This window comes from Leopardus geoffroyi, chromosome C2 (genome assembly GCF_018350155.1).
Source record: "Leopardus geoffroyi isolate Oge1 chromosome C2, O.geoffroyi_Oge1_pat1.0, whole genome shotgun sequence".
Classification (NCBI taxonomy): domain Eukaryota; kingdom Metazoa; phylum Chordata; class Mammalia; order Carnivora; family Felidae; genus Leopardus; species Leopardus geoffroyi.
The window spans coordinates 86522919-86667097 of NC_059333.1; the positions used below are offsets into that span (position 1 = coordinate 86522919).

Genomic DNA, 144179 nt, shown 5'->3' on the forward strand with positions numbered 1-144179 from the left:
CACCTGAGAAACACAATGACATATTTCCACACTCTGAAATTTTAGATTTGCTAGCCGAGACCAGTAAGTCATGAGAGACACTAGCATGGTGATTTAGGGGAGAGGGAATAGAAAAAAAGCATGGGACGTGGGATCTCGCCTGAGAGGGCAGATCCAAGTGAAGAGCTCCCAGCAGCCAAGGACATCATGGGGATTCCAGGGGTCCTGGAGGCCCTAAGTAAGAAGGATTCAAAGTTAAAATACCTTAGTCACAGTTTAATACTGCTTGGCTGGGGGAACAAGTTCCCCACTTGCTTTCTCCGTTCTAATTTTTACTTTTATGGTTTCTGATCTGCCTAATTGAGGTCACCCAGGTACTCACAATGAAAGTTCATTCCTCTTCTCTTCCACCAAAAAAAGCAAAACTCTTATTGGATATTTAACATATGTCAGACATTGGACTTGGAACTAAGATTCAAAAGATGAACAAGTTATTTATGTTCTTTAAATTTTTTTTTTTAAAAATGTTTTACTTATATTTGAAGGAGAGAGAGAGAGAGAGAGAGAGAGAGAGAATATGAATGAATGGGGGAGGGGCAGAGAGAGAGGGAGACACAGAATCTGAAGCAGGCTTCAGTTTCTGAGCTGTCAGCACAGAGCTGGACTCAGGGCTCAAACTCACAAGCCGCGAGTTCATGGCCTGAGCCGAAGTTGGATGCTTAACCAACTGAGCCACCCAGATGCCCCTATTATTTATGTTCTTGAACACCATCTAGTAAGAAAGAAGTATAGGTAAATAGATGATTAAGATTGTGTGGTAATGTCAATTAAGTTACATATACCACTTACAGTGAATGAGGGACAGTGTTTCAGGAATTGGGGGTATCAGGAATATTCAGGTATAAAGTTATGGTTTAGCTATTCAGCTATATATTCAGGTATAAAGTTATGGTTTAGCTATTTCTTGAGGGAATTAAGGGTTGCCTGAAATGCAAAGGCTTAGAAAAACTAAGGATAATAAATTTCTAGAGGACAGATTTTTATCTGGAAGCAAGGGAGCTCTCATATTTAAAAGGAGCACATAGCCCTTTTATGTCATAAAGGATTGGAGGTAAATTCTTAAAACAATGATGCTAAATCCACCCTATAATTAAGAGCTATTTTTCATTCATGACACAGTGATATTTATGAAAAAAAGTCAGCACTTAATAGGCTACAGATAGAGGAACCTAATGGACTGGGTGGTCATCCTGATGGATTTTCCTCTCAGATGGGCTTTCTTGGAAACCCGCATGGTCACTGCTGAGTCTTGTTTTTATCATCTGTGCTCTTTGCTTAGACCAGTTCTTGGATCAGATTACCGATCTATTTTCATCTGAAATTAACTTGTGCTCCAAGGGGGAAATTCAAGCCTCAAACATAACCAGTGTGAAACTATCCCTGACTATTGGTGACTGATCCATAGTACCATCTTTTTCTGAATTTATGGTCTAAAAAGAACATTAGACACACAACTCATTTGCTAGAGTTACCTCTTACATGGGATGATTCCTGAAAATTTCTTAAATTGCCATTTAAATTGATAGGGTCTGAGCACTCTGAAGTTAAAAAAACAAGAATTGACCAATTTTGTTTTTCTCCTCTCTTCCTTGAAGCAGTGGTATTCAAGGTTTCAATTTAACTATAGAATGACAAACAGAGAAAATAGGAATTTCTCCCTAAGCAGGAACACTATATGAAATGTGAGGTTTAGGGGCATGTCTAATATATCTTTTTATTTTTCCTGGTTTCTTGTATGGTTCCTTGTTGGTTTGTTGGTTAGTTTGGGGAGAGAAGTACTATAGGCTCTTAGAATTAGAACCATGAAGCTACTTTCCTGAACAAAAATGGCTTACTGTGAAGGTAGCCAGAGAAGCCATCTCTCTGCCTCAAAGTAAGTATCTCTGATAAACACCTACCTTTTTTTGCAACACTCTATGTATTTAAATATTTTTTAAAAACCTGGAATTTTATGAAATAAAGCTGTTTTCTCTTAATTTTCAGGGAACAGGAGTTTTAAAATATGCATAGGCAAAGCAGAGATAAATGTCCATAGACCTATTAATTATTTAAGTTCTGATAGGGGAACAAAACTGTGTGATTAAAGAAATAAGAATGTTACAAGCCACTAATGTATATGCCTCCAGTACTTTTCAACAAAATGTAAAAGAGAAAAATAGAACACTCTCTCCTTCATAACTGCTTTTGCTTTAGGCAAAACTTTGGCCATGAGGTCTGCTGCCTTGCGTCCGTGATTTTCTTATTTCAACAATTGCACTAAATTCTGGGTAAATTAATTTTCCCTCAAAGTGAAAGGCTCTTTTAATAATTCCTTGAATGTTCACATCATTGTCATTAATGGGCTTTGTTCTGTTCGCTGTAGGATAACTTCTTTATATACTTGTCTTTTCAAATGCTTGCTTCCCATGAATAGACATCATAGTCACTTGAAAAATCTCCTGTAAATATGAATTTTTTTCAATATTATCAACCATTGTCTCATAATTTTCTTTTATAACTCTGACTTGGAATTACAGAAACCCTGGTCATGAATACCAGGTCAAATGCTATACTTGTAGCTTGAAAAAAGCAGTTTGATAATAAATACAAAGCTTATTATAGTTAAAAAAAACCAATAGTAAAGCATCAATGTGGGTTAGGATTCTGAAGAATTTATATTTTAAGTATCTTTTTGTTCTCATTCTATACTTTGAGGTTTAAACTGAGAATTCAAGATATAAAAATATGAAGAGTTAAGAGTTCAAGGAAATGTCATTTTTGGAGACCATATTCTTGAGGTTTTAGTTGTTGTTTTTTTGTTTTTAATTGCCAAGAGATGTATTCAGAGTAGAATAGTGTCAGACCTGTAGGCTCCATTGAGTGACACACCTGACTGAGTTCATCCATTGACTCCTCCACCCATTAGCTGTGCAACTTTGGTACATTCGTCTATAAGTTGGGGATAATAGCAGCTATTTCAAAGGGATTTTTATGGAAATTAAATGAAGTAACCCATATAAAGGGCTTGGCAGTGTCTTAGAGGTAGCTATTATTTTTATCATCAAGAAGGCTATTGTTGTTATTGTCTGTATCTATTATTTTGGCATTGTATGATATTTGCAGCAAGGAAACCAAATAATTCCAGGAATGAGAATTTAGAAACTTTCTTTTTTGTAGAGCCCCAAAGAACCATATGCAGGGGTTATAGTACTTTCATTTGAGGGGCTCCAGTAAAAATACAACTTTCCAGGAGAGCTATGTGATTAAATTTTATTTTTGTGTCCTCCAAGTGACTGGCTAGCCATGTAGAGCAGGTGAAACCCACACTCTTAGTTCTCAACATAGAACAACACATCATCAGGGGAACTGAGAGTAAACTTACACACCACATACTCAGTTGTGTCAAGAAGCACTTTATTTTTCTACAGGTAAAATTAATGTCTGACTCTAGCTCTCATTCCACTGAGAGACAGGAATTCAGTTTCTATCTAATTCAAGTTTGCATCTAATCCTGCAGGGTTTACATGGAGCACATTCAGTAAGGGTTTGGGAAGCTTGGCTCAAAGAGCTGGGTGCAGGATTCATTTTCCAATTCATTTTATTTTTCTTATTAAAAATATTTTTAACATTTATTTTTGAGAGAGAGAGAGAGACAGAGTGCAAGCAGATAGCAAACAGAGGTTGTCTAGACAAGGGGAAGTTAAAGGACAGAGGAGGATACAAAAGAAAATAGTGTTAGAAGGTTAAAATGGATTGGAGAGGCACCTGGGTGACTCAGTTGGTTAAGTGTCCGACTCTTGGTTTGGGCTCAGGTCATGATCTTGCGGGTTCATGAGAGAACCTGGCTATTACTGCAGAGCCTGCTTCAGATTCTGTGTCTCCCTCTCTCTTTGCCCCTCCCCCGCTCATTCTCTCTCTCTCTCTCTCTCTCTCTCTCTCTCTCTCTCTCTGTCTGTCAAAAATAAACATTAAAAAAAATTTAAAAAGCCTGTGAATTCTCTGTGTCTCTGTGTGAATATGGACAGTTAGCATTTACCAACATGCATTGGTCTACTTTCTCTTGTTTAAAAAAAAGAAAAAAAACTTTAAAACTGGGGTTATAGAAGGTCAGCAAAGGGTGGGTTTGAGATGTTTGGGTGGGGTAAGGGGCATTTTGACAACATGGCTTCTCCTTTGGCATGTTTAATTGTGATGTTTAACAGACATCCTTGCAGTTGAAGATGGCACTTTTAAAATGAAATTCTCTCTTAATGATGACTTGAGACCTGTCACTCAGTGAGAGAACCAGCAGAACCCGTAGGATCTTATTTGGAATTGACATTCTCTATTGTAATTTTGTTCCTATTTATTTTTAAATTTTCTTTTTGTTTCACTGGAAAGGAAGGATGATGCTCAGTTTTAAATGTTAAAAGTGTATGAGTTGCATTGTTACAATAAAACTAAAGGAGTACAGGGGGGCCTGGGTGGCCCAGTCGGTTGTGTCTGACTTGATTTCCGCTTAGGTCATGATCTCATGTTTTCCTGAGTTGGAGGCCCACATTGGGCTCTGTGCTGATAGTGCAGAGTCTGCTTGGTTGGGTTTCTCTGTCTCCCTCTCTATCTGACACTCCCCTGCTCATGCTGTCTCTCAAAAATAAATAAATAAACGTAAAAAAAAAAACCCACCTAAGTGTGTACACAAACACACACACACACAGCCGTGAATTCTAAAGAGCCTGTAACAGTAATCAGAAAATAAGAACTGAGGGGCGCCTGGGTGGCTCAGTCGGTTGAGCATCCGACTTCCGCTGAGGTCATGATCTCACAGTTTGTGGGTTCGAGCCCCACATCAGGCTCTGTGCTGACAGCTCAGAGCCTGGAGCCTGCTTCCGATTCTGTGTCTCCCTCTCTCTCTGCTCCACCCCCACTCGCGCTCTGTCTCTCTCTCCTTCAAAAATAAATAAAAACATTAAAAGAAAATTAAAAAAAAAAAGAATTGAATGCATCTGTACTCTGCATTCTTTTTTAAAAACTTTATTTATTTTGGGAGAGTGGGGGGAGGGGCAGAAAGAGGAGAGAGAGAATCTTAAGCAGAGCCATATGTGGGGCTTGATCCCATAAACTGTGAGGTCATGACTTGAGCCAAAATCAAGAGTTAAGACACTCAACTGCCTGAGCTACCCAGGCACCCTAAGTACTCTGCCTTCTTGTAGGTCATCCCTCCTTCTCTGAATAATGAATAGTTCTGGCCAAGTGAAAAAAAGTCACAAAGTAATATAATATTCTTAGAAGGGAGACATCTTGTTAATATACCCAAGTTTCATCCTGTTACACCAACCAATCAGTCAATTCAGACTGTGGATGTGGATATTTGTAATGATTAAAAATATGAATCAGTGATACTTCCCTAATATCCTTTGGTTATTTATTCACCATGTAAGATGTGCAAAGAGATGGAGAAAGTGTTTTTTAATCAACCAGTTAGCAAGCAGGTTTGGGGGTAGGAGTGGGATAGGGATTGCACCATATGAGTTATTCTGCACAGTTTAGCTAATGGGAATCATTCTCCATGGCTAAGAGTTTGTGTGCATTGCTATAACCACACTCTTGAAAATGTAACAAGCTCCTATAAGAGAAAGAAGTTGGTAAGTGTAAAACCTGGTATTAAAGTGGTGGTAATGTTCATGCCAATATAAAACAATCGCAAAGGAGCTACCATGCAGGATGTAGGATATCTAGTGATATAGTGGCTAATTTCATCCCTGATTTGTTCCCTTATGGCAGAGAACGTATTCATAAAACATTTGTTGAGCACAGAGCACTGGACATGAAAAAACAGTAATATACAGACCCCAGTGTGGAACTCATGGTATGGTGCAGGTGGACCACTCCTGATTACCCTCTCACGCTCCGACTCTCCCAGTTTATATGGATTGTGATCAGGGTTAAGACAGTCCTCCCAAACTTTATTTCTAATTAGTTTGAGCTGTTTTGTAACACATAGATTTATTCTCCTTAATGGCAAAGAGTGGTGAAGGTGAGCAACTATTGGATATTATAATTGAGTGCATTACTTTTCTTTGATAGCTTTGAAATTCAGAGCCAGGCGTAGGAGAAATGGTGTTTTTCTTCTCAACTCATTTATTCTCTTACCCATTTCTTCTTTTCTTCACTCCCTATCTACCTGCTAGAGCCACAGTGAGAATTATTTTAATTTCTAAAAGGCACTTCTGTGAGGGAGAGAGAGAAAAAAATGTTACAGTGGAAATAAACGTTGGAACAGGCAGAGTGCCCTCTATGAAGGACACTGAAGTAGCTAATAGTTCCCCTAAGATATTACCAGTGAAGTGTTCCTATGTGAAAGAAAGGTGGCATGAAAGATCATTGCTTCAGTTATTTTTAATGGATTGCTATTCCCACAAAGATCATGTGGGGAATGGTTCTGATTGGTTGACTGGTGCCATCAGAGGTAGTTTGTTTAGCTGTGTGACTAATGCCACTGTTTTCAAGGTCTGCTCATGGTGCTTCAATTAGATGGAGGCTGTGGCAGTTAGAGAAGCTTTCTTGAACTCTTCCCTGAGTTTCAGGAAAGGAAAACTTTTCCATTAACTGTGAAGTTTAGAAAAAAAATCCTATAATGTATTTCTTAACCAGATTAGAAACCAGAACCCTGGTAGGCTTTTGTTTAGCTATTTTGCTGAGGGTGTTCTGCTGAGGCCATGCAAAGAATGAATAATTCACATTGAAAACCTTAGCATTTTACTTAAAAGCCTTATTTTCATTTTTGGAAAATGTGACAGTAAGAATTAGTACTGGCACTTCTGTTTCAATAATGGTGGTGATGTTTAAATGACAACAAACACATAATTGGACTTACATGCACATTTATGGACACAAAAATGTCATTACCTATTTTGGTGGAACATTTTACACTTACTCTATAAAAAACAAAAATCAGCTTAAGTTGTTTTCATCTATAAGCAATGAATCAATGTGAGAAACCCTTGTGGCATTCACACTTTGAGAAAAATATTCTTTTTCTAATTCCCTGATCTTGAAAGGATGAAATTGTTTGTTTTAAATAAGATCTTGATGAGTCCTCCTAAAATAAATGTTAACCCATTTTCATAACATTCCTAAAGTTCCTTTGAATATCAATAATTAGACTCCTCCTCAGATTAGAGATAAACTGTAGCAGAATGATTTTTATGCTTCCCTCAGTTTGATTGAGCTGAAATTGTCTGAATAATACAGGGTATGAGATTGAGCATTTTATGGTGAGAACAGAGGAAAGAGATTAGGAAATCGAATGTTGTGGGAAGAATGGGGGAACTCATTAATACTACCGTGGGTACCAATCATTTCACCCACGGAAAACACAAGATAAATAAGTATGCAGTGCAACAAAGTAAAACAACTCTTCTCTCAAGATTACTTAAATACATAAATAACTTAAAAAAGTAAAAATACATTGCCTTAGTAGAGTGTTTTCCTGGATGTTGCTAACCTTAAACATTACAACATGCATTCGATTTGAGTGGCCATGAAACATTGATAGGTTTCTTCTAGAGACCCTTTTAGTCCACCTATTAGTTGGGACATATGGGTAAATTCTGAGAATTAAATACATAAAACAACTAGCTGTAGATATGTTAAGATCGACTGTTCCGTCCTTAACAACTTTAGAGGATGAATCTGTGTTTTCTGTCTTCCAGTGGCTCAATAAGAATGTAGCTGCTGCTGTGTGTTTTATGTGCTTCCTGTTCCTTTCTCAGGTCCAAGTGATGCTCTGTTCTTGCTGTTTGACCAGGTTGCTCCATAACTCAGGAGCCCTCAGTGGTTTTTGTGTCAAATACAACTCACTTCTCTAGCAGATGGTTCAGTACAATTTGTGTTTATCTTGGGTTCTGCCCAAGAATGCAAGCTGTCTCAAATGCAGTCCACAGTGGACCCCTTGCACCTTTGATCCCTGACATCTGGCTTACTGCTCCCTGCTTGGTCACTGAGTGCCTTCATGTTCTTTGTCCTATCAAATCTAACCCCAAGAAAGATTTTAAACTCACAATATGGTTGAAATCAATTATATTGTTTGAAGTGTTATGTCTCTTTGGCATATCTACATTTACTAGCCAACGCAAGTTTTAGATAATAAAATTATTCTTTATTGGTAGAATTTTAAGTCTCAAAAGACCTAGGAAAATTTTTTGGAGGAGGGTGGGGGTGCAGGTGAGTCAAGGGGTCTTGTCCAGAACCTTGGAAAATATTCCCAGTCTCTTACTCTGCTTACTTATAAGATTAGTTCTGGTGAGGCATAACTCTCCTTCTCCCAAACCATCTCTCTCTCCCACCTTTATACTGAAGATCAGGGAAACCTCCACTAAGAAGCTTTTCTTGATTAGTTTCACCGTGCCTCAGCCAGCCTGTTTAAATTCTGGCCTCCTCTTCCACTGTTATCAGGCTGTTAAAGACCTCCCACTTTTATAGGCCCTACCCTACATCATATCACTTCAAAATGCACAGACATCCCACATTAACTATATTTATTTTTTCTATACAAACAATTTAAAAGGATCATAATACTTTTACATCTAGAATTTTTTAGCTATGTATAACTTGTTTAAGATTGACTGTAATATCTTGGCAATAATTGTATATTTTCAAAAATCTTTGTGATGAGAATATATACCTTTGTTTAAAATGGTTTTTTTTTTTAATTTATTTTTAAGAAAGAGAGTGCGAATGGGGTGGGACAGAGGGGGGTGGACAGAGGATCTGAGGAGGGCTCTGCACTGAGAGCAGCAAGCCTGATGTGAGTCTCTGGCTCATGAACCACGACATCATGAGCTGTGCCAAAGTCAGACGCTCAACCGATTAAGCCACCCAGGTGCCCGGAAAATATACCTTTTTTAATGTAATGAAGTTTTATGAATATTAAATTTCATAGACAATTAAGAATGCATTAGGGTGACAGTTTGTGGAAATATAATTAGCACTTGTTAATTTACTTTAAACGTTTTTTGGGGGTACCTGGGTGGCTTAGTCGGTTAAGCATCTGACTCTTGATTTCGATTCAGGTCATGATCTCACAGTCAAATTCCTACTTGGGATTCTCTCTCTCCTTCTCTCTGCCCCTCTCCCACTCAAATAAAAAAAACATTAAAAAAATCTTTAAAGTTTTTTGTATCTTGAACTAAATTTTCTTTTCAGGTTTCAAATATTTTTACAAGTTCACAGAATGCTCATAGGCACTCATTTTACTGATTTCTATGTATCAGGCAGTGTACTGGCAGCTGGAATTAAAAAGCTGAAAAGACAAAGTCCCTGCCCTCAAAGAGTTCAAGGTGTGACAAAGATATTTAAGTAAATAATACCCACACAGTGTGGTAAATGTGCTAATAAAAATAGCATTAAGCGCACAGATGACTCTGAATAACTCTGCCCAGCCCAGCTCCCAGGGCTTTGAGCATAGCATTGACTGACTTCCTAGATTGAAGAGTCCCTGGATCTAGGTACTTCATAGAGGATTGTCTCATTGATTATTTTCACATTCTACTTAATAGCTAATACATTCTTGAGTTCTTGTAGAAATCTGGAACATCTACCAGAATTGGTCTGACAATTTTCAACCCATCAGGCCACACTTTGTTTCCAGCTGCCTCCCCTTCTGCTGTAGAGATAGAATATGAACCACAGGGTGATCCGTTTGCATGTGATCTTCTTCACAGAGAACCTTTGAAGTCAATGCTAGCATGATTCCATTGAATAGGTGAGAAAATAAAACCTCAGAGGAGATTCATTTGCCTAAAATCAGGTGGCTAGTAAAATGGCAGAGCTGAGATTCAATCTCCTGTGTGTGGGACTCCAAAAACCTTACCCTCACCACTCTGTAGATTAGGACACTGAATAGCTCATCCTCAAACGCATTTGTGTGGCTGCTGTTCTCTAGGTAACTTTGTATATACGTTTTCTCATTAATTTCCTTCTCTGTCCGATGAAGTGTAAAGGGACTTTGAAAAAGGAAAAAAAAAAAAAAAAAAAAAAAAAAAGAAAGAGAAACTCTGTCTCAAAAAAGAGGTAGAAAACTTTTATTGGGAAAAGATAACTCAGAACGGAAAAAATACTGAGTATAAAATCATTCCCTCAAAACCCTTAGCTTTTCCCATAGGTTCTTTTATGAAGTGACAAGCATTTCCATCTTCACCCTACATTTTTTTGCCTACCTTAGCAAGAAATATTTTGCTTGATACATAATTTTTGATAAGGGAAGATTCATCAGAATAAAAAAAATCTATAATATTTCATATACTTGAATGAATTTTAGGATGGAAGTTAAACAGAACAATAGGAGTATTCATATTATAATAACCATTTTTAATGATCTAATTTTCAGATTTTGTTAGAAGCTGAGAGTAGAACCCACACAAACATTGAGTTAGTGAAAGGTACTAATAGCAAAAATTCCTCGGAGTCATGAAGATTAGTCTTTGCTGTAAGTTAGGATAATATTCTGTTAGAAGAGTTCTGATTTTAGTATTGTGTAAGCTGTTTTCTTAATACGTATCTACCCTCTGCCTAGGTGATATTCATGAAATAAGGCATAGATAATGCATTTAGTAACACTGAGCTGAATCATACAAAACATAATTTGTGTGCAATTTTGGGGAATGTAAAATAAAAGTTGTTTTAAGTGTTAGAAAAAGAATCCATAAAAATAAAGCATTTTAATCAGAGAAAAAATTCAAAAGCTTGTGTCATAAAGGAAAACAATTTACTTGTGCTGGTACCCTTAATAAGTGCCCCAAAGCGTTCCAGTGCTGTTACATTCTCTAATGATATTACAGTATGTGGCACATCTCATCTAATCTGTTAGTAAAATCCTAAAGTCACTTATGTCAGTCTCTAATGCAAGCCAAATGAGTCTTTCCAGTAATAAGAAGCTTCGCAGAATTAGTTTTCGTTTTGCAGAAAATTGCCATTGGGGCTGGCACTTTTATCTAAAAATTTCACTCGTGCATAAGCAAAAAACTCATATATTATTTGGTTACATTCCATCAGTATGAGAAATAACATTGTGAGAATTCTATGCATGCTAATGATATATAGAAATCCACCTGCTTTCAGATAAAATGAGTTTAATTTTCTGTTGCCCACTGCCTGGTTGGCCTTTCATAAATTACTTATGCACAGCTATTATTAAAATAGAAGGAAAGCAAATTAGAAAGTCCTCCTATCTCTCTACTGGATTTAGCCAAGGCAGGGCTGTGACAGCTAGAGTCAGCGTTTTTGAAAAAATTCTGCTCTCTTGAAAAATTTTGCATCTCTATACAATTCTATACCACTGTTGTAAACGTTCTGACCTGCCTTCTTACCAAATTAACCTAAATCCTTTCTATTTTTCAACATTAATGGAATCCTCTAGAGTCCTGCTGATATATATTAAAATATATTTATTGGTTAATTTGAATTCCAGCATTTTGTACCTCATTTCCAGTGCTCCTGTTATATCTGAACAGCTTTGAGCTTTAGCATTAAAAACTTACAAATTAAGATACATACAGTACATCTTACAATTATCAGATCAAAACAACTTAACTTTTATTGGAGTATAGAATGGCAAATTTAACTTTCTGATAAAAACAGAAAATGAAGAGTGTGAAAGAGTTAATTGGATTTCAAAGGGTGTTTTTTAGATGGTGGGGGAGGGGTCTTTATTGGTCAATGAATACTTGACCTTTTGGTTTTAAGGACAAGTGAAAAGTTTTTATTTCTAGAGGATTTTGAAGCCCAAAGTTCCCAATCATTTAAGACTAATTTCTATTAATTATTTTGCTCTGGTCAATTATGATCACAGGCTTCTTAGAATGTATCAGGTGACCATGTCTTTGAAGGCTGAGTAAGCATCCATGAGGCTCTACCCTTGCCATGCTGGGGTGTTAAAAGAGCTATCAAAGTACTGCTTGCAAAGTGACTTCAACTGCAGTTCATATTGAAAAAGATAAAATAAAGACCACTTTCAAGCCATTTCATAAAATCTCAATATAAAGAGATCAGTTTTTAAGACAATTGCACCCTATGCCAGGAAGGATGGTTATATTACTCAAGTAGCAGTTTAACCTAATATTGGAAAATAAAATATGCTCATCAGTTTCTCTTGTTAAGATCTTTTTTATAGTGTTTTGATACAAGCTTTGTGTATAACTCAGTGGAGTTTTTAAGAATGTCATGATAGTATAAGTTTTTTTTTTTTAATTTTTTAATAAGTTTTTAATACATATAAAATTGAAAATATGTATTTGTGGTGTACGTGCGAGGTAAGCGTGGAACAGTTTTAGGAAACTATGGTGGAATAGGGAGGGAGACACATACCTCTTTTTTTCCTCATCTGTGCCCTGAATTCTAACTAGCCATTTTGTTTTCCTCTTTGGGAGGAATCTTTCAAAGGTAACCAACGAACTTACATTGATGTTCAAAATAGATGTTCAAAAAGAATGCCAGGAAAACAAACCTAGCAACACAACTAGAAGACTTACAAATGACTTTGAAATTCTGCTGTTGTAAGATATCAGAGGAAAATTTTATTTTCAGGTCTGTCTACAGTAGTGTTCACATAGAGTCATCTTCCTCCTAATAAAGTTTAACGATAAAATGTTCCTTCAGAGAACCAGATGAAAAATACTATTTATATATCCAGCATCATTAATTCTAAAAATTCAGCATGTAATTACATGGTCTTATGATGCCTTTAAAATAAAACTATTCTGAAATTTGCAAAGTGAATTATCTCAGAAAGATAGAATACAGAATTTAAGATCAGTCAACCATGATATGTTAATCATCTGTTTATAAAATACTTAACTAGCTGAAGCTTCTTAGTTGTCATGTTTTTACCTTGGCAGTGGTGGTTTGAGCCAAGAAATCCCACTGAAGACAATCAGAGTGTCATTACTCCCCAGGCGTCTGCATAAAGTCTAGCACCTGCATGAAAAGAGAAACATCTATTCCTTTAGATACTTTAAATTGTCAGCATGGTTGGCATTGTGTAAACACAGCTTCCTATCAGTTCTAATGGTTACTAGGAGGAAACATAAATCTAAATTGAGAATAGAAAATGAATTAAATTATCAGGATAATTCAGACAAAAAGCCAAAATAAAGTTTAACAAATAAGCCAATCACATGCTATTCCTCAAAAACTGTAACTTTTCCTTTCAGACCGGTTGCTTTGAATTAATTCATCATTTAATTTATTGGTTGTTTCTCTGTAACTTGCTTGAAAGACAGCATGAATGGGGTTGTACATGAATGGGGTTGCAGCATGAATGGGATTCAAAAGCTAGGAACTTTTGAATTTGACAGAGCTAGATTTGAGACTTCGTTACGGCATTACCTGGTGATGTTATTCTTGCTAGGTATATAACCTAGCTTAACCTCGTTTAAGCCTCAGTTTCTTCATTTATAAAAATGGGATAATACCTTACTCATAGTTTGTTGGAAGGATTGAATAAGATCATGTATAAAAATTATTTACTTTTGAGTTTGTAGGTGCTCGATAAACATTAACCTTACTTTCGTGCATTTAATCAGCTGTAGGTATGTACTTAAGTTTTTTATTTTTATTTTAGAGAGAGGGCATGAACAGTGGAGAGGGGCAGAGGGGGAGACAGAGAGAGAGAGAGAGAGAGAGAATCTTAAGTAGGCTCTATGCTCAGTGTGGAGCCCGACTTGAGGCTTGATCCCACGACCCTGGGATCATGACCTGAGCTGAAAGCAATAGACAGTTGCTCAACCGACTGAGCCACCCAGGTGTTCCTGTAAGCCTTTTTATTTTTATGTATTTATTTTTTAAAAACATTTTAATTTTTTTTAAATTTATTTATTTATTTAAAGAAAGAGAGAGAGGGAGAGGGAGAGAGGGAGGAAGTGCAAGCGAGGGAGGGGCAGAGAGAAACAGAGAGAATCTCAAGCAGGCCCCACACTGTCAGCACAGAGCCCACCATGGGGCCTGAACCCATGAACCATGAATTCATGACTTAATGTGAAATCAAGTCACCAACTCAACTGACTGAGCCACCCAAGTGTCCCCACCCACCCAAGGCTTTTTAAAATGTGCTTCGGATCTTATACATTTTTTGGTAGTATTATAGGTATGATTTCCATATATAACTTCCCTTTAGTCATCTGTAGGTATATAAAAATATTTTTGTTGTTGTTGTTCTTTTAGATCTTATATATGGTTTTATAGTGTATTGGTATGATCTCCATATATAACTCCTCAGTGTGTACATCCCTGAATATAAAATTTTGTACATTTTGGAGATTTTGAAAATATGAAGGATATCAGTATATTCTTGAATATGAAAATACTTAAGATGCTCCTTATAGAATATGTATTTGGGAATTATAGAACACTAAGTTAAAAAATGAAAATCTTTCCATATTCCAAAGATTTTTCAGTTGTCTTTTCAGCTAATTTCTATACATTTATCTATATATTTAATTGAGATCATATTGTATTTGCTAAGATTTGGTACACATTTAATTTACTAACATATTAATCGTTCCTGATGACCTAAATATTTTTATAAGCACAATTTTTAATGACTGCAAAATATTCAGTTGGGTGACCTTACAGTAGTTTATCAAACCATTTGCTATTTTTGAATGCTTAGATTATTTCTAATTTAGGTCTATTGTATAAATTTATTTAGCAAACATTTTTTTGTTGCTAGTGGGTTTGAACTGTTTAAACGTGTATTTGAATTGTCTTTGGAGAATCATCTTTTCTTATCCTTTTATCATTTTTCTGTTGGTGTATTTATCTTTTTCTTATTGACTTATAAGACCTATGTATATATTAAAATATAAATCCTTAATCATTTTGCATTTTTTTTGCCTTTTAATATTATGATGTTTTAAAATATATATAGTTTTACACTTTTATAGTGAAAAGGAAATCCTTCCTTTTATTTGTAATAGTATAAAATTTAATACTTTTATAAATATTACTTCCAAATATTTTACTTTTGGAAAGTAGAAAAATTATTGCTTAAAATTAATTCTTTTTATAGTTTTATTTATTAAAAAAATTTTTTTAATGTTTATTTTTGAGACAGAGAGAGAGATAGAGACAGAGCATGACTGGGGCAGGGGCAGAGAGAGAAGGAAACACAGAATCCAAAGCAGGCTCCAGGCTCTGAGCTGTCAGCACAGACCCTGATTCAGGGCTCGAACCTGTGAACTACAAGATCATGACCTGAGCTGAAGTCAGATGCTTAACTGACTGAGCCACCCAGGTACCTCTAGTTTTATTTTTTACATTTTATACAATTCACCTGAAAGTAATTTTTGTATTTATGAAGAAGTAGGGTATTAGTTTTATTTTTTTCATAGAGTAGGCCACTTTTTCCTATTTCTTATATTGAACAAGTCTCATGGATTTATGATACTTTCTGACTTCTCAGTTATCTATTAGATCTGTTAACATCTGTTTATCTGCAGATATCATTTCTCCCCTAATATTGTGTTCTTTTGTGCAATACAAACCTTGGTTATTTTTATCACTATTTTGGCCGTAATAAAATAATTACAATTACAATAAATGATAATTATGAAGAGGACAAGAATTATCAGTTCAGTCAAGTCAATGACCTATTTGCTAGATAACCGTGGTTAAACTATTTACCCCACTTGGGGTAAGTGAAGTGGGAAGGATCTGTAAAATGGGGACAATAGTATCCGGTGAACATTGTGGTTGACTCCTCACTAGGCATTTTACTCTAACTCTTTACTCCAACAGTTATGATGGTCTCATCATGGTTAACAGAAATTGGTTTAGATAGAGTCCTGTCTAAGCCAATTTGGGCCAATAACACTTGAGAAAAGTCTTGCTTAGGGCTTCTGGAAGGAGTAACAGATGGGCAGGATAGTTCTGGCCTGTCTCTGACACACACATACATTCCTCTTGAACATGAACAAGGAATTCCATTTTTTCTGTCTACTAGTGGCAGTCATCTTGAGATTGTGAGGCAAGTCAGTCTGAGGACTAAAGCTGACTCAAAGAGAAAGAAAAAGCTGAGGAAATAATGTGAAGTAGATCCTGAAGCCCTTATATCCCTTTGTCTGAAGCCCACACTACTTCTGGAAGGTCACTGTTAGTTGAAGTTGGAAGCATCCTGATTGATATATATTCCCTCTTCCAAGTTTAGTGTGACAAGCAAATAAAAGCATGATTCCTTAGTGCTTTAGACTATTGCCAGCAATAATATGTGGTTGTCATCATCAAGATGTCATTAAATATGAAAATGTTGCTGTCATTATGCATGGGTTAGTCGATCACTCATCTATACCCGCAAAAAATGTTTGAGCATGTAGCTTCAATCTGTTTATTTATTAGATACATTACTGTGCATGTATACATGATAGAGTGTATATTAGATATATATAACATTGCATATTATTGTATACATTATAAAAATTCACTGGGGCGCCTGGGTGGCGCAGTCGGTTAAGCGTCCGACTTCAGCCAGGTCACGATCTCGCGGTCCGTGAGTTCGAGCCCCGCGTCAGGCTCTGGGCTGATGGCTCAGAGCCTAGAGCCTGTTTCCGATTCTGTGTCTCCCTCTCTCTCTGCCCCTCCCCCGTTCATGCTCTGTCTCTCTCTGTCCCAAAAATAAATAAATGTTGAAAAAAAAAATTTAAAAAATTCACAGAAAAGGAAGGAACTAGGAAGAGAAATGAGAAATAACTAATTTAAAATCATTTTTTTTGTTCACTGATGTTACAAAAAACTTTTTCCTAACAGCATCATTATTATTAATTTTTTGTAAAGTATCTGCCGATAACACCCCATTGCCAAATACCATCATAGAAAAGGTCAACAAATCGTGAGCAGTTATCTTTAAAAAAGTGGCACAACTCTCCTCATTAACTTCAACAATCTTTTAAAGGGCTTTTTAAAGAAACTACCAGCAAATACCTATAACATACCAGGCTTTTCATGGTCACTCCCAACCTATTTCAGATATTGTAAAGATTCTATTCTTTTTTTTAAATTAATTAATTAATTTATTTTGAGAGGGAGAGAGTGAGAAAGAAAGAGAGCATATGTGTAAGTGGGGGAGGGGCAGAGAGAGCGGGAGAGAATCCCAAGCAGGCTCTGTGCTGTCAGTTTAGAGCCCCACACAGGGCGCAATCTCATGAACCATGAGATCATGACCTGGGCCCAAATCAAGAGTCAGACACTTAACTGACTGAGCCACTCAAACGCCCTCAAGATTATATTCTTTAAAGTAATATCTGTGTGTATACTTAGCCTCACACATAAGCTGCAATAGGCTATAATATGCTGAAAGTTTATAGACTTTCAAGTAGGACTTTCCTGTTGACCCTCTGCATTGCTAAAATCACTTATTTCCCTTCACCATACTGACAAACCCTTCCTGTTAAGTTGACCAATTTAGGGTGTCAATGTTGACTATAGTTAGGTTGACCAATTTAGGGTGTCCATGTCAACTATATAATACTTCTAGTGTTTATTTTATTCCTTTTTAAGAAAAATATAAATATAAGCTCATTATTTCTTTCCATAGATCAATGGATTATCTTATGTCCTATTGGTCTATGAGCATCCTGCACTGGGATCCATTAGTTACATATCAATTGTGAGCTGTTATTAAAGAAAAACTAACAAAGCCTTTATACAAATCTGTTTTTTTTTTTTTCAAAAGCAGCAGTCATGAGATAACATGTCAAAACAGTTGAAAAACAGATCCTGTGAGAAGACTACTCTAGTTGACACACTGTTATAAATGCAATGGCTCTATGCCATACATAGATCTCATACAATGGCAAAGGTTTGTTATGGTATGAATTATAAAGCTTGTAATCACACTCACAAATACAAAATAAGACTAGTTGTTGCTAACAGGGAAATAGAGGAAAAACAATACTAAATCAATGAGATTTGTTCTACTGGGTAAGGGACAGAACTAGGAATTTATCATGGTGTAACCAAACCACATGAAGTATTATCTTAAACACTTTCCACAGCAATAGAGAGCCAATAACATTTTCATTTATTTGTGGTAAAATTTAGCTGGATTGAAAATAAGGTAGAAATAGTTACATCGGGTACTCTGAGCTCTTGGCAAGTGAGTTACACTATATAGCCAAAGTGTATTGCTTCCTAAGGACTAAACACTCAATAATCAACCTTTTTATTATATTTTAATTTTCCTGGTATGAGTTTCAATCATTTATGAACTAAGCAAAAATTTCCAAGACTCTTCTGTAGATTGTTATAGAGGGCTCATCTGAAGTGTGTAAGACCATTTGTTACATCATTAAGTAACTCTCTACACAGCCACTCTTTTTGAATTCTTGCTTTGCTTTTTACGGTGTCTCTCCTCGTTTCTTTTCCTTATATATAGTCATTTCTTGTTAATAAATTAAAGTCTGCCTCTCCAGCCCTTCTCTCCCTTCCTAATTTGATTCTTTAAATCACTTTTGGCCTTGAAAGAAGTTAGAAATGTTCATTAAAGACTAAACTGGTTTTGATTACTGGCATAAGTTCTCTCCTACGAGCAGACTATAAATTTTACTGCCTGAGTATTATAACATACATTTTGGTTACTTAATATTATTTTTTTTGGTTTTGGGATTGGTGAGGAGGCTACAGACCCATGGTTCAGAGTGGGTTAGCTGTTACTTAAGCACACAGTATTTTCTGCTTTTGACTTCGTGGTAGTGGATTCCTTCAAATATGATACATCTGTTGATTGCTAAGCCTTTAATACACAAAAGATAATTATGACTCATTTCCTGTTATCCAACTTCCTGAAAATTTTTTCTCTCAGAACAGGGAATTTGGAAAAACATATAAACATCCTAAGAAATGCCAAGAAGGAATTCTGCACTGAACATTAGTGACACCCTATTTAATTTTTGTTATTGCCTTAATCTAAGACCAAATTACAAAGTATTAATTGACCATGAATTGTTTCTTATTGACTTAGGAAAATTCAGAGTCATTGCCGCAATTTTTGGCTGAAATAAAGAAGTAAATTGAAATAGTAACTAAACTAAACTAAAATAAAATAAAATAAACTGTATTATTTGCCCTTCAATAACTTTCAAATTATTTGACTACTTACCAAACTACCTAGGGTTGACAGCATTCACTTGATATTTGCGGTGCATTTCATAATATTTTTTTTTGCAATTTTGTAATTATTTAAGACCTATTCCTTGAGAAGTTACAGAAATTTAGTAATCAGAATAAAGTCCAATACTACTGCTACTTTCTATCTGCTTTGTATTTACAATCTTCAAAGCATTCTGTCTATAACTTACTTTTTTTAGTTTTTGGAGCAGTGCCAAGAGGCAAATGGGGCAGGTATTAGAACTATTTTACAGATGAGAGACTGAGTCACTTTAAAATTGCAGCTAAGGGACTGACCAAGGTCACAGAGCTGGCTTGTAATTGGTAGGACTGGGATGTCAATGCTGAGTCAATGCCTTTTGCCCTTTAGCATGCTGCCAGAGGGGGCAGTTCATAGAACTGTTACGAAGGTGAATGCTTGATAAAGACCTACTGATTAGGGGCACCTGGCTGGCTTTGTCAGTAGAATGTGTGACTCTTGATCTCAGGGTTGTGGTTTCAAGCCCCAGGTTGGATGCACACATTACTTAAACATAAAATCCTAAAAAACAAAACAAAACAAAAACAAAACCCCACCAAGAACCTACAGATTAATTGATTGGTAAAGAAGCAAGTCCTCTCTAACTGAAGTGACAAGAAGCTGGCAAGATCTCAGGACAGACCTGGAGAGGACCTAGCATGTGCCTGTGCATTTTCATTCTCAGTCACTGCTAGACCCTGTTCGACTGTGGATGAAATGGCCCAGGAGTCCTTCTTCCCTGACAGTGGCTGTTATATGGAAGCAACTCTCCATTTAACTAGGATTAAGGAGGGACCATAGAAGAGTGACAAAGGGAGTCATCTCCTTACTAAAGAGGCTGAAAAAATGTTCAGATTCACAGTTGTTAGAAACAGCAGATCTTTGACACCATACCCATGTGGAAAAAGACAACTGGTGGAAATTCCAGTCCTTCAAAGTTCAAAGTTCCAGGACTTCAGAGTTCTGTTGTTTCTTTGAATCTTCGAAAAGGACTTTAGGATGATGTACCACATATCAATACATATAATATTTTACAATAATCAGTCCTTTGTCCTCAGAAGTTAATTTTCTTTTTTATTTAGCATAGGACATATCCTAGGAACTTACTAAAGGGCATGCTACAATATTAAGAATTCTATAATTAATGTTGGCCAGGATTTGAATTTAAATCCGTTACTTTTCAGGGTCTAATTAAACTGAGACATTATTGTGAGTAGAATGAGACATTTTCATGACCAACCATATATTAATGGTTTAACGTGTAAGGATTTTATGTTAAAAGTTTAAAACATATTTGGAATAATGCGTTTTCCTTTGAAGTTGAGTAAAGTGAAAAGTTATCTTGCCTTAACATAAAAGGAAATCACCTTTGATATAAGAGGCCTTAGTAGGGCAAATATTATTTTATTTCTTTACAATACTCAGTAGCTCTAAAATACACCATAAGATTGTAAATGTAATTATAGACACAACAGGAAGATAACCGCTATAGTTTAGTAGGTTTTGGTTCTAAATTACTAATTCATCTTAGATCACATTTTTAGCTGTTCAGTTGAACTCTTTGGGGAATGTTAATATTTGCAGGTAGCTTAACTGCAAAACTGTTGATATTATACAATTGTGCATTCAAGTGCTTAATTTCAGGTTATACTTGGGCTATAAAATGTAGTTTAATATATGTTCTAGAAAGTAAGCAATTAGAAAATAATCATCTGTTGATGTTTATTGTGTACTCTACAAAAGAAATAGTGTTCATTTTCTGGCAATTATTTTTCCCCCCAGAACTATAAATTGTATGCATTAACAGCATTAACATCTTAGATGTCTACAGCAATTTTTTCTCAAATAATTCCAGTGCCTTTTACATCTGTTATTTCATTGAATCTTAACATCACTGTGTTTCATTACATTTCAAACTTACTAATCAATGTTAATTGAAAATAGTATTATAAAACTTAAACCTGAAAGAGAAATGCATAATCTGAAGTTTATAAACTATAAATATTACAAAAAGAACAAACCTCCAAAAATGCTCTGTTCCATAAAAGAATATTCTTCAGATTTCTCAAAGACCAACATATTAGTTAGGTTATTTAAAACTCAACTAATATTGAATAAAATCACCAGATATAAATAAAACAGCCAAAGATGCTACAAAATAAGCCTTCAATTTTTGTGTAAAATAAAAGTGTGTTTTCATGCTCATACAAGCTTATAATCTTCTTCTGCCCTACTTCTCTGATCTTAGGAAGAAAGGATAAAGTTCTTTTGGTTTTTTTCAGTTTTGTCAAAATAGAAATCATAGATCTTAGGAGAAGGGGACAGGGAAGCGCAAAAAAGGTCAAAGCTGAGGGCCCAGGGGACTGAAAAGAAAGCTGAATACATTTTCCCCGAATCCGACTGCTTTCTGGAGTTGGTTTATCAAAGTCTCGTGTTGTAGTAGTAGTATAACTGTCATTCAGATCTATATTCTTCCTGCAAATAGAAAAGTAGCCTATTAATTTTAGAAAGACTGTAATTTTCACAAAGCCCTTAGATTAAGGCCCAGCTCACTGAAAGGAATGGATGAACACTGAGAGATGTTTAATTTAAGATTGAACTTAGACGATTTACCTTTGTCACCACCAGCAAATCCCAAAGTTGGATCTCTTGAAATTTACTATGTTTGGTTTCAGTAGCACAGGGGTTAAGTTTTCTTCCAACTTGCCCTAGGCTCTTCTTAGGAGCTGGGAAAGCAGTTCTCCCAATTCCCAAGTAAGTTTATTCAAGACAGCATAAGGCAGAGCTCAAATTCTTCTGTTGAGAACTTATCACTACTCAAACCATAAGGAAATCTAAAGAAGGCTGCCAAAATGCTTCTCTGCTCCCTTCCCGCACCAAGAAAGAGATAAAAATGGAAGATTTATAGAGCAAACTACAATGTGTGGAACACACACACACACACACACACACACACAAATTTTTAAAAACCCTACCACTTTGTCTTATTTGCATGAGCACAAATCGCTTTCAACTTAATGCCAGAGAAAAAGGCAACATTCCCTGTGATGACTTACTGAAAAGCTCACTGTATTTGTTTGATAATGGATTTTAGTTCATTGTCATGTACTTCACTCTTCATCAGCAGGAGCACTTCAGGGTAAAGAAACAGGCTTTTACCACACTGGAACAAAAGCTATATAAGAAAAAAAAAATCCTGAGCAGATGGAATATTATTTGCATTTGCACAAATAGTGCTTTTTAGCACAATTCATATTTCTCCATTGTGAGCTAAAGTAAGCCAGATGTGTCTACAGCATGCTGCAGGCGCAGAATCGGCTTTTTGTTTGTCAGACTCAGAGGTCTCAACCTTATGATATCTTTGTACTTGTATATCCATTAGTTTTATTTCATTTACTTATCAGGAGGGAAAAGAAGAAAGTGGCACTATGTATCTAAGACCATTGCAGAGATGGCCAAATTAACTATTTTTTTATTTTCATGAATGAGGATCAAATAGGTTTTAGTTATCTGAATGTCCATCTAAAGGTCTAGATGATGATGTGAAATTAAAAAGCAGAATATAAGTGCAATAAAATTCAGTTCTCTATGATTGCATTAAATAATCTTTGACATATTTTTTGTTAAGTATCTCTCATGAAAAGTAGATCAACAAATTATTTGACATGATAGAATTAAAATAGAATTTTAGGTCTGAAAGGGATCTTTGACACTATCTTGTCCAACTTCCTCGTTTTATAAGTCAGGAAACTGAGGCTCTGGAACTGAAGTGACTTATATGGAGTGGTACAAACAGGATTGGAGCCTGGGCTCCTGACCTTGAATCCAGTCATCTGTCTCTATATCAGCATTTAATAAAAGATTTTACTTGGGCGCCAAGCTCAAAGAGGTTTGATATTTAGGCTTCGGAAAAGTTAAACTAACAAATTTTTCTCAGCTGTTAGTGTGTGCCGTCTGTGTTGGACCTTTCTAAGAGCAGGAAATATCAAAAGCAGCCTTTCCCAAAATTATTTGGGACCTCCTTTTTCCATAGTACACACTAAAGGTCACTTGTGTAGAATGTCCTTTTGGGGATTGCAGCAGCGGAGCACTACATCTCCTCTATGGTGAAAAGACAATGAACCAGTTGAAAGAAATCACAGGAAAAAAAATGGATGACTTCAAGTTCTGGGAAAGATAAAATGAAGATATTCAGTTTAAGTAAAAACAATGAGTGATACATATATATGTTTTTAAATAGACTTATGTCCAATGTGGGGCTTGAACTTATAAGATCAAGAGTTGCATGCTGTACTGACTGAGCCATCCAGGTACCCCCAAAACAATGAGTGACATTTTTAAAGATACTAGACACTGTTTTTTTTTTTTTATCAGTTAACATTCATTTATTTCATTTCTTAAACCTCTGCTTTCCACGTTTTCACTGTGCCTTATATATAATAGTATGCTCATTCATCCATGCTGATAGAATAGTGGCTGCTGTCCACCTGTGCTAACTCAGGGTCTAGGGGGTAACCTGAGAGACATTTTGAAAATATTATTTTTTATTAGAGAGAGAGTGTGTGAGGGGCAGAGGGAGAGAGACAGAGAATCTTAAGCAGGCTTCATGCCCAGCATGGAGCGTGATGTAGGGCTCCATCTCATGACCCTGAGATCATGACCTGAGCTGAAATCAACAGTTGGACGCTCAACTGACTGAGCCACTCAGGCACCCCAAGAGAGCCATTTTTATTTGGCTTTGAGATGCTTTCATTCATTTGACCATTTACTCATTCATGTTATGATGGAGCTCCTGCTATGTATCAGGCACCGTGCTAGACATTGAGACAATAGAAGTCAATAAGATAGAGCAGTTCTCCTCAAGGAGCTTATGGTCAGTTTAGTTAGGGAGAACAAAAAAAAGAAAAACAAGCAAACAAAATCCAAACAAGTAAACAAATATATCAAGAAAAAAATCAGTAGTTATGATAAAATACATTATACTATAATCTATGTCAAATCTTCTAGCATACTCTCTGATATCATCATGTACAATAAGTGCATGTAATAGGATGCCATGGAAGCATATTAAATAGCATATTATACAGACCAAGAGGTTGAGGAAAGCCTTTTTCAGAAAGGCTATCTCAGCTGAGACTTGGAGAAAAACCAGATGTCAGCTATTGTTAGGCATGATGGGAAAGGGAGAAAGAAAAGGCATTCTGGGCCATTCTACAGACTAGAATGTGCAAAGACTAAGAGGTGAGTGAGAACTTGGTATGTTCTATGGGTTCTGGTGCTAGTGTTTCCATATGCTGGGGCAGAGATTATGACAAAAAGGTTAGAAGATATAAGGCTGGAGAAGTGAGTAGACACCAAAAGATGAAGCTCTCAGGAACTGTGTTAAGGAGTTGAGAATTTATCCACTGAACAGTGAGTATCAGAGGCCTCTGAGGGATTTTACCTGGTCAGATCTGCACTTCAGGATGATCACTCAGCTTGCTGTGTGAACTGAAGGGGAGGTGGCAAGGCTGAAAGTACACAGACAAGTTAAAGCTGTGAAATCATTCCTGAGGAAGATGCTGGTGAACTGAACATAGTGGTGGTGATGGTAATAAGTGGACAGTGTGAAAAACATCAAGGAGGCAACATATGTGGTTCTTAGTGATGAATGACTAGTGTGGACTGAGAAGGGAGAAGACTCCAGATGACTCACAGATTTGGAGCATTTGTAGGTTGCTTTACTTAGTCATATCTGGTTTAGGTTTTTTCTCTATAACCATCTGACGGCAAAGGAGAAAAAGTGCCTTTACTGAGATTTGAAATGATATAGAGTCATAGAGACGCAGATAAATATTTAAATTGTTTTCCCTAAAAGCTGAAGTTAAAGGAAAAAATTTTAATCTGTTGTAAAAATATAAACATTTGTATCTTACTAACTTTTTAACTATAAAGGAAGCACTTTAATTTAGGAAATGTGCATGATCTATATGAGTAGAAGAAGATAATGTGTCATTTCTCACTCAGAAATATTTACTATTTTAACATACAGATATTTCTTACTGTCTGGATGCTTATTATCTGAATTCAGGAACTGAATTTTGATAGCATGGAATATCTGTATTTCTTTCTAATCTTTTTATGTATACATTTTACAAAATTGACTTCATATTGTATGTGTAATTGTGTCCTGATTTTTTTTTTGTTTAACATTACATTGCATACACTTGCCCTATGCTATCATATAATCTTGAAAAATGGGATTATACTGATGATACAATAATCCACTGCACTGTAATTTATAGAATCATTTCTCTATTGAAGAACATTAAGGCTATTTTTTTTTACCATAAGATTATGGCAATGGACATTTTAAAATACAATATTAGCTTTTGATTGTTTCCTTTACGGTAAATTTCCAGAGGTGGAATTACTAAATCAGAAGTTATTCACATCTTGAAATGTCTTTAATAGATAATGCCAAATTGACCTTATACTTTATATCAATATTTTGAGTGTTCCCTGTGTTCCTGGAAGACTATTTGAATATTTCCAGAAAGCCAAAGTATTTTTAAATCAGGAATACATAACAGATATTTGAATTAAAGGAAAATGTGACCATTTGCTTTGTTATTCATTTGAGAAGGGAAAGTAGATATACCTTCCATAATAACAAGTGCACAGTGCCTCTCACACCAAGTGAACACACAGCATTTATCATGGCCCACAAAGGTGGGGATGGGGAAAAGAGATCTGATCTGATATGAAATGAACTTATTTAGTTATATAGTCAGTGGAGAATAAATTGGGCAATGCATGATCAAACGTTGGACTTACATACTTTCATCAAGAAAAAAAGAAAGTTCTTTGTCTTCCTTTCCACTTCCCAAGATATTTCATTCAGACCCACTTCTTAACTGAATTCCTTTTCCAAAATGTTGTATAGACATTTATCTCTTCTCTGCTCTTTCTTCAATAGCACTCTTCCAGTGCTAAATTATAACTTTCAGAGTGTTTGAAAATTCAATGAGCACTACAAGTACCGGCATGTCATGTTACCCAGAGAACTTTCCGGACAAGTACCATCTGATGTCTGGAGAGGAGTGGAGACTTGGTGTCCAATGGAGTCTATGCTGGGTTCATTACAGGACTCGTGAGCCAGAACCACATAGTCTTCTCTTTAGACAACCTCTTCCAAAACAGCAACAAAAATGAAGTATATCTGGGTATCTTTTTCAAATTTAATGTATGTGTGTTTATAAGACAGTATTCAGTGAATACTTGAAAAATGTATATATCATTCATTAATACCTGTGCATGAGCAATATTCTTCATAGCCAACAGAGCTCAGTTCAGTGCAACTGCAAGTAGGTTACTGTAAGGTGTTTAAAATAAAATTTCTTCTAGTCAGTTATTCTTTTAATATAAGTGCCTATTTAAATGTGCCTGTTAACTTTTGTTGAATAGAATTCGTTTGTCGCGTTAAAAAAAAATACAAGTCTCATACAAATGACTATCATACAAATGTAAACACATGGCAAAAAGTTTTTAAATGTTTATTTATTTTAGAGAAAGAAACAGAGCATGAGTGGTGGAGAGGCAGAGAGAGAGGGAGAGAGAGAGAGAGAGAGAGAGAGAGAGAGAGAGAGAATGAATCCAAAGCAGATTCCAGGCTCTGAGCTGTCAGCACAGAGCCTGATGCTGGGCTTGAACTCACGAACTGTGAAATCATGACCTTAGCCAAAGTTGGATGCTTAACCAACTGAACCACCCAGGTGCCCTGGCAAAAATTTTTCGACTTATTAGTCATTGAAGGACTGTCATTGAAACAATTATGAACATATTGAAGGAGACTTTGAAAAGCAGAGATATGTGCAAGTAGTTAGGAATGTGGAAATGAACATACTAGTAGATGGAAAACTGGTTAATATTCTTTAGGGCAATAAAATGGTATGTTTGAGGTTATCTTTTCTATAGGGCAAAAGTCAATTATACCTCTACTGGACAAAATTTATTTGTATTGCCATTACCAAGAATAATTGCATTACTATTTAGGTTTGTTTGTTTGTTTGTTTGTTTTACAAGTAAACTTCCACCTCTACAGAGTTGTAAAATAGTTCATAGAAAGTTAATTGGAGGTACTATACATTGCTACAAAAGCAGATAAATCCTGGAAGGTCCTCGGAGGACATTTAATAATTGTTTATGCCCATTTCCAAGTTTTGGATATTTTTCCTGACACAATCATGTCCTCCCTTTTGGTTATATATATTTGAAATTTTTTCCTATTGTTAAAAAACTGTCCTATTTGTCTCACTTTCAAGTTACCTCCATGTTTCTTTATTTCCCTTTATCAATCAACTTCTTGCAAAGTTGTCTAGACTTTCTGCCTTTATGACCCCCCATCTCATTTACACAACAATCACTATAATCTCCTTTGAAACTCAACCTTTCACTAGAATTGGAATTACAATGATCATCCAAGTCTTATCTGCCCAATCTCATGCCATAGTTGCAGACCTTGTTCTGCTGGATCTTTCTAGAGCATTTGGCACTGTTTAGCACTCCATATTTTCTGAAATGCTCTTCTCCCTCCGTTCCATGTCCCTGTTTTCTCCTGATTACCCTCTTACTTCTTGACTTCTTATCTACTCATGCATGAATTCGGCACACATTTCCTGAGAGGCTGGCTGGTGCCAGTTACTTTGTCAGAAAACAGAGACACAAAGATGAGTAAGACACAGAAGTATGGTAAGTAGAAATAAATTTATAAACATATAATATCTACTGTTAGTCTAGTGTATTCTGTATGCTAGTCACTGTACCAAAAGCTTTGTACATATCCTTTTTCCTCAAAATAACCTAGCTAGGGAAGTATTTTCGTCCCCGCCCCCATTTTTTTTGTTTTACATAGGAGAAACTCATGATTCAAAAGAGGTTAGATAATTTGCCAAAGGCCACACAACTAGTGGATCACAGAGTGGAAATTCAACCCAGGTCTTTCTAAATCTGTAGTCTGTGTTCTTGTCCTCAGTGCTACAGAATAAAAGTATTATAAGAATTACAATAAGAATATTATTGTGCAGAGTCCCAGGGGCTTGGCACAAAGGTTGAACCATTCAGTTCTATTAGAGGATGAAGAATGAAAGATCCAACAAAACCTTGAAGTAATGTTATGATTGTGTCATGTCATTACAGATGAATATACATTCATGAGGTAGACAAAGGGAAAAGAGCACTCTAGAGGGAGGGAGCATGAATAAAGACCTACTCTTTAAATGCTGATGTTTTCACATCTAGTGGGTTCACCTTTTGCTATCTTTTATTTCTCACTTTATGGGCCATCTGTGAACAATCTCATCCACTCCAGAGGCTATAAACACTGGAATAGATATATTAGTCTGAAGCCTATATATCTAATGTGATCTTCTTAAGGATCACCAGAACTATATTGGTAACTCACTGGATGGCTCTATTTGCATATTTAACAAGCACTTTATTTTTTTATTTTTTTTATTTTTTTAATTTTTTTTTTCAACGTTTTATTTATTTTTGGGACAGAGAGAGACAGAGCATGCACGGGGGAGGGGCAGAGAGAGAGGGAGACACAGAATCGGAAACAGGCTCCAGGCTCTGAGCCATCAGCCCAGAGCACGACTCGGGGCTCGAACTCACGGACCGCGAGATCGTGACCTGGCTGAAGTCGGACGCTTAACCGACTGCGCCACCCAGGCGCCCCTTAACAAGCACTTTAAATGGAACATGATTTTTTCCTTTCCAGCCAGGGTTTCCTCCTATATATACTTAGATTAACCTGATTTCATAATCTTCTAAGATTTCTTATGTTTCCTCAATATTTAAGACTCTTTGAAAACAAGATCACTGAGAACCATTATTTCCCTCTCTTTTTTTGTTTTATTTTTTTAAATGTTCATCTATTTTTGAGAGAGAGAGAGAGAGAGAGACCAAGTGCAAGTGGGGGAGGGGCAGAGAGAGAGGGAGACACAGAATCTGAAGTAAGCTACCCCCCTCCGATGCGGGGCTCAAACTCATGAACTGTGAGATCATGACTGGAGCTGAAGTTGGACACTTAACCAACTGAGCCACCCAGGTGCCCCTATTTCCCTTTCTTAAATATCTCTTGATTCTGTTTTATCCTCCTATTCTAGCTGCTGTAGTCTTAGTTCAGGCATTTATTATTTCATTGAGTATATGGCTTTCTAATGGAAAAGAAGCAATGTGGCATAGATATAGTAAAGTGGAAAGAAGATAGGCTTTGGAGTTGAACAAGTCTTTAGAATATAATCTTCAACTCTTGATAATTAAATAAAGTTTTGGAACTTACTTAACTTACTTGAGTCATGATTTTTCCCTCTATAAAATGAGGAATCATAATGTCTACTTTTCAGATTTATTGTAAACATTTAATATGATGTGCATAAAGTACCCAGCACCATGCCTAGAATGTAATAGGTATTCAGTAAATGGCAGGTATTTTTTATACTTGGTTGTTGAGTGAAACAAATGCAGTTAAAAGACAAACAAAAGAAGAGTAATATTGACACATGCAGCTGAGAATTTTAAGACATTATCAATCCAGGACTGACACAACATCCTTAGAGCTCTCTTTTTCCTTTTACCTATATTTTTCTAATATATTGGCATGTGTTTTACACAGACTCAATGTAATGGCCAGATGGTTGCTGGGAACTCTCAGCTTATATCCTTAGACTATGTTAACTGAAAGGATTCATGGGTTAAACCTCAGGAAAGAACCCAGATTCTCCATGTGACCTGAGTCACATGCTTACCCATGAACCAATCATGTGACCCAGGAAATGTAGCATTAGCCCTGACCCAACCTTATGGCTCTGTGGGACATTGTGATTGACAGTCCCACAAAGACTCTACGAGTGGAGAGGAAGTTCTCATGAGGGAATGAATGTTTTCAGACAAAAACATGCCCACCATACCTTTCCTACCCAATCTCCTTGTCTCCAACATTTCTATCCACTGTATCTTCCATGATATAAGTGAATTATTTTTTCTAAAATGTAGAGTGTATTATGTGAGTCTCGGAACCTTAAGAACTTGTACCTTTTTTAGAGAACATAGAGCCATCTTCTTTAGAGGGCTTCAAATTGCACACTATCTGACTCCAACCATTCTTCCATTTTTTCCCCACTGTGTACCAACAATACCATCCATTTCCTCAACATACACTGAATCTTCCCTCTCTCTTCCTCTTTCCCTCTTGAGCCTTTGCTCAAACTGTTCTTCTTAGAATGACCCTTTTCTCCATGTTGGCCTGGATGTGGCCAATCTGTCTTAATAGACTACAATGGAATTCATTCTTTTGGTTTACCCAGAACTCCTGTTTCTAAAAGAATCCTCTTCTCTCCCATTACAATTATGTGTTTCTGAAAGCCTTACCAAACACAGTAGTGCCCCAGTTTGGGCTACATGACCTAGGCCAAACATATCATGCTTATGGCCACAATGATTGATCCAAGAATGAACAAGTAACCCAAGCTGGGCCAATTAGAGTCCTTTTGAAAAATTTTAAATTTATTTTTATTTTTTTAATTTTTAGAGAGTGAGAGAGCAAGCAGGGGAGAGGGGCAGAGGGAGAGAAGAAGAGAATCTCAAGCAGGCTATATGTTCAGTGTGGAGCCCAATGCAAGGCTCCACCCATGACCCTGGGATCATGACCTGAGATGAAATCAAGAGTCGGATGCTCAACTAACTGAGCCATCCAGGTACCCCTAAAGTGAAGTCCTTCTTAGAACGAAGGTAGGCAAGATAGATTATTTCTTTCTGAGTCATTAGTTTGGAATGATGTGTAGCCCAGAGCTACCAGTGACTGTATCCCCTAAACAAAAAGAAAGCATACATGCAGAAGGCAATGAGGCCAACATGTAAAGAGAATCAGATAAGAGAGGTGGAGAGACTAAAAGTTCCTGTGTTCCAGTCCTTATTTTAATAATGCCAACCCATAATCAATCTCTCTCTCTCTGTGTCTCTCTCTGTCTCTCTCTCTCTCTCTCTCTCCCCCTCTCCCCCCTCCCCCTCCCCCCTCCCCCTCCCCCCTCCCCCTCTCTCCTCAACTGTTTGAGTTGAGGCTCTATTACTTGAAAGAAATAGTCTTTCAGGTTCAGCTTGAAAATTTCTGCCTCTGGGCAGTCTAGACCAAACCATTATAGACCTGTTTTATTATACAATTACGGTCTGCTTTTTAGAAGGTATAATTAGGTATTTACCTATTCCACTATGATCATTCATTCAGTAACATTGGCCCAAGTGCTACCATGTTTCTGGCTGTGCTAGACTGAGAGCTTAACTCCTACCCCACTCAGCACAGGGCCTTGTACACAGCAGAGTTAAAACATGGTTATTAAATTGAATTGCCAAAGGTCATTGAAAGAACGTTTTCTTCCCATTGTGCTTGATAACATGTATTTCTCTTTCCATTCCAAGCTCTGCATTGGTAATAGAATCACAAATAATCTGAAATATTTCACTAAAAATGTAATTTTTGAAAAAATATGTGAACAACTGGAGAACATGAGCTACATTAGAAGCAGAAAAAGGTTAAGTTTTCAAATAATGAACTCAAGCCATTTCTATGTCTCACCTCTAAATAGCAGGTACAAACTGGTTTATTTGCATTTTCTTGGTTAATTACACATTTTGGAACAATCTTTCCATGTGGAAGTCATTGATAACAGGATCTAATTCCAGAGACCAAAGTGCCATTAGTTTCTTTGAATTGAAGCATTTTCAGAGGTTGGAGTCAAAGCCTGGGAATTAGAAATCGTGGGTTTTAATTACATCTTGGTCACAGATTGGTTGTTTTCTTGGAAGCACATAACCTCCAAGAATTCAAGTGCGTGTAAAATGAAGATGAGAATCTTTGCCTCCTTCAACATCAGACTTTTATGTAGTTTAATGAAATGTTACCTAAAAACACCTTTGAATTCCTAGGATGGTATGTATTACTTGAACAGAGTGACTATTTAGCTTCATGAAAAAATAGGTAAATTAAGGTCACTGGTCCAGTGGAGAGCAAAATCTAGTTGTTTGCAAAGGATGTCACAGAAATAGAGAAGGGAAAAAAGTTGGTCTGGATTGAGTGCCTACTATACACCAACTGGGTATTGGGCAAGGCTCTTTATTTATCTTTAATCCTTAGAAAATTTTTGTGAGCTAAGCAGAGAATACATTTTACCCGTAATGAATCTGAACCTCAGATACCTTAAGTAAGTAATTTTCTTTACAGTTACACCAACAACAGCTAGATGATGGTCTGTGTGCTGGTTTTTGTAGAATTAATTGTGATGTAAAAAGGCTGTGCTACTGGTCTGGCAAAGTGAGACATTTACTTATAACATTTAATAAAAGCTAGGTACCCATTTTGGGTGTCTTTTCAAAAGTTTTATATATTTTATTCCAATTATTGTCAGCAATAAGGGGAACTTTGTTTTTGCTCTATCAGAGTGACTCATAAATTTAAAAAGCTTACCCTTGAGTTTGTCTCTAGATGGAACTATAGGAATGCTATGGGCAACTATTCTCAAACTCTAGATTAGGCATTAGGTTCACTTGTGGAGCATGCTGGAAGCAGACTCTGAAACGTGTGTGTGTGTGTGTGTGTGCGCCTGTGTGTCTACACTCTCCTCTCTGAAATAGGAAGATAGTGATCCCAGAATGACAAGTTTCCTGTGAGAAGACTAAAGCCAGTCCTGTGGAGATAGATGGGAGTGAGAAAAACTATGAAATCTAGGTTCTCTTTAGGGTAACCTAGAGTCCCTAAACTCACTCTATAGTTGCAGGCATTTCTAACTTGGGTTCAGAATTGGCCTGCTCTTCATATGACCCACTTGGCAGAGACAATACCTGGTCCTGAAAGGTTCTCTTCTCTCATCTTGGAGCACGTTTGAGTCAAAACAGCTAACAGAGGTGAAGAGACAGCATTCTGGGTGAATATGCGAAGCAGCTAAAGTGAGAATCCTTTGGCAACAAGCCGAAAACCATGCCATTAGGGAGGCTGCACCCCTTTCAACCACCAGATAAGACAGGATAATACCTTCATGTTTCACATGGCCAATTCATAATGTGGCACTCGAAGAGAATCAAGTCTGTCAAGCTTGTGTCTATATTATCTGATTTTCCTCACACTTCCCCTGCCATCCCCCATTGTGTCAGAAGTGCATTACTTGTTGGAGCAGTGAGGCTCAACCAACATGGAGAGTGGGGCTGGGAGGATTATGGTGAAGAGCAGTGAGGCTCATCTAATGTGGGGAGTGGGGAGAGCAGGGAGACATACGACAACACAAGCTCTGCTTTGACTCATGTGACCAAATCCAGTTGAAAAGCCAGTTCAGATTTTGGTGTAACAACTCTATTGGCAAAAGACAGCAAGAATTTTCCCAAAGCTGTTTCTTTTGAATTCAGATAAAATAGTGTTAGAAGGATGGAAATGCCACTCCCTTAATTTATTTTATTAAAAAGAGGTTTTGTGTGTGTGTGTGTGTGTGTGTGCGCGCGCGCGCGTGCGCGCGCATTCATTACTCCCTACATGGAAACACGGAAGGAGTCTCTCTTGAAAATGGCCCTAGTGTGCTAAAGGATAAAGCTATTTCACTGATCTTTTTCTTCTCCATAAGACACAGGAAATTTAACCTGATATTTTTTCCCCATGGAAACTGGCAGTAGTTAAACAATACAGCATGGGTGTCAGATAAGGATTAGGGTGTATGAAGGTCCACATTTTGATTCAAGACTGTATCCATATGCAAAAGCAAACAGTCTGTGGCATAGTCAAAACAATCAGTGTAGGCTGACTATGGATTCTGAATAGTTCATGAAAATGGTCCATTATTAACCAATACGGGAATAGTAATCACATTGGTTATTAAAACTGGCTTTAGAAAACATGAAGGTCATTTAAAATGTTGACAGTTTGATAAGTTTAAATATTTCTGATTACACATGATGCCTTGCTTTTTTAAATCTACGTACTAAAGAAAAATTTAAATTCTTCAGGTGGGAATACCACTTAGAAAGTTCATGGTGGGGCACCTGGGTGGCTCAGTCAGTGTCTAACTTTGGCTCAGGACATGATCTTGCAGTTTGTGAGTTTGAACCCCACATTGGGCTTGGTGCTGTCAGTGCAGATCCCACTTTGGATTCTTTATCCCCTTCTCTCTGACCCTGCCCTGCTTGTGAGCTCTCTCTCTCTCTCAAAAATAAATAAACATTAAAGAAAAAAATGCTTGGTAACTTTTACTAGAGAACTTCAAATGTACCTTTTTTTCAAATTAAAGGTTTTTTTTTTTTATTTTAGAGAGTACAGGTGGGGGATAGGGACAGAGGAATAGAGGGGGGGGCAGAGAATCTTAAGCAGGCTCCACGCTCAGTGCAGAGCCTCAGGGGGGCCTCCATTCCATGCCCCTGGGATCGTGACGTGAACTGAAATCAAGACTCGGATGCTCAAATGACTGAGCCACCCAGGGGCCTCTCAAATGTACTTAAAAAAATTAAAAAAAATTTTTTTTAATGTTTATTTATTTTGAGAGAGAGAGAGAGAAGGAACAAGCAGAGGAGGGGCAGAGAGAGAGAGAGTGAGAGAGAGAGAGAATCCCAAGCAGGCTCCACACTGCCAGTGCAGAGCCCGATGCAGGACTCGAACTCATGAACTATTAGATCATGACCTGAGCCAAACTCAAGAGTTGGACACTTAACTGACTGAGCCACCAGGCATCAGATGTACTTTTTAAATGAACATTAAAAAAATAATAAGTGATAATAAAAACAGCTTCCATTTACTGTGTAGCAACTATATAGATGATACAGTGGTGTTTAACACATATTATCTCAATAAAATCAAAAGCCCTATATTCTTAGTGCTGTGGTATCCCCATTTTACTGATGAGGAAAATAAAGCCTGGAGAGTTCAAGGTCACACAGCTAAAAAAAAAGGGGTGGATGTAGGGATGGAACCTATAGAAGCCTGATCCCTGGAACCTGGCTCTTAACGATTACTGTATCCTAGAATCATAACCCCCTTCAGCATAGCCCAGGGATGTAACAAGAGGAATTAAATGGCTTGTCATGTTAAGTGGGCTTTCCCAAATAAATGAGAAGTTGTTACTAAATCACATAAAATCTTCATTAAAGTAAATCAAGTAATCTTCCTTGCTTGCTAGCTTGATATCAATAAAGGATGTGGCAATCCCTATCAAAATAACATTGCATTCTTCACAGAGCTAGAACAAACAATCCTCAAATTTGTATGGAACCAGAAAAGACCCTGAATAGCCAAAGCAATCCTGAAAAAGAAAACCAAAGCTGGAGGCATCACATCCTGGACTTCAAGCTGTAATACAAGTTGTTATCATCAAGACAGTATGGTACTGGCACAAAAACAGACGCTCAGATCAATGCAACAGAATAGAGAACCCAGAAATGGACCCACAAACATATGGCCAACTAATCTTTGACAAAGCAGGAAAGACTATCCAATGGAAAAAAGACAGTCTTTTCAGCAGATGCTGTTGGGAAAACTGGATAGCATTGTGCAGAAGAATGAACCTGGACTACTTTCTTACATCATACACAAAAATAAACTCAAAATGGATGAAAGACCTAAGTGTAAGATAGGAAGTCATCAAAATCCTAGAGGAGAAAACAGGTGAAACCTCTTTGACCTCGGCTGCAGCAGCTTCTTACTTGACATGTCTCCAGAGGCAAGGGAAAAAAAAGCAGAAGTGAACTATTGGGACCTCATTAAGATAAAAAGCTTCTGCACAGTGAAGGAAACAATCAGCAAAACTAAAAGGTACCCAATGGAATGGGAGAAGATATTTTCAAATGACATAGCAGATAAAGGGTTAGTATCCAAAATCTATAGAGAACTTCTCAAACTCAACACCCAAAGAACAAATAATCCAGTGAAGAAATGGGCAAAAGACATGAATAGACACTTTTCCAAAGAAGACATCCAGATAGCTAACAGACACATGAGAAGATGCTCAACATCACTCATCATCAGGGAAATACAAATCAAAACCACAATGAGATACCACCTTACCCCTGTCAGAATGGCTAAAATTAACATCTCAGACAACAACAGATGTTGGCAAGGATGCGGAAAAAGAGGAACCCTTTTGCACTGCTGGTGGGAATCCAAACTGGTATAGTCACTCTGGAAAACAGGATGGAGTTTCCTCAAAAAACTAAAAATAGAACTACCCTATGACGCAGCAATTGCACTAGTAGGTATTTATCCAAAGGATACAAAAATGCTGATTCAAAGGGACATATGCACCCCAATGTTTATAGCAGTTGTATCAACAGTAGCCAAAGTATGGAAAGAGCCCAAATGTCCATTGACTGATGAATGGATAAAGAAGATGCAGTGTATATATATAATGGAATATTATTCAGCAATCAAAAAGAATGAAATCTTGCCATTTGCAACAACATGGATGGAACTAGAGTGTATTAAGCTAAGCGAAATCAGAGAAAGACAGATATATGATTTCACTCATGTGGGATTTGAGATACAAAATAGATGAACATTAAGGAAGGGAAGCAAAAATAAAAACAGGGAGGCAAACCATAAGAGACTTTTAAATACAAAGAACAAACAGGGTTGCTGGTGGGGTGTTGGGTGGGGGGAAGGACTAAAGGGGTGAGGGGCATTAAGGAGGGCACTTGTTGGGATGAGCACTGGGTGTTAGATGTAAGTGATGAATTACTCAATTCTGTTCCTAAAATTATTACACTATATGTTAACTAACTTGGATTTACATTTTAAATGAAAAAAAAAAAAAAGAAAAAAAAAGGGTGGACTAGGGAGACTAGATTTCCAGTTAAAATTAAAAAGTTTACATGAACAGCCAAGCCTGGTTGTTCATGTAAACTTAAATAATGTAAGCTCCATCCTGCTGTCAAAAAGACTCCAGAGATATTCTATTAGATTTTCTTTAGGTTGCTTTTAAATTAAGAATTGCTATTTAGAAAAGAAACATATTTTCATTGTAAAAATAAGAAAGAAAAATACAAGTATATTTAAGAAAAAAAAATCATCCATTCATAACTCAGAGACCACCATTTATGTCTGTTGTTCATATTCTTCTAGTCTGTTTTTTGTGCCCATATACAAATAAAATATTTTTTAAATAAAAAATATTTTTTAAGTAAAATATTTTTAAAATATTGATTTTTTTTATTTTTTAAAATAAAAATAGATTTAACATAATATTATTTTATTTACTGTCTTCTCTTATCCATATATCAATATATGGTTCTGCAGCTACAACCCAGGTTTACATCTTATGAACTGTTAAACTTTGGGAAAATGGCTCAATTTCTAAGTGCCCCATTTGCTTTTCTGTAAAATTTAAGAGATATTAGTACTTTATAGTGTTGTCATAAAGTTTCATTTTTAATATATGAAAAATGCTTAGAGCAGTGCCTGATACATAGTAAGTACCATGTAAGTGTTTGGTAAATGAAAAAAAATAAATATTGGAGCAAAGGATATGCATTTTTAAAGGATTCTGATGCATATTACCAAATTACTTTCCAGAAAGATTCTACCGATGTATAGTTGTTATAGCAGGATGTAAGTGGAGTACCCACTTTCCTGCCCCCATGGCAAAGTGATTAAAAGTATGGGAGGTCAGGCCACCTTATCTCAAATTCTGGTTTATCACCCAGTAGCCACGATATCTTGTGATATCTTGACCATGCTAAGCTTTATTTCCCTTTTCTGTAAAATGGGAATGACAATAAATATATACTTCACTGGAATTCTGTGAGACTAAGACGAGTTTATATAAATAAAGTGCTTGGTATAGTGCCTAGCATAGAGAATGGAATCCATAAATGTGAACTACTAGTCTATGTTTGCAGTCTCTCCATTTTATTTATTTTTATGTATGTATATATGTCTTTAATGTTTATTTATTTTGAGAGAGAGAGTGCAAGCACTCATACATGAGGGAGGAGGGACAGAGAGAGAGAATCCCAAGCAGGCTGTGTGCTGTTAGTGCAGAGCCTAATGCAGGGCTCCATCTCACAAACCGTGAGATCATGACCTTAGCCAAAATTAAGAGTCTGACGCTTAACCAACTGAACCAGCCAGATGCCTTCCATTTTAAAGACAAGAAAAATTAGGACCAGAAAGTATGTCATCCATGGCTGAGACACTAAGGTAATAGGTCAAAATGACACAGGAAATCCAGTGAGAGAAAGGAAATATCTGCTTCTAGGTGATACATTTTTTGTGCATGGCTGATCAACATAGATCCCTTTTAAGACATATTTTCAGGATGCCTTCCTGTGACTGCTCAGCATATATTAGTGACATGGACAGTGAAGGCAGAAAGTATGCTCATTACACCTGCCAGTGTGAGGGAGGGAGTGAGTGAACTTCATCTTGAAGAACCAAGAAGACATGATTCTACAAGGAAAAGTGATAGATGGCTACTTGGAAAGAAAAATCATTTGCCCAAGTGCCAAGTGGGGAATGAGTGATTATGCTCAAACCAGGCAGCAAAAGTTGCATTAGCCAGTCTATGCAAAACAACAACAACAACAACAAAGAACCCAAACAAGCAAACAAAAACTTATGATGAATAGAATTCTACAGATTATGTTGACCTAGGAGACTTGAGTAGATAAACTGAGAATGGGGTGGTATTCTTCTGTTTTTGGACACCACTGGTCAGCTTTCTATAAGTAACAAGGTGGATTGGGTTCCCTAATTAGCATCTTGCAGAATATAGGATGTCATCAGAGACCTACAATACATATGTCTGGGAAGAGAAAAAGACCTAGCATTATTCATTCTGGGGAATTTAAGTCAGACAATTTTGTTATTGTTTCAAGTATAGACAAGACTCTCTTAGAAGGAAAAGTGTACAGTTGTTTACTTCTGAGAATAGAACTATAGGAAGTGGATTTCAAACTGCAGCATGAAAGATTTAAGTTGGAATGATTGAAAAAATATTAGTAATATGAACCATAAAACATTGCAAATGATTACCAACATAAGCTATGTAATCTCTTCAGAATTATTTAAAATAGGACTTTTTTTTTTTGTATTGGCTTTAAATTATTTTAGTAGGTATTAACTAAAGGCAGGAGAATAGCCTGGGTAGACTCTCAAGGTTCCTTTCTATGATTTGATGATAAAAAAGACTTGATCCTATAAAGATTGCTCTGGCTTCTTTTCTATTGCAGCTACCCAAGGAACAGCTGTTGCCTTGACAACAAGAGACAGTCTTAGGTTCCTCATATGCTAATAGGAAAACGGCCAATTTTCTTGTTCATAAAAGAAAACTGTTGGTTAATGTGTGCATCTCTCTCTCTGTCTCTTTTTCTCCTACCATTACTAACCACCTCTATGTGAACCTCAGTGAGAGGTAGAGTTAAAAGAAAGAGGGTAGAATAGTTTGTATTTTCAGAAATCCTCACTGAAACTTAAGAAACTCATTCACAAAGGAGTTTGGAGTATGATAATGACATGGGAATAACAAGAAATCAGCATTCAGTGTGCAGAGAAGAAAAACAATGGAGAGCATAAAATTCTAAGTCTACAGTAGAGTATAGGCAGACACTCTGAACAGATTGCAAGAGGAAAGATTCAGTATACCTTCACAGATGTCTCAACACCGACGACATCTGCCAGGCAGTTTCAACCACTTCCAACTGTCTAGGTGCATGTATATGCAGACATCATCAACTTTTGACCAAACTGAGTAGATTGTATGTGAATATTATAGAACATAGCAGAAGAAAAGCAATTACTTCCAAACACAATTCACTCAAGTAATAGGCAACAATTAGTTCTCCCAGGGAAAAAAGCATGTAATAATCCCTGCTTTCTCCTTTGCTATGTGAAAGACAGCCAAATGCAGGCTAAGAAACACATTGACAGCTGATAAAAAGTACTTTGAGTAAACTTACTCACATATTATGTGGACAGCTATAGCTCATTGAATAAAAGCAGGCCCCCTCTCTGCAGTGTCTTTTAATGCTTTATGAAAAAGCCAAGTTTCTTAGCCCTGTGGAGTGGTGCTTTTTCCATATAGCAGTATGGAAGGTGCAGGCTGTGGCCCCATACCAGCCTTGTTTTTATAGTGGTTTCACATGGATGGTGTGTACGGCATCATGACAAACACACGTTTCCTTGTATCTTTACCCTACATTTTTTGACATGGTAGTTATATGGTGGGTATGTTTTTGTTTACTGTTTTCACCACTCCTCATTACTTCCCAAGGATTTTGGTGGGGGGGGGGTGGATATTGTTAAAAAGTGTTTTTCTTCTGATCATAAAATAATTAATGCTCATTATAAAGGTATAAAAAAAGTTTACAAAAAAACAAAGAGGGAAATGAAAGAATCTTGGTTTTATTTTGAAAGCAATGCTAAAGGCAAAGGAGCCCGTTACCAGTCCATTACCAGTATTTGTTTTACTAATTGCTAGGACAGCATAAGAAACAGATTATATACTTCCTCTCTCTGCCTTTCCATGTCTACCACGGGCCCTGGATAATAAGAACACTGATGATATACACAAACCTGCAGGAACCTATGGGTGTTACTACATGCTCTAATGACTTAAAGAGGGGGATTGTCAAACACATGGGAGAATATATAAGGTTTAGAAAGCTAGGTGAAAACACATTTACAGTTTGACAGTATAATTTTAAGGAGGTTTTGAAAACTTTGCTATTTGTGGGACAGTATTGCTGGCAGATTTTGGAACTAGCTTTTCTCATCCAAAGCTCACTGGTCCCTGATATTTCCAACAGGATGAGAAGACCACTCTCTTGGTTAGTCCTACCTCCAAAAAGTCACAAAGTCTTACCGTCTGCCTCTTTTATTTCAGATCGTCATTACTGTCTCTTTTCCATTTGTGTCTCCCAATCACAATTATTTGATGTATCCCTATTATCTACAAGAAAATATTTTTGTGACCTGGTACCTTTCAACTTTCCCAGCCTCATCTCATATTGCCCTCCTAGGCAAATGCTATGCCACAAAAGTCACCCCATTCCCCATTCAGCAGTGTTGAACTACTTGTAATTTCTCACTTGCCTTTATCTCCCAGGTTCAAGATTTTCCACAACTTTCTCCCTCAACTTTTCACCAGAAACCTTTGTATCTCATCTTTGAAGTTTCAGGTAAGACCCTATTCAATAGGTGACTCATCTGTCCCTGATGCCCTCCTACCTGGACACAGACATGCTTTCCTGATGATTCCTGATAGCTTTTCCAAATTGTGTGCACTCTGTCTGCTTTAGTTAATTTAATGAAAGTTCTGGAAGGCAGCATCCTAGTCTGTTCCATTCACTGATACATGTCCCTATCACTTACTACAGGGAGCGTGTCACACATTAGGTGCTCAATGACTATACAATGAATCAATGAATGAATGTCTACTGTGTGCTTAATGCTTGGAAGCCAGGGTTAAATGAGCTACACACTCTCTGACTTACGTTGCTTGTAGTGTAATAGGGGAGGTGGAGAAGTAGAAAGTGTAAGTGCCATGACAGTGAAAATATGATGCTGGGGAAGAACATTTACATCAGGGAAGGTTGACATTAGCTGGGCAAATATGGGAAGAGTGGACCTTATAAGCCATGTTAAGGAGGCCACTGAGAGCCGAAGAGAGGTTTTTGATTGGGAAGGATAATATACTGAGATTTGAGGTTTAGAAAGATCTTTTTTGCTGAGGTGTGGAAATGGTATCAGGTCGATTATGAAGGCAGTTACCAATTAGGAGGCAGCTTCTCTGCTTAATGGTTAAACTCTTTGAGGGAAAGAATAACCTCATTTTCAATTTTGTAACTTAAGGGCTAGGTCAATTTTTTTTTTTAATTAAAAAATTTTAAGTTTATTTAAAAAAAGAGGCAAAGAGAGAGGGAGGAGAGAATCCCAAGCAGTCTCTACACTGTCAGCATGGAGCCTGATACAGGGCTTGAACTCATGAACCATGAGATCATGACCTGAGGTGAAACGAAGAGTCAGACTCTCAGGTGACTAAGCCACCCAGGCACCCTGGGTTTGGTCAATGTTTTAACAAATGTGATGTTTCTTTTATGAATGAAGAACTGCTTTCATGTCCATTATCATACCCCAGAAAGGCAAAAACAAGCTACTTCCTTTAAGAAGTTGTGTCGCTGTGGCTCATCTAGTCATTGGGTCAATGTTACTGCTTCCAGGTAAGCTAGTTACAAAGGAGATTTAGTGGCACCCAACCCTGAACTTGCTCTCAATAGACATATAAGTTGATTTATCTTATATTATCTATATTATAACCAACCATATGAATTGTATTTTTTGTTTTTTGTTTTTGTCTTTTTCATCAAGATGTTATTCCTGGATTAAGACCATGGCTTTTTCATGTTGTGTAGCCTACTTAGGAATAACTGATTCAGTTTTGCCTCCTTGAGTTTGTTCAAGGACTGGTCAAAGCATTAATGAAAATATGAATAAAGGAAAGCATAAATGACAAAATAGTCAACTTAAAAGGTTCCTACTGACTCCCTTATATTTATATTAAAATCTAGTCCTTAAAGTGATCTAATTCACTGAATAAAACCATTTTATTAAGCCTTTGGTCAGCAGATTATTAATACCTATATTATGTATAGAACTCATCTAAAATTAGTGACTACAGCTCTCCTTTTTCTTTGGATACAATGAAAAGAGTAAAAAAATTTAAATAATGCAAAAGGACATTATGAAATCGTATCACCATTAACTGAATCAAAATTTAATACAATAAATTAATACAGTACTGAAAATGTTCTAATTTTTATATTAGTAGTTGATTTCCCCTTATCCTTGATTTACAATAAAATGATTTCAAAGCATTTTGAATTTGTTAGCTAATAGCATTACAATCTGCACAGTAAAAGGAGACAAAAAATATATAACTTCTGATTCAGATTATATGTCAGTTTAGTTGTGTTTATAATATGTAATTAACATAAATTAACCATTTGCAGGTTGCTGGGTGATACAGATTATTTGTGCTGATACCTAGAGTCTCTACTTTTATAAAGCTTTCAGGTTTTGATGATTCACAAAGAAACAATTTGTATGGTCAAGCTTAATTGCTGATTTAACAATAAATTTTATCTTTATAAAAATTTATATACCTACGTTTTTTGCCATATGTTATCTTCTTACGTGGTAAATTTACATATTGAGCTACCCATTACAATCCTAAATTTAAACTTTGATTGTTACCTATTATCATTGTTATGGCTGCTTCATAATAATAGCAAGTAGTAATATTGAGAAGAATAAGAAGCATTCTGACTTTGCATCTGGATGTTTTTAATAGACTGACATAGAATTCTGTGTGACACTAAAGATTTTGTCATTTTAGAGTGAAAATGAGCTGAAGAAAAAAAAAAACTGTTAATAGATTGTTCGGTTGGTATTTGGTCCACAATTATTTCTGGGGGGTTTTCTCCTTAAGTACATCTTTAATGCTACACCCAGAGATTTGGCTCAGGTGTCAGGAATAATAAGCTTTATTATAATAATAAGCCTTGGTGAGAGTTCTGGCTAAAAAAGAGAGAAAAGATAAAAAAGAAAAAAAAGGGCATTTGTGGTACTTTACATATACAGACATGTAGCACCATCTACTGGATTAGAGTAAATGAATAAAATCTGTAAAATATGTATTTCCACTAGCAAAAGTATGAACCCATGAATGTCAAAGCTTCGTATAGTATTGGTTTAGCCAATTCTTTGGTTGTAAGTGGTTTTTGGATAGGTGAGAATATTTGATATAAAGGACCTTCTTTTTCCCTTTGTCCTTGCAGCTAAGAAATAGTCACAGACAATTGTTAGCTGTTAAAGTTACCCATCTACAGCAATTGATTTTACACATGTACATTTGTGTGTGTATGAACACGTGTGCGTGCACACACACATACCCTACTGTACCCGACTCGATTATGTAATACTTTTTTACAAAGCAGTGGTTACCATGGGCAAAATAACTTTTGTGGACATGTATTTCTTAGAAAAGGATATTAGTCTGTAAGTAGAGAGGTTTTTCTTCTGTTTCTCTGTAGTAGAAAGTGTTTTAAGTATAGTTATGGCCTCCTGTTACCAGGAGAAATAAATCCTCGGGAATAACCCATTCATTAATTCAGCAAGCATTAAATAATTATTGTGTTTCAGAAACAATGATAAAAAGATTGAAAAAAAGAGCAGTGATTTCAAAAATACTGCGTAAGACTGGGCTGTGAGGTGAATGTTCCTTTGTAAAGACTTACGTCCATCTTCTTCATTAACAGGGTGCATCAGAGCAGTCAAATATCTGAGACAGCCTTATGAAATGTACAGGTTTGCAACATGTTATAGATAATGGTCAATATATTCACCACTACAAATGTGTTTTACACAAGTAGGGAGGTTGAGGAATAGGACAGTTATAAGATTCCTCTGACATTCTTCCCATAAGACTGTCAGGTCCTTATCCAAGTCATTATCTATTTCATAATATCGATTATTCCTCTGAAGGGAGTGACTACTTCAGCAGCAGAAGCATAAAAACATTACATGGTGAAGTACATGTTATAGCCACTGGCGATCTTGGAAGTTTCTTCTGAGTGTGTGTGAATACTCTGAATCTGAATCATATACAACTATATTAAGAATGAATTGCATAAAGGAAAATCTGAGAAAATGGAGACATTCACCATTTTCCTGGGTAGGAAGACAATAAAATAAAAGTTTCAGTTTTTCTGAAATTATTATGTATATTCAAAGAAATTTCAGTGAAATTCCTAGGGTCCTTTTCTTTTTTTGGCGGGGGATGAGGAACTTAACAATTTGATTTCAAAGAAGTGTTTGAGAATAGACAAAAATAGTTGTGATGGTGGTGTTGGATGGTGTGTTTGACTCTAGCATATTAAGAAGCTGTGTTACCCAAAACAGTGTGGTACTTTTACAGAGATAGGTAAATACGTCAATGAAATGCCACACACCCAGAAACATACCTTTGTATATATAAGAATTGAGTATATAAAAAGGACGCGTTTCAAACCAAAAAGCAAGATAGACTATTTAACAAATGGTGCTGGGAAAATTACTATTTGTTTTGAAAAAGAGCTATGAGTCTACTTCCTCTCACCACAAACATCAATTTTATGTGCATTAACATTTTAACACATATTATAAAAGTACTAGAAAAACTATTGGAGGTCATTTTTATAGTGTTCTGGAAAGGGCTTTCTCTAAGTGTGGTACAAAACAAAAGTTATTGAAGAAGAGCAACAGATTTAATTACATAAAAATTTAAAATGCCTCTTTTAATTCATGTTTATTCTTTTGGCAAATTTTTATTGAGCACTACTTGTACAGGTATTGTTCTAGTTTCCAAATATAGGGTGAACACAGTGCATATGGTCCCTACTGTTGTGCATATTATAGTCTAATGGCAAAGATAAAAAAATAAGCAAACAAGCAAATAAAAACATTAACTACCAATTGTGGTGAGTTGTCAAGTAAAATTACTAAATGTGAAAAATTTGCTTTAAGAGGAAATAACAGGAGGGGTGCCTGGGTGGCTCAGTTGGTTAAGTGTCCAACTCTTGACTTCAACTCAGGTCATGATCTCGTGATTGGTGAAGTCGAGCCCCGCGTTGGGCTCTGTGCTGACAGTGAGGAGCCTGCTTGGAATTCATTCTCTCTCTCTCTCTCCCTCTCTCTCCCTCTCTCTCCCTCTCTCTCCCTCTCTCTCCCTCTCTCTCCCTCTCTCTCTGTCCCTCCCCTGCTGGAGCACATGTTCTCTCTCTCAAAATAAATAAGTTAGGGGCACCTGGGTGGCTTAGTTGGTTGAGCAGCCGACTTCGGCTCAGGTCATGATCTCGAGGCTCGTGAGTTTGAGCCCCGTGTTGGGCTCTGTGCTGACAGCTCAGAGCCTGAAGCCTGTTTCAAATTCTGTGTCTCCCTCTCTCTGACCCTCCCCCATTCATGCTCTGTCTCTCTCTGTCTCAAAAATAAATAAACGTTAAAATAAATAAATAAATAAATAAGCTAAAAAAATGCAGAAATACCAGATATAAGGAGCAGTCATCATTCTTAATTCTGAGATAGAGTGTCCTAGGAAGAAGACCCTGTCAGGGCTCACTGAATGGCAAAACTCCTTGTGCTGCTGGTTGAACTTGCTGGGGAGTGAATGGGGAGATGTCTCATTAGAGGCACTCTGCTGAAAAACTGCCCAAGCTGGGGTGGGGGTAGGTGCTAGGGGAAGCTACTATGCACTGCAGGAGCTGGGAGCTGGAGAAGCCACCGGCACTGCAGGAGCCTGATGCTACAGATACTGCTTGTGCCAGGCAGGAACCAGATGCTGGAGAAGCTATGCATGCCTCAGGAGCCTGCCATGTGAGAACACTGGAACCAGGAAGAAAAAACACATTTTCCCTCCTGTAGGGTCTCTTCTGTGCCCTCTGTTGATAAAGCTTGATTTTGTACCAATGGTCAAAGGAGAAATATTTGAAGAGCCCATATCTGTCTTCACAGAGCAGACAAAATGGGTAAATTTGGAGCTGAAAGGCAACACATTGCAAAATGGCACAACATAGTACTTTTCCATTTATTTGAAGTTTTAAAAGAGAAGAAACTAATTTATGATAGAGAAAACACTGGAATAGTAGTTGCCTCTGGGGGTTGGGGGAGGTGAAAGCCAGGATTGACTGGAAAGAGGCAAGTGGGAACTTTTAGAGTAGTGGTAAGTTCTACATCTTAAGAGTTTAGGTTAACTGGATGTATGCATATGTCAAAACACAAGATTTGTGTATTTCCTTGTATATAAATGTTACCTATATAGGAAAGAATATAAACAAAAGTAAACGTGTGGTGAAGCATTTAGGTGGAGAGTATATTTATTCTTGCAATTTACTTTGAAATGCATCAACACAGACTGATGAATGAATAGATTGATAGACAAGTGTAGTAAAAAGTTAATGGTAGGATCTAGGAAACATCTAGATCAAGGGGATATTGATGCCAACTGTAAAATTATTTTGACTTTTCTGTATGTGGGAAACATTTCAAAATGAGTTGTTGGAAATAAAAGATTACCTTAACTGTTGAGGAAGAATGGATTTTAGGGGAACAAGAGTGGAAGTGGGGAGATGGATTGGAGTGGCGGCGGTGGCGATGGAGAGAAGTAGAATCAATATAGGCCTGCGGGTGGAAGTGATATGTCCTAGTGATGTATTGGAGGTGGGAGGTGAGGAAGAGGATAGAAATCGGTATTGACAGGTGGGATCTGATTTTGTACAACTGGGTATATGGTTTTGGTTCTACTGTGCTAGGGAAGACTGAAAAAGAGGCTTGGAATATGTGTGGGATGAAATCAAGAATTTTGTCTTGGGCCTGTGTATTAGATTTGAGACATCTCATCTAGGAGACATCTCAATGGAACTGTTAGGAAGGCAGTTGGATATACGTTTGGAGTGTAGAAGAAAGATCTGTGACAGAGAAATGCTAATGGAAGTCGTTAAAGAAACCTGTGGTATTTATTATTTAAAAAACTTTTTTTAATGTTTATTTTTTGAGAGAGAGACAGAGTGTGAATGGAGGAAGGGCAGAGAGAGAGGGAGACACAGAATCCAAAGCAAGCTCCAGGCTCCAAGCTGTCAGCATAGAGCCTGATGCGGGGCTTGAACCCACGAACTGCAAGATCATGACCTGAGCCAAAGTCAGATGCTTAACCAACTGAGTCACCCAGGCACCCCAGAAATCGTGGTATTTAAAGCCATGAAAATGGATATGATCACCGAGGAAGCAAGTGTAAGAAGAGAAGAGTAGAGAGGCAAGCTTTGCATCTTGGGGAAAGCAACATTAAGAAGCTAATTAGGACAAGATAAAGGAACAAATGAAATTGAGAAGTTAATGGGAAACGGACAGTCCTAAAAGTGGAGAGAAGAACTAGGGAAGGAAAAGCTGAGCTGAATGCAGCCCACAGATCTGGCAAGTTGATGACAAACTTACCTGTTGGAATATGAAGCATACTAATGGTGACAATAGCAGTTTCTGAGGTGTTTATGGCAAAATATACCAAAAGTAAAGTTTTAAAAATCCCAAAAACAGATTGGGAGAAAAATATTGTTCATACACACATGTCAGATACAAACATACACAGAGAATACTGTCCATAAAATAGAAAGCACAGCAAAAAGAAGAGACAACCTAATGGAGTAAATGGGCAAAGGATATGATACATTTTATTTATTTTTATTTTTAAAAATTCCAGTATAATCAATGTACAGTGTTACATTAGTTTCAGGTGTATATATAGTAATTCAATTCTGGACATTACTCAGTGTTCATCATAAGTGTACTCTTAATCCTCTTGACTTGTTTCACCTACCCCCCACCCACCTCCCCTCTGGTAACCATCTATTTGTTCTCTGTAGTTAAGAGTCTTTTTGTTTGTCTTTTTTTATTTGTTCGTTTGTTTTGTTTCTTAAATTCCACATATGAGTGAAATCATATGCTATTTGTCTTAGGATCTGATAAATTCTTAGCAGAATAAATGTGATGCTCAGTCTCATAAAATTGTCAATAAACATGAGACACCACATTTTTCTCTTTAGGTTGTAAAATATTACTTTATAATATACAGAGTATGCAAGAACACTGCCATATTCTGTTGGTATGTAAAATCTTTTTTTTTTTAATGTTTATTTTTGAGACAGAAAGAGACAGAGCATGAGCAGGGAAGGGGCAGAGAGAGAGGGACACACAGAATCTGAAGCAGGCTCCAGGCTCTGAGCTGTCAGCACAGAGCCCGACACAGGGCTCAAACTCATCAACTGCAAGATCATGACCTGAGCTGAAGTCAGATGCTCAACCAGCTGAGCCACCCAGGGACCCCAGTATGTAAAATCTTTTTGAAAGATAATTTAATAGTATCTATCAAAATAAAATTGCTTATACATGTTTTTCATTAATTTTACTTCTAAGAATATGCCATACACTTAATGCCCACACATAGGTGTGCAAGGTTATATCTTATTCACCAAATTGAAGACACCACTGATTGAAATATGCATCCCAATTTTAGAGATACTAAAATATGAAAATAAGTATACCCCAGACTTGATGAAATACAGTGTTACAAGATGTTCATTGTAGCATTGTTTAAAAAGTTAAAATTGATGGGTAATATTGAATTTTAAGCTGCTGTTAAAAGACCAAGGATCTAATGTACTGATACGGAAATATGGCCACTATTGTTAAGTGATAAAATGAATCTGCAAAAGAATATTTATAATACGATTCTGTTTCTATAGGAAAAACTAATATATCTATAGATTTATTTTTTTTATTTTTTTTAATGTTTATTTTTGACAGAGAGAGAGAGAGAGAGAGAGAGATAAAGCATGTGTGGGGGAGGGGCAGAGAGAGAGGGAATCACAGAATCTGAAACAGGCTCCAGGCTCTGAGCTGTCAGCACAGAACCCGACGCGGGGCTTGAGCTCACGAACAGTGAGATCATGACCTGAGCTGAAGTTGGATGCTCAACTGACTGAGCCACCCAGGAACCCCTATGGCTTTATTTTTAAAAATGCTGGTAGGACACATGCCAAACAGTGGCAACCTCTTGGGAATGAGGTTGGCATGGAGGTGAAGGATATCTTTCCTTTATACACCTATCTTCTTTCCTTCTCTTTCTTTCTTTCTCTTTCTTTTCTCCTCGTCCTCCTCCTCCTCCTCCTCCTCTTTCTTCTTCTTTCCTTCCTCCTTTTCCTCTTCTTTCTTTTCTTTTCTTTTCTTTTCTTTTCTTTTCTTTTCTTTTCTTTTCTTTTCTTTTCTTTTCTTTCTTTCTTTCTTTCTTTCTTTCTTTCTTTCTTTCTTTCTTTCTTTCTTTCTTTCTTTCATCACATTATTTTTGCAAAACCAAAATCTCTTCATATTTTAGCCTGAACAGTGTGATCTGGATGAAGTTATCTACTTGGGAATGAAGCAGTAAAGGGATAGCATCTACCTTAGCATTTTGTAATTAAATTGAGTATTTCATGGTCAGCAACAAGGCTTGAAAAACTTTGGGTTTTGTTTCCAACTCTAGATTTTAATAAGTTCAATAGAGTTATAATCTAGAAGTTGTAGAATTATAAAAGTGGGAACTAGATGATATGGAATGCCATGGTGATGAGGTGGAGAAGCATGACTATCATTTTAAGGCAGAAATGTAGAATTAGGAGGAGGCATGGACATTTTGCACAAAATTCAACACTGTATAATTCTCATCCTGAAATTCAAGAGATAGAATCCCTGAGATACAGGAAATGTGGCTCTTTGCATGAATTTGGCTGCCAGACTTCTTATGTCCTTGGGCCTACAGGAGTACACAGCAAAGACAGCTGCAAGCATGCATTTTGGCAGCTCCTGCTAACACTGAGAGGGGTGGATCAACAGATTGGCACAGGCTGAGGCAGCTGCCTCAGTATTCATATTAGTAATGGGGATGAGAAATTAGAAAGGAATGTTTAAGACACATGGGCAGTAGCAACACTAATAATTTTAGGAAGCACACTGCCATAACAAATCTCAAGTATAAATAACGATGTGCCATCTTAATATATGCTGGATGTTAACATTTTCATTACTAGGAATGAATAAATTGTTATAAAATAGAAGATCATCTTTTATAAGGTTATTTAGACTCTAAAATTTCATTATTCCAAATAGGTTGAAATTTCCTCTACAAGCTTTCTCCTCCATCACATTGGGAATTTAGGCATTGCAGAAGTGAGGAATAAAATGCCGTGGTAATTCTACCATCTATTGAAGATATTTCTAAGAATGTTGTATATGTGAATAAGTACAACGTTTTCTACAGTGAATGATGTTTCACCACACTGTGCTGCATTTTATATGGTCTATAAAGACATGCATATGAAAATTATTTCTAAAAATGGTAGTTGTATATATAGATATAGTATTATTTCAGTAAAGGGATTTGTTCATTAAACTTTGACTCATGAAATATACTATGCATAGTCAAATGTATAAAAGTCATTTCTAAGAATAATAGAATTCTGCTGCATCTGAGTAGTCATTCGGTGAAATAATGTATGCTGCATTCAGTATATCTGTAAAATATGCCACATGTATAAAATGTTTCTAGTGTTAGAATTTAAAAATATAAATTGTTTTTAAGAACACAAAAAGCTAAATCTAGTCTTTGAGACTAGAGAAATATTCCATATAATTCAATATATGGAAAACCATGTAAACACAAAGAGACAAAGCTACTACAGGATTTCAAAAGCATAATAACAAACCAACAGTAAAAAGACATTTTCAGGACAATTGAAGAAATATAAATATGAAACAGTTATTAGATGATATTCAAGAATTTTGATGTTATTAATTTTGACGGATGTGATAGTAATACTGTGTTTGTGTTAGAAAACATTGAATGTTAAACATTAGTGATGTATGCTCAGGTAGTTGGGGTAAAATATGATGTCTGATTTGTTTTAAAATGCTTTAGCAAAATAATATAGATGAAGTAAATGTGGCAAAATATAAATGTTAAATCAAGATAATGAGTATGTGGGTGGGTATGTGCGCTCTCTCTCTCTCTCTCTCTATATATATATATATACACACACATACATATACATATATATATTTAAACTTTTTATAATAAAAAGCGTAACAAGATACTGGTAAAATAAAATTCAAAAGGGCAAAAAAGGCTACAGATAGTTGCTTATTCGATAAGCAAAGTTAATTTATGTTCATGATGCCGTAATAGAGGGTATTTCAGCCAAGAACAACTCTCATTGCAGACAGCATAGTTTGTAGTAGGAGATCTGTATCCTCATTTAGGTCCTGCTGACTTTAATCGCTTCACCTCAGGGAGCCTCAGTTTATTTGTTTGGAAAATAAAAGGATTAGATTAGTTGATAGTTTTATCCTTTCCAGTTCTGAGATCCTAACCAACAGAGGCGGTAAACTCAAATACCTACCAGTGCTGAGCGGGTAATTCAAATTACTGAATAGGTGTAGTGCTTGCCACTCTAACTGGGACTCCTCTTCAGCCGAATGCCTTCATGATAATGTGGACTCAGTGTTGCCTAGCTTTTTTGGAGATTAGGAAGAAATACAAATTTTTATGTGAAATTGAAGATTTGTGTATGTTAATAGAAAACGTACAGCGAAAAGTGTAGAAGCGGTGAGGCGGGGTTGGGGGTACTACCAAACCCTGCTGCAGTCCATGTCCGCGGTCAGCTAAGACGCTGCGAAGGGCAGATGAACACTGGGAGGAAGACCAGGAGATTAAAACAAAAGATGGAAACACACATCAGTGATTCTAGGGAGTGAATTCTGCTTCAAAATATCAGTCTACCTCAGCCGACGAGATTTCATCTACGGATGAAACTCAAACACCACTTGAAAAGAAAAGTCTGTTTTCGATAGCTCTCATCGTCTGCCTGCGCTCCAGCAGTTGCGGGGCGCAATGCCATTCCCGCTCCCAGTGTCCCCCGGAGACCGCAGGCGCCACAGACTTTACACTCTCTGGGAGCGCCCCGGGGGACGATCCCGAGCTGCAACTTGAGGGATAGTTATGCTGGGGCCGCCAACCCCAGCGAACCTGTGGAGTAATTGCTTCGCTTCCTCGGAAGTTTAAAAGAAAAGCTGCTCCGGACCGAGGCAAGAGTTCTCAACCGGAAGTTTTGCCTCCCTGCTTGAGCACTTCCTGCTTGGTAACTAAGGACGCGGGGCGGTTGCTGGGGTTATCGTGGTAATTACTGGGGAGATTTGCGGGTGTAGGGAGTTTCCTTGTGTGCTGCTCCCGGGCTATACGAGAAGGTGGATCTTTCCTCCCCACCCTGTCAGAGGTTCTCTATCCTTTTGCCATCATGAGTAATGAATTCTTGGCGGAGCTGCATTGGGACGATGGGTTAGCCATCCCGGTGGCAAACGAGGAGAACAGGATCCTGGAAGATCAGGTAAGGGTCAGGTGAAGAAGGCCGGGAAAGAGGGGGTAGTTTCTTGGTTGGCAGGAATACCCCAAGCCTTTTATTCTTCCCTTTTCCGTCCCCAGTTTTATCTCTTTCTGTCTAATGCTCACCGCACCATCTCCTTCCTCCCTAACCTGTTTGCCCATTACAGTACTTGCAAAGCATTACAAAATGTATATTGAAAGGATGATTGATATTCGCGACTATAAAGTCTGAATCGTTACTCTCTCCCCTCCCACTCCATTTCGCCTCAGGGGCAGGAAAGGAAAGTCTGGTTCCTGCGTCCCCTTTTCCCTTCCTCAGAATTAAGCGCGGCTTGCAAAGGGACTCTGAGGTTTTCCTAGCAACAGTTGTTTGCGGATGTTTATAAGCAAATCACGCTCTGGTTGACATTACTTTTTGAGTTTCTGCCTAAGACATTTAAAGTTGAAAGGGACTTGAAGAAATATTTTCAAGAGAGACGTTCTAGTAAGAATGTAAAATGTGCAGTTTACAGCTTTTCAAAGTGAGGATGTTGTCACAGAGTGATATAAAAATATTTTACGTTGTAAGGAATATTTTACACCGGCTTGCAACCAATGAATGCATAGTAGTTGTTAAAAATAAAATTGCATCTGGCTCAGAAAACTTTTAAAAACCTTTAGCAGTTAGTCTAAAGTTCTGTCACATGGCAGTGTGTTGTGTAGAGGAGGATCCAGAAACAGATGATGTTTACATTACTTTGTAGAATGGAAGAGAAGGTTTTCTTCCCTTGGAAAAGAAAATGAAAGTCCATCATTGTTTTGTGAAGTTTTTTTTTTTTTTCAAAATATTCTGACCTGTTTACTAATGTCTAAATTAGATAGCTGCAGTTTTTTGTTGCTTTGTTTTAATGAAGGGCAACATTAGGGAATATAAGAAATTTGGCACTAAAAAAAAACAAAAAGCAGAAATTTGGCACTGAGTACTGAGGAATAATAATATTAACAAGTTTCCAGCCCTGGGTTCAGATCCTACTTACCAGCAGTGAACGTGTTTCTTCTTATATAAACTGGAAATAAATAATCATTTCACAGGGTTGTTTACAGCTCTAAGGATATTAATGTGGGTTAAAGTTCCAATCAAATATTAGTTTTTTTCTTATTATTGCCATAATATTTGTCTCATATGATTTTATATATGTATTATATTAGCTATTTAAAAAATATTACGGAGCAATAAAAAGAAGAGTGAGGGCCAGAATCACTTTACCTGAATAAACAGTGGCATTAAAAAGGCAACTCTAATAAGTTTAAGATATTCAAACAGAAGGGTAAAAAATAAAAAATACCCACTGTTGACTCTAGAAGTGACTATCATGGCATTAAACAAATATTCCAGACATCATAGTCTACAGTTTTATAGATAGAAAAGACAGACAGAAGTATCATTGTTTTTTAAAATTTAAATCCAAGTTAGTTAACATATAGTGTAACAATGATTTCAGGAATAGAATTTAGTGATTCATCACTTACATATAACACCCAGTGCTCATCCCAACAAGCGCCCTCCTAAATGCCCCTCACCCATTTAGTCCTTCCCCCCCACCCAACACCCCTCCAGCAACCCTCAGTTTGTCAGTTCTATGTATTTAAGAGTCTCTTATGGTTTGTCTCCCTCTCTGTTTTTATATTACTTTTGCTTCCCTTCCCCTATATTCATCTGTTTTGTATCTTAAATTCCACATATGAGTGAAATCATATGATATTTATCTTTCTCTGACTGACTTCCTGTAACGTAATACACTCTAGTTCCATCCACATTGTTGCAAATGGCAAGATTTCACTCTTTTGGATCACCGAGTAATATTCCAGTATGTGTGAGTGTGTGTGTGTGTGTGTGTGTGTGTGTGTGTGTGTGTGTGTACCCACCACATCTTCTTTATCCGTTCATCAGTTGATGGACATTTGGGCTCTCTCCGCACTCTGGGTATTGTTGATAGCGCTGCTATAAACATTGGGGTGCATGTGCCCTTTCAAAACAGCACACCTGTATCCCTTGGATAAATACTCAGTAGTGTAATTGCTGGGTCATAAGGTAGTTCTATTTTTAGTTTTCTGAGGAACCTCCATCCTGTTTTCCAGAGAGGCTGCACAGTTTGCATTCCCACCAGCAGTGCAAAAGGGTTCCTCTTTCTCTACATCCTTGCTAACATCTGTTGCTGCCCAAGTTGTTAATTTTAGCCATTCTGACAGGGGTAAGGTGATATCTCATTGTGGTTTTGATTTGTATGTCCCTGATGATGAGTGATGTTGAGCACCTTCTCGTGTCTGTTAGCCATCTGGATGTCCTCTTTGGAAAAATATCTATTCATGTATTTTGCCCATTTCTTCACTGGATTATTTGTTTTTTGGGTGTTAATTTTGTTAAATTCCTTACAGATTTTGGATACTAACCCTTTATCTGCTATGTCATTTGCAAATATCTTCTCCCATCCGTCAGTTGCCTTTTAGTTTTGCTGATTGTTTCCTTTGCCATGCAAAACCTTTTTATTTTAATGAGGTCCCAGTAATTCATTTTTACTTTTGTTTCCCTTGCCTCTGAAGACATGTCAAGTCTCCAGAAGTTGCTGTGGCTGAGGTCAAACAATCAGGTTGTTGCCTGATTTCTCCTCTAGGATTTTGATGGCTTTCTGTCTTACATTTAGGTTTTTCATCCATTTTGAGTTTATTTTTGTGTATGGTGTAAGAAAGTGCTCCAGGTTCATTCTTCTGCATAAGACAGAAGTATTATTAAAATGGAATCCTACTATATGTGCTGTTTTTAACATAAACATTTTTATTTAATAAAAATTTTAATTTTATTTGTCTTAAGAGAAAAAAAGAAAGGAATTATTGAATTTCAGGTAAATATTACTTGATTACAAGAGATAGTGATTGCTAAGAAACTTTCTTCACATTAAGAAAAACTGCATAAGAAGAAATGGTTAGATTATTGTTTAAAAAATTCTTTGTTTCATTTGTAGGCAGTTATGGGTTGACTCCCTGCCCTTTCATTTTTCATTTTTTTTTTTTTAATTTTTTTTTTTCAACGTTTATTTATTTTTGGGACAGTTAGAGACAGAGCATGAACGGGGGAGGGGCAGAGAGAGAGGGAGACACAGAATCGGAAACAGGCTCCAGGCTCTGAGCCATCAGCCCAGAGCCCGACGCGGGGCTCAAACTCACGGACCGCAAGATCATGACCTGGCTGAAGTCGGACGCCCAACCGACTGCGCCACCCAGGCGCCCCTCATTTTTCATTTTTAAAGCAAAGAAATTAGCTCTCTCACTTCTTTACACCATCTTTTACCCATATTACCACTATTAAAAAATAGTGGTTTTATTATTTTTATATTATCAAGCTTTATTTTTTATTCCATTCAGTGCCTTTAATTTACTACAAGTGTTTAGCCTTAATTTTATATGAAAAAAAATTTTAATGTTTTTATTTATTTTTGAGACAGAGAGAGACAGAGCATAAGCAGGGGAGGAGCAAAGAGAGAGGGAGACACAGAATCTGAAGCAGGCTTCAGGCTCCGAGCTGTCAGCACAGAGCCTGACACGGGGCTCAAACTCACAAACCACAAGATCACATGACCTGAGCCAAAGTTGGACACTTAACTGACTGAGCCACCCAGGCGCGCCAGCCTTAATTTTATATTTAAACTGGTTTAATGGTCCTTAATGTAGCCACTTTTACTCAGTTTATCTTTTCTTGGATTTTTCACTTTGATTCATCTTTTGCCTAGTTGCCTAGTTGCCTAGTTTCTTGTTTCAAGAAGCGTCCATTGTTTTGTGCTTTTGATTCCTTACATCCTTGGTTGCCAATTGATTTCTTGCATTGCTTGCTTTAAGTTTGTATTCTTTTAATCACAGTATCAGATCTTAAAGATACCTTCTTTCTGCCTCTACTCCTTCCTTCTGGAGTCCTGTGTTTTTTTAATATGGACTGTTTTTCCACAGACCTATTTCCCAACTGTGGACTACAGAATTCCCTTTATTCTTTTACTTGGTTGATGCTCTATTTCCTAAGTCACATATCTTCTTTCTTGGGTTATCTTATCTCAAAATAAGGAATACTTTCTTGTGTCTTCCTAACAAGGGTATATAGGAGGTAAACTCTGAATCTGAAACTGTTTTTTATTTAATCTCACATTTGATGGTGTTGGCTGAGTCAAATGTTCTAGGTTAAAAATTTTTTTATGAAGAATTTGGAAAAATATTATCTTCCAGTAGTGATGTTGGTCAGTAATCTGCTATTAGAAATATTTCCATTTCTTTGTAGGTTGCAATTTTAATGTCTGGAAGCTTTTAGGGTTTTGTTTTATGTTTACGTTGTAGTTTTTTTTGGCAACTATATCATATTTTTAATTTTCAGGTTATTTGTTGCTTTTTTGTAGCACCTGGTCTGTTTTTAGTAGTACAATATCTTTTACAATCTAAGTGTGTGTGTGTGTGTGTGTGTGTGTGTTTAGTTCTTTTTTGTGTCTTGAATTATGTTTCCTTTGGGATCTTTTTACTTGTTTATCTTGATATCTCTCACTTGATATAAGTCTTCAATAAATATCTGGTGGTCCTTGCATGTCCTTTTATATTTAAAAGAAGCAAAAAATGCCTGGATATTCTGTGGGGAAGGAATTATCAACTTGTGGAGAGTTAATCATTATGCTTTCATTAGGAAAGCAGATGCCTTTGCTCTGGGTTCATTATGCAATCATAAAAGTTAGTAACTGATGAAGAAAATAAAAGTCATAGGGGCGCCTGGGTGGCGCAGTCGGTTAAGCGTCCGACTTCAGCCAGGTCACGATCTCGCGGTCTGTGAGTTCGAGCCCCGCGTCAGGCTCTGGGCTGATGGCTCAGAGCCTGGAGCCTGTTTCCGATTCTGTGTCTCCCTCTCTCTCTGCCCCTCCCCCATTCATGCTCTGTCTCTCTCTGTCCCCCAAAAAATAAATAAACGTTGAAAAAAATTAAAAAAAAAAAAAAAAAAAAAAAAAGAAAATAAAAGTCATAAAGCTGTATGCACCAAACAACATAACAACTAAGTACATAAAAGTAAAAACTATTATAAATACAAGTAGACTTTGACAAAAATACAGTTGTAGTAGGATACTTCAATACTGACATCAGAATCGGACAGTTCTAATAGACAAAAATAAGAATATAAAGGTATGAATAATGCAGTAAAAATAAAAACAGAGCATATATCCCTTAAATAAACAGTTTAAAAAATATGTCTGTAAACCATTTAACAAAGGTGGATCATTTACTATACCAGGATGAAAACCTTAATGCATTAAAAGTGAATGATATGGGAATGCAAGCTGGTGCAGCGACTCTGGAAAACAGTATGGAGGTTCCTCAAAAAACTAAAAATAGAACTACTACCCTATGACCCAGCAATTGCACTACTAGGCATTTATCCAAGGGATACAGGTGTGCTGTTTCAAAGGGACACATGCACCCCCATGTTTATAGCAGCACTATCAACAATAGCCAAAGTATGGAAGGAGCCCAAATGTCCATTGAAGGATGAATGGATAAAGAAGATGTGGTATATATATATACAATGGAGTATTACCCAACAATCAAAAAGAATGAAATCTTGCCATTTGCAACTACGCGGATAGAACTGGAGGGTATTATGCTAAGTGAAATTAGTCAGAGAAAGACAAAAATCATATGACTTCACTCATATGAGGACTTTAAGAGACAAAACAGATGAACATAAGGGAAGGGAAATAAAAATGATATAAAAACAGGGAGGGGGACGAAACAGAAGAGACTCATAAATATGGAGAACAAACAGAAGGTTACTGGAGGGGTTGTGGGAGGAGGGATGAGCTAAATGGGTAAGGGGCACTAAGGAATCTACTCCTGAAATCGTCGTCGCACTATATGCTAACTAATTTGGATGTAAATTTTAAAAAAATTAAAAAAAAGTGAATGATAAACCTTAAGGACCTTATACAAAATGAAATAAGATGGACACAAAAGGACAAATCCTGTATGGTTTCACTTATATGACATACCTAGAGTAGTGAAGTTCATAGACACACAAGTAGAATGGTGATTTCCAGAGGCTGGGTGGGGGGGAAGAGGAATGGGGAGTTAGGGTTTAATGGGCACAGAGTTTCAGTTTGGGAAGATGAAAATTTTTAGGTGGATGGTGGCAATTGTTGCACAACACATAAATGTACTTAATGCCATTCTTCTTCTTTTTTTTAAGTTTATTTATTTATTTTGAGAAAGCACACAAGCAAGGGAGGGGCAGAGAGAGAGACAGAGAGAGAGAGAGAGAGAGAGAGAGAGAGAGAATCCTAAGCAGGCTCCATGCTGCCAGTGCAGACCCTGACGTGGGGCTCGAGGTGAGATCATGACCTGAGCTGAGATCAAGATTTGGATGCTTAATGGGCTGAGCTACCTAGGCAACCCGATGAATGACACTCTTTTTAATGTACATTGAAAAATGGTTAAAATGATAAAATGTATGTTTATGTACATTTTACCAAAATTAGAGAAATGAGTGTGAGTGGTGGGAATTTTATAGGCCATATTTTTCTGATCATAAGCCAATAGAATTTATAGTAAATAATTTAAAAAATTATTCTCCATTTTATGGACTGTTTGCCTCCCCCTCCCATTCATATGTTGAAGCCCTAATCTCCAGTGTGTTGGTATTTGGTGGTGGGGCCTTTTGAAGATAATTAGGCTTAGATGAGGTCATGAGAATGTGGCTCCCATGATGGTATTATATCTTTATGCGAAGTGGAAGAGAGACCAGCGCTCTCTCTCTCCACCATTTAAAGATGCAGCTAGAAGGCACTGTCTGCAAGTCAGGAAGAGAGATTTCACCAGAACCAAATTGTCTAGTAACTCAATCCTGGGCTTCCTGGCCCCCAGGACTCAGAGAAATAAATTTCTATTCTTTAAGCCACTCAGTCTATGATATTTTGTCATGGCGGCCTGAGCTGACTAACACATCCATCTTAAACACTTAGGCCAATTTCTCAGAAACCTAGATAACTCTTCTATCATGGAGAAATTGAAAGGGAAAAGTTAGTTTTTAGAAAACAATAAAAAGAGACTGCTTCATACCTGTATCTGCTGGAAATAGGAAAAATCTTACTTAGAGAAAAGTTACAGGCTTAAATGCCTTAAATGCCTTCATTTTTAAATCCATGCTTTAGTTAGCTTGGGTTGCTGTAACAAAATACCATAGAGTGAGTGAGTAAAAAGACATGATTTATTAAAAAGACATTTATTTCTCACGGTTCTGAAGGCTATAAGTGGAGATCAGGGTGGCAAGGTGGTTGGGTTCTGGTGAGAGCCCTCCTCTTGGCTTGCCGATGGCTGCCTTCTCACTGTGTTCTCACATGGCAAAGAGAAAACAAGCTCTGGTCTCTCTTCTTCTGACAAAGACACTAATTTTACAATGAGGGTCCTACCTGCATGTCCTAATTTAAACCTACTCACTTCCCAAAGGCCCACCTCCAGATACCATCACATTGTGGGTAAAGGCCTCAGCATATGAATTTGAGGGTGACACAGACATTTAGTCTATAGCATCAATGTGACAAAAAAGTAAAATAATTAAAACCTGTTCTTAATAAATTTTTAAAAAAGAATAACAAAGTGAACCAAAGAGGGAATTAGAAGAAAAACTGAAATTAATGAAATAAAAAGCAAAAATACATATTTAGTATGATTTACTATGTTTAATGAAATATAGGAGATAACATATAGTGCATTAGTATTTTATTACTTCCTTATTTAAAACATTCAAATAGCGTCTTTCGCACTTAGTGGATTTGTTGTGCTCCTCCTGGGTTGTATGCAGCCCCAAATTTGGGAACCACAGATCAAGACTATAAGGAAGGATATTTTTGTTATGTTGAGCTTTTATATTGTTTTGAGGGGTGACGTATTCTAATTGTCCTGGGAATCTATCTTGTAATTTCCTAAAGTTTTTTGTTTGTGTGTTTGTTTGTTATGCATTTACATTGTTTTGTTTCTACTCAGGGTTTTAATTCAATGACACACAACATACATTAAGAAAGAGGTCTTAAGCACATGGAAGTTTGTTCTGTTAAGCTCTGTCCAAAATCTGTTTATTTTGAATAGCTCAGGGAGGAGCTTGTTATACCTGATGTCCGTTGCTTTTAAAATTTATGGTTTGTGTTCTGTGTTTTTGTTACATCTGTTATTATGCTCTTGTTTGCTCTAGAGATGTTGTGGTTTAATTATGTAATAGGATCTCTCTTTTTCCCTTTAAGTACTGCTGTATGAAAATTGCGTTTTAGCGGTGGTTCCTGAAAGATTTCTGAGAAATCTTAGAGATTTCTATTCTATTTTAATATAGTGCTAATTTTCCCACAGCAATGTCTAAATTATCACATGTATTATTTACAGTTGTCAAAGCTGCAGGAGGAAAAGTCAAGCTTGCAAGATCAGCTACGTGACTATGAAGATCGAATTAATGCTATGACTTCTCACTTCAAAAATGTTAAGCAAGAGTTTTCGTTTACGCAGGTATAGTAATGTTGACATTCATGTTGATTAGGTCATGTGTAGTCATGAACATTTCACATTGCATATACATCTGTGATTTTATTTTAGACATACATGAAACTTTACCATAGCTAACCTATTGTGAATGTAACCTTGAACCTGAAAGTAAGTAGGAAAAAAAGGCTTTTGAGGAATTCGCTACCGTCACCAAGTTCAAGGAATAATTAACTCATTTGAAAGAAGAAATCATTCATACAGTGTAACGTAATATTAGGCAGCAGATTATATGAGAAGGGTACAGTGACGGCAATGAGAAAAATTCTAAGCCAAAATAGACCTAATATAACATGTGACAGAATTTCCAGCTCATTTTCACTTTTACAGCATGACCCACTGGGGCCTTTTTGAGTGGGAACAAATAGTTCACACATTTCAGTAGCCCTTAGGACACCACATTATTTTAGGATCCTGAGATAGTAGGAAAGTTAAATTATATCTAAGACACTAGTTAAGATAACTGGGGAAAGTATAATGCATTTTAGAAATATTACTACAAATAATAAAAGTTACAACTTAGAGTGATAAGTATATTTGTTTTATGGACAATCTATTCATGTGTAGAACATCATTCCCTGATGATGCCCAGCAAATAGCTCAGCAAATCAGCATTGGAGAGTTTACTAACTTCCATATCAAACTATTTTTTTAAAAACGCATCTACCTTTCTTTGAAAGGTATGTAATTCTTAATAGTGAACAAAGCATGTTTTTAATACCAATTTATAATTAATATTGATAAGTAACCATTTTGTGGTTTACAGATTTTATTAGGAAGCAGCAAATTGATGAACTTTTAGAAGCAATACTTGAGAGTTTTGAATCCTGATATGATTAATTAATAAACTGGACAACATCATTCTTTAAGTTATTAAACCACTGAGTTGGGGATTTGAAAGTCAGAGATTCTAGGGGTGCCTGGGTGGCTCAGTCGGTTAAGGGTCTGACTTTGGCTCAGGTTATGATTTTGTGATTCATGGGTTCAAGCCCCACACCAGGCTTGCTGCTGTCAGCCTGTCAGCTCAGAGCCTGGAGCCTGCTTCAGACTCTGTGTCTCCCTCTCTCTCTGCTCCTCCCCTGCTCACACTCTGTTTCTCTCTGTCTCTCAAAAATAAATAAATGTTTAAAAATTAAAAAAAAAAAGAAAGTCAAATTCTCTGTGGGTGTATATTTCATTATAGTCAAACCTCAGTTAAATCGGATAATAGTTATAGAAGACCATAAACTTCCTATAGCATTAACAGCTCTAATAATGTAAAAATAATACTGATGGTGATAACTTAGAAGCACTACAAACTCAGTAGTCAATAAATACAATTTTATTGAGTAAAGCTTAACACAAAGGCATGGTTGTTTACTAATATATTCTATGAAATATTTATAACCATCGGTGTTTACGTAGTCATTTATAAATTATCTCTGCAATCAGCTTATGTAGTCAGTTTATAGAAACAACCCATTTCCTAAAGTATTTTTAAATAAATTTTATTTATTTTTTAGGTAAGTCATGAGTTATATATTTTTTAACCCTTACCATATAAACTTTGATTTTCTGCAGTTTTTCTAGACCAACATAAAATCTAAAAATGGCTGACAACAGTATTTTCTTCTAGGTCATTCCATGAACTGACTTTCTTACAACTAGTAAGCAACACCAACTACACTGAATTGTAAAGTCTAACATGGTTTAAGTTTCAGAGAAGTGGAATTACTAGTACTTAATCTAAGTATTTTGTGGGAACTTTTTTTGGGCTAATGGGTTATTATAAATATTGTATAATGTTAAAAATTAAAAAGTCTTTCTATCTTGTAAATTATTCTGTAGTCTCTTTGTAAAGCAAGAGAGCATGAGATTGAAAGTGAAGAGCATTTTAAGATCATTGCTGAGAGAGAACTGGGACGAGTGAAGGATGAAATCCAACGACTACAAAATGAAATGGCTTCAATACAGGAAAAGAAAAGTGATAAGGAAGTATGTGTTGAAATGTTACTTAAAATTTTGTGCTATTAGTTCTTTTTTCCCTCACCAACAAACACTGATTTTCTTTTCTTTTCTTTTCTTTTCTTTTCTTTTCTTTTCTTTTCTTTTCTTTTCTTTCTTTTCTGTATGGGAAGGGCATTCATTAGTTTCCTGACATTTACAAAAAACATTGTTTTTTGGACAATGAAAGGCTTGCAGAGTTGTCATTTGAATGAAACAATGATAGAATGTTGCACTTATTTTCCTACTATTCATTTGCCAAATAGTCATTGAGCTATACCACGTGCAGAGTACCATACTGGCTATCTACTATGCAATACTAAGCATCATTTATTCATAAGTATCATATGATACTAGGCATAATTTATTCATATATTTTTAAGGGCCACATTAAAAATTACTTTTAATATTTTCATTTTTAATTCAAAATTTTTACCTTTCATATCAATTTATCAGCCTATGACTCTAATATTAAGCTACTGTAAACTCTTTTTCTCTTTTCCTTCATTTTTAGTTACCTGATTTGGACATTCTTTCCAAATTTGATTCTTCTCTTTACATATGCATATATATATATATATATATATATATATATATATATATATAAACACACATATATATGTATATGTATGCATACATATTTTAATATATTAATTTGTACTTGTTTGCATATTGATTTGTTTTCTTTTGTGGATCTAGATTTGTTAAATGAATACATTTACAGAAACATTTTTATCTCCTTAACAACTATATTTATTTCAATTAGAAGTACTTCTAAAATTTCCATACGACCTCTTAGTGGCAGCAATCTGATTGGAGCTGTAGGGGACTTGTCTCAGGCTTGAGTTAGCATATCAAGTACATTATTTTTATTCAGATTTGGTGGAGTGACTAATATTAGAGATTGCTCTGGGGGAGTTTCCCTAAAGCCTTTTTAAACAACCTATGGCTCAACTATGATTCTCATCTTTTATAATCTTCTCCCTTCTATTTTATAACTAAAGAATTAAATATAAATGTGGTGGTTACATGATTAAATATGGTATGTTACACACACACACACACACACACACACACATATATGTGGTGGTAAGAACAGGATTTCTTCTTTCCTTTTTAATATGTTCTATAGTATTTAATGTTTTATTTTAGTTTGTATACTAAATAATATTTTGTAATCTCCCCCTAACCCTTTTCTTTGGAAATTAGACTAACATATTTAAAACTACTCAAAAATTGGATAGTTTGAAATGTCAGATGAACTGGGACCAGCAAGCCTTGGAAGCCTGGTTAGAAGAATCAGCTCATAAAGATAGTGATGCCCTCATTCTTCAGAAGTACGCACAACAAGATGATAATAAAATTAGGGTGAGAAATTATAAATTGTAATGTTAGGTTTTCTCTGAATCTGTAGTATGTGATCCTTTTTACTGAAATTAGATTTATAATTTTAAAGCAGTAGTTCTTAAACTTTTTTGAGTCAGAGACTCCTTTGACAATCTAATAAGCCAAGGATCCTCTCTTTAGAAAAATGACTGTACTCAAATAGTTACAAAATTTTACTGAGAGTTTTATAGATCCTCTGAAACCCTCTGACCATTTAGGAATCCACAGACTCAATTCTGATTGAGAAGAATTCTCAAAAGTATTTCAGAGAAGAAAGTTTTTTACTAAAATGTTGTATAAATATTTTAACTACTTTTATCTAAATAACGGTTTGAATTTAACATAGTGTTTGCTGATTTGAGACTATAGTGCTATTGATTACTTAATATATTATTATAACCATTACTTAAAATCTACTTGTAATTAAATCTGTTAATACTTTTGTATTATGAAACATGCTATTTTCTAATAGATATGATACAAAATGCATTATTTTAAATGACAAGTTGTTAATGTTTTTTCTAACTAAAAAGTATTAAAAGTCTTTTTAGAAACAGTTTAGTTTTCATTGCAACCCTTTGGAATTAAAAGGAAATGTATGAATTATTTCGTAGTTGTTTTAGATGGCAAATAAATGTGTATCTATAATATAATAATACTTAACGTAAGACATGCTAATAGCTTTTAAGTGAATAAAACAACAATTATAAATATTTTTACATGTAACTACATCATAGGCACTGACGTTGCAATTAGAAAGACTCACTTTGGAATGTCATCGGAAAAGAAAGGTACTTGACAACGAACTTACAGAGACTCTAAGTGCACAGGTTAGTTTAGTGAGTATTCTTATTTCTTAATTGTCAAAGAGATGTATGCAAAAGCACTTAAATTCACAAAAATGTTATTTGCTCTGTATTTGACAGTTAGAATTGGATAAAGCAGCACAAGATTTTCGTAAAATTCATAATGAAAGACAAGAACTCATTAAACAGTGGGAGAACACAATAGAACAGATGCAGAAGAGAGATCGAGACATTGATAACTGTGCCTTGGTAAAGTAGTTGTTTGGTCCTTGCAATGTTCAACTGTATTATTCTCTTTTGTATTTAACCCATTCATTTCAAATGTAACTCACATTGCTATTTGAAAGTCACTTTTGTAGCAGGGTTTAATAGTTTTGGTAAATGTTTTCCAAGCTTAACTCTTTCCATTTAGATATGTGATTTTATGAAGATTATTTACTTATGGTATAATGATGCTGAAGACTGGATCCTGCCATCTCTGAAATGTGGAACAAGAGAAAGTCAATAGATAATGTTGGTGCAGTAAAGCCAATGCTCTGACTTACACATGGTTATCCACAGTGTTTTGAATTTAACGTATGTGCTATTTGGTAGTAATTACTGGTGTAGGGAAATGAGCTTCATGGATAGTCAAGAAACAAAAAGGAGAGTCAGGAAAGAAACCTAAACTGTGATAAAGCTTTCACTTTTGAAACTGAGGCACCCATAATAGGTTAGAAGCATGGAAGGGAAGGAATACCACACTGATTAAACATAGACCTAGTGTTATCTTTTGCTATTTTCAGAGGTTAATTTAGAAGTTTTTTTGAAAATCATTAAGGAACAAAATAGGGGTGAGTAAAAATGGGAAGATTAGGGAAAGTTGGGAAGGAGAAGGAATTGAGGAGGAAAGAAAGCAGATGAGAAGATGTTTTAACTTCCATTCTAAATCTACTACATGGAAAGGCATTTGGCAAGCGGCTCAGGTCACTGGAAGTTTGGAATTCTCATATCTGTATGAGGTTTACTTGTTATATGTGACTTAAATGTAAATATTTTATTTTAAATGTCTGTAAGTGACCAACATTTTATCAACAAAGTGGCCTATGCCTTCTTTGGAGGGACAAGGAAGAACCAGTTTTGACTATGAGTTCGACTTAATTCTTTTTTTTTTTAATTTTTTTTTTTCAACGTTTATTTATTTTTGGGACAGAGAGAGACAGAGCATGAACGGGGGAGGGGCAGAGAGAGAGGGAGACACAGAATCGGAAACAGGCTCCAGGCTCCGAGCCATCAGCCCAGAGCCTGACGCGGGGCTCGAACTCACGGACCGCGAGATCGCGACCTGGCTGAAGTCGGACGCTTAACCGACTGCGCCACCCAGGCGCCCCATGGACTTAATTCTTAATGCTGATCTTGGTTTTAAACATCAAGTCCTGACTGCTTCCTCTTTGTAAATCAAATGTGATAGATCCAAGACTGCAAATCTATGTGCAATAGAACTGCATTCTCTTACAACCCCACAGCTAAATTGACTCAGCCTGCTGATTTGGCAAAATATACAGCTGGTCTCTGGTCATATTCATATTGGTTCCTTATTGACATCTCCTGGTTGTCTGTACTGTAAGAGAATAGGGAGGATGCTAAGAAGTGGCTCCATAGGTAGGGGTTTGCTTCTGAGTGTTTAACAACTGGCTCCCCATTTGTAGCATTTCTGATTTCTGTGGTGAAACTACTTCCATACCAACATGACTCTGCTCAACAGAGTTGAAAAGAGATGTGTCAGTCAGTTCTGGTGAGCCAGTGAAAGCCAGTTCATACCGCTAGAGGATTTAATCTCTTGTTCCTCTTCCTCCAAAACAGTTCCTGCCTTCTTAGTGTCTTCTTGGCAGGAGTCTGAGTATATGAACCTATGAACCTGAAATTGGCTTTTTTTTTTTTTTTTTAAGGTTACTTATTTTTTTTGAGAGAGAAAGGGAGGGAGAAAGCGTGCTTGAGAGTAGGGGAGGGGCAGAGAGCGAGGGAGAGAGAGAATCCTAAGCAGGCTCTGGGCTGTCAGTGTGGAGGTTGACATGGGACTCCAACTCATGAACCATGAGATCACTACCTGAGATGAAATGAAGAGTTGGATGCTTAACTGAGCCACCAGACTCCCCTGAAATTGGCTTCTTAAAATAAACTTTTGCATCATTTGGAAAAGGAAAAATATTTTTCTATTATGCTTTTATTCCAGTGTAGAAATTTTGGGACATTACTGTACTTATCAGCATCACCTACATAAACTTAACTGTGAGTAGATAACACTGTTAAAAAATGTGAATGTTGAAGTAGGTGTTAGAGTATCTGATTAAATGGTAGAAAAATCAATATAAGGCAGAAAATTCTAGAATGGTCATTTGACATATATGAACTTAGGAAGTTTTGACCCGTCTTTGGTTGAATAAACACAGCAGATCTATAGAACGATACATTATATAATGTTAATTGTTATAGAAAACATATAGGAATACTAGACTGAATAAATTAAAGATTTTTTAAAAATGTACATTTCAGATATATATCCACTTAATATGCTAATATGTACAATATTACCTGCCGCATTTCTAAAATTTATTGATTTCAGATACCCTCTGAAATTGTATGATTTCACATACCCTCCCCCAACTTGATTTTCTGTGATTAGTTGTTTCATGGGACGCCATTTGGGAAAACTTGAAAGAAATACATTTTAGAGTAAATTTTCCTTCTCCCTCCAATTCATTCAATATATTGCTGTCAACATCACTTGTAAAAACCATAGATGGCCTTTTTATTCCTCAGCTCTAAAATCTTCTTTGTTTCACATTGCTTAAAAATTGAACCTCTTGGGGGATGCCTGGGTGGCTCAGTTGGTCCAGCATCCAATTCTTGACTTCATCTCAGGTCATGATCCCAGGGTTGTGGGATTGAGCCCTGCATTAGGCTCCATGGTGAGCAAGGAGCCTGCTTAACACTCTCTCTCTCTCTCTCTCTCTCTCTCTCCCCACCACTGCCCCTGACTCCTCCCCCACTTGGGCTCTCTCTCTCTCAAAAAAACACAAATTTTTTTTAAAAATTGAAGCTTTTTAACATGGCAATTGGAAAATTGAATTTATTCACAGTTGGGTCCTAACCTCTACCTTTCCAGCCTCATTCCTTTCATCTGTACCTGCCCCTTCTTAATATATGCCCATTCTATGCCTGCCTTCCTACCCTACACCTTAACCACATTAGAGCATTTATGCATATCCATTTATTTTTTTAGGTCTGACTTAAAAGAAGCCTCTTAGGTAATGCCTTTTGATAATTCTTCTCAGGTAGACTTCATCATCTCTTTGTTCCCATGGTGCTTTGTTCACATCTCAGTTACTACTTTGTATATTCTGTTTATTTTGTATTCCCAAGACCAAAGGTCTTGAGTGAAGGTATTCTTATTGAAACCAATAACTAAAATGTTATTCTCAAAAGATGAAAAAAAAAAAACTAGTCCTGTGAAATATTTGGAAAAACCATTGGAATCCAACTTTCTATGTAGAAATATTCAACAGTGTTATGTTTTTTTAGATGTCACCTTTTGTTGATAAAAGATTGATATTTTTCTCATCTCTTTAGCCAAGTACCAGATTAAAGAGAAAGAAATCCTTAAAAATATGAGCTTATAGATACTGATGTATAGCCTATTAATATTTTGTTTTTATTCATATAAAAATAGACCTTTTTTTATACATTTTTAAATGTTTTATTTATTTTTGAGAGAGAGAGTGCAAGTGGCAGGCGGGGGTGGGGCGGGGGGCAGAGAGAGAGGGAGACATAGGATCTGAAGTGGGCTCCAGGCTCTGAGCTGTCAGCACAGAGACTAATGTGGGGTCCAGACCCATGAACTGGGAGACCATGACCTGAGGTGAAGTCAGATGCTTAACCAGCTGAGCCACCCCAGGGCCTCTAAAAATAGACTCTTTAAAGAAAATATTGTCCTAATAATTTTTGATCAAATACTGAATTTGGTTTAATAGAAAAATAATAACTAATTTCCATTTTGTTTGTTTTGTTCATCATATTAAACATATATTTAACATATTTTTAATCTTAGGCATTAGCAAGGATAAAGCAGGAAATAAGAGAAAAAGAAAATTTGGTTAAAGAAAAGATCAAGTTTTTGGAAAGTGAAATTGGAAATAACACAGAGTACGAGAAAAGAATTTCTGTTGCTGATCGGAAAGTTTTAAAATGTAGAATGGAGTATCAGCGTCATGAAACTAATAGAAATCAGCTGAAGGATGAGGTATGTTAACTAATAAGACTGGTTTGTGTGTTTATGACAAATTACTATAAAAATAAGCATAAAGGCTCTCCTTCAATTAAGGAACTGCCTTCTAGTTCTTTGTCTTATGTCCCTTCACGTTGTGGAACTTTTTGGGTATTCCAATGGCGCCCTGTTTGGTGAAGGCAACAGGAGTGCCAGTCATATCACATGTGGTATGAAGGGGTCCCCCTGGAGTTGTATAGCACACACCTTGCTTGTCACACGTGGTGTTTTGTAGGTGACTTGAGGCAAAATGCTCCTGAGGGGTCTAGACTGGAAACCATAATTATAACTTCCAAAGGGGCAGATGTGAAGGTGAATGTTGTAGTGATGACCTGAAGTGGACATATAACATGTCCAGTGCTACATATGTATGGTGGTTTTAACTCAGAGTAGGTGGAGCTATTTGCTTAAGTTCAGTTTCTCACCTTGAGAAGGGATAATATTTCAGTCTGGTAGTGAGACAGTGTAGGGGTAAAATACCTTGAACAGAGAACAAAACTTTTCCTGCTTTGTTCATTTCTTCTTTCGCAGGCACACATGCCCAACTAGATTGTTCTATAGGGAGTGTTAGCAACAAAGGAATTTTTATGAAATTTGTGTCTTGAAGTCACATTAGCTGAAGTTACTGCTGTTTAGTCAGGAAACTGGAATATTGTAGAGCATTACATTCTATAAGTTGTTATACTTTTTATTTCTGATAAAGAAGGAAAGATGTTTTATTGTCCAAAAAAAGAATAATTACTTAAGATCCTAGAATAGTAAAATAAGCAAATTTCTTGCCTAAATTAAATGTCATTGCTAATAGTTCATTCTTAAAAATTTTTAAATTGCAGAAAAGAATGCAGGGATTCATTCATTCATTTGTTCATAATTTGTTTATTGAGATGCAATTCATATATAATAACTTACCCTTTTGAAGTATGTAATTTAGTGGTTTTTAATATTTCATAGGATGTGCAACCATTACCACTATCTAATTTTAGACTGTCTTTTTCTTTCAAAAAGAAATCTTTTGCCCACTAGCAATCACTCTGCTTCCCTCCACCTACCCAGCCCTGGCAACTACTAATCTACTTTCTGTCTCCATGGATTTGCCTATTTTGGACATTTCATATAAATGAAACCATATCATACAGAGCACTTTATGTCTGGACTCTTTTACTGAAATAATGTTTTCAAGGTTCATCCATGTCATATAGCATGCATTAGTACTTCATTCATTTTTTTCTATCCAAGTTTTAAAATTTTGTTAAAGTACACATAACATACAATTTACCATCTTTTTAAAAAATATTTATTTTGGGGTGGGGGAGACACAGAATCCAAAGCAGTCTCCAGGCTCTGAGCTGTCAGTACAAGCTGTGAGATCATGACCTGAGCCAAAGTCAGGTGCTTAACTGACTGAGCCACCCTGGCGCCCCTACAGTTTACCATCTTAATCATTTCCCAGCATGCAGTTCAGTAGTGTTAAATACATTCCTAATGTTATCCAACCATCACCATCATCCATCTCCATAATTCTTTTCTTCTTGTAAAACTGAAACCCTGTACTTATTAAACAGTAACTCCCCATTCCCCCCTCTTCCCAGCTCCTAGCAACTACCATTTTGCTTTCTGTCTCTAGGAGACTAAGTTAACTTCACATGAATCAGACAGTATTTATCTTTTTGTGACGGCTTATTTCATTTATTTTACTTAGCATGGTGTCCTCAAGGTTCATCTATATTGTAGCATATGTCAAGGTTTTCTTACTTTTTAAGGCTGACTCCTATTCCATTGTATGTGTGGATCACATTTGGCTTACCCGTTTATCTGTCAGTGGACACTTGGGTTGCTGCCATGTTTTAGCTATTATGGATAACGCTGCTATGAACATGGGTGTACAATTATCTCAGAATTTCTGGATGGCAATTATGGTAATTATGTTTCTGATTTTTTAAGGGACCACCATAGTGTTTTCCATAGTGGCTGTACCATTTTACATTCCCACTAACAGTGCACGAAGGTTCTAATTTCTCCATATTCTCACCACCACTTGCTATTTTCTTTTTTTGGCGACAGTCATCCTCATGGAAGAGTGTGAGGTGGGATTTCATTGTATTTGACGTGCATTTCCTTAGTGATAGATGATGTTGAACATCTTTTCATGAGCTTATTGGCCATTAGTATATCTTTTTTGGAGAAATGTCTATTAAAATCCTTTGCTCATTTTTGAATCAGTTTATAGTTGTTGTTGTTGATGAGTTTTAGAAATTTTCTGTATATTCTAGATATTAATCCCTTAGCAGGTATATGATTTTGCAAGTATTTTCTCCACTCTGTGGACTGCATTTTAACTCTGTTGATATTGTCTTTTGATGCACAGAAGCTTTTAATTTTGATGAAATCCAATATGTCTATCTTTTGTTGCCTGTCATATACAATTAATCATTGCCAAATCCAATACTGTGAAGCTTTTGCTCTTTGTACCTGTCACACATCTATGTGGGACTCTGTAATTTGCCAGTATCATACAATAAGTCATTGAAAATGTAATATCAGATCAAAAAGAAAAACTGTTAATATGTATTACAGAAACATCGTTATTGTGTTTATGGGTATGATGTAGGTTAAAAATTAATATGTTCAGAACAGAACTTCTCAAAAAAGAAATTACCTTATAAGATGTAAAATAAATATATGTAATTTCTGTCTGTTAACTAATAAATAGCTGGATTCTTTAAAAGCCACTGTGAATAGAAGTTCTAGTGATTTAGAAGCTCTGCGGAAAAATATTTCCAAAGTAAAGAAGGATATTCATGAAGAAACAGCAAGGTAAGAAAAAAGATATTTAAATATGTTTATAGTTTTTGACTACTTCTAGAAAAATTATTAAATATTTAAGTTTTTGTTAAATAACTGAAAAATTATAGCTACTAAATTATTAAACGTGAAAATAAATTTTCCTGGGTTTTTCATCATAAAGGCTTAGGAATAATATTTTTGTGGCTTATTAAATATGTATTTAATAAATATGTAGGGTTTACATAAAGGTAATAAAAAGGTTTATGGCAAAAGAAACCTTCAAGTTATATGAAGATAAACTATTCCTTGTTTGTTTGTATTAATTTTTAGATATGTTTTCTATTTTTTCTTCATAAACTCTCTCCAGGTTACACAAAATTAAAAATCATAATCAGATTGTAAAGAAAAAATTAAAGCAGATAACTGAGAAAACTATGTCTGTAGAAGAGAAAGCTACCAATTTGGAAGATATGCTAAGGGAGGAGGAAAAAAGTATAAAGGTAAGGTTTACTTTCAGTTTTTAAAGAGTCACAATACATTTAGCAATAGTGAATGAGACTCTTGCGATTATGGAATAGGAGGTCTTTTAAGAGGCTCTGCTTTCTGTTGTGATCCCATTTGTAATTTGTAATCAGAATTTTGAGTTGTTAGACCTCTTTTTATGTGTGGCTTTCTAAAGAGGTTTCTGACCTTCTCTTAAAACTTCTAATTCTCCTTTAGCTTCATGTTAAGCATTTAATATTGATGTCTTCTTTTGAAGGTTACAGGTAGCCCCTCTACCTTGGATCTCATCCCTTCCCAATGCCTAGTGTGTCCACGTCTCTGCTTGTCATTCATATGTATGTTCTTATATTGTAAACGTACCTGGAAAAATGCCTGTTTTACAATTGATTTCCACCTTTACAGTAGGCTGTCATTTTTTTGTTTTGTTTGTTTGTGATCATATCCCCGTCTCCCCCCCAGTGGTCTACGTTTATTGCCTGTATTTCTTTATCATTTAATGTCTCTGACAGTCTGGCACCATTTATTAGTAAATGGGCTCTTAAGTGCTTTACTTTACTAACTCTATTGGAATCTCTTTGACATCTTGGTAGCATTTAGGCCAATTTTGAGGAACTGGAAAAGGCTGGTTCACCATTTCCTCTTGAAAACTTCAAAGTGACTTCTGTGACCTGACACAATTTGCACTACTTCCTGCTTTTTTGCTTTCTTTGAGGGGCAGCTGAAGATCATGGCAAAAATCCCCCATTTGCTACATATCCAGTATGGCTTCACTTATATTTAGATACAATCCAGCTTCTGCAGTATGCTGTTGTATATTTAAATTCCTGAATAACGAAGTCATGCATCAATATGGACTGGAGCAGTATTTGAGTCCAAATCACACAACATTATTTTTAAAAAGTTATGTTTTTTGTGTGCATGTGGTTTTTTTTTTTTTCTCCTAAGAGAATGATTTTCAGTTGTCCATGAGATGGGACTATATTAGAACTTACTAGAAATCTGTAAAGACTGAAATTCATATGAAATAGGACTTTTGATGATGACATTAAAAAGGAATTAGAGGGGCGCCTGGGTGGCGCAGTCGGTTGAGCGTCCGACTTCAGCCAGGTCACGATCTCGCGGTCCGTGAGTTCGAGCCCCGCCTCGGGCTCTGGGCCGATGGCTCAGAGCCTGGAGCCTGTTTCCGATTCTGTGTCTCCCTCTCTCTCTGCCCCTCCCCCGTTCATGCTCTGTCTCTCTCTGTCCCAAAAATAAATAAACGTTGAAAAAAAAAAAAAACAAAAACGGAATTAGATTGTAGGGGCACCTGGGTGGGTCAGTCGGTTGAACGTCCGACTTGGGCTCAGGTCATGATCTCACTATTCGTGGGTTCGAGCCCCACGTAGGGCTCTCAGCTGACAGCTCGGAGCCTGGAGCCTGCTTCAGATTCTGTGTCTCCCTTTCTCTCTGCCCCTCCCCCATTCACGCTCTGTCTCTGTCTCACAAAACTGAATAAAAGTTAAAAAAAATTTAAAAAATGAGTGACATTGTTGTAATTAGCTACATTAGAAAACAACATAGGATTGGCAGTGTATGTGTGCTGCTTGTGCTGTAGCAGAGTTATATTCATAGTCTTGAGTTTTGTAGTTCTTTGGAAAAATCCTTTCTTTGGAGATGTACTATGTTATTAACCACCAAGCACTGACTTTAAAATGCCAGGCAATCTTTGGGAAGGAGTTAAAACTAATAAAAATTGTCTATTATATAAAAATGAATTTTATAAGATTATATTAGATTATATTTCTTACTTTGTGAAAATTTAATGTGCCAATCACAGATTTTTCTTTTTTTTCATATTGAAGTTCATTTGTTGCCAAAGGGAAATATGCTTATCTGGCTGTAAGAGCACAGAGGGAAATTATTTCAACATTTTAAAATGATAACTTTCAGGGCACCTGGCTGGCCCAGTCAGTAGAGCATGCACTCTTGATCTCAGGGTTGTAACACCCCATGTTGGGTGTAGAGGTTACTTAAAAATAAAATCTTAAAAAAATAAAATGATAACTTTCAACAGATGTTGGCATGGGAGACCTATTTGAAGCCTTGAACACATGGTCATGAAGCCTTGAGGTCAAGACAAATCTGCCTCTTGAGAAATGAGCAGTGGGAATCAGGGACTGGTTTCTGTTTCCTAGAAGGCTGCACGTGTGGGGAGGCCAACTAGAGGCAAGGTGTGAGTAAGGGGTAGTGCCAGTAGTGTGCTGGGCCAGCTCTTACCAGCTCACAAGAGTTGATAATTATATTTTCTGGAATTTTGCAAGTCAGCTGCTAAACATAGCTATTATTAAAAATTAAATTATATAGACTTATAATTAAATACATAATATTAAAAACAAAGTAATCAGTACTGAGCACTCATCACTTCCAAATTATTTTACTACATTTTACTATTATCTGTTTATACTCTTAAGTTTAAGGTTACTTCCATTTACAGTGTACGGTGTAACCTCTGTACAATAGAAATGCTACATAATAATCTGCTACTGCATATCACATCCCAACTCTGCATTTAGTAGAATCGTGTCAGTAGCTTGAAATTGGCCAGATTGGGAATATTTATACAGTGAAAATCAGCTTCTTCCCCCTAATCTCCCATCTGCTGGAAAGCTGGTGGTGGTGGTTAAATATGTACCTGCTCACCACTGGATAGTGTCCAGAAGAGAAGGTGGGAGATTGAGTGATGTGATTTCTTCCCTGTAACACTCTCAAGACTTCAGCAACTTTTGTGAACTTACAGGCTGTGTTTCAGCAGTATATTTTCTTTTCTTTCTTTCTTTTTTTAATGTTCATTTATTTTGAGAGAGTGTGAGTGGGGGAGGGGCAGAGAGTGAGGCACAGAGAGAATCACAAGCAGGTTCCATGCTGTCACCACAGAGCCCAACCTGGAGCTTGATCCTACAAACCATGGAATCATGACCTGAGCTGAAATCAAGAGTTGGATGCTTAACTGACTGAGCCACCCAGGCACCCCTATTTTATTTTCTAAGGAAACCAGTGAAATAGCCAAGTTCCAAGGTCAGAGTGACATGGGGTAGAATTAAAGATGATAGATCAAAGTGAATGATGTGGGGATAGAAAACTGCTATTCTTTTTTTTTTTTTTTTTTAATTTTTTTTTTTCAACGTTTATTTATTTTTGGGACAGAGAGAGACAGAGCATGAACGGGGGAGGGGCAGAGAGAGAGGGAGACACAGAATCGGAAACAGGCTCCAGGCTCTGAGCCATCAGCCCAGAGCCCGACGCGGGGCTCGAACTCACGGACCGCGAGATCGTGACCTGGCTGAAGTCGGACGCTTAACCGACTGCGCCACCCAGGCGCCCCGAAAACTGCTATTCTATCTACTAGAATAGAGTAGACTACAAGAAATGTTGGAGATGTACTGAAATTGTGGGAAAGGGCATTTTTATATTCTGAAGGGCTAAATGTTAGGGGGTTAATTTGTGACCCCCAAAATTATAATGTTCATATAATAAAACCTTTCAAAGTATTATAATTTCATTGATCACTATTATTCTTATCAGGAAGTGCAAGTTCAATTGAACATAATGAAAGATGTGCTATTTAAGAAAGTTCAGGAATTACAGACTGAGACAATGAAAGAAAAAGCTGTCTTATCAGAAATTGAAGGAACTCGTTCCTCTCTAAAGCACCTCAACCATCAGTTACATAAACTGGATTTTGAAACCTTGAAGCAGCAAGAAATTATGTACAGTCAGGTAGATGATACTCTTATTAATATCTTCCATATTGATTTGTTATAGTTGCGGTGGTCAGGATACTGCAGTGTCCTGAAAAAAACAAAGATTTTGAAAGCACTCTTGGAGGGATAGATGGATGCTGAAGATGGGGTTTCATGTTTGGTCAGTAGTAGGGTAAAGGAGCCTTAAAAACTATTTTTTTTTCTTGATTTGAAATAAACTGGTAAGAGGATAGACAACTCTAGTGAGGGACAGCCATGCTTTAAAGGAACATAGGGCAACCGGGCCTGGACTGAAATAAAACAAGGAGTGAGATATATGAGACCTGGAAAAATTGAGTCTTAGCTGTGCAAACATAGACATCCCACCCCGACCTCTAGACTGATAGTTGAAAAGTATTTTAAAAGTTTTTCTTATTTGTTCTATTCATAGATTCTGTCTCATGAAGCCTTAATATGACCCCTCTCTACACCTTAATTTCCCTGTCTAATGTATTCTTAGTTTCTCAAAATTAAAGATGCTAAAGTATTACTTAAGAAAATAATTCATTGGAAGTTCGTTAAATTTGAGCCACATTTGTGGCTAACAATTTGTGACTCCTTTTGTGTATCCCTTAGAAAATGTACCCTCGAAAATCCATGTCCTTGTAAATCCATTGGATTTACTGCAGTTCCATCCTAGTAGTAGGGGAAATACCTTCCTAGCTGACTTCTTACATTTTCAGAAGATTACTTACTTCTATGTCACTATTATGTATCTTGGTTATTGAAGAATAGTTTGCTATTTCTCCGCTTAGAGTTAAGAAGGATTTTATATTATAAATTATTGAAGGATTAAAGTGACTTTAGTAAATGATGACACCTAAGACTAAACTTATAAGAAAGTGTTTATTGTGTTTTTACATTTGTAGAAATGGTTTTAACTTTGTTTGTCTTTGCTATCTTTTTTTAAAATATGTAATAGGATTTTTACATTCAACAAGTGGAACGCCGAATGTCACGATTAAAAGGAGAAATTAATTCTGAAGAAAAACAAGCTCTTGAAGCAAAAATTGTTGAACTTAAAAAGACATTGGAAGAGAAAAAATCTACATTTGGCCTTTTGGAAACACAGATCAAGAAGCTTCATGTAACTTAGTCAAAATACTTTTGATGCTTAAAATATCCTAGTCATTAGTTACTCTGTTTTAAGTCAACATGTTCCTAAGACTTTACTTTGGATAGGATGATTGCCAAGTTACCTGCATATATAACAAACGTATGAACTAATGTTCATGTTTCTATACTGACTATGAGAGAGAATATAACATTACCATTGATTATGCATTTAATATATTCCAAGTATATTACATGTCTTTAGCATTTCATTTAATCTTTATCAGTGTCTTGTGAGGGACATATTATTATTTGTGTGACAGATTAAGTAAATTGTCCATGGTTACACAACTAGTATGTGTAGAGCTAGGATGTGATCCCTGGTCCATCAAAATACTCTTAAATAGTACCATGATTTAAAACATTGATAAATTCCATTTTTGATTTTTTTTTTCTAGATAACTTGATTGCCCTTTATCACTGAAATGACCCTTTATGGGTCATCTGTTGTTGTTATTCATATATTTACTTGGTAACAATATTTTGAATGACTATTTGTTAATAAGGTAAAAATGTTCTTCACCTTTCAGTATTTTAATGTTTATGGTCATATAAAACCTGTATTAAGGGAACCTATGTAATGTAAAACCTATGTTAAAATTTAACTGGAAAGTAAGTGTGAAGGAGTGAGATCATGGATCTGAATGGGATGAGAACCCCAAAGAATTTGTCATTTACAATTTGAAATGCTTGTGTTGAGTGTCCTCTAGTGGTTATAAAAAGAATTGCTCTGAATTCCTTTAGGGCTACCAAGGTGAAAGTGAGCTCTTATTTTGTAAAACAAACAAACAAATAAATATTTATTTTAATATATTTTTTAGTTAATATATAGTATAGTAATGATTTCAGGAGTAGAACCCAGTGATTCATCACTTACGTATAACACCCAGTGCTCATCCCAACAAGTGTCCTCCTTAATGCCCATTACCCACTTAGCTCATCCCCCCACCCAACACCCCTCCAGCAACCCTCAGTTTGTTTCTCTGTATTTAAGAGTCTTATGGTTTGCCTCCCTCTCTGTTTTTATCTTATTTTTCCGTCCCTTCCTCTATTGTGCTCATCTGTTGTGTTTCTTAAATTCCACATATTAGCGAAATCATGTTATTTGTCCTTCTCTGATTGACTCATTTCACTTAGCATAATACATTCTACTTCCATCTGTATTGTTGCAAATGGCAAGATTTCATTCTTTTTGATCACTGAGTAATATTGCATTGTCTATATCTACCACATCTTCTTTATACATTCATCAGTTGATGGACATATGGGGTCTTTCCCTAATTTGGCTATTGTTGATAGTCGAAATGAATTTTTAAAGATATTAAAGCTAGTTAGCCTTCTAATGAAGGTTTGCTCTTCTAAATAGTAGCATGACATTGTGAAGTCATTCTGCATTACTTCTCCCATCCCACTCCATCTACTCTTTTGCATAATAGAAACAAAGTCCTTCTGGTTGAAAATCACCTTCAGTTAAAAGTTTTTCATTCTAAAAGTTAATTTTATGAAATGACATGTTTATAAAAAAAATTCTTACTATTTTACTACAATCTTAGGCATTTAAAAAAAATTTTTTTGAGAGTGAGACAGAATGTGAGTAGGGGAGGGGCAGGGAGAGAGGGAGACACAGAATCTGAAGCTGGCTCCAGGCTCTGAGCTGTCAGCACAGAACCCAACATGGGGCACAAACTCACAAGCTATGAGATCTTGACCTGAGCCAAAGTCAGAAGCTTAACTGATTGAGCCACCCAGATACCCCTACAATCTTGGGTTTTGATTTCTCAGAGAAATATAGGTAATGAGAAAGGCATAGGAAGGAGGGAGAGAGGAAGAGAAAGAAAAAGACAGAGGGAGAGAGAAATAGAACTACATCTTGAAACTAGAATGTTTTTGCTTTAGATGCCCAGACAGGACTGAGAGCACTAACCTTGTTCTGAGCTCTGGGTGAGTGGAGAGATGCAAACTGTTATAAAAACAGTAAGCTAGTATCTGGGAATGTGTGACACAGTTAAGCATCTACTGGAATTAGATCTTTTCTAGCATTTTTCTCTCTAGCAAGATGTGATTATACATGTAATTAAATAATAGTAATAATACATGACATTTCTTTGTGTCAAACACTGTTGTATATACCCATCGACAGTAACATCTTTAATCTTCACAATAGCCTAGGGAAGTAGGTGTTGTTACCATCTCTATTTTAGAGATGAGGAAACTGAGGAAGAGATTACCCACCAGGGTCAGATGACTAATGTGTAATTGAGGCCATCTGATTCTAGAGCTTGTGCTGTTAACAAGACCCTATGGTTTTTAGACTGTTAAGGTTTATACCTTCTGTGACTTGGGTTGAGTCAAATAATGAACTTCCTCCTCATATTTCTACCCATAAATGGCAATCACTCAGTAATTCAGGTTGAACCATACATACTATTTCCCAGAATTAGAACCTAAGCCAAATCAATAAAATCAATAGGTGATAAAATGAAAATGTTTCTATGTGAATATATCCATGTATATTATATTGGAAACATTAGAATGTGAAGAGTGAGATTTAAAAACCCAATTATCATAAATATTCAATGGAGCATATAATTTAATGTAAGCTATGTTTAATAGTATGTGCTTAATGCTATTTAAAATATGTATTTATGTACCTTTTCCCCCTTTTTTACAGAACGATCTTTATTTTATCAAGAAGTCACATAGTAAAAATTGTGGTGAAAAACAGTCCCTCATGACCAAAATAAATGAACTAAACCTTTTCAATGACAGATCAGAGAAAGAATTTAATAAAGCCAAAGCTTTGAAACAGGTGCAGTAAAATCATATATGCATATATTAAAAACCACATGTTTTAATACCAATTATAGAAAAAATTTAAAATATATCAAATTATAAGGAAGTAAACTAAATAAGTCACTATAGTAGCTGTATACTAGAGAAAGTGTTAAAGTTATATTATTTCCTTTCAGTCTTTTGAAGAAAATTGGCTTTATGTATATTATAAAAAAATGGAAAATATATGATCTCTTTCCATGTATGTCTCCAAACATTAAATATTAAACATTAAGTATTCTTTAAAAATTATTTTTAAGGGCTTTCTACAGGTTATTGCTGAAGTTACCATAGTTTAGTTAACTGTCTCCTGTTTTTTGGATACGTGTTTATTTCCAATGTTTGGTTATTCTGTTATAGTAATCTCAGGGGTGCCTGGCTGGCTCATTTGGAGCATGTGACTCTTGATCTCAGGGTCATGAGTTTGAGTCCTCCATTAGGTATAGAGCCTACTTAAAAAATTTTTTAAAAATAAAAAAAACATAAATAGTATTATCATATAGCATGGACATGTATCATTGTGTAATTGTTCAATGAGTTCCTTAGGGAAAATTTCTAAGTGTATAATTATGGTCCAAAAAGAATGAATATTTTCAGTGTCTTGAAACTATTTTCAAGCCTAATTGTTTTCTAGAGGATTCAGTTAATACTCCCACCAACAGGGTGTAAGCATTCTGTTGCATTCACCACCAGTAAGCCTGGATATTATAATTTATAAAACTGTTGCCAATTTGATGGGCAGACATGGTATCTCATTGTTTTAGTGTAAATTTTTTAAATTGGTGACACGTGAAAACATTTCATGATTAAACATAAAATTTAAAATATTTATGTTTAAATAAAAATATTTAAAACATTTTTTCTATTATGATATATTCCATAATCTTTCTTTTTTGGATCTCTAGTTTATTATCTTGGCCCATATTACCATTAGGAGATATATACATACACACACACACACACACACACACACACACACACACACATATACACACACACACACTTTTTTTAATGTTTATTTTGAGAGAGAGAAATAGAGAGAAAGACAGCATGAGTGGGGGAGGGGCAGAGAGAGAGGGAGGCACAGAATCCAAAGCAGGCTCCAGGCTCTGACCTGTCAGCACAGAGCTCAATGTGGGGCTTGAACTCGTGAACTGCAATATCATGACCTGAACCTAAGTCAGACACTCAACCAACTGAGCCACCCAGGTGTCCCAGGAGGTTTATGTTTTTAAGAAGCTTTGCAAAAGACCTTCATACATAAAAATATTAACTCTGTCATAAATATTGTCAATATTTTTTCCATTTATGTTTAAATTTTTATTTAGGTTTTTGACATTAAAAACTTAAAAAAAATTTTTTTAAATTTATTTTTGAGAGAGGCAGAGACAGGGCATGAGCAGAGGAGGAGCAGAGAGAGAGGGAGACACAGGTCTGAAGTAGACTCCAGGCTCTGAGCTGTCAACACAGAACCTGACATGGGGCTCGAACTCACAAACCACGAGATCATGACCTGAGCTGAAATTGGACACTTAACCAACTGAGCCACCCAGGTGCCCCCTTAAAAACTTTTCTTGACATCAAATATTTAAGTGTTTTTCCCTGCATAATTTTTATGCTTAGGAACTTCTTTATCATACTGAAAATCAAACAAATGTTTACTATTCCAGTAATTGCATTGGTTTCATCTCTTAAATTAAGTTTTTCGTGCTTCTGGAATTTATTTTTGGTACATTTGAGATGTATGGATCTAATCTTTTCTCCAACTGAAAAGCTATGTTTTGAAATAATAAAGTCTTACATTCAGGAGGGTTTGTTTCTATTCTGAAAATTGATCTATTTGTGTATTCTTGTATCAATCCCCTATCCATGACTGAATTGTTTAGAATAAAAATTTTTTTACACATTATTTTGTGAGATTTAATTTAGAATATAAATGTGCTTATCCATAGGGCTTTACATATTTCCTAGGTTGTAAATTTCATTTTTAGGAGTGACTTCTTTCTTTTTTCTTTTAGTAAAATTTAAATTTCAAATTGAAATATAATTAAAGACTTGAAATAACTATAACCCCTTTCTTAAAATAAAAAACGAAGAAAAACCATCACTCAGAGCAATCTAAATTTAATCCTACTTATCTTGGTCAGTGGTCAAATTAGAAAATGTTGTATTTTCGGGGCGCCTGGGTGGCTCAGTCGGTTAAGCGGCTGACTTTGGCTCAGGTCATGATTTCGCGGTCCGTGAGTTCGAGCCCCGTGTCGGACTCTGTGCTGACAGCTCAGAGCCTGGAGCCTGTTTCAGATTCTGTGTCTCCCTCTCTCTGACCCTCCCCTGTTCATGCTCTGTCTCTCTCTGTCTCAAAAATAAATAAACATTAAAAAAAAAATTAAAAAAAAAAAAAAAAAGAAAATGTTGTATTTTCAAGTTTGACTTTTGTGGCAATAACAAAAAAATTTTGGTTTGGGTATAACATTAATTATTTCAATATCTGACAATTTTGTTGTTGATAGGATTTGATGATAGAAGACAACCTTTTAAAACTTGAAGTTAAGCGTACTCGAGAAATGCTTCACAATAAGGCAGAAGAAGTACTTTCTCTGGAAAAAAGAAAACAACAATTACACAGAGCTATGGAAGAAAGAATTGAAGAAATTAAGGTTCATAAAACAATGCTTGCATCACAAATAAGATATGTTGATCAAGAACGGCAAAACATAAGGTAATAATTCTAGTTTAAAAATACTGCTAAAAGTTTTGGAAAATGTATGGCTGATGTTAGAAGAACTGACTGGATGTTTATCTTCTCCTTGTTTGAAAAGGCTTTTAATATATAGGGCATATTTTAGTCATAAATCTATGCTTTTTCCTCTCTATCTTTTTTAGAAAATTAATTATTTAATATACATCCAAGGTAGATAGCATATCGTGCAACAATGATTTCAGGAGTAGATTCCTTAATTCCCCTTCCTCATTTATCTCATACCCCCTCCCACAACCCCACCAGCAATTTCCCCCATTGAGGATAATTTTTAAAAAATAAAAAAACATAAATAGTATTATCATATACCATACTCTCCCCCTATTTCTATCTTCTTTCCACAAGCAAAAACAGCTCCCTGCCCTCCACGGCTTCTTTTTCCCCAAGTTCAGCTCTCTGTGTAACATACCTGTCAAGTTCTGTGGTTCAAGTTTTGCATATTGTTTTGTTAATCCTCAAATAAGTTTTGTAGGTATGCAAGATGGTTTAATGTTGATCTGGCTGCATTTCAGGGATGAAAGATGCAAAATAAACTTCCATGCCCTTCCACCATCTTGGCCTCTCTTCTCTCTTTCCTTTGACTAACCCTTCATTCTTTAGATCATCCTTTTTACAATGAGATCAATAATTCTCTTGGAACTGATTTTTGTGTATGGTTTGTGTTAAGAGTTCAATAACATGTTTTCCTTTATGGATACCCAATAGCTGCATTTATTGAAACATTTTAGGGGGTTTTGCATATATTTTATAAAAAAAGATTTATTCCTAGCTACGTGCTATTTTTAAAAATGTTTCTGTCAATGTTATCTCCTTTTAAATTATTTCATTTTTGGTTTGTTGCTGGCATTGTAAGAAATACAGTTGATTTCTATATATTAAGAATCCAGCAACTTGCTTAAACTTTTATTAATTCCGATAGTTGATCTGTAGATTCTGATTTCTAGGTATTTCATTCACATCATTTGCAGTGACAGTTTTGTGTCTCCCTTTTCAGTCTTATAACTTCTCTTTCTCTTGACTCACTGCCCTTGTTATCTAACCTTTAGGTCAGTGCTGACTATCAGTGGTGACTACAGGTCCCCTTGTCTTGTGCCTGATTTTGAAGGCAAAATGTTCATTGCTTTATCATTAAGTATGAATTGTAGAATTAAAAAAATACTCTTTAGAAGATTATGGGAGCACCCACCTATTTTGATTCATTGCTAAGAGGTTATTTTGTTTCATCAAAAGTGGATGTTGACTTTTGTTATGTGCTTTTCCTGTATTCATTGATATGATGTAGCTCCTTTAGTCTGTTAATATAATTAAATATACTGATTGCTTTTTCAAAGTTCAAACAACATTACAATCCTGGAATAAACAAAACTTGTCTGCCACATACTACATTTTGTATATATCTAGAGTTTGTTTGGTAACATTTGTACACAATTATTGCATCCATGGTTATAATTCTCCTTTCTCTATTGCCCTTGTCATCAGATTATTAAGGTTATGCTGGCTTTCATAAAATAATTTTGTGTGTTTCTTATTTTTCTATAGTCTGGATAAGGCTGTGAAAGAGTAAAATTATATCTTTCTTGAATTTTCAAAGATCTTACCAGTAAAGCCATTGGAGGCCTTTTTTAAAAAAGATTTTAGGGGCGCCTGGGTGGCGCAGTCGGTTGGGCGTCCGACTTCAGCCAGGTCACGATCTCGCGGTCCGTGAGTTCGAGCCCCGCATCGGGCTCTGGGCTGATGGCTCGGAGCCTGGAGCCTGTTTCCGATTCTGTGTCTCCCTCTCTCTCTGCCCCTCCCCGGTTCATGCTCTGTCTCTCTCTGTCTCAAAAGTGGATAGACGTTGAAAAAAAAATTTTTTTAAAAAAAAAAGATTTTAAACTGTTGGTTCAATTTATTTATTGACCATAGGACAGTGCGTATTTTTTATTTATTCTTGAGTCAGTTTTAGTTAATTATATTTTTTCCTAGGAAAAATTTCCATTTCATCTAAATTTTCAGTTATTGCCATAAAGCTGTTCGCTGTATCATTTTATTATTATTTAAAATTTTTTTTAATATTTATTTTTGAGAGAGAGAGATAGAGCGTGAGTGGTGAAGGGGGCAGAGGGAGAGGGAGACACAGAATCTGAAGCAGGCTCCAGGCTCTGAGCTGTCAGCACAGAGTCCAACATGGGGCTCAAACTCACAAACTGTGAGACCATGACCTGAGCCAAAGTCAGACACTTCACCACCCAGGCGCCCAGATTTTTATTATTTTTTAATAGCTATAGTGTTTGTAGCTTTTCATTCCTGGTAATGGTTATTTGTGACTTCTCTGTTTTAGGAGGGATCATCTTTCTTATAGTTAATGAATGTTATTACTGTTTGAAAAAGAAATGTTTCTTGATTTTTTTTCTATCGTGAATTCATTTTCTATTAGTTGCTGCTGTCACATTTATGATTTTTTCCTTCTATCTTTGTGGGTTTATTTTGATGTTCTTTAACTTCATGAGAGTGATGGTTAGCTAATTATAATTTTCATCTTGAAGGCTAAAACAAGTTAGCTATCTCACGCAATTTTTTTCTTTAAGGGTCAAATAGTAAATATTCTAGGTTTTGTGGGCCATGTGGTCTCTGTTGCAACAACTCAACTCTGTCATTGTAGAGTGAAAGCAGCTATAGATACTAAGAAAATAAATGAGCGTGGATGTGTTTCAATAAAATTTTTGGATGCTGAAGTTTGAATTTCCTAGAATTTTTACTTTTCATGAAGTATAATTTTCCTCTCATTTTTTTTTTTTTTTTGGAATAACTTTACATTTAAAAATGTAAAAGCCATTCTTTGCTCATGGGCAGGCAGGATGTTTTGCTGACCCTAGATTTTTATCACTGAGTAGTTCATTTTCCATTGCACACATCTACCCCAATTTATGTGTACATTTACCTATTGATGAACATTTGAATTATTTCTTGTTTTGGCTATTACAGATTAGGCTTTATGAATATATGTTTTCTTGGTATGAATATATACTTCCTTTTCTCTTGAGTAAATACCTAGAAGTGGATCATATGATAGGTATTCTTTTTGTCTTCCCTGTCTTTCATTGGCTTTACTGAATTTTGTTTTTCCTTTGTTTCCTCTTTTATTATTTGGAATATATACATTCTAATTTTAATATTTTTGTTGGTTATTCTTAAATTCAAAAGAAACTTTAACCTTCCCATTTCTCTGTGAATACTGAAGATTAATTAGCCTCTGATTTTTTTCATTCATAAAACAGATAAGACCTTAGCATCTTTTATTGCTATATTTCCTCTCTCCAACTTTCACATATTGTTGAAATCACCAATTATAGTTTTAGGTTGTTATTTATTGTTTTTAATATTATGTCTCTATTTTTAAATAACTCCTTTGTCATAACTTGTGTTAAACTGTACAGTTGCCAGCAAGAATTTCAATGTAGCTATATACTTTTTTTTGATTTAATATTCTTTCATGTATCCTTTGTCATCCTATTTTTTTGGATTCTCATTTCATTTCTCTGGAGTATGTTTTGAATTATTTTCCAGAATGTTTTCTGAAATTTTTGAGTCCTTGCATGTTTAAAACATATTTATTCTACTCATATTTAAATTACAGTTGAACTTTGAAAGCATTGTTTTGTATTCTTCTAGATGATAGTGTTGTTTATGAGAGGTCTGATTCAGACTAATTCATTTTATTTTGTATGGTGTCTGGTTTTTGTTTGCTTTCTGAAAAGGTTTGGGACACTCTTTTTATCCTTAGGGTTTAAGAATTTCCCTATGTGTCTGGGTGGTTGTTTTCATTTTTTATTTTTGTTTTTTCATTTTTCTTGTTTGAATTTTGGTGAGCTCTTGCAATTACTTCATTAATGCTTTTCTTCAGGTCAGGAAAATATTTTTCTACTAGTTCTCTAATTTTTTTCTCATACTATTCTCTGTTTTCTGATTTGTTGGCTCATTTTTAGTGGATATTGGTCTTCTTAGATCTGTCTTCTGGATTTCTTAATTTTACTCTCATTTTAAAATTTCTGTTCTTTTTATTCTACTTTTAAAGATAGTCTCATTCTCTGTCCCCCTCTCCACTTCCTTTTTGCCTGCTCTTCATTCTCTGCCCCTCCTCCTCTCTCTCTCTAGATCACTGATTTAATCTTTCTTATTTACTACAATTAAATTGAAAAGGGAAAACTATTTGCAAGGATTTTTGTTCCTTCATTGGTCCTTTCTTTTCATACTAGCCCATTCTTGCTTTATGGATAGTTTTGGATTCAAATTCTCTCATCTTTTCGAGACACTGGGATACTTTGAAAGTTCTCTTTTGTCCCATGCATTATTTTTGTATCTCCTAGGGTATGTTCTGTGTTTGCTCATTTTGTTCTTTTCATTCATCCCGCTAACTTCCCAAAATGTCTGATAGTCTTTGGCTTTCTGTTATATTTATTAACGAGTGTTTAATTAATAATCATGACGATCGATATAGTTAGCTGGTGTGTGTGTCTTCTGCAATTAGGTAGATCTTTTTTTCCAGCTGGTCTCTCCTGTAAAGGGACGGCTGCTTGTAGGTGCTGGGCTAATCTGTCCCTTCAGGGTCATAAGGAATTTTTCCCTGAAGGAGTTTATTTTGGGTGATAAAGACTTTATTTTCTTTATGGATGGAACTGTGTTTTTTAATAACCTCCACTTTTCTGGGGGCCTGGAATTACATCATGTTCTTTTTTACTTTTCTCTCCAGCTCCAACATACAATGTTAGGAACTTTCGTAATTTGGGAGGTTCTCATTGGAGCATAAATAATTCCTGCCAACATTTCTGTATACTTTGAGGGGTTGAGGAGAGTGGCCCAAATGTTCTGTAGCAATCCTTTTATTAATTACTTTAATAAATGGCCTCAGAGATCATTCTTGCTCTTTTTCTTATTTCTGGGCTTGAATTTTCTCCACACTTCTTTGGTGAAACATAGCTCTTTTTTACTTTTTAAATGTTTACTTATTTTAGACAGAGACAGAGTGTGAGCAGGGAAGGGCCAGAGAGAGAGGGAGACACAGAATCTGGAAGCAGGCTCCAGGCACTGAGCTGTCAGCACAGAGCCTGATGTGGGGCTTGAACCCATGAACCACAAGACCATGACCTGAGCTGAAGTTGGATGTTTAACTGACTGAGTCACCTAGGCACCCTGGTGAAACATGGCTCTTACTTCTGCATTAATCTTCTGTACATATCTCCATTTTCCCCCCATGTCAATCATATCCCATTTGTTTCTCATTTTTTTCGTGAATTCATGACAAAATGTGTCTTTCTTGTTCCCAGAGCTGTGGTGGGTTTTTTCCCTTTTATTCTTTAACATTTTAGGAAGGAGAGATATACTTGTATTCAGTCCACCATCTTAAGCTGGAAGGCCAGTTATACAAAGGATGAATAAATATTTTTTTTTTTAATTTTTTTTTCAATGTTTATTTATTTTTGGGACAGAGAGAGACAGAGCATGAACGGGGGAGGGGCAGAGAGAGAGGGAGACACAGAATCGGAAACAGGCTCCAGGCTCTGAGCCATCAGCCCAGAGCCCGACGCGGGGCTCGAACTCAGGGACCGCGAGATCGTGACCTGGCTGAAGTCGGACGCTTAACCGACTGCGCCACCCAGGCGCCTGAATAAATATTTTTTGATAATACAGTAGTACTGTTACTGCAAAGCCGTAACTTCTGTCACTTAATATATTTTTACCACCAACTTTCTTCAAGAGTAAGAAAACTGGTAGGTTGAAGATCTCTGTTTGCCATGGTTAGATGGTGCACCTTCATGACGTTTTAGTAGGCAAATGAGTCATTCTTCATGTTGCCATGCAAATATTAGCATTATTAGTATTATTATAAAATAAGTTTTAAAAAGTTCATAAAATAGGAATTTACTGGAATAAAAGGAAAAAATACTCAGCATATAAAAATTCTAAATCTTGGGAGACAATTCTTCGTGGGTTTCTCATATTTCTGTATGCCTTGCAAGGAACGGTACTAAGTTTCCTATTCTGGACTATCTTTAAAAAATCTTGGTAAAAAACATATCAAATATACCATCTTAACCATTTTTAAGTGTACAGTTCAGTGCTTAATATATCTTTAATATTCACATTGTTGTGTCAGATCTCCAGAACTCTTTCATTTTCTAAAACTGGAACTCTATATGCTCTACACACTAAGCTTCCATTTCCTCCTTCCTTCGGCCCTTGGTAACCACCATTCTTTCTGTGTGAATTTGACTGCTTTAGATACTTCATATAAATGGAATCATGCAGTATGCTATCCTGAGGCTGTGAGGTGATATTGTGGTTTTGATTTCCATTAAACTATCTTTTAAAAGATGTTCTGATAGTGCCGGAGACCAGCTCCAGCAACCAGGGGTTCCTGAAGGATGAACGGCGTCAGCGAAAAAGTGAAAACAAAACAAAACAAAAATAAAATGGACACAGACAACAGCAGTGTGTTGAACTGGCTGATTTATTGTAGAAAACGTGGCATTATATTTGCTAGTGATTTCCTTGTAGCATATGTCATCTATGTTTTGACCTAATCTTGAAAATGTTCTTATTGGAAACAACCTTTAAGAAATAACATGGCGATTTTCTCGTAATGTTCCCGCATACCCTTTGATTATTGATTAATCTCTTACATTATTCCATTATGGACCTGTGTTTATCTATAATCTTATAATTATAAAGCATTTGCTTTGCTGTTTTCATGAAAGGTCATCTCTCTCTCAACACCTCAAGTGGAACAGTTACAGGGACATGACCTCCCGGTTGTTTTTTTCCGAACCACTTAAAGCCAGAAGAACAATGTGTTTGCCTCGGTCCGAGGTGCCAGGAAGGGGCCGAAAAAGCCTTAGAAACCCATGCCTCATACATTCTCAGAGAGACAATGCACCTAGGAACCAATGAAGCATTCTGTACCTTAACCAAGTTCAGTCCTCATCTGGAATGCCTCTGGGGGCCAGGTGGGCCTAGGGGTTGAAGTCACCTGTGCCCAGAGATACACTCCTTAGGTGCTGGAGTGGGGCTTTCAAATCCATAAGTCTCTTCTTTACAGGCCCTCTTTGCTGGCAAATGCATGAGGTTATCCTTCCTGTAAGTAGAGGAGTCTCCATAGGGGATGGCAAGGGCTAAATGTAAGGCCGCACAATTTCTTGCGGAACCTTATTTTCTTTCCTAATGGTTCTTTTCCCAGGGGGCCTGTCAAGGGCAATTCCCCAACAGACAATACCCCAGGTACTTTTATTAAGGCCAAATTACCTAAGAGCAGGAGTACAAGTACTGTCGGTGGGCCGCCTTGCAGTCACCAATCCGTCCACAGCCTGGGCCTTGCCATCAGGCTGGGATAGCTTGGCTTCCAGCAGGACACCAAATAGCTTCAGAAGCTAGAGGCAGTATCCTCCCTGTGGAGTAAATATTGAATATATTTGCTTAGTTTCCATTATAAAATATTTGGCTTACCTAGCTTGAGGTTTCTCAGCTGTGACATAAACCTGTGGTGTGTGTAGCATCCATTTGAGCCCCTTCTCAGCTTCATGGGATTTCAAGAGCACTGCAAGCAGGAATCTCATGCTGCTTGGTATGCCATAAATGATAAAGTCCTTTTGCTCTGACCTAGGAATCTTGTGCCAACATCCATGAAACCATGGCAGGCTAACTTCTTAGCTTTCAAATAGGGTGAAGCCTGAGACCTTCCCACTAATTATAAATTGAAAAGAAAGAACACATTTAACCTGTTTGAATTCAGTAGTAACACAAATGTCTTATATAAGAATACTGTAGTCCTTTTTAAAAAAGTACGTTATTTGTTTTTCAGTGCTTAATTTTTCTTTTTCTTTCCATTTTAGTGCTGAGTTTCATGAGAGGCTAAGTAAAATTGATAAGCTGAAGAACAGATATGAAATCCTTACTGTTGTTATGCTGCCTCCTGAAGGAGAAGAGGAGAAAACACAGGCCTATTATGTAATAAAGGTAATCTTAATCGATTCATAGTTGTGATAAAGTGAAGTATCTTTTGTACTGGCAAGTATTTTGCCAGCTCTTTGTTAATAACAAAAATGTCATTGTTTTTTGTTTTTTTCTTTTTTTTGCCATGCAATTTCAAATTTCATGGCGCACTCATAGCTACTAGATTAGAGCTATAAAACACTAGTGGTTAGGTGGAGGTACTGAAGGTATTTTTATACACCTTGAGTCCATGAGGTCAAGGAGGGGTCTGGACGACTCTTTGATACTTTTTTTTTTTTGGCTATCATTTGTGTCATGTCATTTTCCCTCATTTATTCAAGATTTATAATCTGTTTTATCCTAAGACCTGCATGTCTTTAATAAACACTCATGTAACAACCTGTTCAACACCTCAGGCTCAAAGCTTTACTTCCCCATAGCTATCAGCTCATATGGCTGTATCCTAGACCACATCATCCCCTGGAGCTACACCACCTTTGAATCTTATTCTCCAATTTACCACTGCAGCTCTGGTAAGGCAGATATCCAGAGAGCAAGAGGACTGTTCCTTTGCCTTCATGTTAGATGGGAGACAGACACATCAGGTGAATCTGCTCTGTTCTGATGTTTGAGAGTTGTCTGCCACTTCATGGTTATCTTTACCTAGTAACCCATAAGGAGAAATGGAGAAGTGATCAGATATCGGATGCATTTCCCTGAGTACTGCTATATTCATCTTTCCCATGTAGAAAATACCCTGAATAGGTGTGATTTACCTTACACAGAGGTCTGGGAAGTTACTCAAGACACTAAAAGGGAATGGAAAATTTAATTCATTTTCCTCTATCATACACTGATAGGAGTGAGAACATCTCCTAATTCACACCTTTAGAGGATGGCCCTCATGGATGGATGTTCCCTTTCCTTTGAGTTGTATTTAATCTTCCAAGTTTCCTTCTACAGCCCTTCTTTGAGCATGCTCTTAACAGACGCATGGAGTAGGATATGCCTGCCACTTTGCCTCAGGAAATTCCACCTATATGAGAAAGGAGTCCCAGCTGTCAAACCCTTCTTGTAACTCATCAGTCTGTATTACTTGAGGCTTCTGCCCTATACTAATGAGACTTTCCTCCTCTCTGGTTTTGAGAGTCCCTGAGGGGTGAAGGGTAGGCTCTAGTCTGTTCAGTGTTGGGAAGAAGGTAGATGTTGCAATTCCAGTTAAGTTTCTCTTTTAACAAGGGCTGTGATGAGTTATCTAAAAGCACTGGTGTTAAGAGTGCCTCCATCATCAAGTGACCTTGAATAATTTATTTAATCATTTGGGGTGCTTAGTTCCCTCACTTGCAAAATGAGGATATTATTACTTTTGCTGTGAGAAGTAAATGAAGAAATATATGTAAAGCTCTTAAACAGTGCCTGGAGTAAAATGAGCCCTCAGTAAATGTTAGCTGTCATTATTTTTATTGCTGTGATGATGATGGTGGTAATAATGCATCCATTTTTCAGGAAAACAGGCAAATTTTTTGAGGAAAAGAGTATATGCCTTCTGTTCACAGTGAAGTTGCTAGATAAATGTCACTATAAGGGATATGTAAGATGAATAGAGGTGATCAGTTACCTTCCCAGTTTCCTAATGCCACTCCACTTTCCATCCTTTCCAGGGTCCACAGCTTGCCACATTATTCCATGTTTCATTGCATAGCATATTTAAATGTTTCACTCTTAACACTTATATGCCAGATGTATAAAAATGAAACTATTTCTTTGTAACTAAACTCAATGTATCTTACATAGTCCTTATAAGGAAACAGCTCAACTCTGACCACAATTTAATGAAACTATTAGAAAATGAAATTACTAGAATATGCTTTAAAATGCTGACAGAAAGGAGTAAATAAAAATTTCACCCTAATATCAGCTTTCTAAATCTACAATAAAAGGTATACATTCTCTATTCTCTTAGAGCCTAAAAGGATCATGGAGTTTCTAGAAGTTTAAGGTATATATGGAATTAGATCAGAAAATATGTATAAATGTACAAACTCAGCACCTTTGTTTGACAAATAAAGAAACTGAACTTGGAGAAGGAAAGTGAATTGTTACTCAACTCACTTGTGGGAAACCCAAAACTAAAATCTAGCTGTTTTGATTCATTCTAGCTGTCTCCCACTACAGTATTTTTCAAATAAAAAACTTGCCAATTCTATACTCCATGTACTGGAATTATAATTTATCTAAGAACTTTTTCTAAGCTATATTTTTTATTATGTATTTTTTACTACAAAAATGTGTAACATATTTTGAAGCATAATAAATACAAGTGAAAATGTTAAGAGTTAAGGAATTACCAATAATTTTTTAAATGACCACTTTCTGGGGTGCCTGGGGGGCTCAGTCGGTTAAGCGGCCGACTTCAGCTCAGGTCATGATCTCGGGGTCTGCGAGTTCAAGCCCCGTGTCAGGTTCTGTGCTGACAGCTCAGAACCTGGAGCCTGTTTTGGATTCTGTGTCTCCCTCTCTCTCTGACCCTCCCCCGTTCATGCTCTCTCTCTGTCTCAAAAATAAATAAATGTTTAAAAAAAAAATAAATAAATGACCACTTTCTGGTTTAAATACACATACGTAGGGATTGAATAAATTAACAAATGAAATTATTAGTTGATTTTGATTAAAGATGTCTTTTGGCACTTTTTAATATATATGTACTATCCCTGTCAACCTTTATTTAGAGAAATTCTTTGAAACTTTTTGGATTCAACTCTTGACAGCCTAGCCCAGTGACAGAGTTAAGCTGGAAAAGTCACTGAGTATGTCTACTACTGAGGAATTTTTGGTTTTCAGCAATTTATAGACTGTATTTTTTCCCAGCCACTTTTAGCAATTATCTTTCTCTAATTTTTAAAATTTATTTTTAAAATATGTAAAATACACTTAAAATTGGCCACTTTAACAATTTTTTAAGTGTGCAGTTCAGTGGTATTAAGTACATTCCCCCTGTTGTGCAACCAACACCAACATCCATCTCCAGAACTTTTTCATCTTCCCAAACTGAAACTCTCTACCCGTTAAACACAGAGTCACAGTTTTTCCCTCCCCTCAACCCCTGGCAACCACCATGCAACCTTCTGTGTGTGAATTTGACTATAATAGGCATCTCATGTAAGTAGAATCATGCAGTGTTTCTTTTAAAGATATGGAATGCTTCACAAACTTGCATGTTATTCTTGTACAGATGTCATGCTAACTATTTCTATTCTGATTTTAATATGTGCTATTGAAGTGAGTACTCTGATTTTAATTTTACTTAACTGTTCAAAGATGTTGAAATCCTGGGTTGGAAATACTAAGCATTTACTTTCCTAGGTGTACCTTGCTCACCTCTTTTATTCCTGACTTAAAATGAGAAAGTATTCCTAAGCCTCTTTCAGGCCAGAAACATACATTCCCCTTATTGAATATCTAGTCTGAAGCCACCTCCAAGTTAACCCTATCTCCACTAAAGTTTATACCTGCTTTCTGGTAATTTTTGTTGGAAAGTCTTAATGCAAGCTTTGGTTAGTTACTACACTTCCATCACAGTTTGTATCCTATGTGCTATATTTTGAGTGTCTTGGGGATTTAGTGTTCTACTCTAAATCAAGTGCAAGAAATAAATGCTTGATGCTACATGTAGGCCCCAAGGTAAATTGGGATTGTTGTGAGTAAACTATTTCTTGCCCTGAAAACAGACACTCTCCCCCATTGTAAATAATTTTATTCAATCAGTTCTATTCTGTATTTCATAGGCTGCTCAAGAAAAAGAAGAACTTCAAAGGGAAGGTGACAGTTTGGATGCTAAGATCAACAAAGCTGAAAAAGAAATCTATGCTCTAGAAAACACCTTACAAGTGCTGAGAAGTTGCAACAACAACTATAAACAGTCTTTTAAAAAAGTGACTCCATCTAGTATGTGGGAGTTATTAAAAATTTTATATGAATATATGCAATTAAAGCTGTAGCTATTTATTTTAAAAAGAGGAACATTGTGAGACAAGGAAAACAAGAATGTACCATGTTTGACGGAATCAGAAAAACTAATCACCTCCCCCCCTTTAAAATAAGGGCTAAGGTGTTATTTCCATTATTCTAGTGATATTGAATTCTCACTTTTCTAGGGAATTAATTTCAAATGTGAAGAAAATGGCAGCATATTGGCTATGTTGACAAAACAAGAATGGCTACTACATGACCATATTGATTTTCAACAAATAGACATAAGGAATTTAACCTCCTATAACAAAAAAATGTTAGAAGTTTAATAGAAGATTGAAGCTTGCTTTCTACACAGCATGTTAAAAATTTAAGAATTCTCTAATTCTAGGTGATGAGTATGAACTAAAAATCCAACTAGAAGAACAAAAAAGAGCTATTGATGAAAAATACAGATACAAACAAAGACAAATCAGGGAACTACAGGAAGATATCCAGGTAAATTCTACACACTTTAGTAATAAGTCCTTAGTAAAAGTTAACTATCATTATTATTACACCTACTATCTCGTTATCTTGTACAAAGACAATTTGTTTAGAGAAATAGAGAGTAAAAGTCTCATTTGAATGAGAAAAATAAGTGACCAAAGTGTTAAATAAATTAATTAAAACCACAATACTCAGCACAGGATGGACTGCTGATAATGACTTCTTAATTAGCTGATGAACTATAGCTAATTATCCATTAAATTTTATTTAATAAATTTTTATTTCATTCAGTTCCTTAAAGATCACCTTAAAGATTGATCCTTAAACAAAATTTGAAAGATAAAAATAATCTAGTAGAAAGTAGTTACTAAACCACATCACTGAAAGAGAAAACAATGTGTTTGGTAAGCAAGCTTTATATAAAAACAAATGAATTAAAATTAAATGAATACTTGAAAATTGGCAAGTTGTAAGTTATTGATTCTAACCAATAAGTATGTTAACACTTTATTTTCTGCAGAGCATGGAAAATACTTTAGAAGTTATAGAGCACTTAACAAATAATGTCAAAGAAAAATTATCAGAGAAGCAGGCTTTTTCATCTCAGCTACATAAAGAAACTGGGGAGCAGAAGCCAAAATTAGAGAGAGTAACTAAACAGGTATCACTGTCTTTTTAAAAACTGACCTTTGATATTTGTATGTTTTGGAGTTACAAATGGTAACTCCAAATCCTCCTTCATCCATCCATCAAAAAATATTAAGCTCTGGAAAATAGGTTTAAGTAATAATTGACTACTATTGACCAACAGTGTGCAAAACTCACCAGGGAAATCCGACTTTTGAAAGACACAAAAGATGAAACACTAGAAGAACAAGACATCAAACTTCGTGAAGTGAAACACTTCCACAAGATCATTGATGAAATGCTAGTCAAGGTCACTGAAGAAAATGCTGAAATCCATATTATCCTTCAAACATACTTTCAGCAGGTAGTAACAGTACCTTCTAGTTAAAATATTTTTTAAACACTTCATGAAATAAACAGTTTATGGCATTTATCATAAAGTGAGGTCTAACTAAAAATATTCTTCTGAAAATGCAGTGGTACTAATTATTGCTGTTGAATATTCTTCCAGAATGGTTTAGAACTACCTACAGCTGGTAGTAAAGGTAGTCGCCAGACTTCTAGATCACCTTCACAGACTTCACTGTTGTCAGCAAGGTAAGTGGAGGCTTAGAAACCACCTGTTAATAACCTTCTAACCTATGCAAACACAGAGCGATTGGAACTGCCAGTGCTCTCCTGACCCTTACCCACTATGTCAGTGTCACATGCAGAAAACAGCTAGGAGAAGACTCTTCTGATTTCTGTCTGATGTCAGTTTCTATTCGGGCATGGAGTGCTTTGTGACTAGCAGCTACTGCAGTAGGATAAAGTATGGAATTCTGGAGGTTACATCTTGCATGGTCAACCCTGAGTAGGGGAATTTTTTAAACCATAAAAAGACAACTTAGATGTACAAACATATGGAATATGATTTTTATTATTGGAACCACGTTATAAATTTTTAAGTTGTCAGAATTTTACTTTGTTTTTCCTGCTTTATTTTCCTAACAAGGAAATGATTCTACTTTGGCAGTTTAGTTTTTTCCAGAACTCTATCAGGTAGATAGATGTTTAACCAACACTCCTGTACTTTGCTGGCAAAATGAAGTTAATGATAATCCTAATTTTAAAATTCCTAATCTACACTCAGTAGCCATTTGCTTTTCATTAGTTGCCATAGAGCTTTCACAAAAAGGGACATCCTAAAATGTTGTGTTTGAAGTAAAACAAAACTGTTTCTACATAAACATGGGAAGCAGTCGCCTGAACATTGCTGTACTTTCATATTTTTAAAACTTAGCATTTCAGAATCATATAGCTAGTTATGCTTTTCAAATGACCCCATCACTTTATCCTGTCAATAGGACTCGCATTTTCTTCTATCTTCAGTTACATATTGTTATGGTCACTCTTGCCAGCACCCAAATTCCCTTGGCTCTCGCTTTATCTTTTATGCATAATGACTTTTGCAAAACCTTTAATGCTTAATGATTCCACTTCTAAAATGATTATAGTTGAAAATATTTTTCTCAGATTTGTTGAACTAGTTGAAACTGTATTCTTGCCTTTTTTTCTTTGAACTAATTTTTTTAATGGTTATGCTTTTAAAATTTAGTAGTACTATTAAGAATATATACTTTTTGATCTCTTTATTTTCTTGTGGGACTATGGTATCATTTGCTATTAGTTAGGGGGTCTCTACTGATACAAATTTTGAATTTAAAATCATGCTTTTTTTTCCCTCTAGATCATCCAGAAGTACAAGTACTTCTGCTTCTCAGACTTCAGTTAAAGTATTAGAGCTGAACTTCCCAGACTCTTCTCCAGGAATTGGTAACACAAGTAATAGGCCAAGTGCTACCAACATCTCTAGTAATGGTAAAAACAAAAAAGGCAGCAAATAAACATCTTAATCTCTTTTGTAGAAGTTGTAAACACAAAAACAAAAATCTTACTTCAAAATTAGTGAATCTCGGGGCGCCTGGGTGGCGCAGTCGGTTAAGCGTCCGACTTCAGCCAGGTCACGATCTCGCGGTCCGTGAGTTCGAGCCCCGCGTCGGGCTCTGGGCTGATGGCTCAGAGCCTGGAGCCTGTTTCCGATTCTGTGTCTCCCTCTCTCTCTGCCCCTCCCCCGTTCATGCTCTGTCTCTCTCTGTCCCAAAAATAAATAAACGTTGAAAAAAAAAAAAAAAACAAAAATAGTGAATCTCCCCTATGCTTTTGGGTGCTGTGTAATGTTATAATCGAGGCCTAATGAAATCATGTTTAGAAATACATAATGACTAGACCAAAGTTTAATCCAGTGGAAGATGTGAAAGCTGTTAAAAAAAAAAAAAAAAGTCAAGGAATTTAGGTCTAAATAAGCCAAAGAAACATTTAATTTTCTTAGCTTTTGCCACACTGTTTTCTTCACAGAGAAGGAAAGCAGCAATAGCAGATTCTTAACAATGCCACATGTTCTATAAGCATAGATAAAATTGTTTTTCACTGTTCTTTTGATGTTTGTTACATTAGAAAATAGTTTGCTTCATTATTTCACACTAGCCATGAAACTACATTCAATTGTAATGTAACACAATCTTTCAGGCAATTTATGAAGAATCACTGTCTATGAATAGTTTATAATACTAAAATTCTCACTTACCCTAGAAAATCCTGAAGTTAGGTTTTCTTTATTCAAAGAAACAGGTTTCTTGGACTTCTGGGGGAGAAGTCTGTTAGTTTATTCTTTTGGTATCATTCTAAAATTTTTAACCAAAAAAATAGCATTTACCCTCCCCCCTCCAAGAAAACAATTAATAGGAAAAGAGATAGCACTATGTATCAATAAAAATATTTAAGTTCCTAGGAATTACTCCACTTTGATCTTGAAAGAAGTCAAACACATTAAACATTTTGCTCTCAATATACAACCAAGCATAAAGAATAATAATGTATTTTCAAGACGTTTTTTTCCCAAGACTTTCTTGATTTAATAAACGAAGAGAGCTAGGTATGATTTGATTTGCAATAGGAACTCCATATATTTACAGTGGAGGTGTAATACCAGATTTAGAGTTATTCAATTTATACCTTATTATATACCATGTGCCTAACACCCTGAACTCTTGAAACAGTGTGGAGTATGATTATGTTATAAAACTGGCTTTTAAATAAATGTATTAGAATCTATGTACTTTAATGGAGTATTTCTCCTTCAAACCTTGGAAGAAAGTATTTGTTATGACAGTTGTCATTGTTTAAAAGTGTCATTTGCAGTTCCTTTTGAAAGGTAGTAGTGGCAATAAACCTGTCTTTCCTGATCATTATTTGAATATTTTATTATTTTTAGAAATAGCCAGGAAACGGGAGAGCCAAGTCCAATGAATAATTTTTTTGTAAAACATGGTTGTAAATGCGTGAGATTCAGGAGACCTAGAAACGGATTAATTTTATGGTCACTTTGTGTGTTCACTAGTTCTTATTCTCTGCCCTAAATTACTTTGTAAATTACTTACAACTTGCATTTCAATATTAAACACTATCTTCTAAGGAGGCAGGGATTGTCTTACTAGCTCTGTGATCTTGGAGAAGTTACTTCTACTTTTTTCCTTATTTGTAATACTGAGACAGTAACAGTTACCTACATCACGTTTATTAAAATAGTCAAATATATGCAAAATGTACAGGGCCTGACACAAACTGCACAATAACTTCTACCTGTTGAGTCACCACCCAAAGGCTAGCACAGTATTTGTGGGATGGTTAGGTTCTAGGTCAGCATACAAGCCTACATTTAACTCCTAAATAAAGTAACAGTTCCAGCCTCATGTGTTTAATAATGCTAAATGGTGACACAGGGATCAACCCCATTAACTCCAAATCTGGAGTTAACTTCCATATATTGTGTTAGAAATTTATTTACTTATTAAGTCAAGACACAGACTGGGTGTGCAACTACAGACATAATAAGGAGAAAAACTGCTAAAGATAATCACTAGCAATTCTTGACAAGTAAATAAAATGGTTTAAGTAAAATACTAAAGATGTACTAGCAATTCCTAAAGGCCAAAGACTATGTTAAGAGATAGTTTTCATGCTTTACAAAAACCACTATGTAGGACTATGTATGGATGATAAAGGAGGTACACAGAAAGAACCAGACTCTTTTAAGATGAGTTTCTTGTACAAAGATGAACGCATGAGTAACCTTTCTACTGCTATCAACCATGATTTTTGACCAGTTTTTCTCTATTCCATTGCAAAACAACTGTAGCTTTTTCATTAGGCCCCCAGTGCTGAAGTCTGAAAGCCACAGATAGTACATACCTAGTAAGAGTGACTTAGAGTGATAGCATTAAAGGTCTGTTGTCATTTACAGCGTCTAGAATCTGAAATTGGAAAGATTCTAAAGACCATTATAAAACAACAACGACTCCTATCTCTATCTCCAAATCTGTTTTCAAATTTGGGAGGATCTTTAGATCCAGGTCACTTCTTCAGCTCTAGTTGCTAGAATTTATTCTGAGTAAAACCAGACTTTGTCGGCCTACTCATTTATTCAGACCTACGAAAGGAGGCATCAAGGGAAGCATTAGGAGAGAGATATTAAGAAAAGAAGAAATGCAGGCCAGTTCTAGGTTAATTAAAAACATGCCCAGTGCCTTCCCAGCTGCACATATGCAGTACTAGGACGGTTTCTGAATTTTCTTTCCCTTAGGAGAAAAGCAGATTTACAGTGTGCTTCTCTTGCCACTGCTGTTTTTGCTAAAAGGATTCTTTTTATTCTGATCTATTCTTGCTTGGAACATAGACTCTAAGGGTCTTGCCAATATTTAAAGTTAAGAAATTTCTTAGGGCTATACTGTTAACAAGGTTTAAAAAAAAAAAAAAAGAGAGAAATAAGCAAAATCAGCCCCTATTCAGTTTTCATGGCTTTATTCCTAAGCTGGTACACAAACCATATTAAGTCAAGCTTCAGAGGTCATTTAGGCAAGACAGATAATCTGCGATATAATCTTAGGAGTTCTACAAAAAATTGTTACTCAAATGATCAATAAAAAATGGCACCTAAAGAACAAATACTGTAGATCTCTTTCAAAAGCTGAGGGAAAAGAATTTAACAGAAACGACCATTAAATAATTTTTGAAGAAAACAATCCAAGTGTTCAATGAATAAATTTAATTTTCTCTCAAACAGCAGGATAAGGTGGACCCAAGGAATTCTCATATACTTTAATACAGTGAAGAAGCAATACTATGAGAATTATCTTTAGGTGAAGTTTAAATCATCACAGTAAGAAATACTGTACAGAAACATATACATGAAAAGCCTAAAAATCAAGCTGTGAGGACACCCACAACTGAAACAAATATATTTTGAGAATAGCTGAAAAGCATTTGCTTTCTGCAATCTCTACAAATAAAATAGCTTTTGGAGTGGAGATTTCTGCACTGGACTTAAATAAAAGACCCAAAACTTTCATTAACAGCCTTTTCTGTAAGAGTGCTGATTCCCTTGGCATATTAATTTTTTGGCTTATTTCCTTTTTCTTTTTCAAATGCAGCTATCTGATTAAATATATTGAGTAAATTTTGAGGTAAATTTTTTTTAACTCCACTTTCTGACTGCTCTTTGCTATTTAGTCCATCTGTTTCTGGAGCCTCTGTTTTAATGTCCTCCTCATAAGTATCCTCTATTTCATATTCTCCTTGATTTTTATTTAACTGGTATCTTTGTTCATGTCTACCAAAATCACGTGATCCAGAATAAGTATATTTTTTATATTTTTCAACCGATTTATAAGAGTAGTCTGAGCTGGCTGGTGAAGTGGAATGCCTCATGGAACCTGGCTCCCACCTTCTATAGTGTTCTTTTCTTCCCTCTGTATCTTTTTCAAATCTTCTGTAACCATAAATTTTCACCTTGTCCTCTGAATTCCTATAAAAGGAATCTGAGGAATCTCTTCTACTGGAGAAATGTTTTTCTGATTTATATGATTTTTCTGCTTTGCTACTACTTGCCTGAGAATAAAAATCTCTTGGATCTTCAGACCTACCTCCAAAATCATCCGGAATTTCAACTGAAGATGAAGAGACAGGGCATCTATCTTTCTCTTTTACCTGTTTCTTTTGATATGGTAACCTATCCTGCTTTTCCAGTAGTTTTTCCACTTCTTGTTTTTGGTTAAGAAAAGATGCTAAAGTATTGGTTGGAACTGGGAAGAACTCATCTTTCCTATTCTGATCTATCTGACTTGAGGATGCCTTATTAGCTAAATGCCTTTTGGAACTTCGAGAAGACTCTGAACGGTTCCTCCTATGTTTCTTATGCCTTTTGTGACCAGAAGAGGAAGATGATGATGATGAAGAACCAGATTCATCAGCAGAAGAAACACTTGAAGAGGAAGAAGTTGATTTTCTTCTTTTTTTCTTTAGCCTAAAAAATACAGTTAACCCATCAGGTGTTAAGTACAAAAATGTTTCTTAATTATTCATAAAGATTTTGGTTCTATTTTAAAGTTCTATTGTTAGTTCTCCTTAAAGGTTTCCTAAAATCTGTGGCTTAGATAAGCAATTACTATAATAATCTTAGTTACTACAAGGTCCAATCTTACCAGGAGGCATGACTTTTGGGAAAAAATACTGGGTAGACAGTTGTCACTGAAAGTAAATCCATCATTTCTGAAGACAGTTACATTTCCAACATTATCTAAAAAACTTAAGCCCATCTGAACACACAAAGGATAGAACTGAAGTCTTATATCCAGCTAGCTGTAATATATGTGGTTTCTCCACCTTAACACTATTGACATTTTCAACACCTGAATAATTCTTTGTTGGGGAGGTAGGATGATGGTGGGGGGGTATGCTACCACATCACTGTAGGATGTTCAGCAGCATCCTTGACTTCTAGCCATTATATGCTAGTACCACTTCCAGTTATGATGACCAAAATATGTCTCCGGGGGGAGGGGGCGGAGTTAAAGCTGCCCCCAGTCGAGAACCACTGCTGTAGTTCTAAAACATTTCTCTCTAAAATACAGGTAATTAAAATAACTTGTTAATTTTATTTATTGTTTGCAGAATTCTACCTTCAGATTCCACTTTGCTTAATTTCTTTTACAGAAAAACTTGTGGTATACATACTTACAAAGTATCACTGATTATAACTCAACACTTTTTTTTTTTTTTTTACTTACATTACTTCCATATGGCACTTTGGTTCAACTCAGTAGTTGCTTTAAGTTAAAAAATACTGAATGTTATAGTTTACCTTTTCTCCTCTTTTAAGAGCTTACGCAACTTTTCTGCACTTGTTTCTATTTTCTTTGTTTTCTGCTTTTCTTCCTTTTCAGCTTGTTTTTCTCTTAATTCCAAAGATTTCTTTTAGAACCCAGATATCGGAAAAAACCACACGTTAAAAATAGCAGAATACATAAAACCCAGTTTTCAAAAGACCACCCCCCCCAAACCAGAAATCAAATGGGTACACCCAAATCACCATATATCCAGCATTAAAGAAATATTTTTAATATAAAAATTAATCATACAGGTGTTTGGCATTAATCATTGGAAGAGCCAGAGTAACATTGAGGACCATATTGCAGTTGGTATTCCATGAAAAAAGGGGAAGCCATCGCATTGGTACCCATGACCCAGAGTGCAAGAAAGGGAAAAAATAAAATATATAATAAAATACATGAAAAAATATTTTTTAAAAAATTGAAAAATTTAGACAGGACACAAATTTTATAAATAAAATTCAAATAAATTCCATTAAGGTGAATTGTGGGGGGAATCACCATGTTCAAATACAAACCATTTAAAAAATAGCACAGCCCAGTTGGATGCATGATTACATAAGAAATCGTTTTCCAGTTTGAGGATGGGGATGAGCAGCACCAGATGTCACAGACACAGCAGCAATGGTCCAATTCAGAAGAAAATGCATGAGAAAACATTATCATCAGTATTACAGGAAAAGGCAGTTTAAAATATTTCTCAAAGAGGTTTTTATAATTAACTCAATTACAACAACACTGAATTTGTAACCATCAGGAAAGCTCACTACAAGGACAATTCCCAAAACTACATACCACACATAGGCAGTAGGAATTTTCTCATAGGGCTATTTTTACTTTTAAGTACTATGAAGCAATGTCAAACCCAATTAGGAAAAGCTGTATCTAAAAAGAAATTTTTTATAACGTCTTACTAAGTAATCTAGAATAGTTTTCCCGAGAAGAAAGTTAAGTTTTGGCATTAATTTCAAATATCACTAAATTTCTAAGAGGAAATAAAGAATCACCTGCATATATTTATGAAGCTTCTGCAAAGCATCCTCTGCATCTTTAAAAGTCTCATCCAAAGCCAAAGCTTTCTTATAGTAACTTTCAGCATTTAAAAACTTTTCTTCTTCTTCTAACCTAAATTTGAAACAAAAGGTTTAGCTTTCTGCAAAAACAAACAATTCCTCATTTATACAGGTGAGAGATTTATGACAGAACTTAAAGAAACATTTTTTAGCAAATCATTTTCCAAACTAAGCAGTACTTAAATCAGGTACTTTTTACTATTTCTTTGGTAAAAAGACCACATAAACCAAAAAAAAGTCAACTCAGATATGGACAACAGATTGGTGGTTATGCGGGGTTGGGGAGGGTGGCGTTGGTGAAATGGGTGAAGGTGGTAAAAATGTACCATCTTCCAATTAAAACATAAATAAGTCCTGGGGATGTAATGTACACCCTGGTGACTACAGTTAATGATACTGTATTACAGAAAAACAGGACTCCATTACTGGTAACTAAAGACAAATATAGGTCCAGCATTGGGATTTTAGTCTGATACATGAAAACACATTATCAGCCAATGTCTTCAATAAATTTAGTATAATCTTGAGCTTTAGCATAGAATTATATAGGTTGGGTGCACCTGGGTGGCTCAGTTGGTTAAGAGTCTGACTCTTGATTTTGGCTCAGGACATGATCTTGAGGTTCTTGGGATCAAGCCCCACATCAGGCTCTGTGTGCTGACAGCATAGGGGCTGCTTGGGATTCTTTCTCTGCTTCTCTCTTTCTCAAAATAAATATTTAAAAAAAAATTACATAGGTTGGCTTTTCCAATAGTTTATGAAAAATTTTCCCAGAATATTCACTAATGAAGTTGGAAATACCAATGTATACATGTACATTACAAGTAGCCTTCAGAAAGAAGTATTAGATTACAGTCATGTCTACACTATGAAAAATCAGAATTAGAAAGGGTGGATACAAAGCAGAAAGGATTTGCAAAGTACTTTCGGTTTTTCAAAAGTAGGAAAAAGTAATTACTGTGAAACAGAACAAAACCCAAAACCCAATGGCTTCAATGGGATCACTTCTGTATCACTGGATGTGGGCAGTAAGGGACCAGTTCAAGGCTATCAACATTTTTGGCTTGGATAACATATAGATGATGTTGCCATCCACTCAGCTAAACACCAATATGTGGGTAATAAGATAACCATATTTAAGTAGCTGTCTACCTAATGAGAAAGTAAAAAGGTGCTTCAGTCACTTCGGTACAAAAAGAAGTTCTTGAGTTGAAAACAAATATTGCAAATCTCTAATTTAGAATTATGGAATGATCATACAAACTGGATTAATAAAACAAATTCATGAAACAAAAGTGATAATTCTATTTAAAAAAATTAGTTGCAAAAAGATGTTACTAATAACAAATTGGTTTTTAGTTGTTAAAGTAGGCTATAACCAAAAATATTTATATTGGAATATTACATTTCTTCACATTTTATAAATTAGACTAGCCTGTTAGTCATTCAATATTTATGATACAACAATGCAAAGTAGTATGCCAGCATCTCAAGATAGTAACTTAAGTTATAGGGTTTGTTCTTAATGATTTGCTCTTCCATTTAATCTGAGTTTGTGGATTTTACTGCACAGAGCACAGCAATAAGCTGAATATAATGGCAAAATATTATTCACAACTAACTACAGAATTCTCAATTCATACTTCTGGCATTATACCACTGGATTGATGAAATAAATTAAAAATCCAATTCCTCTCTATTAAAAAAAAAACCCTCTTGTGTGCGTGTCCAAGAAAAGAGTACTTCCCTTATTTTTGGACCTTCACATTTATATTTCTATATAAGGAGAATAGATATTCAGAACAATGAACTCAAGACACTAAAATATCTCCAACCTCCTATCATAACCTCAGTAATAAGGGAAAAAACACTATAAGGCTTAAAAAGGACTATATTTAAAAAATATTTTCAACCAAAATTGAAATTAAGAGTGTTCTGAATTAAGTGAGTTAAAGATGCTACTTCCTTACATTAAGATTTTATAGTAGCTGCTTGAGTATTAGATCTCTACTTAATATTAAAAAAAATGACACTTACTGCCCTCCTCTTTCAACAAGTGTCTGACAGAGGTATTTTCTTGCATTCCTATGAGTTGGACAGTTTTCCAATGCAAGCTCAAAATCTTCTATTGCTTTGTTCAGACTTCCTTTTGTTGCATATCTAGAGATGTGAAATAAATTAGAGGAATTTATCTTCTGAACTATTAGTAAATCTTATATTCATTTACCTTATAAATATTCCTTAAAAGCCATGATCCACTTACAATGCTCCACGAGCCACCAAAGCTTCCACATTTTGTTTGTCTATTTCCAGAGCCTTATTATATTCATTCATAGCATCTACGTGGCGTCCAACCTTAAAATAATCAACTCCAATCTTCACACTAAAAAGACATTTGTAAACCATCACATGCATTTCTCAGAATATCCAAACATAACGTTAGCATTGATAAACTTTTAAAACAAATCTAATTTGGCTAATATTTAGTCTGCAATACTCTCAATATACATAGAGAGTATTTTGCCTTTCAATAACTTTATAACAAATATCTATGAATCCATATATCAATATACTAATTCCTTTTGAAAACATGGAAAATGTTGGTTAAAACTTAAGTCTGTTAAGCTTATAGCACCATTCACACCTATAAAAAAGCTAATGTCAAAAACACATCATTTTAATTCATTTATAAACAAATTTGGTCTTAGTAAGGACTTAAGAATGCTTGCCTTATCCTAACTTTTAGACTAGATAATGCAATTGTTGAAAGATAAAGTTTTCATACCATTTTAAAGCCCAAGATGCAGACTGTTTCTTTCTCAATGCAGAAGCAAAATCATCTTCAGAGAAATTTTTGCTGTTCAAAGAAAATGAAAGTCAAACTATATATATATATATATTTTTTTTTTTTTTGGTAACAATCCTCCACTCTAACAGATAAAAATTCAACTCTGAAAAAGTAAATCACAGGCAAGAAATCTGTATTCCACATACAAAAGAATATTCTTAAACTCTCAGGAATGAGTATTATTGTCAAACAGTATTTTTAACCCAAAATTCTTATAAACTTTCTGCATCGTTCTCTACACATATCATCACAACAGATTCCATTCCAGGAGATAGGATCATCTAGTTCACTCGCTTTTTAGCATATTGCAGCTGCTAGGCTTAGAATAGTCAAATATGTCCCTCAGTTATATAGCTTTTGATCTCAGCACCATTTACTTCACCACTTCAAAGAATAATAACTAATTTACTATACCTTTGTAAGCCTCGCATTAAAGATGGTGGATTAGATTCATCTATTCCTAGTTTTCCTAGAAGGAATTCAACTACTCCTGGATTAGCAAATCCCAAGGAACTCTGCATGACATTTTCATAGGATTCCAAAGAATTGCTATTTAGTTCAACACTTTTCCTTAAAAAAAACAAAACACACATACAACAAAAATATAAAAATGACTAAAATAATTAGCATGTTCCATTTCTATTAAATAAAACTCATATCATTTTTGTACACGAAGGTACAGTAATATTATTTTGGTTTCTTTTACTTAAGGGTTATAAAAATAAAATGAGCATATTTTGAAATAAGAGAAATTAATTTTCTACTTTGTTGTCACAAGTTGGACACAATTTGGTATTTTTAATCAAGCAACTTTTGCAATTAATTTGTTGAAATAACATGGATAACTTACCTGTAGTACAAAGGAAGCTCTTCAGAACTAATTACACCTAATTTGATACCAGACAGATGTGGTGGAAGAGATGAACTATATAGAGACACTGCAAGCTTTTCATGGTATCTGTCAATATCTTTGATTCCAGCTTAAAAAAAACAAAACAAAACAAAAAACTAAGCTGATTAAAAAGAAAATGCAAGCTAACATAAAAACACATATATTTTTCCAAACACTACTCTCATTAGACAGATTTTCAAAATTAATATAAAAATCTGACAACTGTTACTTTTTTATTAATATGATGAAACTGATCACCTCGAATAATGTCACCAGTTTGGTAATATGATAAAGGATCCCCATGGTTACTGTGAGAAGGTACATCTCTTAATGGACAAAGAGCCTGCAATGAGAAGTATTTTAAAATACCAGACATTCCATTCTTTGGTGAGAAATATCATCTTTTATCCTAGTTGTTCAGTACAATGAGCTAATAGTTGACACAAACATTAAAAAAACTAACACTCTAAAATCTAAATTTAAGGATTTTAATTATAAGGAACTTCTGTGCGCATAGTACAACAAGTTCTCTGGTTCAGTTCAAAGACTAAAATCTCACAAAATTTGCAATCAGTTCTAGGAACCAAATGTAAGTATGGATTATGAAACACATAGATATTTTGTGCTTGTTAAAAACAAAACTAAAACTGTTCAGAAAGTAGAATTCCAGTGAAAACTATGTGCAAATTGTCCAAAGTTTATGTCTATCATCCAGTCTGTGTTGCCTTCTGCTTTTCTTCCTCTATCATCTACCTTGACAAACGGCAAATATCAAACCTTTTAAATTGACACATTATTTCAAATTCAAGACAATTCATCTTGGGCAAAGTATCTTATTATAATGCACAAGCCATTTACATTTAACTACTGTAACTATATAAATAAGAAATTTGTTTCTAAATTATCCACACGTAAGTATCTAATGCCAAATACTAAATAATTAAGAACATGTTCAGCTAGGAGAAATAAGCCTGGAACACCAATGAATCTCACCACATCCACTGATATCTGTAAGCATTTAAAGAAGGACCCTACCCCTGCCAACCAAAGGTACCAAATAAACCTCCAAAACCAGAAATGGAGGAGGAAACTACACAAATAACTATATCACCGTTCTTTCAAAAAGAAAGAGTATTTTATTTTTCTCCAATATTTATTTCTCGAAACTACGGCAGCAGGGTACACTTAAGCATAACTGGATGCAAAAACATAATTTTCGCATTGAGATGACTCTTATCAAAAACAGAAGCAATCAAATAACTGAAAAATAACTTACTGTGATTTCTAAGTGGGATATATCTCTTATGATGCCACTGCCTAAACAAATCAACACCATGAAAAACCCAAATTCCCGAATGGAACTAATTCTTCCAATCACTATATCACCACGCTCAATATCTCGGAAAAACAGCTCTCTCCGGTCCATACTAGGGATCTCCATGAACTGCTCTAAAGGTGGCATGATTGCATAACCATCTGAAAAAAAAAAAATTAACAAAATTACAACTGCTTTGTGTTTTGCTTCATCTCAAGTGCCATTAAAATAACCCAAACCGCAATCAAAATATTTTAAGAAAACTCGCCTTCATTGTCTTCATTGACTTCAGAAGTTGCAGGTGCATCTGATTTCCAGGAAAGTGCAAAAAGCAAATCTGCTTTTTTGGAAATGAATTTTTGTATTTCAATGTTGTCAACTCTCTTCTCTTTTCTTAAAAGGAAACAAAACTTATGAAAACTGGCTTATGGGTAAAACCTTTTTTAGCAAGGCCAAGCTTATGCTCTTGGCTTTCATTGCCCAAGCAGATCCATCCTAAGCTCTGGGCCGCACATCCTGCGAGAAAAAGTTTTAATCAGAGACTCCCTCATTCGCCAGCCAGTAGGTGGAGGGCGGGGAAAGTTAAAAAGTAGCCCCCGCAGCTCGGGGCGGGGGGGGGGCTATAGAAGAAAGCCCAAGGGATTTTGGATAGACTCTGTGCCTCCGCTAGCCAGCACGGAAGAAAAAGTTCAGTCCGCTTCCCGCCTTTCCCTCACACCCGCAGCGCGGACCCTCCGCCATTCAGCCCTCGGCACCTGCGGGGCAATCCTCACGTGTTCGCGGCCGCTGCTCTGCTCCTCCAGGACTCAGCCACCCGGCGGCGGTAGTGGGGCCCTGACCTGCGTCCCCTCCCCCGTCTCACAGAGGCGGCGCCGTACCATTACCTGCCCTGTAACTGCTGCTGGGGCGGCGGGCCCCGGGCGGGCTCGGATGCGGACCCCAGGAGGCTCCGGAAGTGCGGGTTGTCCTGCTGTTCGCTCCGGAGAAGAGAGAGCAATGATGGCCCGTGGTAATTCAATGACTGCCGAAGAAGGTCCCGGTCCATGGCCAGAGATTGCTGGACCCAGTAACAGGTGGGCTGCTAGGTGCCCCCCGCCCCCACCCCGTTCGGTGCTCACTACTTCAGCTTGGTGGCCCCCGAGACTGAGGAAACAACCTGGAAACTGCCGGAAGGCCACATCACAGACACACAGTTGTCTGCCGGAAGTGTTCCGGGACCGCCCCAAGCGGCGGCGCGGAGGAGCTCAGCCTCGGTCTCGCGAAATGGAGCGAGACTACGGAAGCCGGAAGCACTGGGTTAAGCATTTCCTGAGCTAAGGGCTGCCTACGGCTCTGAGGTAGTGCTCTGTGAGAAAGTTTTTCAAAATTTCTGTGATGTTATTACGTTGAAATGGCCCCGGCTCTAAATCATCCTATTATTTAGTGAGGCGCTTCTAAGTGCCATTGCCAGGGTGAGAACCCCATACGAGTTACAAAGTTTCTTCCTTCAGAGGGCTCGCAGGATAAGTCATTCTCTATGTCTCACATACAACCACATTAGAGTGACTGCTCTGGGAGATTTTCTGGTAGTCTAAGGTCAGAAGAAAGGAAGGATACTAGCATCTATTAAGCACTGGAATTGTGTTGTCCATCCATACTCCATTCACCCTGATGATTTTAGATTTAGCTTAAAATGGCTGTAGACATGTGCATACATGGATTCTATTTTATTTCTTTAAGTGGTGTCTAAAGATTTAGTGCCCACTAGATTTACTTTGTAGTGCTGTGTATTTAAGTCAATATATTGTTTTTGTGGGTAATTCAAGTGATTTTCAAATATAATTGTGATTTAGGCTCCCCCCCACCACCTTAGTTAATGACTTGAGCTGCTAACCGCTTTAACTCATTATACTCTCTCCTTAGAGATTGAGGACACAGTCCCAAGAGTCTCAACAAATTGCTCAATGCCACCCACCTGTTAAAAGGTTAGAGTTAGGATTCAAACTGAGGTCTTGATACATCTTCACAGACACAATTGCTGAAGAGTGTTTTTATCATATAGAAGACATAACTTACTCTGATTTTGAGATAATATGACTTTATTTCAATATATTAAAATGTTCCACTTAAGTATGTATAGTTTAGTACAGTCCTCTTGAACAAAAATAAATGGTAGCAGTTATTCCACCTCCTCTCCAGCTATGTGTTTTCACTGTCTCACCACTTGGATAGAAAACCCAGTCCAGAATATAGTGTATGACTCCACACTATTTTGTGAAAAATCCAGGCAAATAGTTTACTGAGACTTGAGAATATGCAACAAAGAAGAATGCAAGTTTAAAAGATAATAAATTTTAAGCCACTATGGGCACATCAGGAAAGTTTGATCAATGGCACAGACCGACTTGTGTTAAGCTATAACTCTAGAGAATGACTGTTACTAGGAAAGAGGAATTATCACTGAAAGCCAACCACTAAAAATGAACTATATAGACATTCTGGTAAATACATGATTTTAGTTAGAGTTGATCTGTTATTGAGGATCTAATTATCTCCAGAGGGACTGAGAAGCCCAGTGTCTGAGAACCAGATGCCAGACAGCGGCACTTAGTCTGAGAAGGCCACTTTGTGAAGGCATTCTTGAGTAGCACATGTCTTCATCACTATGGGATCTGTCTACTGTTTTTCCTGATTTTAACACTAGAGTAAACTCCAACCACCCCATGTCTTGAACAGCTAGAATTGCTGTGGTATTACCATGAAAACAGGAGTAAGTAGCTGCTTTTAGAGGGTAAACAGTGTTCATCAAGAGTGGAATTTATCAAGTGCTTGCTGTATACACAGTAATGATGGGAAAGAAAAAAAAACTTCAAGCAGGTGTAATCAAAACTTAGGCTGGGTCTTATCTTTGGTTAGGGCTGGCCTTACATGGAAGTAGTCACAGTAGTTATGTGACAGAGACAATCTTGTTCTTCACTTCTCAAGTACTACAATCACAGTATGGGAGTAAGCCTTTTACAGTTACTAATGTATTGGAATGAATTTTCTGTTGGGATAGATATATCCTTTGACTTTTGAGGCCACTGAGCATTGAATCTTTGACATAGGACTGGAGGAAGTGAGGAGAGGAAGTGAGGGGATTAGTTGTTTTTCATCTTGGAGAAGCTAGTCCCACATGCAGGATTTCTCAAGGTGGACATAGAAAGAAAACACTTTATTTTTCACTTCTTGAATATTTTTGTTTACTGGTTTGACCTTTAAAAGGATCTTTTAAAAATCCTTTTCAGTAAGTTTTCCAGATTAAACAGTATGAATCATCATGTGACTATATGGGAAGGAAAAGAGGGAAAGGATTCAAGACATTCAGATCTTTGGTGTCTAGATCCTGGGCCTATTTTTATTGTGATATAAAATTCTATTTTAAATAAACACATATGTACATCTCTTAACACATACTCTCTAGGCCGTGGAAATGTAAAGATGAAAAATACTCCTGATTCTTGGGTGATGCACAATCCAATAGAAGATTCGACATAAGAAGAAATGTGACACATGGTAAGTACTATTGTTATGGACATCTACTAGGTGTCTGCTTAGATCCCTTATTTTTCTTGGGGGTTGAGGTAGTGGGAGTTGATGGGGGTAAGAAGGAGAGGAAGAGGCAAGTGCATTCCAGGAGGGGTGGGAAGGAGTAATATAGTTAAAGAAGTAGAGATGTGAAAAAGCAAGATGTGTTCTGGAGACAGCAAGTGTGAAATCGAGGTAGGTAGGGTTATTTTAGTTATGGACATTTTAGTTATATACATCATTACAGGTAGGCTGTAGATTGGTGAGAAGAGACCCGTTTCCTCTGTGTGAGAATACACACACACACACACACACACACACACACACACACCCACACACACAGATTAAACGCCTGATTTTTTTTTTTTTTTTTTTTTAGTAAAGGACATAAAAACTTAGCCAGAGCAAGGTAGCCATATAAAGCAAGGGCAAAAGCAGCATATCTCAAAGTAGCTTTTCTTGGATCCCCCAAGTTTCCCAAAATAACATGCAGAGCTGCTAGTGACACAGTGTGCAAAAGATGAAGTCTATCTGGACCTGAGAAACTTGCTTATTACAATGTGGGAAGGACTATACAAATAATCTGTGACTATATAAGAAATCTGTAGACAGGTTCTTTGTAGTTCTTGGCTCTGATGTAAACAATTTCAAAAAGCCTCATCCTCATCTGAGATTGAGGTTGAGATGTTTGTATCAGGAAAGTGTGGGTAGAACCAAATAAGACCGTAAGTATGTTAATACTCCTCCCTTTAATTTTTCAGTATTTTTTTCTATTCTTTTTCTTAAGAAAATCCTTTTTTGTTGCTTAAGCCAGCTTGAGTAAATTTATGGTTTGGAACCAAAAGAATCTTGACTATACTAGGAAGCCACCAACTAGTAGCTTCTGCTGTTTCTACTCTGCCATTTAAACAATTAAAAAACAGATATAGAAAGGTTGAGAATTTGTTCAAAAATGAACTTTAGAATCCACATTATCTTAGTATTTATCTAGTATTCTTTCTACCATGCCATACCATCTAGAGGATTAGCTGAAACCATGTTCTTTAAGGATATAGTTGTAAATGTACATGTGTGGAATTTATTTTACTTTAAAAATATCTATTATTATGTTAACTTGTTACAATAGCCATAACCTTTTTTCCCCCTAAAATGGGGCCACTTGGTTTCATTCATAGGCATATGGTGCAAGAGGCAACTTTGCTTCCATAGAAGGTAATTCACTTTGTTCTATTTAGAATTATATTTGGAGTCACCTTGGGTTAACTTAAAGAAGAATGAGGAATACTAAAAGAAAGTATGGCTAGATCAGCCAAAAATCCATCTTCATTATTAAGGAAATAATTCAGACTTCTTCTGATAATGTTTCGCTCATTCAGTAGTCTTTGAAAGGATTATACCACCTTCTCTCTTTTTTTTTCATATCACAGATTAACACCTCTCATTAAGAAAAACATTGTCAAATATTTATCCACACGAGGGTGCTGTAAGATCATTGTGGATATCAAGTTTTCTATCATTCACCAGAAAACCTACTGCCAATTAAACAAGTATTGTGGCCTACCATGTAGAATCATTTTAAGATAGGTCTGTCTCTAACACCTTCTCCATATTTTAGTTATTGGTAAATGTTTTGAGGATACTATTTTGATATGAGTTAGTTCATATCTCATTGTCTTTGGTTGATTAGCTCTGTAATTTTGAATTTTTCAAGAGGAAAGATCACTAATTTTAGTTACAATTTAGGCCGATTAGTTCTGAACAGACCCGGAGGTGAACATTGCATAACTCCAGGGAAGAGTGGGGGTGTTTGCACTGTTAACATTTACATCATAATCTATGTATGACGTATGTGGAACTCCCAGAGTTGTGGAATATTGGACCATACACAGTGGCTGTCTGTAGTGTTATTCCAAGCCAGCCATTTTTGTGTGCGTGTGTTTGTATTTGTTTACAAAAAGGACTTGGGAATAGGATGAAGATATTTCAGAACAAATCCATCATAATGGGGAAAAAAACAATTGAAAAGATGTGTGCAATACTGACATGGAATAGGTCAGTGTGCTTATCTTCAGGTACTTTGTCAGGACTGCTTAGAAAGATACAAACATACACATTTCTTAGATTCTCATTTTGTGGCAGTTTGTCAGAATACTATGCCAGGGAACATGTCAGAATTATAACAAAAAAAATTGACAATTTGATGTTAAATAAACAGTATTCTTTGTCAATACATTCTGGATTGGTTTGATACTCATTTTTAATGTAATTTGGACATTTCTTTGAAAATGAGTAAATTGATTACTTTTTGATTATTAAACCATAACTCCTTTTTATTTTATTGGTGGCAGCACCAAAGGGGAATTTCAGAGACTAGAGATGTATTATTGTTTTAGTATATTGCCACCTCCTTAATGGAATCCGTTGGAAAATCTAGAATATCTGGTTAAAGATTAAATGACATTTGATTATTGGTAGATAGACTCTGATTTCTAACGGCAATTAATTGAATGAATGAATGAATGAATTTGGCAATTATTTATTGAGGGTTGGGCACTGTTTCAGATTTTAGGACTATAAATAGTGAAAAAAAATCAAGATTTCTGCTTTCAAGAGATTATATTCTGGTGGAGGGAGACAATGAGCAATAAACATAATAAATAAGTAAATGGTGTATATTGGAGAGTGATAAAACCTATGGAAAAAAATAAATCTGGGAAAGGGGCACTGGAAGTGCAGAGGAATGGGTTTAGTAGTTTTAAATAGAATGATCAGGGCAGGTCTCACTGAGAAGATGACATTTGAGCAAAGACTTGAAGGAGGTGAAAAATTAGTCATTCAGCTTTTTTGGGAAAAAAGAGTTTCAGGCTGAGGGAATAGCCAGTACAAAGGTCTAAGGCAGGAAGGTATATGGTGTATTGAGGAACAGCAAGGAAGACAGTGTGGCAGGAACATAGTGAGCATGAAAGTGTGGTTTGTAGAGTATGGGAGGAACTTGGCTTTTACTCTTAGCGGAATGGGCATTGTTTCAGGGTTTTAAGCAGAAAGATGTGTTATGACTTTGATTATAAAAGGATCACTTCAGCTGCTGTAGAGATTGGAGTTAACTAAATAACTATTGCTTATAATAGAAGAGAAAAACTTTTAACTTTTTTAAAGTTTATTTTTGAGGGAGAAAGAGACATGAGCAGGGGAGGGACAGAGAGAGAGGGTGACATAGAATCTGAAGCAGGCCCCAGGCTCTGAGCTGTCAGCACAGAACCTATTGTAGGGCTTGAACCCATGAACCATGAGGTCATGACCAGAGCCAAAGTTGGACACTCAACCAACTGAGCCACGCAGACACCCCAGAAGGGAAAAACTTTTGTAAAAGACTAAATATCTCTTGTGTCTTAGGAAACATAATTTTATTTTAAAATTTACTCATCATTGCATAGAATGAAAATATGAGGTTCATTGGCTCCAAGAAGATTAAGAGTGTGAGCAACTATTTATGATGAGGTAGGGAGTTATCATAATGGAAACAGTTTAGCCCAGGAGTCCAGGCTGCATCTTGGGGGCAGATCATCTAATCTCCCAAGCCTCTTGTCACCTTTAAAACTGAGGGCCTGGACCCTTTACATTCTCTGTGCTATGATAAAAACAATCCAAGTGCTAAAACTTCATGTTTCTCTTTAAGCCACTCTGCGTCTTTTTCTATGAAATCTGCATGGAATTTTTTTTCCTTTTGCATTGCATTGCTGGTAAGTTCCTACTGTGGATGGTCTCTTTAAGTGAATGAGTTTCTCTAGTTCCAATTGGTTGTGTCTAGAAAAGAGACCAGACATATTGAATCACTGTACTGTACACCTATTAACTCTACTGGAATTAAAATAAAAATACATAGAAAGAAAGAAAGAAAGAAAGAAAGAAAGAAAGAAAGAAAGAAAGAAAGAAAAAGAGAAAGGAAGAAAGAAAGAAGTCATACAGAGAGATTGGCTGGTCAGCCTCAGGTAGTCTCAATGTGGCACTTCCATGACATAGTCCTTTTATCCAGCATCCATTTTTCAAGAGTAGAAATTCAAGATAGGCTTAGCAAACTGATAGACACTAACCAAACAAGCTACACACTGATTTAGAAACCATATTGATAATGTTTTAATGGTGAAATATAGATGCTATGTGAACCAGAAACTCATATTGAATATCAATATATTCTCCCATAAGAAGCCAACTTTAGTCAGAGGTTTATTTGTGAGCCTGGAATCAGAGCAAAAACAGTCTGTTAGGTGATGTTAATGACTAATTCCATCAAAGTATGTAATCTGATGCATTTATTTCCTCTATATGAGTATTTCTAAGGCTATCAGATACTCAGCTCACATAGGCACCCCCTACCTCCCGCTCTCCCTCCCTCCTTCTCTGTCTCTTTATTAGCAGTTATATTCTCTCTCTATATATAACTGCTGCTTTTGAAGCAGTTTTCAATGATTTTTTCTTAAAATGAAGCCCAGTATACAAAAAAGAACTGCAGAACTACCTTTGTTGAAGCTATGATAGAAAGATGATGAGATCTCAACCTGTTACTCCCCTCCACCCCTAACCCCCACCATGCACATACTAAATGGTGGCTGGATAGATACCTTTTTTTTTTTTTTTTTTTTTTCAACGTTTATTTATTTTTTGGGACAGAGAGAGACAGAGCATGAACGTGGGAGGGGCAGAGAGAGAGGGAGACACAGAATCGGAAACAGGCTCCAGGCTCTGAGCCATCAGCCCAGAGCCTGACGCGGGGCTCGAACTCCCGGACCGCGAGATCGTGACCTGGCTGAAGTCGGACGCTTAACCGACTGCGCCACCCAGGCGCCCCATGGATAGATACCTTTAAGGACTGTCTCAGACCTATTAATGGGTTACTTTTTCAGGTGGAGTTCAATATCACTGATTATGTTTTAGCTTAAGTTATCATATTCCAGTCCTTCTTCTGTATGTCTATACTGTATCACTCTGGAACTGTGTATTTCTCAGACTCTCTAGTCAAACACCATTTTATCCTTCCAGGTTTTACTTTCTCAGGAGGTAATTTGATTTCCAAGTTCAGGAAGGCTCTATTCTTTGTCCTAATAAAATCACTATGAGTCTTTTTTATGATTTGGTCTCTGCCTATGTATCCTATTATATTTTCAGCTCTATCTGTAAATCATTAGGATTCAACTGCAAAGATTTCCTTTTTTTTTAAACCACATAGATTTTCTGATATTTCCAAATATTCCAATTTTTTTCCCCAGCCTTAGAATTTCTGTACTTGCTGTTTTCTGAAATGTTCTTCCCTCACTTTATTTTCTTTTTATTTTCAGTTCTTAGCCCAAAGGTAGCCTTTTCTCTGTCATAGCACTCCATTTATTTCCATAACAGTTATCATAAATTTTTTCCCTTATTATCTCTATTCCCCACTAAGATCCATGGAGGTGGGGCCTTATCTGTATTGTTCATGCCTCTATACTCAATAATAACTAGATCAGTGCCAGCAAACATCAGGAATTAAATAAATGTTTGAATGAATGACAATATACAAATACTTATATCTATATATCACATTCACAGTGAAGGATAGGTCAGAGTATGTCATATATGTCCGTTTATTTATTTATTTTTTGCCTCGTTTACATTTGGTTTTTGTCTTTTATCTTGTGTTAATTGTTGTTAATTTCACTGTGTCTCTGACTAAGGATAGTTTCTCTAGGGGTTCTGTGTATATAGGACAAATATCTGTATCCTTGTATTAGGATTCTCTAGAGAAACAGGATAAATAGCATGTGTACATATAGAAAGAGATTTATTTTAAGGAATTGGCTCATTGGATTATGAAGGCTGGCAAGTCCAAAATATGCAGGGTGGGCTGGCAGGCTGAAAACCTAGGAAGAGTTGATGCTGCAGTTCAAGCCTGAAGGCCACTGGGCTGGACACCAAAGAAGATCCAGTGTTGCAGTTCAGATCTGAAGGCTATCTGCTGGCCAAACTCTATCTGCTGGCTGAACTCACTTTTGCTTGAGAGATGTCAGTCTATTGTTCTGTTCAGGCTTTCATCTGATTAGATGTGGCCAACCCACATTATGGAAAGCATTCTGCTTTACTCAAAATCCATCAACTTGAATGTTAATCTTATCCCAAAATACCCTCACAGAAACATCCAGAATAATGTTCAACCACGTATCCAGGCACCATGATCCAGCCAAGTTGATACAAAATTAATCATCACAATTGTGTTATACTTCAATGCCTCATTTTAAGACAGTGAAGTTTATTCGGAGTAATACAATCTCATGACGGTGAAGCAGCCACGTTCATATTATATGAAGAATAGCTGAAAGAATTGAGAATGTTTAGAAATTCTCCATTGCTCAATATACTGGGTTCCACTCTTGTTCATACCCAGTGTTTTTCTGAGTAGAACCACCACTTCTTACTTCTATCATAATTATAATATTAATTATAAACATTTCACTGTCTCGGTTTGAAATTAATGTCAGTTAAGGGCCTTTATGAGCAAAATTTCTAAGCTTGTAATACTTTTATTTTTGCTACTTCTAAGATGTAGAACTTAAGATTTCTTATCCATCACAGTGATTTCTGCAAGATAACTTCCATGTTAAGCATTGAGTAAAAAATTATCTACCATTTTTTATGAGTCACTGATTCCAGTTGACTTCCCTTTCTGAACTATAAAACATCACTCCTAATTGTAGCAGCCCAGGGTTTTGCTGTTAACCCTGTCCTACCCATTTCTGAGGCTACCTTTTAACCCTTTCTCCAACAGTAGTAAACAAAACCAAACACTATGATATTAGGAAATTTTTTTTGTTTTTGATTTTGTTGTTATTTTTTCTATGACACTTAGACCTTTCAATAGCTTCTGATCCAGAATTTATTGTATTAATTTTCATTGGTGTCATGGTGTCTAGCATGAATATGAGAGTTGTAATTCATTTGTTCACCTAATGTTTATTGCCTATCTATTTGTGCCAAGCAGCTCTAGGTGCTGAGAATTCAGTGATGAACAAGTCAGAAAAACAGCCAAAATGAAAAAAGGTAGCATGAATGGTTATTGCTGATGATCCTTTATTCTGTGTCTGTGGACTTAGATATAGAAGAAAAGTGGATTATTTTTATAGCTTTTATCAATTTCACAGAATAAAAGAACCTTTGAGGTACCTTTGTTATAACTTGAAGATTTAGAGGAGAATAAAATCCATAATAGTATAGTATATATTTATATAGCATATAGTATAGCATATATTTATGTATATTTATATAGTTATTTCACAATAACAAATACCATTGCATTAATTATCTCTGTATAATTAAAATATTTCCAAGCCTTTGTCATTGGCTCTTACTTTTGGCCAAATTAAGGATAACTTATTTCTTGAACTGTATAACAAGAGTCTTTGAGGGGCCCTTGGAAGTAGTGACATAAGAACCAAGCCAGTGAAATTTTTATACCGTTTACTAGAAATTTATTTTATGGAATATTCTCAGTTGACATAATCCCTTTTCCTAGTGTTCATGGAGAGAGAGAGTAGAATTGTGAGGAAATGTTCTTATGATGGATTATATTAAAAATGATTAAACAAAAATATATCTTATATAAGAAATACTGAACATATTGATACCATATTACTGCTGAAATTCTCTGGGCAATCTGAGGGTTTATAAACCTATTTACTTATTTGTCTTTTTCAAACATTGATACCTTACCTCTGGAATTACCAGAATTCTGGAAATTTGCATAGATGTCCCTTTGACTATTTGACTGAATACTAAGCTGTATGTATATAGGGTGAGACTCTACAAGTCTAGAGAAACAACAACTACAGGGAAGCTGTAAGCTGAACAACCATCAGAGTTTTATAGTGGTTGGAAGATGCTTGCATTCTGACCAACTAGGGTAGAAAGGCCTGTTGACATGCAGAATTAAATGGAGATCCTAAAAAGGTATACTTTTGGGTTTAGCCCTAAGAAGGGCTAAACCTAGTCCTAAAGTCTGTTCTAGACTTGTCTTAACAAAGTTGAAAAAGCTTAAAAATGATCAAGTTAATTTCCAAGTAAATTAATTGCCTGCCAGCATAAAACTCAACTCCCTTTAATGAAACACATAAAAATCACTCAACAATAAAATTCACCATGTCCAACATCCATCAAAAATTACCAGACATGCAAAGAAGCATGAAAATGTGACCCACAACTAGGTTAAAAAAATCTATCAATAGAAACAGAAATGACAGAGATGATAGAATTAACAGACAAGGACTTTTAAAGCAGCTGTTACAAATGTGTACAAAGATTTAGAGTGGGAATGGAGAGAGAGGCAAGGAAAAAGCTTCAGCATTTTTTATGTGCATTTCTCCCTCAGAATGAATTTGGGGGCAAGTATAGAGAGAGGAGGGAGTGGTGGTAAATCTTTTCTTCCTGTCTTCATTTGATAGGGTTATTCTCTGAATCATCCTTTCTCTCTGGGACTGTGGTAGGCTTGCTGAGATTCACTACACCATAGCACAATGGTATAGAGAACAATGGTATAGAGGATGCTGAAGCAATGGTGTGGCACACAGCAAGTGCCTGCTGGCAATCCTAGATCTAAGAGGTATGTGAAAAAGAGCATTTCTCTGTGTCAACAAGCAAGAAGGACCGAGCAGACTTGTAGGAGTTTTATCAGCCTCAGCTAGGGTGAGAAGACCCCTAGGGAAGATGGAGAGAGATCAGAAGAGGATGCTGCCACATTTCAGTAGATTATCAATATGGTGGAGAAACATGGTCTCCAAGGATACCAGCTTCAAAAATTAAACCCCTTAAAATCCAGAGTGGACAACCCTTCTACCTGGATGTCATAGTAACATTATTTAAGTCCTCCAGCCCAATACCAACCAGAGAGGAGAAAGAGGACAGAGGGACAGTAATCTCAAAAAGTACAGTAGTTAAGGTGGGAGCAGGGGGAGGGAAAAGGCTTAACCATGGTTTTACTTTCTGTAGTTTCAGTTACCCATAGTCAACTGCAGCCAGGAATCCAGTGATCTTCCTTCTGATATATGGTCAGAAGCTCAATAGCTTAATGCTAAGTCACAATATCTACATCATTCATCTTACCATGTAGGCATTGTACATCTTGTAACATCTCAAGAAGGATGAGTAGAGTACAGTTTTGAGAGACAAACCACATTAACATGACTTTTATTCTAGCATATTATTATAATTGTTCTATTTTATTATTAGTTATTGTTAATGTGTTAGTATGCCTAATTTATACATTAAACTTCACCATAAGTATTATGTATAGGAAGAAACACAGTGCATGTAGAGTTCAGTACTATCTACAGTTTCAGGCATCCATTAGGGGTCTTGGATGTGTCCCCGTAGATATGGGAGTGCAGAATACTCTGTTGAGGTTTTCATTTTGGTACATCTCAATTTGTTTCTTGTTAAACAGGCTAAAAAAATGATTTCTTGCTCCCCAATTGCTTTTCTAAGCATCTAGCTCTAGATCCATTACTGGATAATTTTAGAGATGTGCTCATTCTGTAGAGGAATAAACATGAAGCAAGCCTACAAACCTATGAGAAGGGAATGAACCTTGTGTAGGTAAGCAATTTAAAAACTAATATGTAGGTACATTATTGAGAGCAAAGGTAAAAAACACACTAGACAGCTAAAAATAGTCTTCTGTATGCTTTTAGAGATGTGGTGATTAAGTACTTACTTTCTTCACTTTGTCTTATCAGCAAATACACAGCTGCAATAAAAAACTCCACTTACCCTGTCAATGTGATCTGAGAGCACTGAATCCTGTATCTACCTGGCTAAAGCTTGTCTTCCCTAAACAGGATGATGTAAAGGGGATACACATCTAGGTTCAACCTTAATAGTCCCTTACTACTTGCATGATAACATTCACTATGGTCTGCAAGTTTATTTAGTGTCCCTGGTTAAAATATAATAGCTCTACTCATTACCTTATTATACTATAATTTCTCTGGGACATAGACTTTCATTTCTTCAAGATTGATTTTAAAATGCTGTCTAGTTTTAGGTCACTTGAACTTTATTGATTCACAGTTCCTAAAGTAATCTAGGCCTTTCCAGCTTTAAATTTCTGTGACAGTGTGATAATTTGGGGTTTAAAACCATTTATGTTGGGAAAAAAAAGATGCTTCAGAGAAAAATACCCCAGAGTGTAATTTTATCAATATTAACATCAAATTGACTTATTAATTCATTCTTCTATGCCGGTAGTTTGGGAAGAAAATTGAACTAACAACTGAAACAGAAATGGCTCCTTCTTTTCAGGAATTAGCAACCTAAAGAGAATACTTACATTGTGTAAGTAATACACAAAAGAATACTTACTTACAGTGTTTATAGATCTAGAAAGCTAATATAAATGTTTAGTAGGACAAAAAATTAAATTATTGCATGATGGGAAGTTTTATATGCATACTTATATAGGTGTTAGTATACACACACACACATATATAAGTATATACATGTAAATAAATATGTCATGGCATCATTGGCATAAAATATGGAAATTAGAAGAAAAGTGGAAGTTGTTACTGCTTTTCCTTTCCTTTCTTTTCCTTTCCTTTTTTCTTTTCTTTTTTTTTTTCTTCCCTTTTTTCTTTTTTTTCTTTTCAGTAGGCTCCATGTCCAGAGCAAGACCCAGGCAGGCCTTGAATTCACGACCCTAAGATGAAGTCCTGAATGAGATCAAAAGTTGGTTGCCTTAACTGACTGAGCCACCCAGGTGTCCCTACACTTTTTTTAATGCAACTTTATCAGTCCAAACTAATCAATTCATATATCCTTGAATGCCACGATAATTGAGAGCTGAGAAGCAAACTGAGTTACCAAATAGGCCTTAGTGGTCATTTGTTGTCTTTTAGCTGCCTAAGATCCATTTTTCCTAATTTTGGTAACAGTACCTACCTTTCCCCCATGCTCTGTCCTTGGGCTTTGGGTATCTTATATTATTGAGTCTAAGGATAGGCATGTGACTTAGTATAGACCAGTCATCATATTTCATTCTTCTGATAAATTTGATTGGCTTAAGAATGGACAGTGATTTGATTTGGCCAGTAAGAATCAAGCCCAGGAATTCTGATTAAACTGTTGAAAGAACCTTGTGTTTTTTACTTTAGTTTTTACTGTTTTTTCTGGACTTCAATCTTAAATTGCTATCATATATTTTGCCACCACATAGAAACTTTGAATAAAGTCTACATGGAAGAGAACAGAGCTAAGAGATGGAAAGATACTGAGCCCCAGTTGCATCCTTTGAGATCTTGGATGAAGCTGGGCCTGAATATAGAACTACATCTATAGTTTTCAGATACATAAATCAATACATTACCTTGTTTGCTTAGATGAGCTTGAGTTACATTTTCTGTTACCTGCAGCAAAAGAGTAGTATATTGAGTATTTTTCATTTGCCCTTCAGATTCACTATGTACTCTTCACTCTCTGTGCCCCAAGGTACTGACTTATCTGGACTATATCAAAGAGTTCTTTTGCCCTGTGGCTTCTGGTTATGTTCAGCCGATGGAAATCTCCCTGCAGAGTAAATCCAGGGCATTTATTCCCTCGGGGCTCTCCCTGGTAGATCATAATAAGTTGGCCAGTCTAGTCCCTCTTACAAAGGCTATAGACCTTCCCCAGTGCCCTTCTCTTTCCAGGTTTGAGTAACCATTTTCTCCCTCCATACCATCAAATGTAGGATAGTAGTACTTCTTCACAATTGCTAGTTCTGCCGTAAAGCGTTATTCCTAATCAATTTCCTGTAACAGTTCCCATGCTTTTGTAGTCTATTAAAGTGTCCTCAATTATCCAGTTTGAGTGAGCCATCTCTTCCTAGTTGGACCTGAGTGATACTTACTCTATGTATCTTGGTCTTCAAAATAAATGGAAAATGCAGTAGTTTTAAAAGACACTATCAGATTTTCCATTTGCATATTTATTTCTTCGTAATGAATGCTCAATTGAGCATCAAGATAAAGAGTTCCAATTTTTTTCAATGCATGGAATTTTAGTAAGTCTTTGGTGAAGAGAAGTTAGGGCTGTTGGTATTTATATTAGCTGGGACTTATTTTTAGATTTTGGATTCTTTTCCAGTCTGTCACTCCCAGAAATTTCCTTTTAATGCAAACATGGTAGAATCCTTCTTCTTTATTATCCATGGTAGCTGTGTGTAAGCATTACAGTGCTCTCACAAATCTCCATTTTCACTTTTCCAGGTCCTAGAAAAAAGACTTCTTGAATTTCTGTGAATAAATGAATAAAGAAGTAATCTAGAAATGCATGCCAAATTAAATGGCAGCAATTTATATGCAAGTAAAGCATTCATTTACACTCTGAGTTTATATCTTGTAATTACTTGGTCATAATTTTCTGTTGTACCATGTACATAAAAAGAATTTCCTAAGCAAATTGACAGTATTAACAAAATTTCAGGTATATGTTTAAAACTACTTAAGAGAACAAACTTTCCATGGGCCTTTATATTCCTTGGAAGGATACAACTACAAATACGCTAATTTCAGATTTACTCATTGAAGCGATTTTTGAAGACCGCAACTAGGTATCATATAATTAGTCTGTATATTTAGTAAGATTACTTTAACATTATTTATCATTCAGATTTTTACCATGGTTAGCCTTCTCTTTAATTAATCTGAGTGTTGACTGCTGATGAACTTTTTTAGTGATAGAATATTTTAAGAAATTAACTATACTGAACACATGTAAAAGATTAACAATAGCTGGTTATTCAACATTAGTCTGAAGGCATAGAGTATATTAAGTAGTTAAGATGAAGCACAATATTATTTATGCTTTGAGCTGAGAACACTTTACTAAGTTAATCAAGATACTTTTCACCTCATCTGGTTTTCTTGGCTCTTCACTTCTAGCAAGACTTTCACATTTGGACAATTTGAACTAATAATAAAGATATGGTTGCCATATTTTTTTGAACCACATCATCTATTGATGGTGATCATGCAATAAAATATTTGAAATTGCTCTTGACCTAGGAAAAAAAATCTAAGTAAGGTTGCTATGTATATCATGTTATATCTGTAGCATACTTCCTCTCGATCTCTTACCAACAGCAAAATAGCTTAAAAAATATGTGCCAGTTTTCAGGGAAATCTAATAGATTTAAGAAAATATGTACTATAATAATAATGTTACACAAATGTTTGTAATAGAGATTAGTGCTTCACTGTGCTAGGTAGCTGTTGATTAAAGAGTACAGTAAGATATGGTTTCTGCTCTTAAGGAGAGTATAATCTGAGAGAAGTGGACTATCAACACAAGGCAGCATTAGAAGCCATGACATTTCAGAAGTCAGGATTACTGAGGACAGTTAGATGAAGAAAGAGGCAGTGTATATGGAGTGCTGGTCATGGAAATCTATAATCTGGGGTTTAGTCCTGTCTATATCACATGCTAGATATGTGACCTTAGCTACAAGTTCTGGGACACGGTTCTCAAAATAAACATAGTTACTTACCTGGCTGCCCCACAAAATCATTGGGAAATCTGTCTCATACCCTCAACTTTCCCCCATTAAATTCTTTTTTCCCCTTTCAGTTTCCTCTGATATGTCTTCTAGAATTACATCCTCAGCCATCTTTTCAATTCTATAATGTCTTCCAAAGAAACTTCCTGGATGTACCAAAGGTCCCTTAAGCCCCACATGTCCAAAATCTGAATTGATAATCAGGTTTCTTAGACAGAATATGTTTAAGATGATAGAGTTTTCCTAGTTGTAGTTTTCACACCTATAACTTTAATTACCAGTACATTTAGACTGGGAAAGTTAAAAAAAAATGTGGTCATATTCCCTTTCTTCCTTCCTCCCTCCTCCCTCTCCTCTTTTCCTCTTCCTGCCTCTCTCTCTTTCCTTCCCCCCTCACTCCCTCTTCTTTCTTTCTTTCTTCTTTTTCTTTCTTTCTTTCTTTCTTTCTTTCTTTCTTTCTTTCTTTCTTTCTTTCTTTCTTTTTCTTTTTTTCTTCCAAAAAGTAACACCCTAGCATCAGCTTGTAAGAAAAATTAGAAAGAATGGAGAGTCCAAGTAAAAGATTATGAGAATCTGTGTACAGTCAATGGTAATAGGAGTAGATCATAGGGCCACGTTAAAGAGTTATTTAGAATAGGCAGATTTACCCTCTTATGTTTTGGAACATAGGAGTGTTGGGATAACCTGATCTTTGGAAGTTTGCTAAGATTCCCTTGTGAAACTATTTTGGCTTTGTATTTTTGTGTGCTAGTGTTTTGATTAACTATCTCTATTTGTTTTATGGAAATTAGTTTGACATTTTATATCTATTAGGGTCAGTTGTTGGAATGTATGTTTCATTGGTTGACATCCATGTTTATTTGCACAGAGTTGTACCATACAATATGTTACGATTTTTAAAAGTTTTCTTTAAAAAATTTTTTTAATGTTTATTTATTTTTGAGAGAGCGTGCGCGTACACACACACACACACACACACACACACACACACACACGCATGAATGGGGGAGGGGCCGAGAAAGAGGGAGACACAGAATCTGAAGCAGGCTCCAGGTTCAGAGCTGTCAGCACAGAACCTGATGCAGGCCCAAACTCACTATTTGGGTCACGATCTGAGGTGAAGTCGGATGCTTAACCTCCTGAGCCACCCAGGCACCCAAAGTTTTCTTTTTTTATAGTTATTTCCTTATTATTTTTATTTTGTTTTTTTGTGGTTCTGTTTTGCTTGATTAATTAGCTAGTGGATTCTGTATTTTGTTAATTCTTTCTAAAAAACCAGCATTTTTATTTATTTATTCATTCTACTTTTTTGTTTATAACTCATTATTTTTGCTATTATTTAAATATTTCCCTCATTCTGTGTTTATTTTTAACTACCTTAGAGTTAAATTTTATATTACTCATGAAGAATTGACATTGTTGTGATATTAAAAAATACTGTTTAAGAGCAAGGAATGTCTATTAATTCAAGTAGATATTTATTTTACTTCTTTCATTTTTTGTGTGTATAACCATACAAAGCTATGATTCTTTTCTCTGGTCTTTGCTTTAACTGTATCTCATTGATTCTAATATATAGTGTTTTCATTACCATTACTTTTATAAATTTAATTTTGAAATTTCAGTTCTCCTTTGAATTAAGTTGTTTAATAGTTATTTAACTTGAGATAGAAAGGCCTGCTTATGTTGTGGTTTTGTTATTAGTATCTATGCCATTTGTTAAAAACTTTTTTGGAGAGAGAGACAGCACATGTGAGCAGGGAAAGAGAATATTAAAGAGGCTCCATGCTAAGTGTGGAGCCTAAAGCAGGGCTTGATCCCACAACCCTGGGATCATAACCTGAGCTGAAATAAAAAGTCAGATGCTCAACTGACTGAGCCACCCAGCCGACCCTAATATCTGTACTTTCATATGAGAGAATTATCTTTGTATCATTTCTACTTTATGAAGCTCATCGAGATTTTCTTGGACCATAAGATATGGTCTATCTTCATGAAAGCTTATCTGCTCTTGAAGATATATTTTCTATTTTGAGGATATAAAATCTGATATATATTCATATAATTTATTTTGTTGACTATGTTGTTCAGGCCTTTTAAATTTATTTATTTTGAGAGAGACAGAGAGAGTGTGAGCAGGGGAGGAGCAGAGAGAAAGGGAGAGAGAGAATCCCAAGCAGGCTTCATGCTGTCAGCATAGAGCCCTACATAGGGCTTGATTTCACGAAAGTGTGAGATCATGGCCAGAGCTGAAATCAAAAATTAGATGCTTAACTGACTGAGCCACCCAGGCACCCCTGCCCATCTGTTTATATTTAAAGCTTCTGGATTATTTTGTTTTATGGGTTTCTCTTATATATAGCATAGAGTTAGGTTTTCTTTTCCTTCTTTCTTTATAAAAAATTTTTTTAATGTTTATTATTTTTGAGAGAGACACAGAGCAAGAGGGGGAGGGGCAGAGAGAGAAAGGGAGACAGAGAATCAGAAGCAGGCTCCAGGCTCTGAGCTGTCAGCACAGAGCCTGACACGGGGCTTGAATTCACAAACCCTGAGATCATGACCTGAGCTGAAGTCAGACACTTAACGGACTGAGCCACCCAGGCTTTTTCTTTTAATATGTTAATTAAGTCCATTTGAATTTATTAATATCATTGGTAATTTTGGTCTCTGTCATCCACACTTGTCATTTTCCCTTTGTCCTTTTTTATATTCCTTTTGATATTTAGGAAGGTTTATAGTCTTTGTTCTTGTGGTTACTTTTATACTAATTGTAATAATTTTTTTGTATAATGCCCTTAGTATTACCATCCCTTACTTAGGCTTTTGTTTAGCTCATGAGTTTCAGATGATATCCTTTGACTCTCACCTATTGCCTGTGTTGGTACATAGACATCTTATAATTTTGTCTTAATTTTTTATGTAATTTTGTCTTAAATTCTCCCAATGTTTGGTTAACTACTTCACATCTTTCTGTTGCTTGTTCATTTTTAGACTGAATTTAAAAATTTTATGTGTCTATAATTTCTTGTTTTATTACATTTAGTTTATGTTGAAGCATTGTTAATTTTCTCTTTTGTGGTTGACATCTTTCTTCTTTCTGTTAGTCTTTTTGCCTTTGTTATGTAATTTTTGATAACATTTTATTTCATTTTTGGATGTGTATACTTAATGTATAGGGAAATTTAATGATGAGCTTGGGAATACTGCTAATTAATGGAAGAATAGAGATTACCCAGGTCTTTTGACTTCTAATGTATGACCTTCCTGAGCTATACTAAATTTGAAAGGACAGTGTTCCCATGAATAATAGAAGCAAGTCTACTGAGAAACTGAATATACAAATAGACATTGGCCAGACCATATATATGAATAGAATTCTGATCCATAATTTGCAACATCTTGTGCAGGAAACTAACCTGTTATCTACAGTAAGCAGTCCAGGAAGCTGGCTTTTATAAATCAGACTTATAGGAAGTCAGACTGCTATCTCTGGTAATAATCAAGGAAACCAAAAATAACCCCTGTTACAATCTGCCCCAATGGCAAGAAATTGGTTAATAACTAATAACTAATTTCCTAATTTTCCCCTTGTTTCCAGTTAAAAGCTAAACATGTACTCCTAACCAATTACATAGGATCTCCCACTTCTGGTTAGATAGCTTATGGCTTCCCGAGGCCAACAGCCTCTGTTCAAGGCATATGTGAAGGCTTTTCCTTTTTTCCACTATAAAGCTTTCCCAGTCCTCTGCCTGTCTTTGAGTCTCTCTCTGTCAAAATGCAAGTAATAGTGGCTAACTCCTTTGCTATAGCAAGCTCTAAATAGCCTTTGCGAGTTACATTTAGTTGGTCTTCATTTATTTCCATACTGCTGTTACTTGTAACGAAATATTTCCTTAAACATAGCTTAGATATGATTCTGTCCAATAGAACTACCTTCCCCTTAACCTATTTACATTGTCTTATCCCCATTTCTCCTTCTCCCTCTAGTGTATTGAACTACCAACAGAGGTCTACTCATTGCTCCCTAGTGTCATTTTTGAGGCCTTTATCTGCCACTGTTCTCCCATTTCTCATCCCAGGTTCAGATAATCCATTTAGGCTACTTTATCCCCACTTCCAACATTGATTACTGGCTTCCATGACCCATTCCTGTCTTTACCATATTGCATGGGATATTTTTACTTTCTCAGTTCTGAGTCATCCAATGAAGAAGCTACTATTCATGTGTGGCCCTTAAACACTTGAAATGTAGCAACCCAATTGAGATGTGCTACAAATGTAAAAATATATACTAAATTTTGGAGATGACGTAAGATACAAAGAATGTAAAATTCTCAATATTTTTTCTATTGATTGCAAATTGAAATTTTGGTTAAACAAAATACATTATTAAAATTAATTTCCTCTGTTAATTTTACTTTTTAATGTAGCTACTAGAATATTTTAAAATACATATGTGATACACATATTTCTCTTGGGCAGTGCTGATATCACTCCTCTTTGACTTCCTCACTATCCTAAAATCTGGCTCTACTGAAAAATATTAATAGCTTCCAAACTTATAAGCCTAATTTTTTTCTTGGTCTCCATTTTCATTGGTCTTTTTTTCTTGTGCTTCATGCAGCTGAAATTTTCCTTTTTTTTTAAATTTTCTTCATCTCTTGACTTCTACTCAGAGCTAACAATTCTTATCCAATTTCTCTCACTATTATTCTCCTGTTCCTTTCATTGGTTTCTCTTTTCCTTACCGTAAGGGTCTAGAGCCATATGCTTTGATTGTCTTTTTTCACTCTTTCCCTTCAGATGTTTCATCCATTTTATCCAAACCATTGCATAAATGAAAATAATCAAATCACCATCTCCAGCGCTTCCCCCTCTTTTTAGCTGTAGTATTGTATCTGCAGTTGTCTGTTAGACATTTCTATTTAGGCATCCCATCCTGTCATCAATTTGAAAATTTCATATCTTTTGAAACACATCAATTTGCTCTCAAAATCAGTTCTCCTTTCTATTTCTGTTGGTGGTGTCATGATTCTCTTTATCACTCAGCTTGAAATGTCTGATTTAAGTAGGACTTTAAATCTCTCCCAAGGCTCTCCTATCCTTGCAGTCAGGAAGAACTGAAAGCTGTTCCTTCATAATCAATTCTTCCTTAATAATGTCCCCTCTACCTGCTTTTTGTCTCTGGTGCTACAGGTGGATGTTGCTCAGACGGCTGTTGCTTTCTGAACCTAGAGAACCTGGGAATATGGCATGGGTATGAAACACCAAGTGGTGGGATGGGGAGGGATGATGGCCATTTCCTAGATAATTACTCCAAAGTGATTTATTCACAGTATTTGTTGTTGTTGTTGTTGTTGTTGTTGTTGTTGCTGACAGATATCACTTTATCTCACAAAGGAAATTAGGATAAAAAAAGATACTGTTCTTATATAGTCATAGTCAGAGGCAACATTGTACAAATAAGACTGACCCCTGATTGTTTTCTGTTTAAGATGTTAGAAAAATGCTTTCTGGAAGAAATACATATTTTAGCACCATTTAACAACTTTTCTTTAAACCACTATAACCTTCATATATCAGGTAGACTTTTACTTTTCTCCTAAATATTTCCCACAGCTATGATATCTGTAATTCCATGTAGAGGGACATAAAAATTGTATTCCACAATAGAAAATAGCAATTAATATACACACATAACTTAGGAAAGGGAATGCATTTTCTTAAATTCACTAAGCCAGTTTTGCTCATTGTATGATCTTATAACATTCTGCATCACAAAACTAGAGAACCAACTAAAATTCTTATCCTAGACCCACTGAGTCAGCATCGATGAGATTGGTGACTTGTAACCTGTGTTTCAGATTGACTCCTCTGAGTTGTATTTATGCACACTAAGATTTGAGAACCAGTAAACAAAAACAGATATAAATGATACCAGTACAAGGAGTATCTCTCCTTAGAAAAGCAGATTCCCATCTAATTATGGGACAGAAATGAGACTAGGTACACGGAAATCTAAATCATAGCATGTCTTTGTCAAGCCTAGCCCTGTAGTTACTGATCTTTTAAGACAGACAACATCAGAATTATGTCACCAACTTAACAAAACAAAAGAACAAAAACTTTCATAGGGAGATGCACTAAGGGAACCATCTGTCTTTATGAGGTGTTTTGCAGAACTTGAAAGAAAAGCATAGTGTGTCATGGGTCGGTGGCAGGAGCAGTAGCAGGGCACAATCCCTTGGCATTTTCCTCTTTGACCAGCCTGCCCAAACTCAGATATGACTTTGTATTCTCCCTCCTCTCTCCCTCTCTATTTGTCTCTATATATCTATCTCTATTTCTGTCTCTCTATATATATTCAAATTGTATTTGAATTGCCTAATTTGTATCCAGAGCCACTCAAAGATCTTTATGGTTTACTTCCCTGCATTTTTCTGCCTCACATCTTTGAGAATGGTGGAATATCTTTTTGTGGCCAAAAAATATCATATAGAAGATTCAAAACAATTAAAAGAATGCATAAAGTGGTTTTTGTCTTTCTAGGAGCTACTTTTCTATCCAAAAGAAAAAAAAAAAGGAGGGGAAGAAGGGGAACTTAAAATCCAAAATAACAAAATGTTAAATAGTTAAAAATACTGTCAGTGATGCAAAAGCCTTAGTGTTTACACAGCCTTTTTCACAGCCTCAATATGTGTCCTATAAAGAGGATTTCAGAGCGCTCTGACAGCATTATATTTCATAGTCAATGTGGCTTGAGTGATAAGGCTCATGTATTCTTTCACTCTTTCAATGTCTATACTGTGCTTTCATTCTGTCTTTTCTGCCTGTATGTCTGTGTTTAATTCTTTACCTCCAAATAAGGGAAGATGCCTCTGACTGTGACTATGTAAGAACAGTGCCTTTTAAAAATCCTAGTTTCCCTTGTGAGATAAAATATCTGTTCATTTCTGAAAGTTTATTTCTATGCTTTTTATATATGTAAAATTTCTCTAGCCTCAGACAGCTACTTATAAAGTGGATATACTATTACCACTTGCTTACAGAACACAAAAATCCCTGGGTTGAACGTCTGCTGCATTATTATTTATTTATCTTCTGTTCTGACACAAATAACATTCTTGCTCAACAGACAGTGAAGTCTGCAAGTGAAATATCACTCCAGAAATGGAGTACATGTTTGCCAACCAGTGACCTGGAACCAATCCTTACTCAGTGGCACCACAGCATATATAATACAGAGGTGTAAGAGAAAAATAAAAATATATCGGAGTACCCATTAAACCTGTAACAGACTTGTTTCTAGCCCAGCTCTTTCTACCCTTATGAAAAAGAAAGGAAATCTTATCAATGAAGAAGGACCAAAAGGATTGAGCATAAGGTGGATGTACTTTCAAAAAGAGAGTTGTCGGGGCGCCTGGGTGGCGCAGTCGGTTGGGCGTCCGACTTCAGCCAGGTCATGATCTCGCGGTCCGTGAGTTCGAGCCCCGCGTCGGGCTCTGGGCTGATGGCTCAGAGCCTGGAGCCTGTTTCCAATTCTGTGTCTCCCTCTCTCTCTGCCCCTCCCCTGTTCATGCTCTGTCTCTCTCTGTCCCCCAAAAAATAGATAAACGTTGAAAAAAAAAATTAAAAAAAAAAAAAAAAAGAGAGTTGTAAATATAGGTAGAAAGAAGATAATGAGACCAGAGCCTTTGCTGGATCACTGGGTTCAGCAGTGGCCTAGCAATGAGAGAATGTAATGCTTTGGGGAATCTTCTCTGGGCAATCTTTCACTCCTCCCATCTGTGTCCACGTTCCCACAGTAGCTCCTCATACTACCCCTCTCCTGGTTTGAAAAGAAATAAAGCACTCTTCTAGCCCTCTTGATTATGGAGAAAAGAAATAGTTCAGTACAAGCAAAACAACCAAGAAATAAGAGATATAATGAGCACCAGAGACAATGCTGCTTTAGAAGAAAAGGGAATCGATATGGGCTGGTGTATTTAGAAGCTGACTCAGGCTAAAGTTGGATGGGGGAGGGCTTCAGCTGGAATTGAAGAACAGGTAGAGTCTGAATAGGTGGGGACAAAAAGAAGCCCTGTCTGAGATATGTTAACTGGTATCAGGCCAAAGATGGAAGGCAAACAGATTTTTTCTTTCTTTCTTTTTTTTTGTCAGCGCTTTAATGTTCTTTCTTGAAAAAAAAGGAAGAGAGAAAGAAAGAAAAAGAAGAAAAGAAAATGAATGACAGTTAAATTCAAGCATCTCTCTATAAACACGTCCACAGTTATAAAAAAAGCTTCCTTTCCTTAAGTTTTTTTGAGATGACTAGACATCACAGCTTGACAAGATTATCTCTTTTTAAGGGCTTGTTATAGTGTCAGGAACAATTTAGTCACCTCTTTCAACTTTGCAAACTGGGACAGTCTGTAAAACTTGCAAGTTAAATTCTGAGTACATATCAGAGTATCAGGGTGGGGTTTGGCAGAATCCTGTCTTTAGATTCTTTGAAAACTTCTTTGCAGAGGTTGCCAAAAGAGTTGAGGACATAAAGGATTACAGGATTCTCTATATCTGGTAAACTTACTGGTAGTTTGCAGTTTTCCTCTTATCATCAAATCAGCAATTCTAATGAGCAGCTTGTGAATGTGCACAATAAATACTCACTAAAGAGCAATTAGAACAAATAACCATTGAACATTCAATGAAGAGGAAGTTTACACATTTCCCTAAAGTAATTAACACTCCTTTTCCTTGTTTTGTTTAAATTTTGTTTTTACCTAAACTACCTTAATGCTGCCCTTAGTGAAATAGTTTAAAATAAGAGTCATTGGAATTGGATCTTTCTTGATTAAGTGCTAGAAGTACAGAGGTTAATTAGACCAAAACTGTATCTGAATCTGTTGAGTACAGATTAGTAGTCCAGACATTTTTTTAAAATTTTTTTAAATGTTTATTTAATTTTGAGAGAATGAGAGCTAGAGTGTGAGAGAGGGAGGAACAGAGAGAGAGAGAGGGAAGACACAGAATCTGAAGCAGGATCCAGGCTCTGAGCTGTCAGCACAGAGCCCGATGTGGGGCTCGAACTCATGAACCGTGAGATCATGACCTGAGCCAAAGTTGGATGCTTAACCAACTGAGGCACCCAGGCACCTCAGTCCTGACATATTTAAAGGATGTCTTGCTCAGGTCTCACATTAGTCTGTCTGCTTTTAAGACCTGGAGGTTTGCATCATCATTCCTGGAGCTCCATTTGATACCTGCATATCTGTAAAAACAAAATACACAGAGAACTGATAACTTGGAAGCATTATCTTGAATGGGGAGGATTTTTTCTTCCTCATATCTTGCCTTAGAAGCAGCTAGTACCAGTTACTTCACTTCAAGTGGAGCTGAGGTAAGGCTTAGCAGAAATGTTCTGAAAGTCTAGTCTTAGAGTAGAGAAGAAGCATGAGTGAAATGTCTATGAGCCCTGAACCAAAGAGTGTCAACTCAAAGATACATATCCCTAAAATTCACAAAGCACATCTCTTGCAAATATGATGGCTCTCAAATCTTTTGACCATTTTCCAGTGGAATAAGAACTTGGAGGTAATAATAAAGTGTTAACCTTCCGTCTCTATCCTCCACCCCTCATCCCAGGAGTAAATTTCATATAACTTTTAATAATAGAAGTGTGAATGACTCATATTAGAACTACACTTCATGCTTGCCTTGAAGACCTGTCAGCGCAAAATTATAGCCCAAAATACTGTGAGTACAGACATGACGTCATTATAAACAGTAGCATAAACAAACAACCATCAACAAACTAGATTGGTAATTTTGAAGCTAAATGAAAAGCTTTTTATATTTAAAAAACAAGAATTGAAGCATTAATGACCAGAGCAATTCATTAATTCATTCACTTCACAAACCTGTTTTTGTATGGCCTGTGAGCTAAGGATGGTTTTTACATTTTTAAATGGTTGTAAAATATACAAAAAAAACCCAATCTTTTGTAATATGTGAAAATTACATAATATTGCATTTTTGGGGTCCATAATAAAAGTTAGGGTACACTCACACTCTTTCATTTATGTATTGTCTCTGGCTGCTTTTGTGCTACAAAGGCAAAGATGAGTAGCTGAGACCTTATGATGTGCAAAGCCTAAAATGTTATCATCTGGCCCTTTACAGAAAAAGTTTCCTAGCCTCTGGCAAAGACTGTAACAATTTAAATGACCCCCTATTAGCAGCAGCTTCAGTCTTCAATTTTACAGCTTTTCTCAAAAGGTCTTAGATTAAAGGTCTTTAGAATAAAATAAGATCCCCAGAAACCTAAACTCTTTCTGATGGTTCATGTTACATGTCAACCTGATTGGATTATGGGGTGCCTGGGCATTTGACTTGACATTATTTCTGGGTGTGTCTGTGGGGATATTTCTGAGTGAGATTAGCATTTGATTTGTTCACTAAGTAAATCAGTTTGTCCTTGCCAGTGTGTATGGTGTCATCCAATCTATTGAGGGCCTAAATACAATAAAAAGGCAGGGGATGGGAGAATTTGCCCTTTCTGCTGACTACTTGAACTGGCATATTGGTCTTTCATGCCCTTGGACTGAGACTTACACCATAGCTCCCTTGATTCTTAGGCCTTTGGTCTTGGACTAAACTATACCTTCAGCTGTCCCAGATCTCCAGCTTGCAGATGGTAGATCATGGGACTTCTCAGCCTCCATAATCACATGAGTATCTCCCTCCCTCCCTCTCTCCCACCTTTTCTTCCTCCCACCCTTTCTGTCTGTGCGCGCGCACACACACACACACACACACACACACACACACACACCCAATTGGATCTGTTTCTCTGGGAAACCTTGACTATACATTTTTATTTACGAATGCCTAATAATGGATTGATGTATTCAATAAGGCCAATAATCAATTGGTGTTGGGCCAAAATAAGAGTGACTTAAAAAATTCTGATATGCTGATTCATGAATGGAACAAACTTGACTGCATGGATTGTCGATCAGTTGCAACAAAAATGTATGGTCCTGAACCAAGCAAACATTTTGACAGAAACATCATCTCAGTGATCTAAATTGTATCAGAGATTTTCCCTGGGAATCAGGAAACATGGTGAAAGTATACTTAAGATATCAGAAATCCTACTCTTAGATTTTGTTTATTTAGCAGACCTTGAGACCTGTTGCCTTCTCATAAACGTAGTCAGACCTATGGTCACTGGCTAGGTGACCCTGCATGGGGAGGATCTCTGAGCTGCTAGACTTTGTCTGAGAGTTGACCTGTAAGGAGGCCTCCAAATTTTGCTGATTAGAGAGCCCTGCCTTAGATTATTCTTTTGGTCTTACCACTCAATAGGCAGTTGTTTCAACCATCCCCTATCTTCTCTGAGCCTTAATTGAACACTTTCAAATTGATATTTGGAATTCTTATACTACAAAAGGAGCAATCATCAGATTTGCCCCACACAGCCTGTCTGTGGAATTTTTTCAGCTTCTCTATTGGCAGCCTCACTCCCCCCACCGCTTTTATCCACTTTCTCTGAGCCTTTTTCTAAGTGGTTGCCCCAAACTGAGATTGTCTTTAGGCCTATAATATTTTAGGCCTGACTTGGTATTTTTCCTTCAGTTTCAAGCCTGCTTTACCTACAATCTTATCCTCCAGCTCCCCAGATCTAAAATTTATTTAGATCTAAAATTTATTGTTCTGTTTCATCAGACAAATGAAGAACATTTAGTCAGGATTCTCTAGAGAAATAGAACTAATAGGGTATGAATATATGTGTTTATATATATATATCCATATGTAAATGGGGGAGAGGATGTGTGTGTAATAGGATGTGTGTATATAAACATAAACGTGTGTGTGTGTGGTGTGCGCATGCACGTGTGTATACACACATATACAGAGAGAGAGAGAGAGAGAATAAGGAATTGGCTTTTGCAGTGTGGGCTAGCAGGCTGGGGACCCAGGAGAGCCAGTGGTATAGATGAAATCTGAAGACAATCTGCTAGACAATTCCCTTTTGCTCAGGTTCCCTCTTGCTCAGGGTAGTTGCTCTTTTTATTCTGTTCTGCCCTGATTTCATGAGACCTGTCCTCATAAATAATCTATTTACTCAAAATTGACCAATTTAAATGTTAATCTAATCCAAAAACATGTTCTAAATTGACACATTAAATTAAACATCATATTAACTATACCAAACTTTGGTTTGGTTTGGATATTTAGCTAGCATTTATTAAGTGCCTGCTGTTTGTAAGGCACTTTATTTCTATTTGAATCCTATAGCAACCAGCAGGTTGGGCTATACTGCATCATTTTACTGAAGAAGAAACTTAAGCTTTGTGAGGTTAAACACATTGTTCAAGATTCACAGAACATAAGTGGCAAGCCCAAGGTGATAAACTCAGACTTCTTTAATTAAAAAATTTTGGGGGGATGCCTGAGTGGCTCAGTTGGTTAAGTGTTTGACTTCAGCTCAGGTCATGGTCTCACAGTTCATGGGTTTGAGCCTCGTATCGGGCTCTGCTGACAGTGTAGAGCCTGCTTCGGATCCTCTGTCTCCCTCTCTTTCTGGCTCTCTCTCTCTCTCTCTCAAAAATAAACATTAAAAAAAATTTTTTAATTGAAGTATAGTTAACACACAATGTTATATTAGTTTCAAGGGTACAGCATAGCAATTGGACAGCTCTGTAAGTTATGGTATGCTCAAAACAAGTATAACTACCATCTGTCACCATATAGCACTATTATAATCTTATTGACTCTATTCCTCATGCTTTACCTTTCATTCCTATGACTTCTTCCATAACTGGAATCCTGTACCTCTTATTCCCCTTCACCCATTTTTCTCATCCTTCCATCTCCTTCTCTGCCTTCTGGCAACTACCAGTTTGTTGTCTGTTTTTATGGGTATATCTTCTGCTTTTGTTTGTTTGTTCATTTGTTTTGTTTTTTAGTTTCCACATATAAGAATCACACGGTATTTGTCTTTCTTGGTCTGAGTTATTTCGCTTAGCATAATACCTTCTATATCCATCCATGTTGCTGCAAATGGCAAGATCTCATTCTTTTTTTGTGGTTGAGTAATATTCCACTATATATCTATACTACATCTTCTTAATCCATTCATCTATCGATGGACACTTCGGTTACTTCCATATCTTGGCTATTGTAATTAATGCTACAATAAACATAGGGGTGCATATATCTTTTCAAATTAGTTTTTTCATTGTCTCTGGGTAAATACCCAGTAGTGAGGTTGCTAGATCATGTGGTATTTCTATTTTTAATTTCTTGAGGAACCTCCATACTGTTTTCCACAGTGACTGCACGATGTACCTTTTCACCAACAGTGTTGGTGGGTTCCTTTCACTCCACATCCTTGCCAACATTTGTTATTTCTTGTCTTTTTTTTTTCTTTTTTTAAGAGAGAGAGCCAGAGAGCACAAATGTGCATGTGAGTGGGGGAGGGGCAGAGGGAGATGAAGAGAGCATCTTAAGCAGGCTCCACCCTCAGTGCAGAGCCTGACATGGGGGCTCAGACATGGGACTTAGTCTCACCACTGTGAGATCATGACCTGAGCTAAGATCAAGAGTCAGATGGTTAACAAACTGAACCACCCAGGTGCCCCTGTCTTTTTGATTTTAGCTATCCTGCCAGGTATAAAGTGACATTTCATTGTGGATTTGATTTGCATTTCCCTGATGATTAGTGATGCTAAACATCTTTTCATGTGTCTGTTGGCCATCTGTATATCTTTTTTGGAAAAATGTCTAATCAAGTCCTCCATCCACTTTTAATTGGATTATTTGTATTATGGGTTTGTTTTGTTTTGTTTTTGTTCTTGGTGTTGAGTTAAAATCCAACTTGTTTGACTCTAAAGTCTATGTTTTTTATATTGTGCCATGGTATCATAGAGGTCAATGTTAGCTTCTGACTTCTTGGTTGTCAGTACCAACCAATAAGTACAACTTACTGATATACAAAGCCACAATCTATGCAACTTCGTCAGCTGTATGTTTTTTTTGGTACTTAGAGTGGAATATGGCAGATGTCAGGAAGCAACAGGCATCTGCTCTAGCCAGAAATCTACACCCACATAAACATCAGTTGCCTAATTGTTTTCCTTCATATATCCTGATATTTCTCAGAAGTACACCATCTGCTCATGGAATAGATACCAGAATATGTCTGCAGGAGTTTTTTCTTGTCAAGTTATCCTTCCTCTTATAATGTATTGCTTTGGTTCTTATGCATACTTAATCTAGTCCTGTATGGAAGCACAAAATATCTGCCGCCTCATCCACCCCAAGGGAAGGGGGCATATGTAAAACGGATTAAACATGAAGAAGCAGAATGTGTGGAGATTGATTTCAGCTTCTGGGGTTTGATAGGCCTGGCTTTAGATCTTTGTTCTACCTCTTGCTATCTAAGCCTTATTTTCCTCATCTACAAAATGGGGACAGTGAAAATACTGCTTACCTCATAAGGTTTTGGGAAATTAAGGTAGTATTGGAAACATTTAGCACAGTGAATATTTTGTAGTAAGAACTCAATAAATGTTAGGTATTTTTATCATTATCTTTTTTTTTTCACGCATGACTCTCCCTTACTGTGAGTAGACTATGGATAATTGCTGTTTCATTTGCTTTATATGGTAGGTAACATTTTTAAAAAATCAAACTAGCCTTTCATTAAGTTGTTTATTCAAAAAATATTTAATGTGCATCAAGTATTTCTTCTGGTTACTAGAAAGAAAATGATGAGCCAAAAGACAGGGTCTAAGACAAGGCCTAAGACCCCTTGCAGCCTAGAATCTAATGAGAGAAGGAGATGTTGAACAAATAACCATTGAACAGGTACCATACATGCAAAATTACAGTGAGGGGAGAATGAGAACAAAGAGGGTGGGGAATTTTATGTTGGGAGTGAGGAATATAACTTTATAAGTGACATTTTAATTATAATGGAATTGTGATGGAATAGGATCTCACTAAAGGAGGAGAAATGCCAAAGTAAAAAAATATTTTAGAGGGACTTATATGTTCATTGTTCCTCCCTTTCTTTCCTTTCTCCCTCCCTCATTTACTCAAAGCTCATGACAGTGTGAAGGGTAATGTTCAATTGGCATGCATTGTATGGCTCTTCCAGGTATTAAAAATACTGAGATACTTTTTTTAATGCTTGGTAAAGAGCTTCTTCTACTCCAAACATTTTGAGTGGCCCTACTCTCACCCCCACTGCCTTAGTCCTAGCTAGATCCTCCTCCAGAACCCATCAGATTTCCCCTAAATCAGCCACTAAATGGTTGATGCCTGCCACAAAGGGTCCTCAGAGACCAAAAAGGACCTACTTCCTCTTTGGCAAGCTCAAGTCTATTTTACTAGGTCAGTACTGGTATCATACTGGTTGTAAAATATTTTTAATGTTATGTCTGGTTAGGATATCAACATTTCAGTATCTATTTTATCATCTGGGAGAGGTATGATAAAGTGATAAAATGATCTAAGTCAGTCTTAAGAGTTAAATTCTCTTCCTTTGTCTCAATTTGCTTATTGTTTTTAGTTTAGTTTATTATCTGTAACCTTTGAAGCTGACAGCAGGGAATCTAGCATCCATTGTATGAAGTACTAACTTAGTATTTCATCTTAATTCCTTGGTTCATTGTGATTACATTTTACTTCAGGTTTGCTTGTTGTAATAAGAGAGTCACAGAAGCTATAATCTATTATCCAAATAGGGTTTAAAATGTGTAGGTCTAATCCTGGTAGGTTTGCAGAGGGCACAACTTCAAATCTTTTTCCAAAGAATTAAAAGCATAGTTCTAGTTAGCACATAGAAAAAGGTGGTTTCTCCTAATACTATTTTGGATATTGAGAACTAACTTGTTTCAACTCCTATGATTGAGCTGACAAATCAGCCAATTTAGACATGTTTAGTTTTATTATTTCCTGTATATATGGAAGTGGAATTGTAGAATTTGCCATGGGGTATTTAATAAAAAGAAATGGGCTTTATGTATTTTATGGTCTTAATGTTTATTTAGAGGCATCTGGGTGGCTCAGTCAGTTAAGTGTCTAAGTCTGATTCAGGTTATGATCTCATGATTTGTAGATTTGAGCCCTGCATTGGGCTCTGCCCTGACAGCTTGGAGCCTGGAGTCTGCTTCAGATTCTGTCTCCCTCCCTCTCTCTCTGCCCCTCCCCAATTTGTGCTCGCTCTCTCTCTCTCTCTCTCTCTCTGTCTCAAAAATAAAAAAAAACATTTAAATAAAATATTTATTTTGAGAGAGAGAGAGAGTGTGTGTGTGTGCATGTGAGAGAGAACAGGGGAGGAGTAGAGAGAGGGAGAGAGAGAATCCCAAGTAGGTTCCTTGCTGTCAGCACAGAGCAATATGGGGCTCAATCTCACAAACTTCAAGATCATGACCTGAGCTGAAATCAAGAGTCAGACGCTTAACCAACTGAGCCACCCAGGTGCCCCTATTTTGTGGTCTTTTAAACCACTGGATAGTTATTACTTCTGTAGATGTTTAAGTGAGGAATTAAAGTTTTTAGGACATGTGAGTGGGATCTTCCAGGGCATTTCCCTGAACTATCACTAGAAACAAGGGCTTCTTTTTCACCTTTTGTGTATGAGCTATGTTTGAC

General features: G+C 36.1%; 2 protein-coding genes across 3 annotated transcripts; one reads left to right on the forward strand and one right to left on the reverse strand.

Moving 5' to 3' along the window:
- Positions 1–52926: 52926 nt before the first annotated feature.
- CCDC39 (coiled-coil domain containing 39) lies at positions 52927–100831 on the forward strand. Its single transcript, XM_045502874.1, has 21 exons — positions 52927–53173; positions 61594–61713; positions 63574–63720; positions 64939–65097; positions 65853–65945; positions 66042–66170; positions 70009–70200; positions 72935–73038; positions 73376–73508; positions 77074–77268; positions 78214–78378; positions 81076–81213; positions 83747–83955; positions 91860–91983; positions 95745–95904; positions 96320–96426; positions 96938–97078; positions 97229–97408; positions 97556–97641; positions 98774–98987; positions 99224–100831. Exons 1-20 carry the CDS (start codon positions 53084–53086, stop codon positions 98928–98930), a joined length of 2829 nt encoding a protein of 942 aa, XP_045358830.1. The 5' UTR covers positions 52927–53083; the 3' UTR covers positions 98931–98987; positions 99224–100831.
- A 1095-nt stretch (positions 100832–101926) lies between these two features.
- TTC14 (tetratricopeptide repeat domain 14) lies at positions 101927–111690 on the reverse strand. Of its 2 annotated transcripts, none has more exons than XM_045502876.1 (12): positions 111322–111690; positions 110706–110830; positions 110399–110598; positions 109381–109465; positions 109081–109210; positions 108645–108800; positions 108168–108239; positions 107646–107765; positions 107420–107542; positions 105317–105434; positions 104282–104391; positions 101927–103444 (listed from the first exon to the last, which is right to left on the reverse strand). In XM_045502876.1, exons 1-12 carry the CDS (start codon positions 111480–111482, stop codon positions 102532–102534), a joined length of 2313 nt encoding a protein of 770 aa, XP_045358832.1. In that variant the 5' UTR covers positions 111483–111690; the 3' UTR covers positions 101927–102531. The 2 variants fall into 2 exon arrangements, with proteins under 2 accessions (XP_045358832.1, XP_045358833.1); XM_045502877.1 differs by lacking the exon at positions 111322–111690 and adding an exon at positions 111193–111303.
- Positions 111691–144179: the final 32489 nt, after the last annotated feature.

Excerpts from the sequence above, each read along its gene's own strand:
- TTC14 (XM_045502876.1), bottom strand. The coding sequence starts at position 111,482 with ATGGACCGGGACCTTCTTCGGCAGTCATTGAATTACCACGGGCCATCA. Across the intron at positions 108,240-108,644 it reads TTAATGCGAGGCTTACAAAG|CAAAAATTTCTCTGAAGATG; the intron begins GTATAGTAAATT and ends TTCTTTGAACAG. Across the intron at positions 103,445-104,281 it reads CTCTTAAAAGAGGAGAAAAG|GCTAAAGAAAAAAAGAAGAA; the intron begins GTAAACTATAAC and ends TGTATTTTTTAG.
- CCDC39 (XM_045502874.1), top strand. The coding sequence starts at position 53,084 with ATGAGTAATGAATTCTTGGCGGAGCTGCATTGGGACGATGGGTTAGCC. Across the intron at positions 83,956-91,859 it reads CAAGAACGGCAAAACATAAG|TGCTGAGTTTCATGAGAGGC; the intron begins GTAATAATTCTA and ends TTTCCATTTTAG. Across the intron at positions 95,905-96,319 it reads TAAAAAAGTGACTCCATCTA|GTGATGAGTATGAACTAAAA; the intron begins GTATGTGGGAGT and ends CTCTAATTCTAG.